The sequence below is a fragment of the Rhinoraja longicauda genome, chromosome 6 (genome assembly GCF_053455715.1).
Source record: "Rhinoraja longicauda isolate Sanriku21f chromosome 6, sRhiLon1.1, whole genome shotgun sequence".
NCBI classification, from domain to species: domain Eukaryota; kingdom Metazoa; phylum Chordata; class Chondrichthyes; order Rajiformes; family Arhynchobatidae; genus Rhinoraja; species Rhinoraja longicauda.
In genome coordinates, this window is record NC_135958.1 from 9975296 (window position 1) to 10119474 (window position 144179).

A 144179-nucleotide genomic window follows, 5' to 3' on the forward strand; every position below is an offset into this window, starting at 1 on the left:
GGCAGATGCAGTTTAATGCAATCTTTTAATACAAAGTGTGAGGTTATTCACTTTGGAAGTAAGAATAGAAAGGCAGATTATTATCTGAATGGTGTCAAGTTAGGAAGAGGGGATGTTCAACGAGATCTGGGTGTCCTAGTGCATCAGTCACTGAAAGGAAGCATGCAGGTACAGCAGGCAGTGAAGAAAGCCAATGGAATGTTGGCCTTCGTAACAAGAGGAGTTGAGTATAGGAGCAAAGAGGTCCTTCTACAGTTGTACCGGGCCCTGGTGAGACCGCACCTGGAATACTGTGTGCAGTTTTGGTCTCCAAATTTGAGGAAGGATATTCTTGCTATTGAGGGTGTGCAGCATAGGTTCACTAGGTTGATTCCCGGAATGGCGGGACTGTCGTATGTTGAAAGGCTGGAGCAATTAGGCTTGTATACACTGGAATTTAGAAGGATGAGGGGGGATCTTATTGAAACATATAAGATAATTAGGTGATTGGACACATTAGAGGCAGGAAACATGTTCCCAATGTTGGGGGAGTCCAGAACAAGGGGCCACAGTTTAAGAATAAGGGGTAGGCCATTTAGAACGGAGATGAGGAAGAACTTTTTCAGTCAGAGAGTGGTGAAGGTGTGGAATTCTCTGCCTCAGAAGGCAGTGGAGGCCAGTTCGTTGGATGCTTTCAAGAGAGAGCTGGATAGAGCTCTTAAGGATAGCGGAGTGAGGGGGTATGGGGAGAAGGCAGGAACGGGGTACTGATTGAGAGTGATCAGCCATGATCGCATTGAATGGCGGTGCTGGCTCGAAGGGCTGAATGGCCTCCTCCTGCACCTATTGTCTATTGTCTATTGAAGAAGGATCCCAATCCGAAATGTCACCTATCCATATTTTCCAGAGATGCTTCCTTACCCGCTGAGTTACTCCAGCATTTTGTGTCTTTTTTTGTAAAGCAGCATCTACAGTTACGTTGTATCCCCAATAGTTAGATTTAGGTCAAGTTGTAAGGTTGAGTTGAAGATGTGCAATCCAGTTTCCCTCCAGAATTTAGTTAATGTGGAGTTTTCACTTCTCTTTTATGAAAACACATTAGTTGAAAACAGAATTAGTCGCTGATTTGATTCCTTCCAAAGGCCCTGTTGTACAAATACAGTCAGGATAGAAAACGTTCAACCTGAATTTTTTCTGTTTAGTGTGGCACAGCGGTAGAGTTGCTGCTTTACAGCACCAGAGACCCGGGTTCGATCCTGACTACGGGTGCTGTTTGTGCAGAGTTTGTACGTTGTCCCTGTGACCACGTGGATTTTCTCCGGATGCTCAAACATAACATCCCAATGACGTACAGGTTTCTGGGTTTACTGGCTTCGGTAAAAATTGTAAATTGTCCCTAGTGTGTAGGACAGTGCTAGTGATCGCTGGTCGGCGTGCATTCGGGTGGGCTGAAGGACCTGTGTCTCCAAAGTCTAAAGCTAGTGCACTGACATTCATCATGATAAGTTAATGGTTTTAAAGCATAACAGTAATGATTTCTGTGTAAATATCAGAGGGACTCAGCCGGTCGCTTGTTCAGGAGTGTGAAATCTGATGTTTGCTAATGATGGCCTGGGACCTTTCAAGGGATTTGCTTCTGATGATAACATTCAGATCTCTCAGGCTGGAATGCAAGAGCAACGTCAATACAAATGGTTTGGATTCTGCATTCCCCCCGGCATTTCTCCAGTCAGATAAGAATGTTGACCTCTGGTGTGTGACTAATTGAAGGAATGCATTTATTAAATAGCCCCATTTTTAATAAACCTGCCTGCTCGCCTTGCAACAGTAAGGTGTGAAATTCTTTGACATCACTAACGCCTCCTTTGGAAACTACTGAGTTGATTTCCCATAATAAACACGCACTGCACAATACCTGTCGTATTGTACCAGAGTAATTTACCACCTTTTATCCCACCATCGATCGCCCGTTCACACTAGTTCCATGTTATCCCACTTTCTCATCCATCCCCTAACCACCGAGGGCCAATTTACCGAGGGCCAATTAACCTGCAAACCAGAGATAGACACAAAAAACTGGAGTAACTCAGCGGGTTAGGCAGCATCTCTGGAGAAAAGGAAGAGGCGATGTTTCAGGTCGAGACCCTTCTTCAGACCCTATTCCTTCATCCAGAGATGCTGCCTGTCCTGCTGAGTTACTCCAGCATTTTGTGTCCATCTTCTGAAATGTTGGAGGCATGTGACGAAAAGAAAATAATGCAATTGTCATCACTGTCTATTTTAGTCTCATCTGGCATCCAGCATCAAGCCGCGAGCTGCATTTCCATTTGAGACCACGTAGTCTCCATCAGTTGCGAATAGTTGCACACATGAGCCAACTGATTCTTTGTAGTTCATCTTAAGGCTGCACTTGTGGGCGGTGGGACATTTTTAATAATAGATTATTTTACACATGGAGGACTTTGCGGTATTAATAAATGGAAGTCGTCGCGATTTGTCACTTTTTTTGCAGATGACATGTTTGTCAACAGGTCCCTCAGAGAAAAAAAAAATATGCTAATCGCACAGGAACATTTCAGTGACATCAAATGGCAACGGAAAATTTGGATTACATAAACCAGGCTCGGTTATTTAAGAATCTGTGCGGGGCGACAGTGACAGCAGAGTGCAGCTGAAGGGGAATGACAATGTTGAAGCTGATTTATTGTTCTTCTATGGCAATATAACTGAGCTGGGGATTAGGCGAGAGAAACAGACCTGTTAGGCGGTGGTTTTGTTTTGGAGATTATCGAAGGCAATGTCACAAGGCGTGCTTTGAAAAGCTCTTTTGTTTCTGATTTATTTCCAACAAAATGAGTGCACGTGTCTCCCTGACGACTTGCTTGGCCAGAATGTATGAAGGAGGTAATGCAGACGCTCAGAATAAAAGTGAGCCCGTCGTACAGGCAAAGAAACCCTCTGGTCCTCATCAAGGCACAGTGGCCAATAATCTGAGTGCAATGGACGGCAAACTGAATCTTCTGAACGAGAAGATTGACCAAATAGTGAACTTCCAAGGGCAAGTTCTCAAGAAACTGGACCACATGTCCGAGGGGATGTGTGACTTGGAGAAGAATATTGTGCTGCGGACACCGCTAAAAGGCAGCCGTGAAGTGGCGGGAGAGAGGAAAGGTGTCACTGACCCCTTGCGACATGCCGACTGCCTTGGGCACTCGGAGATGAAGCCTCTGTTCACGGAGCTGCTCAGGCTGGTCGTGTCCGTGCACGAAGGCACGGCGAAGCAAAAGGAGAAGTTGGACGGCATCGAGAGAACGGTGTCAGCCGTCAGTAAAGCTGTCCACTTCGTGGGCGAAACCTTCAAAAATTCCCACGTCGTTCAGTTTATTCTTAAAGGGACGGTGCCGTGGAGAAAGGGAAGTCTAATAGAATATTCAGAGGTCAGTCAATTTATTAAAAAGCTATTGTTAAAAACAAATCATAATGTTTAATAAAAAATTATATGGTTAGAATGAAAATACTTTTTTTTTTAACACTTAGCACTTATGATCGAATAATTCGCTATTCGTATAATATACAATAGACAATAGACAATAGGTGCAGGAGGAGGCCATTCGGCTCTTCGAGCCAGCACCGCCATTCAATGTGATCATGGCTGATCATTCTCAATCAGTACCCCGTTCCTGCCTTCTCCCCATACCCCCTGACTCCGCTATCCTTAAGAGATCTATCCAGCTCTTTCTTGAATGCATTCAGAGAATTGGCCTCCACTGCCTTCTGAGACAGAGAATTCCACAGATTCACAACTCTCTGACTGAAAAAGTTCAAATTTCATAAGTGATAGGAACAGAATTAGGCCATTCGGCCCATCAAATCTACTCTGCCATTCAATCATGGCTGATCTGTCTCTCCCTCCTTACCCCATTCTCCAGCCTTCTCCCCATAACCTCTGATAAGTTATAGGAGCCAAGGAAATGATTTTGACTTTGAGTAGAAAAAGGGACTGTTTTACACTTCTGGAACAAAATCAAAATCATCCTCACAGTTGCCTTGTTTTAGCATTTATTTGTTTAAACATAAATGGAAAAGTCACAGGTGCTGTCTTGTGTGAAAGTGTGTTACTCATATAGTATATATTACAGTAAAATAATAACAGAATTATCTCAATGATGATACAGTTCCTGTACCACTCCAATCCTGTTGTGCTCTAGTGTGTTACGAGTCATAAACCAGAGGGGAAATGTGTAAGAAGGAACTGCAGATGCTGGTTTACACTGAAGATAGACACGAAATGCTGGAGTAACTCAGCGGGTCAGGCAGTATCTCTGGAGAGAAGGAATGGGTGTCGTTTCCTTCTCTCCCGAGATGCTGCCTGTCCCGCTGAGTTACCCCAGCATTCTGTGTCTATCTTCAGTTTAAACCAGCATCTACAGTTCTTCCTACACACCTCTACCCCATTGCGGACATCGAACTTTGTCTATGGATTGTGTCTAATGAGAGCGGAAAACCAGAACTTAACTGTGGGTCCACAAAATTTAAAGAGTTAATGCAAAAGAGAGAGAGACTATTTTTAACACGCTGATGATTTTTAAAATATATAACTGTGCGCTTGGAAAGAGAGTTCTGCTTTAGATTACTTTGAGCGCGCATTTAAATTAAACCATAAGGTCCAAGAAAGTATTTAGTGATGATAGACACAAAAAGCTGGAGTAATTCAGCGGGACAGGCAGCATCTCTGGAGAAAATGAATAGGTGACGTTTCGGGTCGAGACCCTTCTTCAGACTGAGAGTCAGGGACTGAAGCTCAGATGAGAGGTTACATGGGCACGGAGAAAAAAAGAGGAAGAATAGGGCTAGTGGGTTCGTTCCTTTGGGAGCTAGTATGGTTTTGATGGGCCAAATGACCTCTGTCCATGCTCGGTTAAGTACAAGGTGTAAGATATAACTCCATACTTTGTTACTGTTAATGTTCAGTTCTTACCCCACCCAATTTGGAAACAGCTGTATTTTTTTTCTCTCATGTACATTGTATAAAGTTTCATTTTAGATCTTCATTTTAAATGTAACCTGAAACTAATAAGCCACAGAACTGGAGGTTGATATAAGAAATTGGCTGGGATTTTGTGGGAAATGCTGGCATTTCCAATGTTTCAATGGCACTTCATTGCACCGACATACGGTGAAATTCTTTATTTTTGCGTAGTTTAGTTCCATGCATGGTTGCTGCCATTTCTGAATGTTAATGTTATTAATTTTAAAATGCACAGATATGTCTGTGTATGCAATTGCATAATTCCGTATTACTGGCCAGCATTTTCAGAGATTTTGTTTAGTTTAGTTTAGTTTAGTTTAGAGATACGGCACAGAAACAGGCCCTTTGGGCCGGCGATCCCCACACATTAACACTGTCTACACACACTAGGGGCAATTTACATTTATTACCAAGCCAATTAACCTACAAACCTGTATGTCTTTGGAGTGTGGGGGGAAACTGAAGACCCTGGAGAAAACCCACCCGGTCACGGGGAGAAAGTACAAACTCCGTACAGACAGCACTCGTGGTCGGGATCGAACACGGGTCTTTGGCGCTGTAAGGCAGCAACTTTTCTGTTGTGCCACCGTGCTGCCCTAAAGATGACCACATGGAAACCAGCACAGGGGCATTTACATTAGGGCAGCAGTCTGAAAATCACACAGCGGGGTTGACCTGGGCAAGAAACCACCTCCTTGTTCATTTGAATTGAGAACAGAGCCTGTGAGAGTAGGAGATAGAAATGAGTGAAATTACCATTTTTACATTGATTATAATTATTGATAGCTTGGCCAATTTCAGAAAGAATCTTGAGTAGGAAGGAACTGCAGGTGCTGGTTTACACCGAAGATAGACCCGAAATGCTGGCGTAACTCAGCGGGACAGGCAGCATCTCTGGAGTGAAGGAATGGGTGATGTTTTGGGTCGAGACCGAACGGGTCAGGGAATGTCTAGTTACCTGAAGTATCACATTGGTCCTAAATACTTTAGTGATTCCAGTTTTGTTTATTTTTCATTTAAATGTTAATTACTGGTCACTTTAATAGTTTTTGAATGTCTTTGAACATCAGAGACATTCAGAAGAAGTCACGTTCTTACAATTTTCACAATTAGCAAGCCAGAGAGCATGTCTCAGTTGGGCTGTGAAAGTGATTTGATTTCCTTGAGGCTGGAGCTTAACCCACCCGCCCTGCCCTTACGGGGTGGCACGGTGGCGCAGCGGTAGAGTTGCTGCCTCACAGCACCAGAGACCCGGGTTCGATCCTGACTCCGGGTGCTGTCTGGACGGAGTTTGTACGTTCTTCCTGTGACCGTGTGGCTTTTCTCCGGGAGCTCCAGCTTCTTCCCACATTACATTACAAAGACGTCCAGGTTTGTAGGTTAATTGGCTTTGGTAAACTTGTAAAGTGTCCCTAGTGTGTGGGAAGGTGCTTGTGTACGGGGTGATCGCTGGTCGGCGCGGGCTCAGTGGGCCGAAGGGTCTGTTTCCACGCTGTATCTCTAAAGTCTGAAGTAGAGTCTAAAGTCTAAATGATGGAGTGAGGACTTGGCTCTCTTTAAGAGAGTACATCTATGGGTATGAGTTTGAGTTTAGTTTAGTTTATTGGCACCTGTACCGAGGCACAGTGAAAAGCTTTTGTTGCATGCCGACTAGTCAACAGAAAGACGAAGGTATTTATTCACAAAATGCTGGAGTAACTCAGCAGGTCAGGCAGCATCTCAGGAGAGAAGGAATGGGTGACTTTTCGGGTCGAGACCCTTCTTCAGACTGATGTCAGGGGGGCGGGACAAAGGAAGGATATAGGTGGAGACAGGAAGATAGAGGGAGATCTGGGCGTAGAGTAGGAGGGCAGGAGAAATCACAGAGGGGGAGCAGCGAGAGAGCATGTTGCTAAACTCTCGTCGAAGAGAGGAGGAGAACTTCTTCAAAGTAGACATACCTTGAGGAGAAATCGCAGTGGAGCAGCAAGTAGTATAAGACAATACATGATTATCGAGGCATCCACAGTGTACAGGATAAAGAGAATAACGTGAATAATGTTTAGTGCAAGATAAAGTCCAGTAAAGTCCGATCAAGCATAGTCCAAGGGTCTCCACTGACTCAACCATCCTTACACCTGAAGCAACACTAGACTGCAAACCATGATATGTTGTACATATTTACAATTTAGATCAGGAAGGAATCAGGAATGGTGCAGAAGAGGTTTACCTTTGATCTCATAGTGCTGAAAACGGAGAACAATGCAATTATGATGAACAATGAAAAGAATGGAAAGGAATAGAATGTTTAAAACTGATATAATTTTTGTTGGTTAACAAACCGATGTTAAACACGCTGACTATCAAATGCAATGCAAGTCTGAATTTTTGGTTAAATGGTTTTATTTCAAACTTTATCTTTTATTAAAGTTAACTTTTTTAGTGTCTTAAATCTGTCATTTTCTATATTTTGCTACCATGAACAATTGATTTCGTCAGACAGATAGGAAAACATGACAGTTTATAAGTATACATGTTGCGATGTAGTACCATCAGAAATAACGTGTTAGATTAAAAACTTGCATTCCCTTCATGGTCTTGTATATTTCTCGTAGCGTCTCTTGACATTTCCAATACTGACTGAAATATCATGTACTTCTCCATTCATTTCTCATGCCATACACAGTCGACACAAGGGATAAGCCTAGTTACCATCCGCTGCATTGTGTTTGATGGTGGAATATTCATCTTGAGGCTGTGATCACGACAGACTACTTCTGGTGGCAGGAGTTAATTAACATTTCCTCCTTGCTGTAGTAATTCTGATACGTTGCCTCTCATTCGACATTCTTTGTCTTTACTGATTGATGCTGAACATTGTTTGGACAAACTTAATATCTTCAAAGACCAAGAGATCACTTTGATTGATTGACTGGTTGAAAGATACAGCATGGAAACAGGCCCTTCGGCCCATCGAGTCCATGCCGACCATCGATCACTCGTTCACAATAGTTCTATGTTATCCCACTTTCACATCCACTCCCTGCACACTAGGAGGCAATTTACAGAGAGCCGATCATCCCATAAACCGGAAGTCTTTGGGATGTGGGAGAAAACCAGAGCACCTGGAGGAAACCCACGAGGTCACTCCACAGACAGCCCCCTAGGTCTGGATCAAACCTGTTTCTCTGGCGCTGTTTATTTGTTGAATGTGATGGAATTTACACTAGTCCTCATTGGATTTAGACGATTACAGGTCCATTGTTAAACTTTGGTATTGTCAGTGGGAAGAGGATGGATTTCATCGAACTGCCTTGCCTTTGAATATGACTGAAGCATACTATATAACTGTCAGATGTAATCGATCCAAATGAATAACGTGGGATCCATGGGATGATAACAGTACCAGGTGACCCTTACTCAGATACAAAGACACAAGGGACTGCAGATGCTGGTGTACTCAGAGGGCTAGGCAGCATCTCTGGAGATAGACACAAACAGCCTGAGTAACTCAGTGGGACAGGCAGCATCTCTGGAGATAGACACAAACAGCCTGAGTAACTCAGTGGGACAGGCAGCATCTGTTGAGAGAAGGAATGGGTGACGTTTTGGGTCGACCATTCTTCAGACATTAACTCAGTGTTTTTTTCTCTGCGCAAAAAGGTTCTGGTATGTAACTTCATAATCATAATAATAATAATAATAATCATAATCATACTTTATTAGTCAAGTATGTTTTGCAACCTTCACATGAAGATTTTGGCTACTGTACATCAATCTACTTTTTAACTTCTTAGAGATGCCAATATTCCACATTGTCACAAAAAAAGCAGTGCCTTAATTGAACGTGTTAGCTGCCTGAGCTTTCAACCCAGCGATATGAATATTGATTTCTTTAGTTTCAAGTTACCCTTGCATCCCCTCTCTCTCCGTCCCTCCCCCACCCTAGTTGTCTTGCTAGTTTCACTGTCCTTTTTCCTTCATTTGCATCTCCTCTTCAGCCAACCATTGTGGGACCATTGTGGGTTCCTTGGCCATTGGTGCCATTTGCTCTGTGTTAGCTGGGAGATCTTCCTGGGGACTGGAGATAACGGTAGCCAGCATATGTACAGCAGGATCTGCTAATAAAGGACTTATATATATATACCAGAGTGCCTCTGAATGAACACACTCACAAACATGGTGTCAGAAGTGGGGTGGTGTCATGGTGTCAGACATGGATCTACACTTTGTTCTGTATCTTTTCATACCTCTAGGTTCCCTTTCCCCTGACCCTCAGTCTGAAGAAGAGTCTCGACCCGAAACGTCACCTCTTCCTTTTCTCCAGAGGTGCTGCCTGGGCCGCTGAGTTACTCCAACTTTTTCTGTCTATCTTTGGTGTAAACCATCATCTGCAGTTCCTTCCTACATATATAGCACAAAATGGCGGCGCTGCCCTAGCAGCTGCGGCTCACCTGCGGTCCATTTGTCTTTGTGTTTTTGTTGTTTTTTTTGTCTTAATTGTAGTTGTGATGTGGTGTTTTTGTGTTTGTGTACTATGTGTGTATGTGGGGGGGAGGGGGGGAACTGTAACATTGTAAATATGTGTCCCTTCCGAACGGAGACCCGACCTTTGTTTTCTGGGTGGTGTCTCCGTTCCTGCTGCGGCCTACCATCGGCCCAACTCCTGGAGCTGGCGGCCTCCAGGGCTCTGGTTCGCAGAGCCCGCGGATCGGACTTACCATCACCGGAGCCGGCCGTCTTCGGAGGCTGCGGGAGCGGCTGCGACTCGCCTTAGGCTCGGGCCGCGTGGATGCCGACATCGGGAGCTCCGGCAGCGGCAGCGGGTTCGCCCGCCCCGGATCGCGGGGCTTGGGTCGCGGACATTTCACCGTCCGGCGCGGCCTAAGATATGCCGCGGGATATTTCTCTGCTGGGCGGGGGCTTCAATGTCGGGAGCCACGACCGCCCCGACGTGCAGCAACAGTGGCAGCAGCAGCGTGTTCGCCCGCCCCGGATCGGACTTATCATCGGCGGAGCCGGCCGTCTTCGGAGGCTGCGGGAGCGGCTGCGGGAGCGGCTGCGACTCGCCTTGGGCTTGGCCCGCTGTGGACCGTCCGGTGCGGCCTGCAACCACAACAACCTGACTGCGGGCGAGGACAGCAGGAGAAGGGAAAGACATTGTGGCCTTCCATCACAGTGAGGAGAGAGAGGACTGGAGGAGACTCACTGTGATGGATGTTTCTTTGATGGATGTTTCTTTTTTTTGTGTGTTTTTGGGGTTGGGTAATTTGAATGCCTATTTAATGCTTTTATTGTTGGACTGTGTTTTTGGGGGTTTTGGGGTTGTGTAATTTGAATGCCTATTTAATGCTTTTATTGTTGGACTGTGTTTTGGGGGTTTTTTGGGGTTGTGTAATTTTAATGCTTATTTAATGCTTGTTGGACTGTGGGTGACTGAATTTCGTCCAATATTGGATGACAAATAAAGCTATCTTGAATCTTGAATCTTGAATATATATATAGATGAGGGTGAAAGAGGTCAGTAATGATGGAAGTAATAAGACAAGAAGTTAGAGTGTAGACAACATAAATGGGAGAAGCAGAACCTTAGCTAAAAAAGGCCAAGATTAATTGTGGACAGTCAAAATAAGAAATAAAAGAAACAAATTCTAGAAAAGCTTTTTTTTTAACAAATTGTTGAACCGTACGTTGACTTTGTACGGCTGTGAGTTTCTGCATCTTGGAAATTTGGCCGTGCAACACCTGTCCTCAGCTGTTAAATAACCTTGAGAATGGCAGAGCATGTTTGTTGTGCGCCATAAATGTGCTGTGGGCCAGATTGATAAAGGTCATAAAATTGGCCCACGTCAGAGATGCCAAGAATAGACACTTGGTCATGAGCAGACCTGGCTTTCTTCTATGCAGAGTATGCAATGGGTTCTTACCATGTGTGCCGGCCACAATTAGCAAGGCAATTTCCTTAAACGTACTCCTGTCATTGTGGAGCTGAGGAGAGAAGTGTCCCACTCAATCCCACATTCAAAGGATGTGGATCTCCTCCAGATCACTTGCACACCCCATTCCCGATCACAACCGTCGCCCTCTCCAATTAACGCTGCTCCCCGATTATTACGATGAACGAAGGAGATTAAAAAAAGTGGTGGACATTGCCCGGTCCATCACAGGTACTGACCTCCCGACCTTCAAAGGGATAACCATGAGGCACTGCCTCAGAAAGGAAGCCAGCATCATCAAAGACCCACACCAATTTTTCTCGGTCTTTTACAGCTAAGGTTCTGCTTCTCCCATTTATGTTGCCCACTTGGTATCTCCATCATTATTGGCCGCTTTCATCCTAATCTGGCCACGTTCACATCTCACTCCTACCACTGGGAAGGACGGTACAAGAGTTTGAAAACCATGATCTCCAGGTTCAAAAGCAGTTTCTTCACAACCACCATCAGGTTATTGAACACCTCACAACGCTAACCTTAACTATGAACTTCTATGGACTGTCTTCGGTTGCACTGAGAACGCTGTTTATATGTACTAGTATTAGAAACATCGAAAATAGGTGCAGGAGTAGGCCATTCGGCCCTTCGAGCCAGCACCGCCATTCAATATGATCATGGCTGATCATCCAGAATCAGTACCCCGTTCCTGCTTTCTCCCCATATCCCTTGATTCCGTTGGCCCTAAGACCTATATCTAACTTTCTCTTGAATACATCAAGTTATTAATTTATTGAATTTTTGATTATTATATATTACCCCTGTGTATGGCACTTACAAGCCTGTTGTGCTGCTGCAAATAAAATGTAATTGTTCTACTGTCAGTACATATAACAATTAAACACTCTTGACTATTAAATGGGATGGTCAGTAAGATGACCCGCTCTCACCAATCCTCCGCACTCACATTTCGTTGTTTACTCCCAGGACCAAACCAGGGCCACAGAGTGGATGGAGGTTTCCTTGTGTCATTCAGTGCTTGCTGTTCCGTTACTTAGTAAATCATTTTCTTAACAGGCAAAGAATAAAGTTGAAGATAAAGATGCCAAAGTGAAGTGTGGATTTAACAGCAGAGGAGTCCAAGTGCAGATAAGCAGAGAAGTGTCTGAAGGTACGGGAAAAAAACACCGGCTCATTGAGAAATGGCGAGGTGCTGTGAGATTGCATGTGTTTGGCTTCATAGCTGCACAGTTACAGTCTGGTGTTGGTTTAGAGATGCAGCATGGAAACAGGTCTTTCAGACCACCAAGTCCACTCTGGCCATCGAACACCCGTTCACATTAGTTCTATCGGTTCACACTAGTCCCGCTCGGTCTGAAGAAGGCTTCCAACCCGAAATGTCACCCATCCTTTTCCTCCAGAGAGGCTGCCTGGTCCGCTGAGTTACTCCAGCACTTTGTGTCTATCTTCAATATTAACCAACATTTGCAGTTCCTTCCTACGCATTAGTTCTATGTTATCCCACTTTCTCATCCACCCCCTACACGCGAGGGGGCAATTTACAGAGGGGTAATTAACCCATAAACCCGCACGTCTTTGGAATGTGGAAGGAAACCGGGGCACCCGGAGGAAACCCACGCAGTCACAGGGAGAACGTGCAAACTCTACAAAGACCACATCTCTGGTCAGGTTCAAACCGGGGTCTCTGGCACCTTGAGGCAGAGGCTCTGCCAGCTGTGCTACCCTCTCTGCAGTGGAGAGAACACAACAACGCAAAGCATACTGAGCTAAAATATTCCAAGCCACATTTTGCTTCTGATTCCCAGCTTTAACATTACACAAACAAAAAGCTCCAGAAAAGTAATATTGATAATATTGGTGAGTCAGTATGATACATTTCCACCACATGTATGCTTAAAAATGCATTAAAATCCTTATTCAAGGAACTGTAGATGCTGGCTAATAAAAAAAGACACAAACGTTTGGAGTAACTCAGCGGGTCAGGCAGCATCTCTGGAGAACATGGATAGGTGACGTTTCACAGAGTGCTGGAGTAACTCAGCGGATTGGCGCGGACCTGGTGGGCCGAAGTTCCTGTTTCCACATTGTATCTCTAAACTAAAACTAAGTTCCTTCTTACGCATGATAGTATTATTTATTCATGAAATGTAGGATTTTTGAATGGTTTTGTTGAACATTGCTTTTTCAGACAGCAATGAAGGCACAGAGCTTTGTGGAAAGAACGAGAAACGTAGCGATGAACACGTGAGCGAGGACAGCCACTTTGTACCTGAATCACCAGCAAGGTTGCAGTGTAAAGAGGCCAACTCCTCAGAGAGAGCAGCCAAGCACAAAGAGTCATCGGGATGTTCGGCCTCTCCACAAACTCCTGCTGTGGCGAAGGGGTTTGGGGCATCCGGTGAGAAAGAGACATGCTTAGCAACAAGGAGAGGAAAGGAGGTTCCCGGGGAAAATGAGGGATGTCCGCAGGATCAGAAAACACCGGGACAGCACCGGGAAGAAGTGTGCAAAGAGAATGACGAACATCAAGGGCAGAGAATAGAACAAAGTCAGGGGAAGGAGACCCATAAGATGAAGTCTGCTGGCACAACAGAAGCTGCAGGGATCAGTCTGGCTACCAGTCCTTCAAAGTTTGATGGAAGCTCTACATTACTTCCAGAGAGGTAACAATTAAACAATGAAAGTAATGCGTCAAGCCTTGAGCCCTTACGTCAAGCGCTAAGTCCTTAGGTTTCAATTCATTGTAATTTAATTTTTAAAAATCAGATGTTGTTTTTCATTATTGTTTCACTACTAAACCCTAATTAAAATTTAAACTATTAAAGTATTAAAGTGAGAAAAAAAATCATTAAACTGACAAAAAGTGCTGGAGTAACTCAACGGGTCAGGCAGCATCTCTGCAGAACATGGATAGTTGACGTTTCACAGAGTGCTGGAGTAACTCAGCGGATCAGGCAGCATCTCTGGAGAACATGGATAGGTGACGTTTTGGGCCTGGCAGGGCCTGAAGAAGGGTCCTGACCCCCAAACGTCACCTATCCTTGTTCTCCAGAGATGCTGCCTGACCCGCTGAGTTACTCAAGCAACTTTTGACTTTTTAGTAAATCAGCATAAGTGATAGGAACAGAATTAGGCCATTTGGCCCATCGTCTACTCCGCCATTCAATCATGGCTGATTTATCTTTCCCTCTTAACCCCATTCTCCTGCCTTCTCCTCATAACACCCGTACTAATCAAGAATCTATTTATCTCTGCCTTAAAAATATCCACTGACGGCCTCCACAGCCTTCTGTGGCAAAGAATTCCACAGATTTACCACCCACTGACTAAAGAAATTCCTCCTCATCTCCTTCCTAAAGGAACGTCCGTTTATTCTGAGGTTATGGCCTCTTGTCCAAGACTCTCTCACTAGTGGAAACATCCTCTCCATATCCACTCTTTCCAGGCCTTTCACTATTCTGTAGTTATTTTGTGCTGTGACTATTTTACAGGACTTCAATGAAGAGAAGGACTTCCAAGCTCACTGCAGGGAACAATCCGGACATTAAAGCCAGCAAAATCCTTGTGCCTGCACCTTTCAAAGGGCTGAAGGAACCCCTCAAAAAGCTCAAAGAACCCAAGGAAACCACAAAAGCTAATTTATTGCAAAAAACAGCAAAGGGGACAAAGCCCATCGCGGTGTCTGACGTAAGAGTCGGCAAACTGTCTGAACAGCAGGAAAAAGCATCACAAGACATCAATAGCCAAGAGAACGAGGAAAATATCCAGAGGTGTCAAAGTAAAACGGAAAACCGCGGTGATCCGGAGATAGGTATTGAATCACAGGCTTCAAAAGAGGCCCAGACAACCAGCAAAGAAGCTGACCAAGTAAATGAACAAGAAAAGGGGGACTCTACAGAGACCACAGCCGAGGCAGAGAAAACAAAGGGGGATGTGGAAATGCCAGAAGATTACAAGATCATTATTGGTTAATTGATTTTTCACACTCTAGATATTACTTCCAGCGTACCTAGGGTTGCCAACTTTCTCACTCCCAAATAAGGGACAAAAAGTGATGTCACCGCCCCGTGCCCACGTGCTCCCGCTCCACCAATGGCGGCTGCCCGGGCCGGGTGGCAGGTTGCTACGCAACCTCCGTTAGGTGGCGCCCGGGCCTCTGATCCTACACTGTCCGGGTCTACAGTGCCCGGGCCTACAGTGTCCGGGCATACAGTGTCTGGGCACACAGTGTCCGGGCCCACATCGCCCCCCGGGCCTAATACGGGACGAGGGCGGTCCCGTATGGGACAAACCAATTTAGCCCTATATACGGAATGTCCCGGCTAATACGGGACAGTTGGCAACCCTAAGCGTACCTCACTTTCAGTCATATTTCTGAAACCATTTGCAATGCCGGTTGTAAAGATTTCCTTTTCCTTTTCAGATGATAGTCCATCGCCTCCCGCACCCTTCAGTCATCGCATTGTGACCACCAAACAAGTCCATGTAGACTCCTCATACACTGTTCATCACGATGAGGTATTAGGAGGGTAGGTTTGCCTCAAGATCTTCAGTCATCTTGGACAATTGCTGATGAACAAAAGGATGGGGGGCTCTGGAATAAGGCGCTGGTCAGGCCGCATTTGGAATAGTGTGAACAATTTTGGGCACCATATCTGAGGAAGGATGTGCTGGCTCTGGAGAGGGTCCAAAAGAATGATCCCAGGAATGAGTAGGTTAACATATGATGAGCGTTTGTCAGCACTGGGCCGGTACTCGCTGGAGTTTAGCAAAATGAGGGGGGACCTCATTGAAACCTACAGAATAGTGAAAGGCTTGGATAGAGTGGATGTGGAGAGGATGTTTCCACTAGTGGGAGAGTCTAGAACTGGAGGTCATAGCCTCAGAATCAAAGGACGCTCTTTTAGGAAGGAGATGAGGAGCAATTTCTTTCGTCAGAGGGTGTTGAATCTGTGGAATTCTTTGGAGGCAAGGTCAGTGGATATTTTTAAGGCAGAGATAGATGAATTCTTGATTAGAATGGGTGTCAGGGGTTATGGGGAGAAGGCAGGAGAATAGGAGGGTTAGGAGGGAGAAATAGATCAGACATGCTTGAATGGCGGAGTAGACTTGATGGGCCGAATGGCCTAATTCTGCTCCTATGTCTTATGATCTTATAAATCTACACATGCTGTAATTTTGAGCACAACACAAAGTGCTGGAGGATCTCGGTGGGTCAGGCAGCATCCATTGAGGGAATTGACAGGCAATGTTTCAGGTCGGGACCCTTCTTCCTGATCCAAAACGTCGCCTGTCCATTCCTTCCACTGGCATGCTGCCTGACCCGTTGACTTCCTCCGGCACTTAGTGTTTTGCTCAAGATTACAGCATCTGCAGTTTATCGTGTCTCAATTTCTACCAAACGTATCATACATGCAGTGTATCAAGTAGTCTAAAAATTCTACTTTTCCGTAAGTTCTAACCGTGTAAATATGTTTATGAGTTGAGAGTCCAGAGTGTTAAATTGTCATATGTACCGACAAAGGAACAATGGAATTCTTAAAAAAAAAAACACAACGTGCTGGAGTAATTAAGTGGATCAGGCAACATCTTGCGAGATTATCAATCGGTGAGGTTTCGGATCAGGACTTCTTCAGACTGATTGTAGGGAATGGTGGGGGGGGGGGGGGGGGGAGAAAGCTGGAAGAGAGGAGAGGCAGGACAAAGCCTGGTAGGAAATAGTTTGACACAAAGCGGGTTTTGATAGGCAGATGTTGGACAAAGCCAGAGATGAAAAAACAGAAGGTCGACACAAAATGCTGGAGTAACTCAGCGGGACAGGCGGCATCTCTGGAGAGAGCGAATGGGTGACGTTTCGGGTTGTGACCCTTCTTTGGACTGATGAAAAGACAGAAGGTACGAGACAAAAGGATTGAAGAAGTTGCGAATTGTGAAGCTAGACGAAGGAATGTAGTGGAAGGGGAGATATAGGTCTGAGTCCAGGTGGGGCGCAGGAGAGGTGGGGAAATGAGAATCTTAACAAAGCTTCTGTTGTAACCTGGTCTACCAATTTCTTATAAAACGTAATTGTTATTTCTTTGTAATCCAGGGGTCGGTTTGGCCAGGTTCATAAGTGCGCAGAAACAGCAACAGGCCTCGAACTTGCTGCCAAAATAATAAAGGTGAAAGGATCAAAGGACAGGGTAAGTTCCTGGCTTTGGCTTTGGTAAAAATTGTAAATAGTTCCTTGTGTGTAGGATGGTGCTAGTGTGCGGGGATCGCTGTTTGGCACTGACTCGGAGTGCCGAAGGACTGTTTCCACGCTGTATCTCTGAAGTCTAAAGAGTGTAAACCCAGTCAGCATTGCATCTGCCCATATGTTGCTAAGACCCACTCTTATCTGTCAGCACATAATCCACATCCCTCCATTCCCTGCATATCCATGTGCCTATCTAAACGTCTCTTCAATGCCACTATCCGCTGCTTTTTCGTTCGTCTGCAATGTGGTGTAGGGAGTCAATTGTGTACAAACATTTGTGTGTGTGTGCGCATGCGTGTGCACGCACTTGTGTGTGTGTACATTCTGAAAAATAGGTGGTGCGTGTGTGTGTGTGTGTGTGTGTGCATGTGCGTGTTTGTGCATGTATGTGTCCGCGTGCTTATGTACACATTCTGAAAAATAGGCACTACGTATGTGTGCATGCATGCATTATGTGTGTGCATGCATGTGCATGTGGTGTGTGTGTGCACATGCATGTATGTGCGCGTTTGGTTGCATGTGCAGTGTGTGTGTGTGTGTGTGTGTGCGTGTGCACATAGTGGTAAATATCATATCATCATATCATATCATATATATACAGCCGGAAACAGGCCTTTTCGGCCCACCAAGTCCGTGCCGCCCAGTGATCCCCGCACATTGACACTATCCTACACCCACTAGGGACAATTTTTACATTTACCCAGCCAATTAACCTACATACCTGTACGTCTTTGGAGTGTGGGAGGAAACCGAAGATCTCGGAGAAAACCCACGCAGGTCACGGGGAGAACGTACAAACTCCTTACAGTGCAGCACCCGTAGTCAGGATCGAACCTGACCACCATTGAAACAGTCTTTAGAAAAACATATCATTTCTAGAATAACTGTTTACTTAGTACCAAACATTCTGCTGTTAATCTGAATTCTCTTCTGATTTAGGAAGATGTAAGGAATGAAATAACTGTCATGAATCTGTTGAGTCATGTCAACCTGATCCAGCTTTACGATGCCTTTGAAGCCAAGAACAATGTCACTCTGATCATGGAATAGTAAGTGGCTGGATCACTGCTGTGAAAAAGGTGTTCAAATTCTGAACATTGCGTGTGCTTCAAAATTATTCATGCTAATCTTAGATTAAATTACTTATTGCCATCTGAAATTGTTTGCAATTCAAATAGACCATGAATAGATAAAGAAAATTATTGATTTGAGGAACAATTTTGCTTGTAATGATAGCTGTTTATGAATCTATGTATTAGCTTAAGAGTATGAGATGGAACTCTGGGAATGTTCTAGGATAACTAAGATAATTCCCCCGTCCCCTTTCTACCTATATTCCTTCCTCTGGCTTCACATTTCACTCCTCTTCTCTCACATCTGACACCCTCTCGTCTCCTTTTCATCCCAGGCCTTTGTTCACCCATCTGCCAATCAACCCCCCTCAGCTGTGTCCACCTATCACTCGCCACACTTTGCCCTGCTTCTCCTCTCTTCCAGCTTTCTCCCCCCCACCCCCCACCCCCCCACTACAATCAGTCTACAAATGTGGAACTAAACTGGATGGGGTATCTTGGTTAGCATGGACACGTTGGGCTGAAGGGCCCGTTTCTGTGCTGAGTGGCTCCACGGCTTATTTTAATGACAAAATCACGCTGGGTGTTATGTGAGTGCTGTGTGCGATCCTCACCAACACCCTCTCAATGATAGTAGAGAGTTTATTTTAAAACATTTTAGTGATAAGAATACTTATGAATAAGACTCTACTTATGAATAAGTTCCCAGACTGCATACCACTCAAATCACTCAGTAAGTAGTCACAGCTGCACCAGAAGGTGGAGGATTTCCTCAAAACCCCATTGTGGGCTTAGCACAAGACGAATACTTCTAATGGCAGGGCAGTGCAGATAGAGTTTAGAGATACAGCCTGGAAACAGGCCCTTTGGCCCACCAAGGCCACGCTGACCAGCGATCACCCATACACTAGTTCTATCTGACATACTAGAATACAGAAGCCAATTAACCTACAAATGTGGGAGGAGACCGGAGCACCCGGAGAAAACCCACGTGGTCACAGGGAGAACGTACAAACTCCACACAGGCAGCACCCGAGCTCAGGATTGAACTCGGTCCCTGGCGCTGTGAAGCAGCAGCTCTACCGCTGTGCCACCGTGCTGCCCACAGATGTGTGAACGGCTAACTGCAATAAAGTATATGCAGTTGTTACATCTACCGCACCTTTAACAGATGCAGTTTAGTTTTATTATTATCACGTGTACCGAAGTACAGTGAAAAGCTTTTTTGTTGCGTGATATCTAGTCCTCTCGTCCATCTTTCTCCCCCCTTATCACAATCACTCTAAAGTATGATCCCAACTTGAAACATTGCCTGTCCATATTCTCCAGAAAAGCTGCCTGACCCACTGAGTTACTCCAGCATTTTGTACTAAATGGCATGGAAACAAGTCCTTAGTCTCAACTTACCCATGCCGACCCAGATACCCCATCTAAGCTAGTCCCATTTGCTCACATTTGTTCCATATCCCTCTAAACCTTTTGCATTTTGTCCATATACCTTTAAACTTTTCATATCCATGTATCTGTCCAAGTGACTTTTAAATGTTGTTATATTGTACCGGCCTCAACTACCTCCTCCAGCAGCTCGTTCTATATACCCACCGCTCTCCAAATGAAAAAGTTGTCCCTCAGGTTCCTATTAAATCTTTCCCCTCTCACTTTAAATCTATGTCCTCTGGTTCTTACTCTGGGTAAAAGACCCTATCAATTCGTCACATGATGTCATACACCTCTCTCTATAAGATCCTCTTTGCGCTCTTTGTTTAAAAATCACTTGTTTACTTTACTACATATTTGTTTAAAGAAGAGCAATCTAATTGGGGCAGCAAGGTGGTGCAACGGTAGAGTTCGATCCTGACTACGAGTGCTGTCCACAGGAAGTTTGTATGTTCTCCCCGTGACCGCGTGGGTTTTGTCCGTGTGCTTCGGTTTCCTCTCACACTCCAAAGACGTACATGCTTGTAGATTAATTGGATTGATATAAATGTAAATTGGCCCTAGTATATGTGTAGGATAGTGTTAGTGTGCGGGGATCGTTGGTCGATGCGGACTTGGCAGGGTCGAGGGGCCTGTTTCCGCGCTGTATCTCTAAACTAAACTAAACCAAATTGAAAGTGTTATTAATATAACTTACATCAGAACATTATGTTGATTGTAGTGTTGGAGGTGGAGAGCTATTTGATCGAATTATTGATGAAAACTATAATCTGACAGAATTGGACACAATCATCTATGTGAAGCAGATCTGTGAAGGTATCCAATATATACATCAACAGTATGTGCTTCATTTAGACCTAAAGGTACTTTTATACATTTCTCCATTTAGAAATATAACATTGAAAGTTTTTATTAAAAATCTAATTGCTTTTGTGGATTCTTGATTATTCTATTTGATTCTTGATTCTATTTTTAGTTTTCAGTTTTCCATCTTTGATTTGTAACTAGTTCATCGGTAATCAATGGTAATTTTAAAGTAGAAACAAGTATCTGCAGGTGATGGCTTACGAAAAATGACACAAAGTGCTGGAGTAACTCAGCAGGCTGCTGAGTCTTTTTTTGTGATTTTGCAACTTGTGTAAAATTCGTTCAACTTTTATACAGAACCTTCCTTCGATTATTAATTTTTAAATGATGTTTACTCACTGGGAGATGTAATAATGAGATTTAAAACAAAGTAGACACAAAGTGCTGGAGTAACTCAGCAGGTCATGCAGCATCTCTGGAGAAAAAGAATGGGTGATGTTTCGGGTGGGAACCCTTCTTCAGACTGCACTTAACGCAAAGTAGATGAGCTGTCAATGTTATTGGGATTATTCCTGTAATGCAAGTATTTATGCAGAGTGTTAACTTCTTTAACAGCAGCATTTCTTATACTAACTATGTATATACAAGATTCGTTACATGACAGGCTCGTAAATTTCTCATGATCAAATGTGGACCATGTGCTTCCTGAGGGAAGGTGGCCTATCATCTTGGCCACTCCAGGCCTCTCATAGCCTGCTGCAGAGTCACGGATCATTGGCAGTGTGTACAATATTTGCCCTCTTGGTGAATTGGGGGACTGGGAGTGCAGAGTGTAGGCAGGTCAACAAATAAAAAGGATAAAGTAACCTTCTGGTCAGCCCGCACCTGGTGCGCTGTCTGCAATTCTGCTTGCTCATCTCACGGAAGGATATCATCAAGTTGGAAAGGGTGCAGAAGAGATTCACCAGGACTTGCGGGCTTGAGTTATAGAGAGGGGTTGGGCTGCCTGGGACTTCCTTCTTTAGAGCCTAGGAGGTTGATGGATGACCTTATTGAGGTGTACAAGACCACGAGGAGCATGGGCATGGTGAGCAATCGCAGTCTTTTTCCCAGGCTAAAGAATTCTAAAACTAGAGAGCAGAGGCTCAAAGCGAGAAGGGAAAGATTTAAGAGAGATCGCAGGGGCAACTTTTTTACTCAGGGTGGTCTGTATCTGGAATGAACTGCCACAGGAAGCTATAGAAGTGGATATAATCATAAACTTTTAGAAGGCATTCGTTCAAATATATGGGCTGGAAGGGTTGTGAGAACTAACGGCCACGTGCAAGCGAAGACAATCCATCTTGGTCAGCATGGACAAATTGGGCCGAAGGGCCTGTTTCCGTGCCGTAAAATGACTCTTACACCAAATAAATTTAGTTTTAAATGTTAGTCAAGAACCTCTTGCAAAAACAATATATTTTGATTATTATAGATGTACTAGTCTTATGAACTATGTACATGATCGATGAATGCTGTGATTTTATGAAAAATGGCTTTCCTTTGTTTACAGCCAGAGAATATTTTGTGTGTAAACTCCATGGGAAATCAAATCAAGATTATCGACTTTGGTCTGGCCAGAAGGTAACGACACTTCAAATTCATTATAAAGTACTTGATCATGCATTTTGGTAGGAGGAATAAAGTCGGAGGCTATTTTCTAAATGGGAAGAAAATCCAGAAATTGGAGGTGCAAAGGGACTTGGGCGTGCTGGTGGTGCAGGATTCCCAAAACGTTAATCTGCAAGTCGAATCGGTGGTAAAGAAAGCAAACTCAACGCTAGCATTTATTTCAAGAGGGCTTGTATACAAAAACAGGGATGTAACGCTGAGGTTCCATGAGGCGCTGGTCAGGCCGCACTTGGAATATTGTGCACAATTTTGGGCAGCATATCTGAGGAGGGATATGCAGGCTCAGGAGAGGGTCCAGAGGAGGTTTACAAGAATGATCGCAGGAATGAGTAGGTTAACCTATGATGAGCGTTTGTCAGCACTGGGCCTGTACTCGCTGGGGTTTAGAAGAATGAGGGGGGATTTCATTGGAACATACAGAATAGTGAAAGGCTTGGATAGTGTGGATGTAGAGAGAATGTTCCCACCAGTGGGGGAGTCCAGGACGAGAGGTCATAGCCTCAGAATTAAAGGACGTTCTTTTAGGAAGGAGATGAGGAGAAACATCTTTAGTCAGAGTGAATTTGTGGAATTCGTTGCCACAGAAGGCAATGGAGGCCAAGTCAGTGGATATTTTTAAGGCAAGGATAGATTCTTGATTAGTACGGGTGTCAGAGGTTATGGGGAGAAGGCAGGAGAATGGGGTTAGGAGGGGGAGATAGGTCAGCCATGATTGAATGGCGGAGTAGACTTAATGGGCCGAATGGCCTACTTCTACTCTCACATGACCTTATGATCCAAGCATCTTACATTGAACAATTTCAATGAAGCCCAGTTAATTGGTGAATAAGTTATATTTTAGTATAATCTAAAATTGTACATTTTGCAAAAAGCTGTGAAGTGTCTGGTTCATTGTATACATATACTGCCAATGGTTTATTGTCATGTATGCACAGCACAGTGAAACTCTTTTGCACAATCCCCAAATGCACAGTCACCATATTTTGGCATTGTTTACAAAAAAAAATGTTCATAGTCCACATGTTGGGGATACTGGAGCATCCCCGATCCAGGTAAGCCCCAGGCTGCTGCAGAATAGGAATGACCAAGATAATCTGATGTTTAATGAATATTGAAGCTGGCATGTGTAGGAAGGAACTGCGGATTCTGGTTTACACCAAAGATAGACACAAAATGGTGGAGTAACTCAGAGGGCCAGGCAGCATCTCTAGAGAAAAGGAATAGGTGACGTATCAGGTCGAGACCCTTCTTCAGACTGAGAGTCAGGTGAGAGGGAAACTAAAGGTATGAAAAGGTACAGAACGAATCAGAGCCGGCACCGATGGCCAAAGAGTTCACAATGGTCCATTGTTGGCTGTGGAAGAGGTGATAAGGAAGAGATACAAACAGTGAAACTAGTAGGACAACTGGGGTGGTGGAGCGATGGAATGAGAGGGAATGCAAGGGTTACTTGAAATTAGAGAAATCAATATTCACTTGAAACTCTAATTTCAATCATGCAAGCAAATATCAACACGTTTCCTGGTCCATGGTGCCACCTGGTGGCGATAACTGGACATTGTGCCGTGAATGAAACTCCTGCAGTGCAGTGGAGACACAAGGAACTGCAGGTGCTGGAATCTTGAACAAAACACAAAGTGCTGGGTAAACTCAGTGGGTCAGGCAGCCTCTGTGAAGGGAATGGACAGGCGACGGTTTTGGTCAGGACCCTTCTTCAGACTGATGTGGTGGGACGGGAGAAAACTGGTGAAGAGAGGTGGGGGCAGGACAAATGATAGGTAGATACAGGTGAGGGTGTTTGGCAGATGGCTGGAGCAAGTGACAAAGGCTTGGGGTGAAAAGGAGATAACAGGGTGTTGAATAAGGAGTGGGGAGAAGTGGAATGTTTACCCATATCCCTCCCCACTGACTTTACATTTCACGCCTTCTCTCCTCTCCTCATCTGACATCCTTCTTACCTTTTTACCTCTAGCCTTTGACCCAACTCCCCTCACCTGCCGAGTTTCTCCAACAAATAAGGAAGGTACTTCCACTTTAAATTTAGAAGTATTATTCAGTCGAAAGGAATTGAAACCCTAAGCCAGGCCCTAACCCTGCACCATTCCCGACTGCAACACCAGCTGTGTTAGGAATTGTTATACTTGATATGGTGGAACACGTACACACAGAATGTTACTATTTCAATAGCAATGCCATCTAATTGTGGTGGCAGTGCATAGATGACTATCTACCTGAACCAGAAATTCTATTGATAAAAGATGGTGAACTTAGAAACATAGAAAAAATAGGTGCAGGAGTAGGCCATTTGGCCCTTCGAGCAAGCACTGCCGTTCAATATGATCATGGCTGATCATCCAAAATCAGTACCCCGTTCCTGCTTTTTTCCCATATCCATTCATTCCTTTAGCCCTAAGAGCTAAATCTAACTCTCTCTCTTGAAAACATCCAGTGAATTGGCCTCCACTGCCTTCTGTAGCAGGGAATTCCACGGATTCACAACTCTCTGGGTGAAGGAGTTTTTCCTCATCTCAGTCCTAAATGGCCGACCCCTTATTCTTAAACTCTGACCCCTGGTTCTGGACTCCCCCAACATCGGAAACATGTTTCCAGCATCTAGCCTGTTCAATCTAAGAGTTTTATATGTTTCTATAAGATCCCCTTTCATCCTTCTAAATTCCAGTGAATACAAGTCCAGTCAACCCATTCCTTCATCATATGCCAGTCCTGCCATTCCAGGAAATTAACCTGGTGAACCTACGCTGCACTCCCTCAAATTAGACCAAAATTGCACACAATACTCCAGGTGTGGTTTCACCAGGGCCCTGTATTGCTGCAGTAGAACTCCTTGCTCCTAAACTCAAATCTACTTGTTACATCCACAAAAAAATTCCAGAAGATTAATCAAGCATAATTACCCCTTCATAAATCCATGCTGACTTTGACCAATCCTGTCACTGCTTAAATGAAAGATAGACAGACACAAAGTGCTGGAGAAACTCAGCAGGTCAGGCAGCATCTTTGGAGAAAATAGATGGGTGATGTTTCAGTTCAGGGCCTTTCTCCCTTTTCATCTCTGGCCAAATTCGAGATTATGCTGACATGGCAACCATTTCAGACACGTGCTCAGTCTCCCAAGGCTGACCCGATCTCCCCCTTTTCCCCTCTCTGATCAGGCAAAAGGTACAGATGTGTGAAAATGCACACCTCCAGATTCAGGGAGTTTCTTCTCAGCTGTTATCAGGCAACTGAACCACTCTGTCAACAATTGTTGTCAACAATTAGAGAGCAGTCCTGAACTACTATCGACCTACCTCATTGGAGATTATCGGACTATCTTTAATCGGACCTCAGTGCACTTAATTATGCGCGAACGTTATTTCCTTTATTCTGGCATCACAAAATGCTGGAGTAACTCAGCAGGTCAGGCAGCATCTCAGGAGAGAAGGAATGGGTGACGTTTCGGATCGAGACCCTTCTTCAGACTTTTATTCTGTATCTGTACACTGTGGATAGCTTAATTGTAATCATGTATATTCTTTCCACTGACTGGATAGCGTGCAATAAAAAAGCTTGTCACTGTACTTTGGTGCACTTGACAACAAACTAAACCAAATCTGGTGGTTGCTTTCTTTTAGGTATAAGCCAAGAGAAAAACTACGAGTTAATTTTGGTACTCCAGAATTCCTTGCTCCCGAAGTGGTGAATTACGATTATGTTTCATTCTCCACAGACATGTGGAGTGTGGGAGTTATCACCTATATGTTGTGAGTATCAAATACCATGCAAGTTATCTTCTACCCCAGATATGCTACATGGAACATGTGCAGGAGTGGTTTTCTAGAACTTGGAACAGTACAGCACAGGAACAGGCCCTTCGGCCCACAATGTCTGTGCCGACCATGATACAAAGTTAAACTAATCTCCTCTGCCTGCAAGTGATCCATTTACCTCGATTCCCTGAACTGGGAGTTTGCTAACTGATGGTTATGTCCATTGTACGCATTAAAAACTCACTCAACAGCACAATGAAGCATCACAAAGTATACTTACATTGAAAATGAAATTCATATTTTTATAATTTAATTGATTTCTGGAGATTTAGTTTAGAGATACAGCACAGAAACAGGCCCACCGGGTCTGCGCTGACCAGCGATCCCCGCACGCTAACACTATCCTAAACACACTAGGGATATTTTTTTTACATTTACCAAGCCAATTAACCTACATACCTGTATGTCTTTGGAGATTATACTAGAGAATACTCACAGCAGCAGAAGGAGGATCATGAATGGCCATTGAAGGAATTCCATGCTAGACTGGTCATGTGCATTCTCAAGAATTTCTTCTAAACAATATTGACAATTTCCCGATTATTACACGGGCAATATTTCGGCCAGGTATCTTTGGCTCTCTGTAACCCGTAGACAGAGGAATACTAATTGTACAAAGTCTTTGTCTTGTCAAGCCAGTCCCAAGAGCCACATGAGCAATAAGCTCACTAATCTACAGTTTAGGAGAGAGACAATGCTATGCACAGTCACCCATTTTATTTAAAGTCATAGAGTCATACAGCATGGAAACTGGCCCTTCAGCCCAATTTGCCCATGTCGACCAACATGCACCATCTATACTACTACTACCGCCTGCCTGCCTTTGGCACATATCCATCCACAACTTTCCTATCCAAGTGTGGAGATGAGGAACGCAGAGCCAGATCTATCATTTTTGTTTGCTTCGGCCACTGGACTCCCCATGGGCTTTGCAGCATTGTGTGCTAGGTTAAAGCACATGCTTGAGGCTCTCTCTCTGAGGGTGAGATACAATAGACCCTCGTCCCATATGGAGTCGTCATCCCCCCCCAAACCTATGCCAGCCATTGAATTGCGCAATTCTTTTGATTGTACATCTTTAGTTTGTTTAGTTACGGTCGCCCGCTTCTGTTTTTCTTCTCCCACCTCCTTTTTTAAAATGTCAACAGTTTTAGGGCTTCCTTCGTCTGTCAACTTAATGCCCAATTTTACGGCGTTGTCCTGCCAACTAGATAAAATCTCCTTATCCCTCTTTTCTTGGCAAAACTCCCGCCATTTCTGGATCAGAAGTTTTGCTTCCTTACTGCGGTTTCGGGTCCAGATAAGCTCCTGGGCTTTTTTTTACAGTCTCCAGGTCATCTAGCCCCCCTAATGGCCACACAGTAGGTCCTAGTTTCTTATTAAGGGCCCCCGATAATAGTCGGAATTGTTTAGCATATTCCGGGACCTGTCCAAATGTCTTTTACCCTTCTTGAATGCATTCTTCTGGAATGTGTTCCCTTCTTTCATTGATATTGGGTCAACGTAACGGCAGAGACTGTGGCAGCTCAACATGATGATGTCTGTACCCATGATAGACACAAAAAGCTGGAGTAACTCAGGCTCAGACAGCATCTCTGGAATGAAGGAATGGGTGATGTTTCGGGTCGAGACCCTTCTTCAGACCCAAAACGTCACCCATTTGACCCGAACCGTCACCCATTCCTTCGCTCCAGAGATGCTGCCTGTCCCACTGAGAGACTCAGGCTTTTTGTGCCTATCTTCAGTTTAAACCAGCATCTGTAGTTCCTTCCTACACACGATGCACCGATGTTGGATAACATCTTGAGCAACTCATTTGGTGATCGCACAGATATTTCTGATGAGCTGCAGTCTCCTTTCCATTGAGTCACCTCAGGATCAATTTACAATCTATTTCAAGATACAACTTAATGGCTCTTTAATCAAACAACACAATTAATTGATAGAGTATGGTATAATTGCATTGATTGCACTTAATTGACACTCAGTCATCCGTGCTAAACATCACCTCCCTCTCCCACCAGCATACCAATATTAACTACAAAATGCACCACAAAGCTTCTTTGATGGTACCTGCCTAACGGCCAACCTCTACACCGAGGACAAGCGCACTGGTTCCAGGGGAATACAACTGCTTGCAAGTGCCCATTTTAATCATGCATTACCCTAACTTGGAGGTTCCTTCATTGATATTGGGGCAACTTCACCAGAGAGAATTGTAGCAATTCAAGATGGTGGCTGATTAAGACCTTCCCAAGCACAATTATGGATGAATAATAAATCAATAATACATTATTGATTGATTAAATAGATTGAAAGGGACAGCAAGGAAACAGGCCCTTCAGCCTACCGAGTCCACGTTGACCATCGATCACCTGTTCACACTAGTTTTAAGTGATCCCAGTTTCTCATCCACTCCCACAACAGGAGCAATTTTTGCAAGAGGCCAATTAACCTAAACACACGCACGTTTTTGAGATGTGGGAGGAAACCCACTCAGTCACAGGGAGAAGGTGCAAACTTCACACAGACAACACCCGAGGTCAGGATCGAACCTGGGTCACTGGCACTATGAGGCAGCAGCTCACAGCTACATTAATTTCAAAAACTTTGTTCGTTATATCACAGGAAAGGAATTCTACAATTGCAAACATTGTGAAAGCCACATTTTGTCCCAGATACTGATGACAATATAATCATTCTTCTTGTCAAACACGAATACCTCTGTCAGATTATGAGTACTGAGATTACTGTCAGACGTTTGATGCTTGGCTGGAAAGCTGCAGTTTTGTTACGTTACGGTTGCCGTTAAATGAGTAACTGCCTTGCCGTGGTGTGTTTGTGTTACATACAACAGAAATAGCACTCAGTAAAGCCAGATATGCAACACCTCCTCAGCCATGTCTTCCTCCTGGCTCTGTCCCACAACAACAATTCTGCAGCTGTTAAGCTGGGCAACGTTAATGGAAACACTGTGCTACCTTGGTGAACAATTCACAGGTCTTCGCATGACTTTTCCTTGCAGGGACTGGTTGCAGTACGTGTTGGGCTTCCTGAGCTGTTGTATAAGTACGACCCCTGCACCACACGTAGAATCCAGTGGAGATCAACAGATGGTCAACGATCATGTCAATGGCCTTGATCCCCCTGGAGATAGACACGAAAAGCTGGGGTAACTCAGCGGGTCGGACAGCATCTCAGGAGAAAAGGAATTGGTGATGTTTTGGGTCGAGACCCTTTTTCATGCCCCTGTACATCAATGCTGTTCAGGGTCTTGCTAATATTCTGCATACTTTCCTTTGCATTCAACGTCCTAAAGTGCAACACCTTACACTTGCCCGGAATAAACCCCATTTGCCTTTTCTTCCCCTTTTCTCCCTCAGCCCTGCTGCTGTGAGTTAATTCTGTTGGGGTTAAGTGGCAAATTTGGAGCCTACCTTGAAGTACAGTCTGACAATCGAAAGCCTTCATGTCCTTTCTTCCTGTACTGTACTGTGTCAAATGCCAATGTTAAACAGATGGAGGGAATGACGATTGATTCGTTACAATTGAATAATGATGGATGCTTGCATTTTCAGGCTGAGTGGATTATCCCCTTTCTTGGGCGACCATGACACTGAAACCATGAACAACATTATCAATGTAAACTGGGACTTTGACGCCGAAGGATTTGAAAAAGTGTCTGAAGAAGCAAAAGATTTTGTTTCAAATCTGCTCGTGAAGGAAAAGTGGTAAGACATATAAAACATAATTGTCCGTGCAGTGTTTTCCTGCTTTAAGAGATTAGTTTAGAGATTAGTTCAGAGATACTGCATGGAAACAGGCTCTTCGGCCCACCGAGCCCATGCCGACCATCAATCACCTGTTCACACTAGTTCTATGTTATCCCACTTTCTCATCCACTCCCTACACACTAGGGGCAATTTACAGATGGCCATTTAACCTACAAACCCGCATGACTTTTGAGATGTGGAAGGAAACCAGAGCATCTGGAGGAAACCCATGCTGTCACAGGGAGAACGTGTAGTTGCACACAAGGTTTGGATGGAACCCAGGTCTCTGGCGCTGTGAGGCAGCAGCTCTACCCGCTGCGCCACCCTCTTGTGCCAGTGCTGATATGCTTTCGTTTATATGCGATTTTCAGCTTCTGGGGGAAATTTCTTTCATTTCCTACATCTGCAGGTTTCCTGTGACCATGGGTGCTTCACAAAATGGGTTATTACATTAACAAAATTCGGAATTCAGAACTTTTCCGCAAATGGTTTTATATTGTTTTTTAATGTTGTCTACATTATCTAAAGCCTTGTATTTATGTGTCTATGTCACCAGCAGCAGATCCAGTGCATCAAACTGCCTCAAACACAACTGGCTGAATAACCTACCAGAGAAAGCAAACAGATACAGGGTCCGTCTCAGATCACAGGTGATGTTGCAAAAGTATATATCACAGCGCTTATGGAAGGTAATATGCCATTTACTTTAATTTAATTAATTCTGATTATGTGTGAAATATTTAATAAATCCTGGGCAGAATGTTTATGTGTTTAGTTTAGGTTTAGAGATACAGCATGGAAACAGGCCCTTCGGCCCACAGAGCCCATGCCGACCATCGATCACCCGTTCACACTAGTTCTGTTATTGCACTTTCATATCAACTCCCTGCACACTAGGGGCAATTTACAGAGGGCCAATTAAACTACATTGGAATGTAGTTTAATTACAATTAAGCATCATTGGAATGTGAGAGGAAACTGGAGCACCTGGAGGAAACCCACGTGGTCACAAGGAGAATGTGTACAAACTCCTTACAGACAGCACGCCGTAGTCAGGATCGAACCTGCATCTGGCGCTGTGATAAAGCAGCTCTACCAGCTGCACCACTGTTAAAACAATCCATAAGGTCATAAGGAATATGAGTAGAATTAGGCCGTTCGGCCCATCAAGTCTAGTCTACCATTCAATCATGGCTAATCTATCTCTCCCTCCTAACCCCATTTTCCTGTCTTCTTGCTATAACCTCTGACACCTGTACTAATCAAGAATCTATCTATCTCTGCCTTAAAAATATCCACTGACGGCATCCACAGCCTTCTGTGGTAAAGAATTCCACAGATTCACCACGCTCTGACTAAAGAAATTTCTCCTCATCGCCTTCCTAAAAGAAAGTCCTTTAATTCTGAGGCTAACCTCTAGTTCTAGACTCTCCCACTAGTGGAAACATCCTTTCCACATCCACTCTATCCAAGCCTGTCACCAATCTGTATATTTCAATGAGGTCCCCCCTCATTCTTCGAAACTCCAGTGAGTATAGGCCCAGTGCTGACAAACGCTCATTATAGGTTAACCTATTCATTCCTGGGAACATTCTTGTAAACCTCCTCTGGACCCTCTCCAGAGCCAGCACATCCTTCCTCAGATATGGGGGCCAGAATTGCACACAATATTCCAAATGCGGCCTTACCAGCACCTTATAGAGCCTCAACATTACATCCCTGTATTTGTATTCAAGCCGTCTTGAAATAAATGCTAGCATTGAGTTTGCTTTCTTTACTACCGACTCGACCTGCAGGAATCCTGCACTGGCACCCCCATCCCTTTGCACCTTTGATTTCTGGATTCTCACCCCATTTAGAAAATACTCCACGTCTTTATTCCTACTCTCAAAATGCATGACGCCACACTGCGCTACACTATATTCTATCTGCCACTTCTCTGCCCACTTTCTCAACCTGTTCAAGTCCTTCTGCAGAGTCTCTACTTTCTCTGCACCTCCACCTATTTTCGTATCATTCGCAAACTTTGCCACAGCCTTCAATCCCCTTGTCCAAATCATTAATATACAAGGTGAAGAGTAGCGGCCCCAGCACCGACCTTTGCGGAACTCCATTAGTCACTGGCAGCCAACCAGAAAAAGCCGTCTTTATTGCCACTCTTTGTCTGCTGCTATCAAGCCAACCTGCTATCCATGCGAGTATCTGCCCTTTGATACCATGGGCTTTCATCTTCCTAAGCAGCCAAATGTGTGGAACCTTATCAAAGGCTTTCTGAAAATCTAAGTGAACAACATCTACTGACTCTCCTTTGTCTGTCCTGCTATTTACTTCTTCAAAGAATTCCAACAGATTTGTCAAGCAAGACCTCCCCTTCACATAGTCATGCTGACTTCGGCCTATTTTATCGTACTCTATAACCTCATCCTTTATAATGGACTTTAAAATTTTACTAATCACCAAAGTCAGACGAACCAGCCTATAGTTCCCACTATTTTGTCGTGCTCCCATATTATGCAGCGGGGCAATAATGACAATTTTCCAATTATCTGGGACCACTCCTGACTCTTGTAATTCCTGAGATACACTATCAATGCCTCCACAATCTCTAAAGCCACCTCCTTCAGAACCCTAGGGTGCAGTCCATCTGGCCAAGGTGACTTAACCACCTTCAGCCTTTTCAGCTTCCCAAACACCTTCTCCCTAGTAACAGCCTCCCTAGTAAACTCCATGAAGTTTTCAGTCTGAACCCGTCTGGGAATTTCCTGTACATGTTTTAATGCTGGGACTGGATTAATGTGCAACATATTGGACCAAACCACACTAACAGTTAAGTAGCTATCCCACACAAAGGCAGCGACTACTGTGTGACAGTGCCTTCTGGACATCTGAGCCTGCATTCTGCACCATTAAAACTCTGATGTTGAGGTCAGATGCAGGTGAATATGACCTGTTCTACCACTGAGTCCATGATGCACACTTCATCCCCTCAGCTTTATACCGGCCATGGTCGGCATTTAAATAGGCTTGCTGACCTTCAATAAAATGTTGAGTGAAGTCAAGAATTTTATTTTTAATCAATGTTAATGTATTCATATGACATAGATATTGAAAGTGGCTTCCGATGAATTTAAAATGTTTTAAAATTGTTTGAAAAGTTTTGTTCAACTATATAGTTTCCAACTGTTTGTAATAAAACATACAGCACAGGCCCTTCGGCCCACAATGTTGGTGCTGAACATGATAAACTAACATCATCTGCCAGCACATGATGCATATCCCTAATCCTTGCATGTCCATATGCCTATCTAACAGCCACTGTCAGAAATGCCTCCACTAAATCTGGTCGTGCATTCCAGGCACCCACTACCCTGTGTAAAAAAAAAATGCCCCCACACATTTCCTTTACTTTGCCCTTCTTACCTTAAAGCTTTGTCCTCTAGTCCACCATCTGCCATTTGGCTCAGTCTCTAGTCCACTATCTGCCTCTAAACTTTTCCATTCATGTACCTGTCCAAGCATCTTTTAAATGCTGTCATAGTATTTGCCTCAACTACATCCTCAGGCAGCTCATTCATATACCGACTACCCTCCAAGTGAAAAGGTTGCCCCTCAGGTTCTACAAAGTCTTTCCCCTCTCACCTTAAACCTATGTAATTCCTCTTCTGATTATGGTGACAAGACCAATGTGAGGAAATGCTAAGGAGACAGAAGGAATTGCAGATGCTGATTTACAGATGCAAGGAACTGCAGATCCGGAATGAAGGATCCCGATCCAAAACGTCACCTATCCATGTTCTCCAGAGATATTGCCTGACCCTCTGAGTTACTCCAGCATTCTGTGAAACGTCACCTATCCATGTTCTCCAGAGATATTGCCTGACCCGCTGAGTTACTCCAGCACTTTGTGCCATTTTTTGAGAAAAAACTAAAGCAAGCTTAGTTTCAGACCAAATGTAAATAGTGTTGCCACGAGATGTTATTGCACATTTTTCTCAGAATGAGAGATCACATAACAAAGGAAATTACCTAGGGAAGAAAATGCTTATCATTTTAGAGCGCAGGTAAGCCTAAAGATTTATTTTCCTTTGTGTTTACAGAAAAATTATTACGCTGTTGCTGCTGCCAACAGGTTCAAAAAGATCAGACATCAGAGTTTGTGCAAGGATGTTTAGCTAGTGCCCTGGGATGCAGCAACAGAAGAAATGGAACCATCTGGAAAAATCCAATATATTATCATATCAGAAGTGGTGGAACTATGAATTAATTCTATTTTGTCTTGATTGCATTCAATATGCTGTGTTTTAAACCTTTGTGACACTGCTCTTAAAAAATGTGGCCAAATTGGATGATGAAATTACCAATGTTACCTTTAACCAACAGAAGCATGGAAATTTCTCCTTTCCTCCTGACAAATTCTGACAAGGTTTAGGTTTATCATTGTTTTGTTCTGCATGCTATCCAATCAGGTCAGATAATGGTCTACATAAATACAATAAAGTTAAACTCAAGTACAGTAGGTAGAGCAAAGGGGAAGATAGAGAGTGCGGAATATAGTTCTCAGCATTGTAGCGCATCAGTTCCAGAGACAAAGTCCAATGTTCGCAATGCGGTGGAGGTGAATCAGACTGTTATGGAAGGACTGTTCAGAAGATTGATATCAGAGGGGAAGAAGCTGTTCCTGAGTTGTTTAGCAGCATAAAAAGATATCTGGCACAGCATTCTCCACATTTCTAATGGAAAGCCAAATCTCAAATGAAGCCATATCTTCAATGAATGCTATGTAACATTATATTTGAGAATTACATAAATCTACTACCCACTGATAAGTATGCATGAATGACTAGTTTGCAAAGTGAGAATCTGATAAGACTGCATTTAAAAAATATTATTTCACACCTCAATGTAGCAAATTGTTGTAGATAAATTACTTGAAAACTGTACTAGCTTTTGAATGGTATAAAGTGAAATGAGATCTCTTGAGGGATGATCGCTAGCAATCTAATTCTTCAGTACTCTTTGATGTTTTTTTAAAACGCTTTATTATTAAAGTACTTATGCAATTAAAGTGTAGGGTCTCTTATACCTGCGAATCAAAATGTTACTGCTGTAAAGAATAAGCCAGAGCTCTATACCTCAAGGTCCTTTTGTATTAATCAATTGAAGTTGTAATAGATTTTTTTTTCAGGTAAAATTTGATTTATTGCTAACGTTACAACATTTTGGCAGGCGTATTAATAGTTAGTCTCTGGGGAACCTGCAAATGAAATTGCCAGTAGCTTTGCATTGTGATCAATTTATCAATTTTCCCATGATATTGTTTTCTGTGTTTTCACTAATATTGACGGGATGGTAAAAGAAAATCAATGCAAACTTTGTCAACCAAGTAGCCTCTTAAAAATAACATTGTGCATTTTTCCCCACCCCGCATTCTCAAAGCAGTGAAATCAGCTCCTTAATCCGCATGAAAATAATTGAGCTGCTTTTAAAATAAAGTCAAAGCAGTCAATAGCATTTTTCTATTCGTTCAGCATCAGTAAATATCGATATGGAAACTATTCACTACAGATAAGGTAGATAATTGCATTGATGACAGTATTAATCTATTCAAATGTAAAACCAAGTAGGCACTACACTGGAAAAATCCATATATTAATCATTGCTGTATAGTGTTATAAATAAAGGTATTGCAAGCAGCACAATAATAAATTAGAATAATGCAATATCCAAGAACTCTCAGTGTTGCTGACCTTTTGTTGGCAGCTGAATAAGGAAATAGGTCATTAGTCACTGTGGCAATGCAAGATTAGGGTCACATTCCAGTCTCAAGGAAAGCAATTGATTCTAACATCATTACATTAATCTTCCTACCCTTTCCCCTTCCTTCTCTGAAGCTCTGAAATTATTTTCTGTATTACTTATGCAGGTATAAAATAGACTTGGCAGACTTAGCTATACTTGCTGTGTGTGCTTAAGGGAGATCTGAGGCTGTAGAGGTTTTCAGAGTTATACAAAGAGGCAGCGCAGAAATAGGTCATTCAGCCCACTGAGTCCGTGCCAACATCAACCACTCTTTCACTTTAATGCCATTTTATTTTCCCCACATTCCCGTTAACTCTGCCCAGATCTACCCCTTCTTTGCATCAACGGTATGTCTTCCTCCAGTACCTCCTCTCCGAGTGACATTCTGAGATTAGTAAAGCAACTTCTCCACCACTTTTATCTCCCTCTCTATCACGCCTGAAACGTTGAAACAGTGGAAAGTTGAGCTGCCCGCCCTGTCCATCTTGCAACCAAGTCTCCATAATGGCTATGGACATTGTGGGCTGACCAGCCTGTCCCTGTGCTGTACTCTTCTATGTCCCTTTGGGAAGTTTATAATGTGATTATCAAACTGGTAGAGGAAGAGTCTCCCTCAGCACCTCAATGTCTTGATATCTGCCGACAATAAAGTGCACAAATTAATAGCAGCCATTTTTCTATTAAAAATTTATTTTAATGCTTTGGATACAAGTTTTTTTATTTCATTCAAGAGATGCGGGCTTCAAAGGCTGAGCCAGAATTTTTTTTGTCCTTGAAGTATTGCTCTGAGCTTTCTTGAACTGCTGCCGTTGTTGAGGGGTGAACACACCTGCACTGTTGTTAGGGAGGGAATTTGAGATTTTTTACTCAGCGCGGGTGAAGGAACAGCAAAATAATTCCAAGTTGGAATGGCACATAGATTGGAGTCCAACTTCTATTTGTTGGTGTTGCCTATGCTTTTGCAACTCTTGTCCTTCCAGCTAGTAGAGGTGATGGGTTTGGAAGGTGCTAAGGACTCTTGGTGGGATGGTGCAGTGCATCTGTGGATGGTACAAACCGCTTCTATTCTTCATTGGTAGTGGAGTGGGTTAATAGTGGTAGATGGAGCGCCTACCAAGCAGAGCTATGTCCTCTATGTCCTGTTGGATGTCTTGAGTGTTGTGGAAGCTGCACTCACCCAGGCCAGTGGAGAGTACTCCATCACACTCCTGCTGGAGCCTTGTCGATGGTGGGATGGGCTCTGGGGAATTGTTCAAAGGTCTGTTTATTGTCATGTACCAATTAAGGAAATTATGGAAAAGTATCCAAGTATCAGGAACCAACCATGCCTTTTTACCCCAATCAGAGATGCTCCCTGATCTGTTGAGTTACTCCAGAACTTTGTATTCTACACCAGATTCCAGCATCTGCAGTTTCTTGTGCCTCCGTTTTGCTGCTCTATTGCAAAATCTCAAAATATGTCTATCTGGAAGAATTTCTCCTTCCCTCTCAGGCTTTGTCTCACCCCCATCTCTTTGCTCCAAGCTTTCTCCCCCTACTACAATCAGTCTGAAGAACGGTGCTGACTCGAAGTGTCACCTAACTATGTCCACCACAGAAGCCGCTGAGTTGCTTCAGCATCTTGTGCTCTACTCAAAAGAGATAACCATCTCTGTATGATTTGGGTAACCTCTTTTAAGGGGTGCTTTTCGTTAAGGGGTGCTTTTATCTTAAAGAAAATGCTGTTTACAAATTAAATGTGATTATTACAATTATAATAAGGCTAACAGGATCAGAAAAGTACCACAAGTGGGTTTTTTTTTGGAACAAGGTCTTGATATAGTTGTCGTTCAGAACTCTCAGAGGTACACTAAACAGTAATGGATAGGTTTGCTGAGTTACTCCAACACTTTGTGTCCTTTACAGATAGGAACAATCCATGGATACGCCCAGGTCCCAACAGACAGCAGTGAGAATTATAACACTTGTGTATCTGTCCAATATCATATTTAGGTGAAGCAACCCGATAAAAGCTGGAGCAGCATGGTAGATTTGCTGCCTCATGGCTCCTGCAACCATGCTCAGTTCTGACCTCTGGTGGTAATAGCACGCAGTTACTCGTGTGTGGTTTTGTGGATTGGTATGAATCCTGAAACTCAAAAGATTTTAGATATTCTCCACATGAATGCATAGGCTGATAGATAAATTGGACCTGTAAATTTCCCCGAGTGTGCAGATGAGTGGAAGAATCCAAGAAGAGTTGAAGACAATGTCCGAAGAATAAAATGTATTTTTTGAAAGTTAGTGATATTAAACTCACGGATTCTAAAGCTTAGGAAAATATTTCATCCTTGCAAATGCACCTTGCAGGGCAAGCATAGCTGTTGCTTTGCAAACTGAACAAAATGACGGCATACTACGAAAAGTGACAACCTCCAACATGCCTGGGTGCACTATAATTTAAACCGCTATGAATGCAAACAACAATTAACATTGCAGTCATCTACACACTTCACTGTAGGTTTCAACAGGGGCAAATAACTTGGTTTATCCTCCACATGACTATGTATCAGAATACAGCCAAGGTCCTGAATCAAAATTTGGCAATGAAAAGGAAAAGATGATCACCCATTCCTTCTCTCCTCCTCTGCCTGTCCCGAGTTACTCCAGCATTTTGTGTCTAACTTTTTCTGAGACAGAGTCAACCATGCTTTAACACTTGGGTCCCGACCTGGAACGTTGCCTGCCCATTTCCGCCACAGATGCTGGCTGGTCTGCTGAGTTCCTCCAGCACATTGTGTTTTGTTTTAACGTAAACCTTTCTATAAAATTAGAACAGGGGAAGTTATATTTGCATGCATATTTAAGAAACAGAATTAAGAACGTACATTGGTGCTCTACTTTTGAGAATTAAAATGTGAACTGCATGAAATTTATGCTTTGTAACTGAATATGGAACATGGTTTGTTTTCAGCATCATAGCCTCCATGATACAGTAAATGGTCCATGTATGACCTTCCATGAAGGCAAACTTAAAAATCAGGACTACTTTTATTGGTAAACACATGCAGATTTATTATTGCAATGCTTAACTTTGAAATGTAATCCAACGTTCACAAATAAAACATCTCATTAAATTTAATTGTTCTCATATTGCAGATTATTTATCTCTTAAAAACAATTCCTGTTGAAAGTGGACCTAGGACATAACATTCCAGGCCATGGAAGCCACGATTTTGCCCTTGTAATAAGCTGAAGGCACTGGGATCATACTCTGGTCCTCAACTCACCTACTTTGGCAAGAATCTCTGTGTATCTACCTGATCTATTCCTATTCCTCTCATGTACCTCTATAAGATCACCCCTCATCCTCCTGCTCCCCAAGGAATAGAGTCCCAGCCTACTCAACCTCTCCCTATAACTCAGACCCTCTCGTCCTGGCAACATCCTCGTAAATCTTCTCTGTGCCCTTTCCAGCTTCACATCTTTCCTATGACATGGTGCCCAGAACTGAATACAATACTCTAAATGTGGCTACACCAACATCTTCACATGGTCACACAAGTGACCAGTCATATTTGACCTCTGACCCTAAACAAACATTGTCAGCGTAACATATAAAAATTTCACTTGATAAACTTTGACATATACAAGTCATATATATATATACCTGTACAAAACAATATACCTGTAATGCTTTCAGAATTAGGAGAGGTATTCCACAATTTTTCACATTTTTGGTCATACACGTGACTAAAAATGGCCCTTTATCCTCAAGTCAAGTCAAGTTTATTTGTCACATACACATACACGATGTGCAGTGAAATGAAAGTGGCAATGCCTGCGGATTGTGCACAAAAAAGAATTACAGTTACAGCATATAAATAAAGTTAATATAGAGAAGACAAAATTTAGTCCCTGGAGTTATAAAGGTTGACAGTCCTGATGGCCTGTGGGAAGAAACTCCGTCTCATCCTCTCCGTTTTCACAGCGTGACAGCGGAGGCACTTGCCTGACTGGAGCATCTGGAACAGTCTGTTGCTGGGGTGGCAGGGATCCCTCATAATCTTGCTTGCTCTCGATCTACACCTCCTGATGTATAGGTCCTGCAAGGGGGCGAGTGTAGTTCCCATGGTGCGTTCTGCCGAACGCACTACTCTCTGCAGGGCCATCCTGTCCTGGGCAGAGCTGTTCCCAAACCAGACTGTAATGTTGCCGGACAGGATGCTCTCTACAGCCCCAGAGTAGAAGCAATGAAGGATCCTCAGAGACACTCTGAATTTCCTCAGCTGTCTTAAGGTGGTAAAGGCGCTGCTTTGCCCTACCCACCAGTGCGGCAATGTGCGTTGCCCATGTCAGATCCTCTGTGATGTGGACTCCCAAGTATTTAAAACTGCTCACCCTGTACGTCCTTGGATGTTTAGCCCTTCTAAAGTCCACAATCAGCTCCTTAGTTTTTGTGACATTCAAGAGGAGGCTATTGTCCTGACACCAGAGTGTCAGATCAGCCACCTCCTCCCGGTAGGCCTTCTCATCGTTGTCGGAGATCCGGCCCACCACCACAGTGTCATCAGCAAACTTGATGGAGTTTGAGCTGAACCTGGCCCCACAGTCATGTGTACAGGGAGTACAGAGTGTAGGGGGCTAAGGACGCAACCCTGGGGGGATCCTATGTTCAGGGTGAGGGAGCTAGATGTGTGTTCCCCCATCCTGACCACTTGGGGCCTGGCGGTGAGAAAGTCCAGGACCCAGGCACACAGAGCGGTGCTAAGCCCCAGTTCCAGCAACTTCTCAACCAGTCTGCTGGGGATTATTGTGTTGAAAGCTGAACTAAAGTCAATGAACAGCATCCTCACATAGCCCCCCAGCTGTCCAGATGAGAGAGAGCGGTGTGCAGAACCTGGGAGACCGCATCATCCGTGGACCTGTTCGGACGGTATGTGAACTGTAGTGGGTCCATGTTGGGTCCTATCCCTCAGAATAATCTCTAGTACAGATGTTAAGCTCACTGGCCTATAGTTCCCAGGTACAATGCTAGTTAAAATAGTGCTTTTCACTTCAAGGTCTGTGAAATGAACCAAGTGACCTTCTCAAAACTCCATACACTATGATGTAATAAGTAGCTATAAGCCAAGAAAATACAAAATATTCTATCACATGCTGCTTTACAAATCCACCTGCAATGCTGAAAACAGGCCAAAACATTATTAGGTTCAATTATTAAAATGGATCGCTACAATATCCCCAAATAAATGGGACTCGACTTAAAATACGTTGACAACTGCATAAAATACACTTTCCTCAGAGAAGCTCCGCTCTGCATGTGTTAACAGTGATCAAACGTTCCTATACTTTGGCCTGCTGATCAACAAGGAGGATGCATGTAATAATAATAATAATAATGCATTACATTTATATAGCGCTTTTCAAACACTCAAAGACGCTTTACAGGGATTACTAGAACATAGAGAAGTAAATAAATAGATAAATAAGTAAACAAATAGAAAAAGGAGACAGAAGGTGAGGTGACGGTCAGTGGTTGAAGGCAGTGCTGAACAGGTGAGACTTCAGTGATGTTTTGAATGTGGTGAGTGAGGAGGAGTCAGGAAATGATGAATAGATCAGTTCTCTATTCTACTGAAAAAAGGCCAAGAGGTGATTAAGAATTCTTTAGTTACTCAAAACTTTTGATGGGACATTTCCACTTGTGGGGAAGAGCGTAACTTAACGTCATCAGTACAAGACAGTCACTAAGAAATCCAATGTCAAGCCTCTCAAGGTTGCGGACGACACAACCCTGATTGGACTGATCCAGGATGAGGAGGAATCTGCCGACAGACAGGAAGTGACACAGCTGGCGTCCTGATGCCATCGCAACAACCTGGAGGTCAATGCTCTGAAGATGGTGGAATTGATTGTAGACTTTAGGAGAGCTCCCCCTCCACTCCCCATCAACACCACTGTCACATCTGTGGAGTCATTTAAGTTCCTTGGAACCATCCTCTCCAGGGATCTTAAATAGGAGGCTAACACTCCATAGTCAAAAAGGCCCAACAGAGGATGTACTTCCTGCGGCAGCTGAGAAAACACAATCTGCCACAGGCAATGATGGTCCAGTTTTATACTGCCACAATAGCGTCTGTCCTCACCTTCATCACGGTCTGGTTTGGCTCAGCCACCAAGCATGACATCCAGAGGGCTGCATCGCATCATTCGATCAGCCGAGAAGGTTGTTGGCTGCAACCTTCCCCCCCATCGACAAACTGTACACTGCAAGGGCCAGGAAGAGAGCGGGTAAGATAATCTCTGACCCCTCCACCCTGGCCACAAACTCTTTGGTGCACTTCCCTCTGGAAGGCGACTCCGGACCGTCAAAGCAGCCACAGCCAGACATAAAAACAGCTTTTTTCCACGAGCAGCAGCTCTACTCAACAGCCAAAGGTCTGTAGCTGCCTTGTGCTCTGGTATTTTATTTCATTCTTCACATGTTTAAATTATGTTTTAGTTTTACTGGTCTACTGTATATCGTGTTGTTACTTGCGAGCAAAGCACCAAGGCAAATTCCTTGTATGTATATATACTTGGTTAATAAAATGTATTCAATTCAATAGATAATTTAGCAGCTTCTTTACTTGAAGAACAATGTAAAACTTGTTTCACAGTGTGTGGCTGAAGCGAATAGTACAGATGCATTTCAGGTAAGATTGGACAAGCATGGTAGAGGGGGCTATTGAAGGATACACTGTATGATTTAGGGTGATGAAAGACAGGAGGCTCAACTGCGACATGAATATCACCATGGACTTGATGTGTACAAAGGCCCGTTTCTGTGCTGCATATCTGATGCATTCGATGGTGGATATTCGTTATTGTAGCCAAAGCAGTTGAGATAGCACAATATATTGATAGCCCTGTACACTAGATGTACAGATGTTGAGGGGGCTATCATTTCAAGGAAGAGAGAGCTTATTCAGAACTATGAAACCCCTCAAGGCACTCACTTGGAGGGCAGAGGTTTCCAAGTTATACAATGGATAAGAGTTGATATAAACAGAGTAAAATCCAGTAAACCCCTGTCATGTAATCATTGAATTCTCATACCATCCTCCAAGCTATTAACACAGAGCAGCACAACATATGAACAGGCCCTTCAGCCCAAAGTGCCAGTGCTGAACACAATGCCAAGTTAAATTGATCTCTGCCTGCACATGTTGCATATCTGTCCGTTCCCTGCATATCTATGTCTATCCAAAAGCCTCTTAAATGCCACTATCGTATCTGTCACCACTACCACCTCTGGCGGTGCGCTCCAGGCACCCACCACCCTCTGCGTATAAATATCTCCGATGGGCCTGGAAGCCAAGTGGCACCAGATGGCGGTGCAGGAGAGAGGACATACACATAACTGTGGCAACAAGCCCAGTTCAGAAGATGGGTAAAAGCAGGAACCACAGAGGGGGAGGCAGTATGTGAGTTCCACTGAGTGTGCCGAGGGCAGCACACAAAGACAGGATACCTCCAGGTTCGGTCTTTTTGACCACACTGTTAGATGATCGCAACTAAGTCGACTAGTTTCTATGCAATCAGCTCACTCCTTGCAGTCTCACTCCCTGAGGTATATCGTAGGTTGTCAGGCATTTTAATGAGGGGTTCTCTCCACACTGGTGGAATACAAATGCAGATAGGGGAAGAACGTTTTCCTTTTCAAAGACACTCCATTTGGCCAGCTGAGCATTCCGATTCTTTTTCTCCAGAATTCCAGCATGTGAATCCCAAACATAGACATGATAAACCATTTTATTTCTCTGAAAATATCATTAAAGTTAAAACATAAACTATTTGAAATATCAATAAAACACAAGGAATAATCTTAAATCAGACAGGCTCTTAAAAAGTACACAAGGCGAATTAAAATTGTAAAAATAATTTACAAAAGGAGATCGATCTGAGGACTTCCATACACTGGTTCCTTTAGCAGTAAAACCATAATTGCAAAGTTTGCCAAGTCCCTTTAATCTACGTATCCTGACGATGATTGTAATTGAAGCGAGCCATCCTATCCACAGACTGGATTGCACACGTTATGTGAAGTCATAGTTTGAAAGTTTGATTTCTAAAATGTAGTCAACAGTCATAAAACAATTGGTCTCTTCCCTGATACCCAGTAGGTTATTCCATGATAAATTGCAGCATTGACTCGAGCATAACACAAGTTGAGAAACTAAGAATTCATCATCTTAGCCTTGGCTGCATTTTCTAGAATTCGCTTTTTCCAGTCTTCATAATCCTGTTTTTTTGTTACTTCGGATTCGGCTTTGTCCCGTTTGGGTTCTGTTGGTTCTTCGTCTGTTAATAATTAGAACAGCTTTATTCTTTTTTTTTGCAAAAATAATGGTTCATTCATTGCAAGTACTATTTTAACATTATCGTTTAATTTATTGAAAATGTCACGGTAGTTCAGTAACTTGACAGGTCAGCTTGAAGGAAATATATACTGGACAAAGAAACAATTGGATAGACACAAAAATAAATAATTGGTCTCTTCAAGCATGGCTCAAGATTCCATTTGAACCTGGCTAGATTAGTAAATCATTTGCTCATAGCAGTGCACACAGCTCAGTGATCCTATTCAGAAGCACGCACAATGTAGAACACAACAGCAATCCAGAAGATCACAGCACAGCAGAATTCAAGCTTTAACTATTTTTTAATGCAAACTTTAGTTAGTAATACAGTGCATTATCCATACAACTCTCAATGAACAGACAAACATATCTTCTAGGAAAAATGACTTTTCTTGAGAGGATTGGGGTGAGGAAGTCACTTTGGAGTTTTATTTCTCTGAAAATTTTTAATATAAATTTATGTTTATAATTTCTTACCTTCCTCCTTTTCAAATAATTCTAGGAATGTCCTCTGCCTTTTATTCTGTTTAGATTTTTCAGCAGAATCATCTTTGAAGAATAATTAGACAATTATTAATCAAACACTATTACCTTTGTTGTAATGATTGTATTAAATTAACCTTACAAAGTAGTGTTCAAAACTCACTGCAAACAACTTTCCCAAACGTTTCCATCTGAGAGCAGAGTCGATCAAAGATGGTCTTCTTCACACCGGATGAAGCAACAAGCTTGATCTTATCAATCTTTATTTTCAAACATCTAAAGAGCATCAGACCAATCCACAATATTAGTAAAAGTTAAAAACAAAACCCTGGAGGCTGGAAATTTGGAATAAGAGCAGAACATGCTGGATATACTCAGCAGAACAGGTAACATTTGCGGAAGAGTTAACACTTTATGTCAAAGACCCTGCATCAGAATTGGTCAAGTGCTTCTGTTGAACAGTGTTCAACCCGAAATGTTAATTTTGTTTATTATACCCAAACCTGCTGAGTTAATCCAGTATATTTTTAAATACAATCTACAATTTAGTTTGGTATCATTGACAAATTTACAAATACTGTTGTGAAATAACATTTTTGACAAGCCTTCAAAAATTGGATGGAATTAAAAACATTTTGCGTTTAATTGTGCTTTAGTTGCAATTAGTAACCCTAGCTTATTTGTAAAACCACAGGATGTTAATGTTTGAAAGACAACACACTGGGTGAAAATAGAGCAGAAATGATTGAGGGAAATAAAACGATGATTTATCGTGCTAATCCATCCAGCTGTGTGGCCACATATCTGCAAGCAGTGTCAGCAAGTCTATCAAAGTGAATGTCTAATGACATGTATGGATTATGATCGCACTCCACCCAGCCTAGAAACCAATTTCCCATCAAATCCATTGGATCCACACGATCTGAGTCCAGAGATGGCCTTTTGCCCCAGTTAACTGTAAATTCACCCACAGTCAATAAGCTCAATGCCCAGATCTATCCTTAGGGCAGCTTTAGCCAACTAAAGTTAAATAAATGCCCAGGCTATAGGATTCTGGCATGATAACATAACCATTTTGCTAACAAACACCTCTGCAGTAACTTCACATGATGTGCAAACTTGCATTTAAATAATTTGAGATTACATTTTGCTCCTTTGTTAGACTTCCATAAACAATCAACAATATAGACATATCAGACAGAAAGTGTAATATCTGTAAAACATATTGTGAAATTAGGGCCTCAACATTGATACTCACTTGCATGCAGTATATAGAGCTGCAGTAGTGAAAAGGGGTTTTGAGAAATCAAGATCATCTTGTTGAGCTTCTGACAGACTGTTTTCATATCTGAAGGAGCATAAACATAAGAAATATTAAAAAGAGAAGCAGAAACAGGCCATTGGCCTCCAAAGTCTGTTCCAACGTTCAATACCTGTTTCACTGTCTTGCACTAACCGTAACTTCATTAACCTTCCTTAACTTCATTCCCAGATTCTCTTAATATCTTAAAATTTAGCAATCCCTATTTTGAATGTAATCTGAAACAGCCTTCTTGGCAGATTCCAATTCTGTCTGAAACTTTTGTGAGAAAAATCTATCTTAAAACTTACAACTACGAGTCTGTAATGTGATGCTTTCATTGTGAACATCTACATTCTGGGAGATGTCTCAATAGACAATAGGTGCAGGAGGAGGCCATTCGGCCCTTCAAGCCAGCACCGCCATTCAATTTGATCATGGCTGATCATTCTCAATCAGTACCCCGTTCCTGCCTTCTCCCCCATACCCCCTGACTCCGCTGTCCTTAAGAGTATCTAGCTCTCTCTTGAATGCATTCAGAGAATTGGCCTCCACTGCCTTCTGAGGCAGAGAATTCCACAGATTCACAACTCTCTGACTGAAAAAGTTTTTCCTCATCTCAGTTCTAAATGGCCTACCCCTTATTCTTAAACTGTGGCCCCTTGTTCTGGACTCCCCCAACATTGGGAACATGTTTCCTGCCTCTAACGTGTCCAACCCCTTAATAATATTATACGTTTCGGTAAGATCCCCTCTCATCCTTCTAAATTCCAGTGTATACAAGCCTCAAATTCTACAAAGCAATATTTCCCACTTGCCGATGCGATGATAGAGAATGGTCATATATGAGTAGATTTCACTTAAATATAATTAATGCTGATTCTTTGAAAGAACTGAGTTCCCTTAATCGTCTTGCAATACAACACCAAAATTGTATAATAACAATTATTAATTTGTTATTAATAATTAACACAAATAACACAATAAATAACACAAAACCCCAAAGGTAGGCCTAATTTAGCTACCATGAAACCGCTGTTTTCCATTTGCAAGGAATGAAGGCAGTTTTTTCCATTCACGTAACAGCCTCCAGCTACAGAACTATTCATTGTAAACTTCAAAAGAACGGGATTCTCTTTTCATAAACCCGTTTCATTTCTTTTATCCTTTTCCAGGACAACGTCAAGCTCATGATAACCCACGCGTTGGGATCTTACAACGTAACAGGCCAGTCTCCTGCATTCAAACAATGAACTTTAAAAAAAATGTGGATGCATGCTAAACAGTCATGCACCTTTTACCCAAAAGAGAACGGCAAGTAGCTCAGCTTGGCTGTAAACAAACTTGGAGACCGACCAGACAGATGTTACATTATGACTTAAATATCTGTACCAGGGTAAATAAGACAAGTTTTAAATTATCAAAGACATTACTTAAGGAGGACAGGAGGTTTAGAACGTTGTGCAAAGGATATTTTTAACAAAGAATAAATTTTACCTCTGCAGTATTTTATTTGATGCATCCACTGCCTCAATACAGCCGAACTGCACTGCCAGATCCCGGATTCCTAGCTGAGTATGAAGACCAAGGATACTTTCCAAGGCTTTCAGGTGGCTCTGGTAAACTGTCTTGTTCAATCCAGATAGCTTAATGATAAAATTCTTGACAAAGAATAAAAAATTACAAATCATTTCCTTCTCAGTGACAAAAAACAAATAATCACTGCATTGTCATTCTTGACAAGATGAAATAAAATGAATTAAAACCGATTGGTTATGAATTCAATAGAATATTCACATTTTATAGTTCTGTCTGACATGCATTTAACCCATAGGACAACGCTACAGTCAATACAATAAAGTACCTGGAGACAAGAGGGGTCCCATCAAGAGACATTGTCTGTCCATTTCCTCCCCAGATGCTGCCAGAACCGTGGGCAGCGGATCCTCTAGCACTTTGTGTTTTACACAATAAATTACCTGTTGCTTTCTACCTTTCTTCCCAGTAGGATATTTCAAGTAAACATTAAAGATTCCATTGCACTCTTACAAGCAGATGAATTATTCTTCAACTATTGCTAAAAATTGGCAATCAGTTATTTTTGTTGTTGTTGGTGGTAGCTTTCTATACTCAAATTAGTCTCAGTTGTTCATACTACATCACAAGCTGCGCGTTAAAAAATCCAGAGCTGTACACTCATTTGGGAGAGTGAGATTATGAAAGGTGCCATGTAATTGATCTATCTTTATGCAGAATCCCTATTTGAGGTTTAAATGCATAAGGCTTACTTTATCAAGTGGATGTTTAAGTGAAGTTGCTGCAAGATCAAGGCACATTGCGGCGCCACTCGTTGCTGTCACGTGTGCAGAAAACCCTGTGCACTTCACCTCAGACAAGCGCAAGTACTCTTCTGCTTTCCTGAGGAATAAGACACACAAAAGATTATTTTCATATGACTAGTGCGTGCCTGTTTGGGCACTGCAAATACAACCAAAACCGACCTTTCAGTTGCGGCGGTAATATACACAGAATAATAACTTGCACACAACCTCCTTAATTTACTAAAACACCCAACTAGAGGAATCAAGTACGAGTCTCACTTCCTCTTCTTCACTCCGAATGAATGAATAAGTTTATTGGCCAAGTATGTACACATACAAGGAATGTGCCTTGGTGCTCCGCTCGCAAGTAAGAACACGAACATACAGTAAACAACTATGATTAAAGCATAAAACATTAAAACATTAAGAATACAACGTTACGGTTTAAACATGCGAGTGAAATAAACCACAGCAAAAAGAGACTACAGACTTTTGGTTATTGAGTAGAGCTACTACTCGCGGAAAAAAAGCTGTTTTTATGCCTGGCTGTGGCTGCTTTGACAGTTCGGAGTCGCCTTCCAGAGGGAAGTGCTTCACAGACTTTGTGGCCAGGGTGAGAGGGGTCAGAGATGATCTTGCCCACTCGCTTCCTGGCCCTTGCAGTGTAGAGTTCGTCAATGGGGGGGGGGGGGGGGGAGAAGGTTGCAGCCAACTATCTTCTCAGCTGATCGAACGATGTGCTGCAGCCTCCGGATGTCGTGCTTGGTGGCTGAGCCAAACCAGACCGTGATGGAGAAGGTGCGGACGGGCTCTACAATGGCAGTATACAATTGGACCATCATTGCCTGTGGCAGATTGTGTTTCCTCAGCTGCCGCAAGAAGTACATCCTCTGTTGGGCCTTTTTGACCGTGGAGTCAATGGTGCCCCCCCCCCCCCCCCTCATTTAAGGTCCTTGGAGATGATGGTTCCAAGGAACTTAAATGACTTCACAGATGTGACTGTGGTATTGTTGATGATGAGTGGGAGGAGGGGAGGGGGAGCTCTCCTAAAGTCTACAATCAGTTCCACTGTCTTCAGAGCATTGAGCTCCAGGTTGTTGCGATGGCACCAGGATGCCAGCTGTGTCACTTCCTGTCTGTAGGCAGATTCCTCCCCATCCTGGATCAGTCCAATCAGGGTTGTATCATCTGCAAACTTGAGAAGCTTGACAGAGGAGTCTGTGGAGGTGCAGTCATTGGTGTAGAGAGTAAAGGAGAGGGGAGAGTACGCAGCCTTGCGGTGCTCCTATGCTGATGTCTGAGGGTCCGAGATGTGCTTTCCCAGCCTCACATGCTGCTTCCTGTCTGTCAGGAAGTTGATGATCCACTGACAGAGGGGTTCAGGCACAGTCAACTGGGAGAGTTTGGAGTGTAGTAGACAGTTCCCATCAGGCAAGAGGTAACGACACCTCCAGATTCAGGGACAGTTTCTTCCCAGCTGTTCGGTTGAAGGCTGCTGGATTGGCAGTGAATGCGGACAAATGTTTGCTTGGTGTTTCAGAATTGGTGTTTATGGGCCACAAGGCAACCAGTAATGGCATCAATGCAGCTGAGACCAAGATTAAACCTGTGGAAGAAGTTTGAGAACCAAGATATGAACTATGCACAATTGGAAGGTGTGTGCTGAGAGGAAACAGGATAAAAGTACCAAAAAAACCGAGATCAGGGATATCTAGTTAGCTCACGAAGGACAGAGTTGTTGGACCAAAACAAAATCTTCATACAAAAGTATGGTGGCCAGGGATGGAAAAAGATATAGAACGACATGCGATGTCATGCCATTGATGTCAGATGGTAAGCAGACCCAATCCACCCGAGCCAATACGAAGCACATTGTTACCAACAGGTTCGTGGCCCACTTACATGGAGAATACTAGCTGTGATTGATTACCACAACAGATATTATGAGTATGTGATAATTAAGTCTATAACATCGGAAAAGACTATAGCAGTTTTGATGGAAATCTTCACAAGACATGGTCTACCAGTGTCATTATATCCAGACAATGGGCCTCAGTTCATTTTTCAGAAGTTTGTTGACTACATGAAGAACACAGGTGTGTACCATCACAAAGCTACACCAAAGTGGCCGCAAGCTATTGGAGAAGTGGAATGTCAGAACCAATCTCGAGAGAAGAGGATGAAAATTGCCCAAGCAGAAGGCAAAGATTGGAAGGAGATGCTCTTATCATAAGTAGCAGCATATGGAGTTACATCACACAGCACAACAGGGAAAAATCTGGCAGAATTGTTGTTTAAAAGGAAAATCCAGACCAAGATACCTTGGGTTAGTGACTTGGTAAACGATCAAGAAGTGAGAGATGATGATGCAGAAAAGGGGCATCAAAACTCTATGCAGACAAGAGACGAGTTGCCAAACCATCAGATGTGATGCCAGGAGATGAGGTGCTAGTAAGGAGAGAAAGTCCAAACAAAAATGGACACACCCTTCTTTCCATAACCATACACAGGAATGTCCAGACAAGGAAATAAGGTGACGGTCCAATTGCCAGGAGTCAAATATGATAGAAACACATAGTATGTGAAAAGGTATCACTGTTGTGATAGTCCAGGGACACTGCAAACTGAAGTTGAGACTGTGGGAGATCAGACTCAAGACTATTAAATTGAGGAGCCAAGAATGCACAAGTCTGTGCAACTAGCAGGAGACTATGCAAAACCAGAACCGAGATGAACTGGTGGAACAGGTCAGATCAGAATCCAGTACCAGTGCAAACAGAGGCAGTGGTCAGACCAAAACGTCAGAGACCACCCAAGAGATATGAAAACTATGAGATATATTGACATGTGAAAATTATGTGTTATCAATGTAACGAATGCCATATCCTAAATGGTTTTACAGGATGATGATGCGGATGATGGGCGGCACGGTAGCGCAGCGGTAGAGTTGCTGCTTTACAGCGAATGCAGCGCCGGAGACTCAGGTTCGATCCTGACTACGGGTGCTCCACTGTAAGGAGTTTGTACGTTCTCCCCGTGACCTGCGTGGGTTTACTCCGAGATCTTCGGTTTCCTCCCACACTCCAAAGACGTACAGGTATGTAGGTTAATTGGCTGGGTAAATGTAAAAAAAAAAATGTAAAAAAAAAAATGTAAAAAAAAAAAATTGTCCCTAGTGGGTGTAGGATAGTGTTAATGTACGGGGATCACTGGGCGGCACGGACTTGGAGGGCCGAAAAGGCCTGTTTCCGGCTGTATATATATGATATGATGATGATATGATATGATATCATTTTTGTTTGATAAGGGAGGGATGTCATGGTAACTGATGTTGTATTTAAATGTATCACATGTTACCATGCGTCAGAAAGCTCAGAGGACACATGTTGCCATGACGTAAAACAATGGCAGACGAATAAAACAAAGCATTCATGTTCAGCGTCCATGAAGCATGTTTATTACATTCGGATCATGGCGAGGATCTGACACTCCGCATCTGCTCCACTGCTATAGGTCACGTGCCGTCCACATGCTCGGCTTCTTGGAGCGGCATCCGTTCAGCCAAGCCCCAGGCAGCTGCAGGGCCTCCAGCGGTCCACTCCCCTATCGATGCACTGCACTCCCTTCCGCAGCCCGTCTGCTTACCGGCCCTCCAGTTGTGGTCCTGTGGGTTCTCGATCTATGGCAGGCAAGTCGGGCCTTCTGGGCAGGTTCCGGTTAACAGCACGAGTCCTCTGTCCGCAGTGGGCGAGTCCCCGGTCGGCAGCGGGCTGGGCCTGCCGGACGGTCCTCAGTCTACAGGCCGCGGCTCCTCGGGATACTCTCTCCGCATGTGCGGCTCTCCGGGATACATGGATGTCAGCGGTCCTGATCTCCCATCTACCTCATTGGAGACCCTCGGACTATGTTTAATCAGACTTTACTGGGCCTTAGCTTGTACTAAACGTTATTCCTTTATCATGTATCTGTACATTGTTAACGGTTCGATTGTAATCATGCCCACTGACTGGTTAGCATGCAACAAAAAAGCTTTTCACTGTACCTCAGTACACGTGACAATAAACCAAACTCAAATGGGTCAACAGGTTACAGTGACACCAGTGGGGCAACAAGTGGTGTATGGAACGAGCTACCAGAAGAGGTTGTTGAAACAGGGACCATCACAACGTTTAAACGACATTTAGACAGGTACGTGGATAGGACAGGTTTGGAGGGAAATGGGCCAAACGCAGGCGGGTGGGACGAGTGTCGATAAGCCATGTTGGTCAGTGTGGGCAGGTTCGGCCGAAGGGCCTGTTTCCACTCTATGTGTAGGAAGGCACTGCAGATGTTGGTTTAAACCGAAGATGGACACAAAATGCTGGAGTAACTCAGCGGGTCGGGCAGCATCTGTGGAGAGAGGGAAATGGGTGACGTTGCCTTCGGGGGTGTGTGGTGGGGGGTGGGGGGGGGGGGGGGGGGGGGGGGTGGGGGGGTGGGGGGGGGGGGGGTGGGGGGGGGGGGGTGGGGGGGGGGTGGGGGGGGGGGGGGGGGGGGGGGGGGGGGGTGTCCGGCACTCACCCCACAACCTTGTGGGCCTGCAGGCCGAGCCGCAGCGCCAGCCGCCCAACCACATCCCGCTCCATCTGCCCGCCGCCGCCCACACCACCTACTGCCCCTGCAACCGCCCACTGGCTGCGGCAATGGACGACCGCCTCCCGCCCAAACGCCGCCGGCCGCCCATTGGACGCGCCGGCCGTCCATCCGCCGAGGGGATCCGTCATTGGTCAGGCGGGGGCTCACCGGAAACTGTCAGTCCGACCAATCGAGGCCAGGTATCCTGCACCCGCCTCCTCCCTCCCGTGGCTGATTGGCGTTGTGGCGGTGACGCGTGGTGGATCGCGGCCTGTGAATGGTCAGTGCGCGTGTCAATCATGCGAGGGGCAGACAGGCGGTTGCTTCCGGCTTGGGCCTGAGGTGCTGAGTGTCAGGTGACTGGCGCCGCGCTCGCCCGCCCGCTCCCCTCAGCACCGCGACCATGGTGAGTGTGTATGTTGGCGCATTAACTCCGAGGCCTGTGGGGCGGGAAGGAGGGGCAGGTCCTCCCTCGGTAACGACGGGCCGTGATCCGGGCTGAGGGGTGAGCAACCACCGCCGCTGGCCCTCCGAGTTCTCGCCACTCAACCTTGTGGTGATTGGGCGTTGCTGGGCCTGGCCTCGGCCTGCACCTTCAGGGCTCACTGTTGACAGCAGCTGGGGGTAGTGAGTGAGTGAGTGGGTGTAGAAACGAGGAAGCCAAATGGCAGCTGATTAAATGCCCCAAACGACGGTGATAAAAGAGGAAGGGCTGGAGCTTTTGTTAAATTTATTGTATTTTCTGAACTAAGAGGACTCCTGGATTAATCTTTCATTATTTGGCCTCTAAAGGTAACCTGCTCCTTATCTGTCATCAATTGGACATTTAGTTCAGGCTTGACCTGCAAGTCGTTTTTTCTCCCCTCATCTTAAATGTCCCCTTCTTTGAGACACATCATTCTGTAATTTGGTACAGGCTCATACAGAAACTTCAGTCTGTCTCAAAGTGAGCATTAATTACATCTTGGTGCAATTGAATACCAAATATTGGCATTCGTCATAGGTGCAACTAAAGTAAACAAATGTCTGGGTCATCTTGAGTGTTTTGAAGTGTTATTATTTCACAAACAGAAGTATGTCACGTTTGAAGCTTTTGTTCTCCCTGTCTAGTAAATGATCTGAACCATGTCAAGTTGAATTATTGTGGGATAATCACTCACCAATGTGTGAGTAATTATCCACCGATAACACTTTTGCTATTGTGTGTAGAATGTAGATGAAACGCAGTGAAGAAAGCTAATGGCACTTTGGCCTTCATTGCGAGAGGATTTGAGTTTAGGAGCAAGGAGGTCCTACTGCAGTTGTACTGGGCCCTGGTGAGACTGTACCTGGAGTATTGTGTGCAATTTTGGTCTCCTAATTTGAGGAAGGACATTATTGCTATTGAGGGAGTCCAGCGTAGGTTCACCAGGTTAATTCCTGGGATGGCGGGACTGACATATGATAAAATAATGGGTCGACTGGACTTGTATTCACTGGAATTTAGGAGGAGGGGGAGAGGGGATCTTATAGAAACATATAAAATTCTTAAAGGATTGGACAGGCCAGATGCAGTAAAAATGTTCCTGATTTCGGGGAGTCCAGAACCAGGGGTCACAGTTTAAGAATAAGGGGTAGGCCATTTAGGACTGAGATGCGGAAAATCTTCTTCACCCAGAGAGTAGTGAATCTGTTGAATTTTCTGCCACTGAAGGCCAATTCACTGGATGTTTTCAATAGACAATAGGTGCAGGAGTAGGCCATTCGGCCTTTCGAGCCAGCACCGCCATTCAATGTGATCATGGCTGATCATTCACAATCAGTACCCCGTTCCTGCCTTTTCCCCATACCCACTGACTACGCTATCTTTAAGAGCTCTATCTAGCTCTCTCTTGAAAGCATCCAGAGAATTGGCCTCCACTGCCTTCTGAGGCAGAGAATTTCACAGATTTACAACTCTGACTGAAAAAGGTTTTCCTCATCTCTGTTCTAAATGACCTACCCCTTATTCTTAAACTGTGGCCCCTGGTTCTGGACTTCCCCAACATTGGGAACATGTTTCCTGCCTCTAATGTGTCCAAACCCTTAATAATCTTATATGTTTCAATAAGATCCCCTCTCATCCTTCTAAATTCCAGCATATACAAGCCTAGTCGCTCCAGTCTTTCAACATACGACAGTCCCGCCATTCCGGGAATTAACCTAGTGAACCTACGCTGCACGCCCTCAAAGAATATCCTTCCTCAAAGTTGGAGACCAAAACTGCTCACAGTACTCCAGATGCAGTCTCACTAGGGCTCTGTACAACTGCAGAAGGACCTCTTTGCTCCTATACTCAACTCCTCTTGTCATAAAGGCCAACATGCCATTAGCTTTCTTCACTGCCTGCTGTACCTGCATGCTAACTTAAAGTGACTGATGAACAAGGACACCCAGATCTCTGTACTTCTCCATTTCCTAACGACACCGTTCAATAATAATCTGCCTTCCTGTTCTTTCCACCAAAGTGGATAACCTCACATTTATCCACATTAAACTGCATCTGCCATGCATCTGCCCACTCACACAACCTGTCCAAGTCACCCTGCATCATCATAGCATCCTCCTCACAGTTCACACTGCCACCCAGCTTTGTGTCATCTGCAAATTTGCTAATAGACAAAAGAGAGTTAGATTTAGCTCTAAGGTCTGAAGGAATCAAGGGTATTGGGAAAAAGCAGGAACGGGGTACTGATTTTGGATGATCAGCCATGATCGTATTGAATGGCGATGCTGGCTCGAAGGGCTAAATGGCCTACTCCTGCACCTATGTTTCTATGTTTCTAAACCAATTCCTTGTATGTACATGTTGGCTTGGAATATTCAATTTGACTCTTCACTATATAGAATTTGCAATGTATCCATTCTCAAATAATGAATGGAATCCTTATAATTATCTTTTCATAGACATAAGTGAAATAACATTGAATTAGACCCAATTTGAGATGAAAGTTTGAAGAATATTTGATGTATTAAACATTCCTATATGTAGGGCAATTTTATAATTGTTCCTATATTTTTCCTTTCCCAGATGACATATATTGAATTAGGACTTGCAAACATTTGTAGTTTGGAGATGTTGAAAACACAGTTGTTTCCAAGGTTTTCAGATGACAACGCTAGTGTTTCTCGAAAAACAGAGTGTTGTCGTAATTCGGTGGATCAGGCAACATCTCTGGAGAATATGGATAGTGACGTTTTGGGTTGGACCTTTCTTCAGACTGAAGAGGGTTTCTGATCTGAAACATCACCAATCTATGTTCTCTAGAGATGCTGCCTGACCCGCTGAGTTAAAGCACGTTGTGTCCTTTTGTGTAAACCAGTAACTGCAGTTTACTTGTTTCTACTTTTCTATGGGATTTTCATGCTTTTGAATGTACTACGTACGTTGTGTGGGAACCAGTTATTTCTCTACTTTTAAGCAGATGGTTTGAAACAAGTGATTTCTGGTTCTCTTTTTTTCTTTGCTGCACTCTCGTACTTCTGGAGACCTGCAATTGCATCAAATACACGCTTGCAGATGTTACACCCATTCCAAATGCAAATGTCAAGAGTTTGAATGGTAAATCTGCATGCAGGAAGGAATCTTAGAAGTATTCCCAATTCCCAGTTAGCTAATGTCTAACTTTTTTTTGCTTCAAAGTAGCATCTTTTTCAACAAAATGTATAGCAGATTGGTTTGTAATACGACCAGCCCCCAGCACTGTCCACTCAATGTGTGTGAGGTTTATTATGCATATGTTTATTATCCATGTCATCATTTTTGTGACATTTAAGATCATTAAGATATACAAAGGTTGGAACACCCAACCTGCCGCCATATATTTTTAGCTTCTTGCTGACTCTTATGGAACTCGTCTAGCTTTAGTCATTCTAGCTTGAAAGTATAAGAAAATAACTGCAGATGCTGGTACAAATCGAAGGTATTTATTCACAAAATGCTGGAGTAACTCAGCAGGTCAGGCAGCATCTCAGGAGAGAAGCTATGGGCGATGTTTCGGGTCGAGACCCTTCTTCAGACTGATGTCAGGGACAAAGGAAGGATATAGGTAGAGACAGGAAGATAGAGGGAGATCTGGGAAGGGGAAGAGAGGGATAGAGGAACTATCTAAAGTTGGAGAAGTCGATGTTCATACCACTGGGCTGCAAGCTGCCCAGGTGAAATATGAGGTGCTGTTCCTCCAATTTCCAGTGGGCCTCACTATGGCACTGGAGGAGGCCCATGACTGAAAGGTCAGACTGGGAATGGTAGGAGGAGTTGAAGTGCTCGGCAACTGGGAGATCAGATTGGCCAACGCGGACCGAGCGCAGGTGTTGAGCAAAGCGATCGCTGAGCCTATGTTTGGTTTCGCCGATGTAAATAAGTTGACATCTGGAGGAGCGGATGCAATAGATGAGGTTGGAGGAGGTGCAGGTGAACCTCTGTCTCACCTAGAAAGACTGTTTGGGTCCTTGGATGGAGTTGAGGTGGGAGGTAAAGGGACAGGTGTTGCATCTCGTGCGGTTGCAGGGGAAAGTGCCCGGGGATGGGGTGGTTTGGGTAGGAAGGGACGAGTGGACCAGGGAGTTACGGAGGGAACGGTCTCTGCGGAACGCAGAAAGGGGAGGGGATGGGAAGATAGGGCCAGTGGTTGGGTCCCGTTGTAGGTGACGGAAATGTTGGCGGATGATTTGTTGGATACGCTGGCTGGTGGGGTGGAAGGTGAGAACGAGGGGGATTCTGTCCTTGTTACGAGTGGGGGGGAGGGGGAAAGTACATACTTTTAGACAAGGGCAAAATAATATGTATTCTTTGCAGGTTCCTTTCCCATGAACCTAAGAATTAACATCAGTAATGCTGAGTGCTGCTTGTTCCTAGTCAATAAATACAAGTTTGGCAGTAGGCAGTTATTTGTTTTATGTTGAATTATAGATGTCTGTGAATAGAGCTGGTATGTAAACTGTTCATACAGGCATATTCTGCTGGATTTATTTACTTCAGATGTCCTTTCAATCATGAATCCTCAATTATTTAGAAAGTGCTGTATGCTTTTATGCAATTTTGTTGTACTTGATGTAAAATTGTAGATTTTGCAAATGTTCTAAATAAGCAAAATTATACTGATTTCAGCAATGATGGTTCAACATGATGGTTCAACATCAATCAAATGATGATTTTTACTTAATTGGATTAATAAAAATGTGACACTACAAAATGATAGCAAATGGTTTTAAAACCTAATATTTTGAACTCTAAATATACGCAAACTTTTGAAAAAAAGAGAAATAGGATATTATTGAGCGATACAAGCACCTAGAGGTGCTGGTTTATACAAAAAAACACAGTTAGAGTAACTTGGCAGGTCAGGCAGCATCTCTGAAGAACTTTGACATAGGTTAGTTACCTTTCAGGTTGGGAGTCTGCTTCAGACTGAAGAGCCCTGATCCAAAATGTCACCTATTCATATAAACTGGATGGAAGGCACAATCAAGCCAACAATGGACTAGGTTCACCACTCTGCAGGATTCGATTGTCAAGAGCAGTTGTCATACCTGACTGAAATGCATCCCATCATCATACTTACTGTACTGCATCTGTTCGACAGAATCCTCTTGGACATGCTGAGTCTTCTCAGACACCTAGGGTGGTAACCATGAAGGGGCCAGGTTAGATTGTTGGTGATACGAGTGCCTACGAATTTGAACCTGTTGACCACCTCTGCAACAGCACTGTTGATGAGGACAGGGTTGTGTTCACCCCCTCACTTCCTCACAAGCAACTCTTTTTATCTTGCTGACATTAAGAGCTTGGTTATTGTTTTGACCCCATGAGACACTAAGCTCTTGTGATCTCTTTCCCGCACTTCATTGCATCATTGTTGTAGATCCAGTCACCAAGTGGTATCATCGGCAAACTTAAAGGCCTGGATAGAGTGGATGTGGAGAGGATGTTTCCACTAGTGGGTGATTCTAGGACCAGCGAATAAAAGGACGTTCCTTTACGAAAGGAGATGGGGAGGGATTTCTACATTCAGAGAGTAATGAATCTGTAGAATTCATTGCCACAGAAGGCTGTGGTGGCCAGATCAATGGATATTTTTCAGGCCGAGATAGATAGATTCTTGTTTAATATGGATGTCAGCCATGATTGAGTGGTCAGTAGACTTGATGGGCCGAAAGGCCTAATTCTGCTCCTATCGCTTATGAACATGATGTTGTCATCGTAATTCAGGGTGTGTCTGCTTTGGGGTGAAATGGAATAACTAAGCTTGTAGAATGGTTTTGGGTATTGATCTGAGCCTTTTCAGTTGTCAGCAAGAGAAAATGGTAACTCATCCAAAACTGGATGTTTGACAAGTTAAATGGTGCAGGTAATGGAAATGTAGAATGGGATATAATTTACTGAAGTTTGCAGAAGCAAAATACTGCAAATACCAGAAATATCAAATGAGAATAGAAAGTGGTGGAAATACTCATTACCACCATTTGCTCTCTAGCTCCATCATTCTCAGTCATATGTCTGTGTACTTGCTTTTGTATTGAAGCCCAATGTAAACTTGAGAAGCCTCGCTTCATCTGTGTTTTTGCAGCTTTTTCCCCTCAAATTTCAGCTGACTTCCTTTCTCAGTTTTCATCAGAACTAGTCACCTCTGCTAATAGGTCACCTATCCATGTTACTGGTTTATCCTGCTGCATATTTCCAGCAGTTTGTTTTATTTTAGATTCCCTGCACTGGATTTCTTTGGCTTCTTGCTATTCCATGATGTCATTTGATGGGTGTGCTGTTGCTGAGGTGTCAAGGCTAGTCATAATCTCTTGTTTGAACTGGTAATTATGCGGTGATGATGTTTGTCATTTATCAACCATTATCTGGATGTCAAACCATGATACATGAGAGCATGGATTGCTTAATTATATGTGGAGCTGTGCTTGGAACTCAACACTTCAGAATCTTTACTGAACGGATGCTTTTTATACTTTCTGGTGCAAAGGTCAGTGAAGCGGCTGAGAGATGAGGCGCTGCCAAAATAACTCTTGCAATTAAGCTGTGGGCTAAGACTGAGGAAATGCCTTTTCCTTTCTGCAGGTGTGAAGCCAACCAGATATGTTTTCCTTTGATAGACACAAAATGCTGGAGTAACTCCGTGGGACAGGCAGCATCTCTGGAGAGAAGGAATGGATGACGTTTTGGGTCAGGACCCTTCTTCAGGCTAGTCAGGGGAAATGGAAATGAGAAATATGGACAGTGAGAGATATAGAACAAATTTATGAAAGATATGCAAAAAGTAACAATGAGAAAAGAAAGAGGCCATTGTCAGCTGTTTGCTATGTTTGAACGAGAACCTGGTGTGACGGGTGGGGGAAGCATGGAGAGGGGGAATGCAAGGGTTACTTGAAGTTAGAGAAATCAATATCATACCACTGGGCTGTAAGCTGCCCAAGCGAAATATAAGATGCTGTTCCTCCAATTTGTGTTTAGCATCACTCTGACAATGGAGGGGGCCTAGGACAGAAAGGTCAGTATGGGAAGGGGGATTAAAGTGTTTGGCAACTGGGAGATCAGGTAGGTCCAGGTGAACTGAGCGAAGGTGTTCAGAAATACGATCGCCCAGTCTATGTTTGGTCTCACCAGTGGTATGAATATTGATTTCTCTATACATGGCCTGTTTCCTTTATTATCGTTACTTTTTTTGCATATCTTTCATTCATTTATTCTATATCACTACATTACTATCTATTTCTCTCATTTTCCATTCCCCTGACTAGTCTGAAGCAGGGTCTTGACCCGAAATGTCACCCATTCCTTCGCTCCAGAGATGCTGCCTGTCCGGCTGAGTTACTCTTTTTGTGTCTATCTTCGGTTTAAACCAGCATCTGCAGTTCCTGCCTACATGTTATGTTTTCCCTTGAATTGCATTGGTGTCAAGGAACCCTGGAAACCTGACTGTCAAATGGGGTCTTGATTTCAAGGGTAGAATTCTTTCCTCCATTTTTGAATCCTTCATTCTGAATGAAATCTGGTCTCTTATGATCTTGGCAAAATCTATTCATCAGATCATTTGGCCCATTAAATCCATGCCAGCTTTAAATGAAGCATCCCATCAGTCCAGTTCCTTTGTCTTATTCCCCTATAGCTGTGCAGCTACTTGATCGCTTCCACTTTTTGGCTTTGTTTGAGCAATTTACAGTAGCCATGTAACTTGCAATAGTTCCAAGTATATTTAGTCATTTCTTAAAATCACAACTGAATTAATTATTTTGGCAAGTTGTTTTGTAGTAATGAGAACTTGGAAGGAGGATGAGATGTTTCATTCACTCAATACTTTTGCTTAAATGTTGTGCGAACTCTTAGTCTGTATTTTGTGCTTGTCTACAGAGTTCCACTAATTAACTTGTGTCAATTTTTCATCCTTAAATTTACAATTAGCTGAGGCAGGGCTGCAGTTTAAAAAAAAAATGTAATCCATTCATTGCAGATTATTTAGTGCTGTCTGAAGCATTCTTTACATTGTTAAACTGCATTTTGTAATCTTTACTTTCGGACTCCTTGTGTTAGGATTCATAAAAGGCTATTGACCAGAGATGACAATTGCTGTTTCTCTCGACAAGTGTTACCTGACCTGAGTTTTGACAATTTCATATATTTTGGGTCTTTTATTCATATTGTTTTACAAAAAGCCTGGTGGTAGCTTGAAGAAAGTGTCTACTCATTGAGCAATTTTTTTTTCTGGTTTGATGGTAGAGTGCTTTATTATGAATGGAAACCTTGTTTTTGTAAGTCCCCAGCGCTTCATATGGAACAGAAATGGGCCTTTTGGCCACCCAAGTTTGTACCTACCATTGAATAGCCACTTAGACTGTTCCTATTTTATTCTTCGCAGTCTCCGTTGGCCTCCCCCAGTTTCTGCCACTCACCTACTTAGTACAGTCAGGCACCTTACATTGCCTAATTCACTTAATAACCATCGCATCTTTGGAATGGCCAGTGATTTAACTGCTAGATCTGCTTTTCTGCGATTTCTAACTGCTAGATCTGTTCTGACACTAATTCAATTAGCACATCAATAAAACTACATGTTATGATGGAGGGAATTCGGTGTGAAGATTGCTTCCAATTGATAGATGCCCCCAAGCTACTGCAGTCATTGATGCTGATGCATCCCAACTGGAATATCTGTGCCTACTTTGTTTCATGTGGTAAAGATCTGTATGTTTGGGAGGAACAGGTTAGTTGTCAACAGTCTTGTATTCTTACACAAAATGCTGGAGTAACTCAGCAGGTCAGGCAGCATCTCAGGAGAGAAGGAATGGGTGATGTTTCGGGTCGAGACCCTTCAGTCTGAAGAAGGGTCTCGACCCGAAACGTCACCCATTCCTTCTCTCCTGAGATGCTGCCTGACCTGCTGAGTTACTCCAGCATTTTGTGAAGAAATACCTTCGATTTGTACCAGCATCTGCAGTTATCTTCTTACCCGTCTTGTATTCCTAGATAATGCTGTGAAGTGGGGTTTTTGAGGATGGGAAAGAAACCTATACAACATCCTCAATTCCCCAGAGGAAATGCTCTCTTAGCCTGTACAACATCAAACTTCCTCAAATTGTTTCAATAAAATCACCTTTCATACTTTAAAACTCATGCAAGCAAAAGACTGGGTTAATCTTTCCCCCTCAGGCATTTACTTTATGCCTTGATCACATTGTCTTGAATGTAAATACTTATTTTAAGTTAACCAAACCCTTGTGCAGATCATGTGCCTGGTGTGATATCAGGTCTATACAGTTGTGGTAATACTTCCATTACGTTTGTACTCTTTCCCTACAACAACTGGCAATATCACACTTGTTTTATCTCTCATGCTTAAACTATGTTTGACCAAATCTCAGAATTTCAAAATAATGTTCTGCTCTTCATTCTTGCCACCAAAATGGATGATCTCTCACTTTATCACTCCACCTGTCGTAGCTTTTTTCGAATTGGTTAAAATGAGAACTTCATTTATATACTTTAATGTTTTTAATTTTGTGTTTTGGTAATTTTTCAAAAGCTTGAAAATGAAATGCATAATTAAATGCTTCCGAATGAAAGGGTTTTTTGAAAACAACGAAAACCTTAAGCTACACAAAGTCACAAGAACTAATGCTGAAAATCTAAAATAAAAGTAAAATATGCAGCAAGTTGGGCATCCTCAGATGGTTTTGGGTTAAGGACTTTGCAGCAGAATCTTAATGTCAAAGTTAGGGCTGGTACTTGATTATGGTAAGTTTCCAGTAACTGGGACTAGATCTGTTATTCCATGTGATCTCATTTATCTGCTGAGTCGCTACATTCATCCAAAACCTTGACCCTGGATTCCTGGTATTTGTCTGCAAAGTCAGCCCCACACATCTGAAGTAGATTGGTTTGGGTTAATAGAATGTGAGCATTGAGTTTGGAAAATGGGTTGTAATCAGGAAAATCTGAGAATTTTTACAGGAGGGGATAAGTGTGTAAAGGTAACATAACTGGTGAAAGTGTTAATTTGTCGTAATTTTTTTATGCAAAGTTGTTTTAAACCATCAACATTTTTGTGTGTCTTTGTGAAGCAGAACTTGTTGATTGTATTTTTTTAATAGCAATACAGTACAGATTGACTGTATGGCTCATCAATTCATGTCGGGGTTTACTCTCCATGTCAGTAATGTTCATTCTATTATCTGGCAGCCTACAACTCAGCAGTCTCCTCAGGATGAGCAGGAAAAGTTGCTTGATGAAGCTGTTCAGACTGTTAAGGTCCAGTCTTTCCAAATGAAACGATGCTTGGTAAGTTACGGATTTTCTGGCACATTATCGAATACAGTTGCAGGAAAGAAGTAAAATGTCAAGAATCAAAAATGTTTAATTGCCACATGTGACAGGACTGAAAGAGTGACATTTTTACTTGATGTAGCTTTACAGGCACTTTAAACACAACATAACAAATAAATGAGCACTTTTACTAAGTAAACAAGTCTCTAATGATGTAGATCAAAGTACATAGTCAAACGTTGTACATAGTCCATGGTAATTCAAAGCTGAAGTTCAAGACCCTGAATGTTGCAGGGAAGAAGGAGCTCTTGAACCAGTCGCCAACAATTCACAGGCTTCCCGATGGTACCAGCAAGATGTGTGTGGCCAGGGTGGTGTGGGTCTTTGACATTAGGTGCTTTCTTGAGGCAACACTTCCTCTTTGGTGAGGAGGCCAATACCTGAGATGGTCAGGGCATTGTACACTACTTTCTGTAACTTCCTTCCTTGGGCGTTCAAGTTACTGAACCAGGCCATGATGCAACCAGTCAGTGTGCCCTCATTATATGGATTTACGAATGGCTCTGGTTTTATCCATTGAGATGGACTACAAATCATGTTTTTGCTGAGTTAGCAGTTTGGGTTGGATGGACAATAATGACCATTGGGAATTGCCTGTATTATCCAAAGTTGAATTTGGAGATGGGGGTGGAGAGGTGCAATATTCTGAATAAACAATGGCTAATCATTCAAGGATTTACCAGACGTGCCAAACCAAATCATTCAGTTCAACAATGAACCATTTTGCTTAAATCAAAGAGAGCATAGTTTCGAACGAATGTGACTAACTGGGGGAAAGGTTGATATATTATTGATATAAGATATAATAGTGGAGCATTTTACATATAAATAGAGCACAGAATAAACCTTGATTGTTGTGGGGATTTCCAGAGATATTGTTTAGTGGATAATGGTAAAATTAGGACTGCTTCTAATTGGAAAACGCACTTCTGAATTTTTGTCAATAGTGGTATTGGTTGGGTTTATGTTTGTGTCCAAACGTTATTGGTTATTGCGCAGTTTTAAGTTTGCATAGCCAAAGCAATTTTATTAATAACTTCATGCTGAGTGTGCTGTGTTTATTATGGCTATGGCTAGGATATTGCCAGTTTATTTTGCATTAAGGTATAAAAATGATTTGCATTAAAAGCTTCCAGTTTATTAAGTAAAATCTCTAACAGTCAATTGTTTCTCCTAATTCAGGACAAGAATAAGTTGATGGATGCATTAAAACATGCTTCAAATATGCTCGGTGAACTGCGAACCTCCATGTTGTCACCAAAGAGTTATTATGAACTCTGTATCCTTAAGTCCTGGATTTATCTTTACATTGTGAGGAAAGTGGTTGGGGGAGGATAGAGAAACGCGATGGTTTATTTATTAGACCGGTCGATAAAATAATGAGCAAAGCTTTACCACAGGGAGGCACGGTTGTGCAGTGGTAGTTGCTGTCTTGCAGCGCCAGAGACCCGTTTCGATCCCGACTGCGGGTGCAGTCTTTATGGAGTTTGTACGTTCTCCCTCTGACTTTGTGGGTTTTCTCCGAGATCTTCGGTTTCCTCCCACCCTCCAAAGACTTATAGGTTTGTAGGTTAATTGGCTTGGTATGAATGTAAAACTGTTCCTCGTGTGCGTAGGATAGTGTTAATGTGCGGGGATTGCTGGTCGGTGCAGACTCAGTGGGCCGAAGGGCCTGTTTCCGCGCTATATCTCTAAACTAAATATTACCCCTTATGCAACCTTACCTGCATTTAAAACACACAGGTGCTCCTCAACTTATGATGGGGTTGCGTTCCGAGAAACCCATTGGAAACCGAAAATATCGTAAGTCGAAAATGCATTGAATACACGTGATCGCGTGACCGGAAGCGAGCTGCGGCTCGCTGCCGTTTGCACCATCGCAAAGTCGAAATATTGTAAGTCGAACCATCGTAAGTTGAGGAGCACCTGTACATTTATTAGCTGTAAAAGCCCTTTAGAATTGCCGGTGATCAAGAAATGTGTTCCGTGAAAGCAAAGTATTTATTTTTACTTTATCTGACTCTTTGTGACTTTCACGAAATGAACTCGTACTCGTATAAAATTCCCAAATGCATGAGAAAGAAATTATTTTACAATCCTCCATATTGATTCTTCCATCCCCTTCGCCTACCACGGCCTACATATAATCACATTCTTCCAAGAAAACAATGTTACATTCCGAGATATTATGTATTGTATCAGCTTCATTCTGCAGTTTTCAGTGGTCAGTACATTCAATGATTGTCTTAAGATTTAAGGTAGTTAAAAAATCAAAGGCATCACAAAAAGCTGGAGTAACTCAGCGGGTCAGGCAGCATCTCAGGAGAGAAGGAATGAGTGACGTTTCGGGTTGAGACCCTTCTTCAGACTGATCTCGGAGGAGGGGGCGGGACAAAGAAAGGATGTAGTTGGAGACAGGAAGACTGGGAGAACTGGAAAGAGGGAGGGGAAGAGAGGGACAGAGGTGCTATCTAAAGTTAGAGAAGTCATTGTTCATGGGTGTAAGCTGCCCATGCGAATTATGAGGTTCCTCCAATTTGTGTTGGGCCTCACTATGACACTGGAGGAGGCCAATGCAGAAAGGTCAGACTGGGAGTGGGAGGAGGAGTTGAGATACTGAGCCACCGGGAGATCAGGTTGGTTAAGGCGGACTGAGCGAAGGTGTTGAGCGAAACGTTCGCCGAGCTTGCATTTGGTCTCGCCATTGTAGAGAAGTTGACATCTGGAACAGCGGATACAATAGATGAGGTTGGAGGAGGTGCAGGTGAACCTCTGCCTCACCTGGAATGACTGTTTGGGTCCTTGGATGGAGTTGAGGGGGGAGGTAAAGGGACAGGTGTTGCATCTCCTGTGGTTGCTGGGGAAAATGCCTGGGGAGGGGGTGGTTTGGGTGGGAAGGGACGAATGGACCAGGGAGTTACGGAGGCAACGGTCTCTGCGGAAAGCAGAATGGGGAGGAGATGGGAAGATATGGCCAGTAGTGGGGTCCCATTGGAGGTGACAGAAATGTTGGAGGATAATTTGTTGTTTATGCTGGCTGATGGGGTGGAAGGTGAGAACGAGGGGGACTCTATCCTTGTTACGTATGGGGAGAGGGGGAGCAAGAGCGGAGCTGTGGGATATAGAGGCGGCCCGAGTGAGAGCCTCATCTATAATGGGAGAGGGGAAGCCCCATTTCCTAAAGAATGAGGACATCTCTGATGCCCTAGTTTGAAACACCTCATCCTGGGCGCAGATGCGGTGTTGACGGAGGAATTGGGAGTAGGGGATAGACTTTATGCAGGAGGCAGGGTGAGAAGAAGTGTAACCAAGACCTATATGAACTAGTTCAGTATGCTGGCAATATTATTCCAAGGCTGTAAATATATTCTACTTTGTGGGTTAATGACAATTGAATTGTCTCTTTCCACAGTCATTATGTGTGCCAGTCTGTGATCCTGTTGTCAAGTCAAGTCAAGTCAATTTTATTTGTATAGCACATTTAAAAACAACCCACATTGACCAAAGTGCTGTACATCTGATTAGGTACTAAGGAAAAAAATGAAACATACAGTAGCACACAAACATAACAGCACATACAAAACAGTTCACAGCGCCTCCTCAATGGGCCTCAAACGCTAGGGAGTAGAAATAGGTTTTGAGCTTGGACTTAAAGGAGTCGATGGAGGGGGCAGTTCTGATGGGGAGAGGGATGCTGTTCCACAGTCTAGGAGCTGCAACCGCAAAAGCGCGGTCACCCCTGAGCTTAAGCCTAGACCGCGGGATAGTGAGTAGCCCCAAGTCGGCCGACCTGAGGGACCTGGAGTTAGAGAGGTGGGTTAGAAGATTTTTGATGTGGGGGGGGAATGTTTATTTAGGGCTTTATATGTGAATAGGAGTAGCTTGAAGTTGATTCTGTGCCGTACAGGGTGCCAGTGGAGAGAGGCCAGAATCGGCGTGATGTGGTCCCTTTTACGGGTACCTGTCAGGAGTCTCGCTGCGGCGTTTTGGACCAGTTGCAGGCGGGACAGGGATGATTGGCTGATCCCAGTGTATAGAGAGTTGCAGTAGTCTAGGCGGGAGGAAATGAAAGCGTGAATGATTTTTTCAGTGTCGTCGAATTGGAGGAAAGGTTTGATTTTAGCTATGGTACGAAGTTGGAAGAAGCTGGCTTTTACCACAGCGTTGACTTGCTTGTCAAACTTTAATGCAGAGTCAAATATCACGCCGAGGTTTTTGACATGCGGTTTGACTAGGCAGGATAGGCTTCCAAGACAGCCTGTTATCGATTTGATGGAGTCGGGGGGGCCGAATAGGATGACCTCAGACTTGCTCTCGTTTAATTGGAGGAAGTTCTGTGCCATCCAACATTTTATGTCCTCAAGGCAGTGTAAGAGGCTGTTTAAATTTGACTGGTTGTTGGGTTTCAGGGGGAGGTAAAGCTGAGTCAAGTCAAGTCAATTTTATTTGTATAGCACATTTAAAAACAACCCACGTTGACCAAAGTGCTGTACATCTGATTAGGTACTAAGGAAAAAAAATGAAACATACAGTAGCACGCAAACAGTTCACAGCGCCTCCTCAATGAGCCTCGAACGCTAGGGAGTAGAAATAGGTTTTGAGCCTGGACTTAAAGGAATCGATGGAGGGGGCAGTTCTGATGGGGAGAGAGATGCTGTTCCACAGTCTAGGAGCTGCAACCGCAAAAGCGCGGTTACCCCTGAGCTTAAGCCTAGACTGCGGGATAGTGAGTAGCCCCAAGTCGGCCGACCTGAGGGACCTGGAGTTAGAGAGGGGGGTTAGAAGATTTTTGATGTAGGGGGGGGAATGTCCATTTAGGGCTTTATACGTGAATAGGAGGAGCTTGAAGTTGATTCTGTACCGTACAGGGAGCCAGTGGAGAGAGGCCAGAATCGGGGTGATGTGGTCCCTTTTACGGGTACCCGTCAGGAGTCTCGCTGCGGCGTTTTGGACCAGTTGCAGGCGGGACAGGGAAGATTGGCTGATCCCAGTGTATAGGGAGTTGCAGTAGTCTAGGCGGGAGGAAATGAAAGCGTGAATGATTTTTTCAGTGTCGTCGAATTGGAGGAAAGGTTTGATTTTAGCTATGGTTCGAAGTTGGAAGAAACTGGCTTTTACCACAGCGTTGACTTGCTTATCAAATTTTAATGCAGAGTCAAATATCATGCCGAGGTTTTTGACATGCGGTTTGACTAGGCAGGATAGACTTCCAAGACTGCCTGTTATCGATTTGATGGAGTCGGGGTCGGGGGGGGGGGGGGGGGGGGGGGGGGGCGAATAGGATGACCTCAGACTTGCTCTCATTTAATTGGAGGAAGTTCTGTGCCATCCAACATTTTATGTCCTCAAGGCAGTGTAAGAGGCTGTTTAAATTTGACTGGTTGTTGGGTTTCAGGGGGAGATAAAGCTGAGTGTCATCGGCATAGCAGTGGAAAGAAATGCCGTGCCTTTGAATGATTTGGCCAAGGGGAGCATGTATAGAGAGAAAAGAATGGGGCCTAGGATGGAACCTTGTGGAACTCCGCAGGAGAGGCTAGCTGGAGCAGAGGAATAACTGCCTATGTTGATGGCGAAACTCCTATCTTTGAGTTGTGTTTATACATCTGTTTTTAACCATTGACCATGGTTCAGTATCTGACTGGCTTATGAAGTTAAATACAGTAGATAAAAAATGTTCAGTTTTCCTATGCTTTTTCTGGAAAGTTTTGAATGTACAATGACCCTTAATTCAAGACTAGACATGGCAATTTCAGATGAATTGCATTATTTGGAAGTTTACCTGACTGATGAATTTGCCAAAGGGAGGAAGGTGGCTGACCTATATGAACTCGTTCAGTATGCTGGCAATATTATTCCAAGGCTGTAAGTATATTCTACTTTGTAGGTTAATGACAATTGAATTGCCTCTTTCCACGCTCATTATGTGTGCCAGTCTGTGATCCTGTTGTGTTTATGCATCTGTTTTTAACCATTGACCATGGTTCAGTATCTGACTGGCTTATGAATTTAAATACAAATCTGTACTTAACTGAAGTGCCCTTACTTTCTCTAAAATATTATTAATTGCTCTTCCTGCTGCTAAATTACTACCCGGTAATGTGGAATGAAATTTTCTACAAGTTTATTATAGCACCTGTAAGTTAGATGTACTGCTCCATTTTGATATTTATTTGAAGCACTAAACTAAATCAGTTAATCTTTTCTTAAAGGAGCTCTTAAGGTAATGAAACTTTGCAACAATACGTGGAAATAATTTTCGAAGTACCACATCAAATTAGATTTTCAGCCATGCTGAGTATGTGTGTTTTTGTTTTGTAACATGTTCAGCTACTTGCTCATCACTGTTGGAGTTGTCTACATCAAGTCATTTTCACAGTCCAGGAAGGATATTCTTAAGGATCTGGTAGAAATGTGCCGTGGCGTACAACATCCATTACGAGGGCTCTTCTTAAGGAACTACTTGCTTCAGTGTACCAGAAATATTTTGCCTGATGAAGGGGAAGAGACAGAGTAAGTATACTTGTGTTTAAACCAGTGATTCATTACAAAACTGTGAAGTGCTCTTTGTCTTGTATTTGCAAGGGAATTGAAGCAACCACAATGCATCGATAATATATACTAGGTTGTTTTTCCTAAAATATGTTGTATTATTTGCAGTGGACTCATGGATTGCTCTTCAGTCCTTTGTCCTTATTCAGATGTGAGCATGGATGGTGAGTGCATGCTGATCACCACAGATGTACTGTGGTTCGAGTGCAGTTGTCCTCAGAGTGTGGGCCAGGTGAGAGGCGAGAGACTGCACTTGCTGGAATCTGGACCAAAAATAAACTTGTGGCTCTCTCCCTCTGCACTCCTGCTACAAGATTTTGGCCCATAATGTTGATCATCCCTTTTCCTCCACAGATGCTGCATTCAGCAGTGCGTTTATCCAGCAGTTTTTTTAAAAAAAAATGATTTTGGTGAGTTAGGGAAAAATTGTGTTGAATTGATAGGAATAACATCACCTCTGAATTGTCTTCAAAGTAAAAGAGAACTGCTAAATTTCAAGACTTGATCTAGTTTGAAGAGTTTTGAAAAGTGCCACAGAGATGCGGATTTTCTGGTGACCATCATCCAAAATTGAATGGATTCTGGATCTTGTGGACTGGAGGGTAACAAAATGACCTTGCTCTTTAAGAAAGAGGGGAGAGGGAAAATTGAGGATTGCTAACAGTTAGCTGGACATTAGTAATAGGAAAACTGCAGAAATCTATCAATGAAGACACCTAGAAAAGAATAATGGGATTACCAAGTCAGCATAGATTTAGGAATAGGAAATTATGTTCGACTAATCTATCAAAGTCCTGAGAATATGTATTTAGTAGATGGGATTGGTGGATCTGATATTTGTATTTTGATAAGGCTTTCAGTAAAGTCTTGCGTAGAATGTTGGTTAGTGCGGCATGGTGGCGCAGCGGTAGAGTTGCGGCCTTCCAATTACAGCTCCTGAGACCCGGGTTCGATCCAGGCTGCGGGTGCCTGTCTGTACGGAGTTCGCACATTCTCCCTGCGACCTGCATGGGTTTTATCTGAGAACTTCAGTGCCCACCCACACTCCAAAAACGTACAGCATATAAAAATTGTCCTGAGTGTAGGATAGTGTTAATGGATGGGGATTTGCTGGTCGGTGTGGACTCGGTGGCTGAAGGGCCTGTTTCTTGGGCTGTATCTCTCAACTCAACAAAACATTAGATTACATGGAACTGGGGATCAGAAAATGCTGGAGTAACTCAGCAGGTCAGGCAGCATCTAGGAGAGAAGGAATGAGTGATGTTTCGGGTCGATACCCTTCTTCAGACGGAACTGGGGATAATATACTAGTGGGGACTGAGTTGAATCACAGAAGGAAAACATAAATTGTGAATAAATGGGTTCTTGTCAGTTAACAGAGACCATGACTAGTGAGGCCTGCAGAACCTAGTTTGGGCCTAACTGTTCATAATCTATTTGGCTGAGTGTAATATTTCCAAGCTGGCTCTGGATGACCTGTTCCTGCTATTTAAGTTCTAATAACAATCTTGCTCATTCTCCCATCATGTTTCTAGCACTGAAAGCTGGTTACTTATACAAAGGTAGAATCCTGACATGTTTTCCCTTTCCATACCCAGGTTTCCTGGCTTTTATTACACAGCTGAAATTGTTGCTGTTGCTGGTGAGAATTGGGGATAGGACGTTTCTCATCTATATTGACTAATTACTCACTGGTTGTCAACCTTGGCTGACCTTCACTTTGTATCAGGAGGACGTTAATTCGAAAAGCCTTCCTCTTGAGAGTTGAGGATGTAATTTGAGCTGAAATCTCAAGGCAGCATTGCTGTCTTTAGATTGAATAGTTGTATCAGGGGGATTTAAGATGCATGGTAGTAATTATCATAGGGGCAGCTATCTCTGAAAACATTTCTTGTCGTTCATTTTACTGCCATTTTGAATGCTGCAGCACAAGCCTCAAGTGTAACAGTGGCATGGTATAAATTATCTTTGTTTTCCTTAACTTAAATTCGTAAATATGTTGTAGAGAGGCTGTGGTGCAGTGTCTAGAAAAATAGATAACTTGGAAAGGATGAAAATAGCAATGTTATTATCACGTTAGGTTAGCAAGTGACTTGGTCTTGCTAGGTTGCATCCTAAATAATGGAGGCCAAGATAGATATGAGAATCCTCTAACAGATTTTTATCAGTTGACAAATTGGAGTGATGTGGCAGGGCTGGACGATGTTTGTCTGGAACTGGAGTCTGATATGTTTGCTAACTATGGGCAGACTGTAATGTTGGAATAAATTGATCAAGACAAAATTATTTGTTGAGTGCCAGCGTTTTTATGATGAGCAATTTTATTATATGCTGATGAACCTGGTTACTATTTTGAAGTACAGGGGTGTTGATGAAGATATGTTAGGCAAAATTGGAAATATGATCTTTTAGCTAAATCACTTGCATTGCTAGTTAAAAATTGGGACTTGCCCACCTTCCCTTGTACACCACCAGTCACAGCCTGCCACACTGAAAGATACTTTCATTCATTATTCTCTCCAATTAACCAATATTCAATCTGTATTAGTTACCTCCAATTCTGTGTGATCTAATATTATTGCTGGACCTCCTCAATTATGTAGAACTTGATCAAAAAAACATCCAAAAATCCAAACACAAATGTGCAATAGTTCCCTCTTACACTACTGAAAAATAACTGATTTTTTGATAATCACTGCAAATTGTTACAAAGTAATAGAATTGTTATAAGATGTACTTTTTCTGATGTTTTGGAATTTTATTTCACGGATAATCCAAAAGATAGTCGTCTTAATTACATCTGAGCTTTCAACTTTGTGCTTTTGAATTGCAGAGAAGTTGTAACTGGAGACATCAATGATTCTATGGACTTTGTGCTACTGAACTTTGCAGAAATGAACAAACTCTGGGTGCGAATGCAGCACCAGGGTCATAGCAGAGACCGCGAAAAACGTGAACGAGAACGTCAGGAACTAAGAATCCTTGTTGGTACAAATCTAGTCCGACTTAGTCAGCTGGAAGGCGTCAATGTGGAGCGGTACAAACAGGTACACGTTCTACCTCTTATATTCTAAATATAATTAATTTTCTCGATATCTGGTGACCAATTCACCAAGATTGCACAGTTTATTAATATAATATAGAATTAAGTGCTGTTATATAGGGTTTTTACTTGGAATTGAAGTTTCCATCTGAATTTGCAGAATCCTATGTGGTTTCACTGGAATTTAGAAGAATGAGAGAGGATCTTATAGTAAATTAAATTCCAAAAAACTGCAGATGGTCAAACTCAAAGACAAGTTAAATTCGCTTACTGGCAGTACTTGCATATCACAGACATTCCCATTTCTACATATTCCTCCCACACATCTTGTCGTACTGGGAACCAACTCTATCCCATTTCCGATGAAGGGTCACAAACTTGAGACACTGACTGTTTATCTTTCCACAGTTGCTGCTTGACCTACGTTTTTCTACCAATAACATTGATGCACAGTGGCTGCAATGTGTGTATAAAATGCACTACATTTAATCGTCCATATAGCTCGGAGAGCACCTCCCAAACTCATTACCTCCACCACCAAGAAAGATGAGGGCTACATGCACTGTGGCAATATCATGCACAGCATACTTCCTTTCAAGTTACATGCACTCCTGAGGTGTAAATGTATTGCTAATATATATCTTCATCGTTTGCTGGATCCAAGTTGTGGATCTGCCCCCTCAACAGCATTGTGGAAGTATTGTCACCACATGGACTGCAGCAAGGAGGGTCACCATATGGTCTCATGTATTTCAAGATGAGCAATAAATGCAGCAATGCCCAAACCTGAAAAAAATATGTTTCTGTCAAGCCTGACAGAAATATTATCTATGCGTTGTACAACATGGATGAAGGCCCTTCAGCCCAACTTGTCCATGCCGATCAAGATGCCCCATCTAATGTCCCATTTGATGGTGTTTAGCCCATATTCATCTAGTTTCTTATCCATGTACTTGTCCTGGTGTCTTTTAAATGTTGCCGAATGCTTGAGAATATTCCTCTGTTTTAAGATTTTTGGGGGTATTACTGCAACCATACTGGATTTGCTTTCAGCCTCTAGATAAGCATTCATACTGTGTGCTGTTTAAATGCAGAAAGCACTGAGGCATTCTAAATAGAATACATTTGAATTTGAAAGATGAACATTTGAGATTTGAATCCTATGTAGAATCCTCGGTTATAAAAGGAAATGATTTACTGGAACAGTGGGAATTTGTTTTTGGAAGATAATTATCTGGTAGCTTATCACATCCCTAAAGCACTCTGCAGTGCTTATGTAGCAAGGATCACTTTAGAGTGCAGTGACCTCAATAAGTAATGGTGTAGCTATTTTGCCATTTGTGAGATTCTACAAATAAATGTATTAAATATTTGTCTTTTGGGTAATAAAGAGTGAGAGGAATATTATTTCAGCACTGAAACCAATACTAAATCTGACTTATTAGATCAGGTAGATTGTGTTTCTGTTTAAACTTCCATCTGCCTCTGGTCACACTGTGCTTCCTTTGGACTCTGGAATGTCAGGCTATGTTATGATTTTAAATACTTGGCTCAAATCTACAATCGTCGAGTTGAAAATGCTTTGAACTGACTAACTAATTGTTATTTATTTTTTTCCAGATTGTGTTGACAGGAATATTAGAACAAGTTGTAAACTGCAGGGATGGTTTGGCTCAGGAGTATCTCATGGAATGTATTATTCAGGTAGAGTTTTGTTTAATTTTGCATTTTTATTCAAATGTGCTGCAACTTAATAAAAGCAGTTTAAGAAACTGTTTAGTGTCTCAGATTTGCAGATGTGCTGCAAGATGGTGGCAGACAACAGGTTGTGCAGGGTGTAATTTAGAGGCAGAATAATGACTTGCTCTTTTAATGCAACAGTTTAATTATGTCGTTTGTGTTGGTCAATGGGGTTGGGAGCAAATGCAAAGAAACGGTCGAATACAGTAAGTGGCGGCACTGTGCAGCAGCTGCGGCTCGCCTGCAGTCCGTTTGTCTTTTGTGTTTTTTGTTGTTTTTTTACTTAATTGTAGTGTTTGGATGTGATGTAGTGTTTTTTTGTGGTTGTGTACTCTGTGTGGGGGGGGAACTATAAAAATTGTCTTTTCCGTATAGAGACGCAACCTTTTTTCTGGATGCTGTCTCCGTTCATGCTGCGGCCTACCATCAGCCAAACACCTGGAGCTGGCGGCCTCCAGCTGGGACCACCTGGGGCTCTGGTTTGCAGAGCCCGCGGACCGGACTTAACATCTGTGGAGCTGGCTGCCTTCGGAGGCTGTGGTGGCGCTGCGAGTGCGGCTGCGACTCGCCTTCGGAGGCTTCGGCCGCGTGGACTTCGGAAGCTTGCAGGTCCCTGGGTGGGGGCCGACCTCGGGAGTTCCGGCAGCGTCTTCGCCCGCTGCAAATCACGGGGCTTAGGTCGGCCCGCTGCGGACCTTTCACCGTCCGGCGCAGCCTGGAATAGGCCGCGAGATTTTCTTCGCCCGGCAGGGGCTTCAATGTCGGGAGACCCGACCGCCCCGACGTGGCAATTTCAACAGCCTGACTGCGGGAGAAGACGGCAGGGAACAGAAAGACATTCTGGCCTTCTATCACAGTGAGGAGGAGACTGGAGGAGACTCATTGTGATTTTTTTGTTTTTGTTTTATGTTGGTTTTGTGATTGTGTGTTATTGCTTTATTTTTATTGCTTCTTATTGTTGGACTGTGGGTAACGGAATTTCTTCCAAAAACATGTTTTTGGATGACAATAGAAGGCTATTCTGATTCTGAAGCAGGAAAGAACTTTTTGCAAATCTGTTAAAAGGGACAATTATTAAAATGTATTGATTGTCTCCAAAGCAATGTACAAAGAATCCAAATGAGAAATTTCCTACCAGAAGTAGGAAGGTGAAATAACCAAAACATGGCTTAATAAAGACCTAGAGTGCTAATTAAATATTGTAGGTAATAATGTATCAAAAGCATCAGACGATACAGAGAATCTGGTAACAGAAGAGGAACATAACCTATTTATGTTTACCATTTTAATTTGAGTTAATTGAAATAAAAGTCAAGGACTGAACAGAATACTGTTGCCCATCTAACAGTGGAAACAGGATCTCCCATAAGTGGCCCCATTTAATCTGAAAAGTGGCCTGGCACTGAGTTCCAGTCATTTGGACATGAGATGCTGATCCTGCACGGATTAAGCTGTGATTGTTTTTTTTTTGTATACAAGCTAAGCATCCTCTGAACTATCTAAGCCCCTTTAGTGTTTTGAGCAGAGATCAATGATTTCTCAGCAATACTACCCTCACTATTTACATAACTTCTAATGAGTCTTCACATGCATTTTGTGAAGTGAACCCTTATGTTTAAGAAACTTGATTTTTTTTTTTGCAGGTATTTCCTGATGAGTTTCACCTGCAGACGCTGAACCCATTCCTTCGTTCTTGTGCTGAGCTCCACCAAAGTGTGAATGTTAAAAACATTATCATTGCATTAATTGACAGGTAAGGTTGCCCAAGTGAATTGGAACCCAGAAAGTTTTTTCAATTACTATTTTATTAAGTTAAAAAGTGTATATTTCAGGCCAATATTTACTACTCAATCAAACTCAGCTTAAAACTAGGTTATCGGGTTATTTTTCTTTCATCGGAACTCATTTGTGAAATTGGCACCTCTGTTTAGCTGCTGCTAAAATCTTCTGAATCATATTTCATGCAAGATCCACGTCAGAGATAAAGTCTAGGAGAGAATATGCAATATTGAGAGAATGCTGCTTTGTCATCTGGGTTGTCTTTGAGGCTGGCTGTAAAAGATGTCACACTTGAGGAGCGGAAGAGTTTTGTGCTTATAAAGAATGGATCGACTGGGCTTATATTCACTGGAATTTAGGATGAGAGGGGATCTTATATAGAAACATAAAATTCTTAAGGGATTGGACAGGCTAGATGCAGGAAAATGTTCTTGATTTTGGGGGAGTCCAGAACCAGGGGTCACAGTTTAAGAATAAGGCGTAGGCCATTTAAGACTGAGACGAGGAAAAACATTTTCACCCAGAGAGTTGTGAATCTGGAATTCTCTGCTACAGAAGGCAGTGGAGGCCAATTCACTGGATGTTTTCAAGAGAGAGTCAGATATAATTCTTCGGGCTAACAGAATCAAGGGATATGGGGAAAAAGCAGGACCGGGGTACTGATTTTGAATGATCAGCCATGATCATATTTAATGGCGGTGCTGGCTCGATGGACCAAATGGCCTGCTCCTGCACCTTTTTTCTCTGCTTCTATGTTAAGTCTGTACTTTCTCTTCGCAAAATATTGTGATTTTTACTACATTGCAATTAATAGGAACATGCTATAAACTAATTGGCTTTTGAGATTCCAAGATTACTACAGGGACTGTTCTTCAGTGGTCATATAAACCTTAAATTATTTTGCAATGTCCTGACGTTGAGAAAAATGTAATGCTTGCGCTTATAATTTTAAATCATTTTGCAAATTTTAGGTTGGCTTTGTTTGCACATCGTGAAGATGGTCCTGGGATTCCTGCTGATATAAAGTTGTTTGACATATTTTCTCAACAAGTAGCCACAGTAATCCAGGTAAGGTTGAAGACTGCTCTTATTAGAATAGCCTAGTCCTTGGATCCTTATTTGGTTACTTCAGTTATTCATGATTGTAAGAAACTTATAATTTTACCATTTTTTAATTTGATTAAACCCACTAATGCTAACTTGGATCAAACCTTGTGTATGTGCACTTCTGTGGTCGATAAATTGACACTGCTAGAATATCAGTCATTCCAACCAGCATTTAAGTTCAGTTTAGAGATACAGCACAAAAACAGGCCCTTCGGCCCATCAAGTCCGCACCCACCAGCGATCCCCGCACATTAACACTATCCTACGCACACTAGGAACAATTTATACCAAGCCAATTAACCTACAAACCTGTACGTAGTTGGAGGGTGGGAGGAAACCGAAGATCTTGGAGAAAACCCATGTAGGTCACGGGGAAAACATACAAACTCTGCACTCATAGTCAGGATCAAACCCATGTCTCTGGCGCTGTAAGGCAGTAGCTCTACCGCTACGCCACCGTGCCATAATTTCTATAATACTTTTTGCGGATGGATAAGTTCTTATGCCGCAACCAAATACATCTTTGCGTTCACTACTTGTAGCAATCCATCAATTGCCTGCAGTTAGTTGAATCCCATGCACCCTTGAACACATGTTTTTTCCTCACAATCACTGCAAATCCACCACAATAACCAATGCTTGTTTGTACACAAAGATGCACACAATTCAATAAATGTGTGTGAAGTGACTGGAAAAGCACAGTCATGTAGTGAAATAGTTCTTGATTTATACATTGGCAATTTACTTTTAAAGAAATACATCTATTACATTGTTCAGTGTAAATTCACCCCATAATTAACTATGACTACAGAGTGAAACTTGAAATTCTGTGTTTCTGAAGCAGAGAAAGGTTAAGAAACCTCATGGAAATTTAGTAAATATTACTTTTGGCTGGGTAGTTGAGAAATCTTCAATTCACCAACACAAGACATTTACACGTTTGCTTCAAATTTTGTGTTTATGAGATTTGTTCAATCTCGTCATTGTTCTCCCCTTTCTAGCACATGAATTGCGACCCTCAATCCCTCTGCTAACATTTCATTTCGTGATCTTCCAACACTTTCTTTCTTGACCCCTCACAATCTTGTTTCACCAATGGTGGATGTGCATCTTCTAGACTCAATGCAAATTCTCTCCCTGGATCTCTGCTTCTGTCTCATTTAGAACTTAGCTCTGTCACCAGCTCAAATATCATTTCCTTTTGTGTTGATGTCAATTTTTGAATCCTTTCTTATAAAGTACATGGAAATGTTTACACTTTGTGTATGTTTTTGCTGAGGTGTGGATAACTTTCCCTTTTGGGATTATTTACAAAATGAGTCATGAATGTGTCATGAATGAGAAAGTGGCTTATTTTTGAAGTAAAGCTACAAAGATATAAGATTTGTTTTGAAATGCACTTTTAAAATACTGGCATAGAATTATAAACTTTACAACTATTTTGTTGTAAATATTTTACTTGGAGAATATAAGTAACCGGTATCACATTACCATATTGATCTTACTTTGACATTGTTCCATTTACTAAAAAGTAATCTTTAGAGTTACTTGTCTAAAAAACAATGTTCTGTGACTTTGTTTATATTTTCAGTCAAGACAGGATATGCCATCTGAGGATGTGGTGTCTTTACAAGTGTCTCTTATCAACTTGGCCATGAAGTGTTATCCAGAAAGGGTGGACTATGTTGATAAGGTTCTTGAAACCACTGTGGATATTTTCAACAAACTTAATCTTGAACAGTATGTATTTTTATGTGCTTGTAGCAGAATTGATCATTGAGATTCTGTTACATTGTCAGAACCAACAATCTATCTTTAAACAATATTAGGTGTTGAAAACCATGATTGAATTTTCCATTTCCTTTCCTCTCTGCAAATAGTATTGCCACGAGCAGTGCAGTTTCGAAAGAGTTAACACGGCTTCTGAAGATTCCCATCGACACCTACAACAATATACTTACTGTCCTGAAGTTGAAACACTTCCATCCTTTGTTCGAATACTTTGACTATGAATCACGCAAAAATATGAGCTGTTACATACTGAGCAATGCTCTTGAGTACAACAAAGAAATAAATGGTCAGGAACAGGTAAAATCATTTTATTTTATCTTTAATGGGGAAAAATCTATTCAAACAATTGATTGTAATAGCAATTGGATGTAATGTAAAATATTACTAATTTTTGAAATGCATTCTGAATCTTTAAAGGTATTGATATTTTGTGCTGCTTTAAAAGTTTATCATAATTCAGTTTCTGACATTAGTGTTTTGCTGTGAAAAATATTTTGTAGGTATGGTTAGTTGATAAATCTAGACTTGGGGACTGTTTAAACTTTTTTGGAATTAAAGTTGAAATGTTAGCAAATCTATATTTTGGAAGAAAAATTATATTTTGGCTTTGGTGCTTTTTGTGGTTTCCATGAAAATTCCTACTACAAAGTTCTAACCTTACAAAGCCTCTATAACATTTTTGTTTTACTTGTGGTGGGGATGGTGTGGAAGAGTTCACATTTTGTTGACTTCTTGTCAACTTAAAGATTTGTTCTGATCATCTTCTGTATTGAGCTAACTTTCCATAAGGTGTCCTTAGTCAATATAAGGATATCCTTATCTTTAAGGATATCAGACCCACACCACCCTGGCCATGCTCTTATTTCACTCCTGTAATTGGAATAAAGGTACAGGAGCCTGAAAATTAATGTTCGGTAACAGCTTCTTCCCAACAACCATCAGGCTATTGAACACTGCGAACCCCAACTAAACGCTGAACAACAAACTGTCTTAGTTGCACTACGGACTGGAGGGCATTGTATTTATCTTTGAACTATATTGTTTTTATTTATTGAACTACTTTTTGTTTATTATGGTATCAAATGAACATGTTTGTAAACCTGTTCATTCTGTTTTGGGGCATGACAATAAAACACTCTTGACTCCTCCGATCCTTACCGCCAGCGAGGATTGTAAAATGCTATCTTCGTGTTTTCTTTATAAATAGGTGGATGCAATACTGAACCTGGTATCGACATTGATTCAAGATCAGCCCGATCAGCCGGCAGAAGATCCTGACCCAGAGGATTTTGGTGAAGAACAAAGTCTTGTTGGTAGATTCATCCACTTACTTCAATCTGAGGATCCTGACCAGCAGTATCTTGTAAGTTAACTTGTCGTTTTCAAACAAAAAGACCAATGCTGAGCTACACCCGGTTCATTTCTAGGATACCTCATTGTCTTTCTTTACTTTTTAAAATAACTTCCCAGTTTTGGTTTTCTTAAAGAATTCTCTTTGATCTCTTTGTATCTGAATTTAGTACTCTTGATTACTTGAAGTGAGGTGTATGCGTTTTGCAAAAATCCCTGCTCTGTGCTTAATGAGGCGGCAAAGAAATTCACTGATTACAAATGAATGATCAAGTTAACTGATGTCAATGACTAGAGGACATCCCTGTCCCCTCTCAAATGCTTCAAATGTTCACTAACACGTGGCTGAACTTCCTAGAGCAGTGCTTGCACAGGATGATAACTTCTCATGTTCTAGTGAAAATACGAACTCTGCTTCTCTATCATTTACCTGCGTCAATGTTATAACTGGCAATGGGTGGGGTGGGAGTGCAGAAGCCTTTTATTCTTTATCACTAGAAAAGGTTCTGTCCAAAGTTAAGTTAATTCTCTATTTCCAATATCATCAGTGCCTCAAATATACTAGAAATATACTGTAAGAGTTAAGAATCCATCTTAACCTAAATGTATTTCATAATAATTTCTATGATTGCACAAAGTACTATGCATACATATCTGTTTTGCTGCTGCAAGTAAGAATTTCATTGTTCCATTTTGGGACATATGACAATAAAACACTCTTAACTCTTGATTTCACTTAATCTCTCTTCCATCAGATTTTAAACAGTGCCAGAAAACACTTTGGTGCTGGTGGAAATCAACGCATACGTTTCACTTTACCACCATTGGTTTTTGCTGCCTATCAACTGGCATTCTGCTATAAAGAGAATTCAAAAGTGGTAAGGTGCAGTCTTTTAACATGTATACAACTTTAATCTGAGCAAAGAAAGTGAATAGTTTGGTGTGCTGCTTCGATTACTCTGATTTTTTTAGTTTCAGAGCAGCTGGTCCAGATGTGTACAATAAACAGACCTTATCTCAGTTTATTTTTAGCCCTGTATAATTCCAGTGGGATTGGTGCTGAGGCTCCAACTCATCACTGTCTGTAGCTATGATTTAGGTGAGGGAATGCAAAGTATTCAAGTCTGCTGATAATACAAAGCTAGGTGGCAGTGTGGAATGTGAAGAGAAGAGACTTTTGGGAGATGTAAACTGGCGGGGTGAGTGTGCAAGGGCAGGGCAGATGGAATGTAATCTGCAAAACTGAGGGCGTCCTCTTTGGAAGAGAAAAACAGAAAGCAGAATAGTTTAAAAGGCTAAGACTGAATGATTTGGGTTTTAAAGATGTACACAAATTAAATTAATCTATTGAAATCTTTGTGTATTAACCTCTTCTCCTATATGTATCGTGTGTCCTTGAAGCTCACTGCGTGAAGATGAATGACTGTATGTAGTGATATTTTGAGGAATTAGGACGCTGCACAGGGTAGTAATAATTTTAACCTGTCCTGGTGCTGAAGTCTTTCAGTGGACCACAAAGTCTGCAGTCCTGTGGTGTTAATCCTTTGACAATAGCATGTGAAGTGCTCCGGGGTCCTGATCCTTGTTTCAGTTATTTTTACTAGAATGATGCCTGGGTTAGAAACATGGAAAATAGATGCAGGAGTAGGCCATTCGGCCCTTCGATATTATCATGGCTGATCATCCAAAATCAGTACCCCGTTCCGGCTTTTTCCCCATACCCCTTGATTCCCTTAGCCCTAAGAGCTAAATCTAATTCTCTCTTGAAAACATCCAGTGAATTGGCCTTCACTGCCTTCTGTGCAGAGAATTCCACAGATTCACAACTCTCTGCGTGAAAAAGTTTTTCCTCATCTCAGTCCTAAATGGCCTACCCCATATTCTTAAACTGACCCCTGGTTCTGGACTCCCCCAACATCGGAACATTTTTCCTGCATCTACCCTGTCCATTACTCTCTGAATTTTATGTGTTTCTATAAAACCCCCCTCTCGTCTTTCTAAATTCCAGCGAATACAAGCCCAGTCGACCCATTTTTTCATCATATGTCAGTCCCGCCATCCCGGGAATTAACCTGGTGAACCTACTCTGCACTCCCCCAATAGCAAGAATGTCCTCTTAGGGAGCATTAGTTACTAGGAGAGGTTGAATAGACATGGATTGTTTTCTTTGGAATGCTCTAGAGACAAGATAGAAGTGTATAACATTCAGAGCCATAGATAGGGTGGACGGTCAGAACATTTTCTCCCAGAATGGGAAAATTAATTACTCGAGGGCATAAGAGGTAGGAGGTAAGAGGGGGAAAAGTTTAAGAGATGTGTGGAGCAATTTTTTTAAGAGGGTGATGAGAGGCTGGAACATTCTGCTGTGGGTAATGGTTGAGGCAGATACACAGTGGGGTTTAAGAGCCTTTTTGAAAGGCACATGATATGTGAGACTTTTTGATATGCAGGGAATAGAGGGATATGGATTAAGTTTAGGCAGATAAGATTTGGTTCTTGGCATCATGTTTGGCACAGACATTGTGGGCCAAAGAGCCTGTTCTTGTGCTTTACTGTTTCATTTTGACCATTTCAGTTGACGTTTTAAAGTATGATTATGCATGTTTTGTTTTAATCTAGTAAAATTAAAGGGTGGCTTTTATATAATCATAACTGGAGTAAAAATGCAATGCAAACATCATTTGTAAAATGACTGGTTCCAAACTTTGAATAGAAGGCATGATTCCTCAAATAAACTTATTTTCTGGTTATCTTTGCCAGGATGAAAAGTGGGAAAAGAAGTGCCAGAAGATATTTTCTTTTGCCCATCAGACCATCAGTGCCCTGATCAAAGCGGAGCTTGCAGAGTTACCGCTGCGCCTGTTTCTGCAGGGGGCACTTGCAGCCGGCGACATTGGATTTGAGAATCATGAAACTGTGGCGTACGAGTTCATGTCACAGGTAAGGATTGGCAGGTTGTATATGTAAAACAATTTTTGAGTATAAAAATAAGTTAAGGGATAAGGCTTGAGTTTTGGAGGTGCCTATTTTAAAGCAAAATAACTATTTTGGCTCAGTCTGAAGAAGGGTCCCAAACTGAAATGTCACCTGTCCAATCCCTCCACAGATGCTGTCCGACCCACTTAGTTACTCCAGCATGTTTTTTTCTCAAAATTCCAACACCTGCAGTTCTTTCTGTTCTCCATTCTTTGTCCTTTATTGTTTCTAATGTTGATTTTAAAGCGCACATTAAAAATTTTAAGTGTCTCTAATACAACTCTGAGTGTCTTCCCCTACAGACTTAATCTATTTTGAATGAAATAGGATACTTGGTGTGGTCTGTTACCGAGATGCAGTAGATTGCAATACCATTAATGTGTAAGTTTATGGTAAAGCCCTGCATTCTGAATACGATGATATGCCAGTTTCAAAACCATTTACACACTTTTAAATTGTGCTTTTTCAGGCCTTCTCCTTGTATGAAGATGAAATCAGTGATTCCAAGGCCCAGCTGGCAGCAATCACATTGATAATTGGAACATTTGAGCGGATGAAGTGTTTTAGTGAAGAGAACCACGAGCCTCTGAGGACGCAGTGTGCACTGGCTGCCTCAAAGCTGCTTAAAAAGCCCGATCAGTGTCGTGCTGTCAGCATCTGTGCGCACTTATTTTGGTCTGGACGGAACACGGATAAGAATGGTGAAGAGGTAATAACGTGATATTAAACGTGTGACATTTTTACCAGTAGTTCTTTAAACTTAACAACTTGGATATTATGTTAATTGTTATGCTAATGTAGTTTCATAGTGTGTGGTACCTATATATTTAAATATATGGAGCTTTATTGAGTGCCCTATATATGAAATGTGTAGAAAGGAACTGCGGATGCTGGTTTATACTGAAGATAGATGCTGTGCTGCAGTAACTAGGTGGGTCAGGCAGCATCTCTGGACAAAAAGGATGGGTGACATTTCAGGTCGGAATGTCTCCCATCCTTTATCTCCAAAGATGCTGCCTGACCCGCTGAGTTACTCCAGCACTTTGTGCCTATCTGCCTTAAATATGAAGTTATATATGCAAACAGGAGTAAATATAGCCACCGAGTCTGCTCTACTGTGAAATAAAATCACTAATTTCTTCTACTTTACCATATATTACCATTGTCTCCAATTCTTCAGGAATCAAAGACCTCTTAGAATATCAGCTATACACACTCAAATGCCAGAGCTTACATACTCTGGTATTCTTTACTGAAAGGGATATGGAAACTGAGTGAAGACATTATTCCTACTGTGAACCTCTGCTCTGGTTCACATCCCCAGCCATGTGAGACCATCTCTCAGTGTCTAGCCCCTTATTGCCTTTGAAAATAAGAAACACTGCAGATGCTGGAAATCTGAACTAAAGTTGAAAATGCTGAAGATACACAGCAGAACTGGTTGCTTCTGTGGGAACAGGAACAGCCAGAGTTTCAGGTGGAAACCCCTTCAGCAGAGTAGAACAGTGGGTTAGGCATTCCTGAAACAGTAGTGGCAGCCTTCAACCGGAAACATTAGCTCTGTTGCTCTTCCGTGCCTGCTGAGTAATTCCAGCATTTTATGTTTGTATCTCTCGTCGCCCCTCATGTTTTGATCAGAAGCCCTCGCATTCCACTGAATTCAAGAAAATGCAAGTTGCTTCTACTCGATCTCTTCATTGGTCAACTCTTCTTTCATCCCAGGAATCGTTTGTGTGAACCTTGCGCTAACCTAAATGGCAAGAATAACCTCCTTGAACGCAGCAGCTTAACTGCCCACAATTTCCAACTGCTGTCTCACCAACGTTGTATACATTGGAACAATGTTGGCTTAATCTCGAGGAACAGAGGACCTAGGTTTAAGATGAAGGGGAAAAGACTTAATCTCGAGGAACAGAGGACCTAGGTTTAAGGTGGAAAAGATTTAATAGGAATCTGAGGGGTAACTTTTTCGCACAAAGGGTGGTGGGTGTATGGAACAAGTTACCAGAGGAGTTGAGACAGGGACTATCCCACCATTTAAGAAACAGTTAGACAGGTAGGTACATGGATAGGACAGGTTTGGAGGGATATGGACCAAACGTGGGCAGGTGGGACTAGTGTAGCTGGGACATGTTGGCCGGTGTGGGCAAGTTGGGCTGAAAGGCCTGTTTCCACATTGTATCATTCTGACTCTCTATGAGCATATCTTTCAGTAGAAATATTGTGTCCAGTGGTTTTGCCTACAAATTGCAATCTGAATTTGAAAAATTACTTTTGTAGCATGTTGCAATTGTAGATTTCAGCATTTTCTGTTGATTAATATCAAGCTAGCAGGCTGTAGTTCCACATTTTCTTCTGCCTTGAATTATTATCTTTAGATTTACTAGCTTCCAGCTTATATATTCACAACCTTGGCAGTTACATTTTTTAAAAGTGCAGGCTATTTGTCCAGGGGATTTGTTAGTTTTTGAGTTCCATTAATTTCTCCGGGATTTCCTCTACTTTAGTTATTTCAAGACATATCCCCATGAGACTGCAATTTCCTTATCTAGAAACCTTTATGTGCAACAGTAGAAAAAATGTTTAAAGTATAGGCTGTTTATTCTGCATGAAGTTTTTCTGTCTGGTATGATCTTTACAAATCTTTTTAGCTATCAGCATGATTATGGTTAATTTATATTTTATCAATATTTTGGTGATACTTCTGCTTGCTTCTAAAACTCCAACTGTCTATCCTGTCAATGTTATACGGTTTTATTTCATTATTATTCATCTCTTTGATTTGCTCCGGATAGATCACCTTTCTAATGTATTTATTCTTTGGTCTAATGTTTGTTTGTTTAACATAAAATTTATCTTTATGTTCATTTAAATAAAGTTTATCGTTCTTTCAATGAATGTTACAAAGTATTTCATGTGATTGCCGTAATCTTTACATTTAATTTTCTAACCTGCCTTGACACACCTTTTCTATATCTGTTTACGGAATGTGGGTATCACTGATGTTACAGATTTGTTGTATTTTCCTCATTTCCCCTTGAACCAAGGAAGCTGTCAAAGACTTCTCAACAATAGTGGGTCTGTAGTTGCACAAAGACAAAATTAAAGTTGACAGAATGTGACAGGTGACAGTACATGGATAGGACAGGTTTGGAGGGATAGAAACATAGACATAGAAACATAGACAATAGGTGCAGGAGTAGGCCATTCGGCCCTTAGAGCCAGCACCGCCATTCATTATGATCATGGCTGATCATCCAAAATCAGTACCCCTTTCCGGCTTTTTCCCCATATTCCTTGATTCCCTTAGCCCCAAGAACTACATCTAACTCTCTTGAAAACATCCAGTGAATTGGCCTCCACTGCCTTCTGTGGCAGAAAATTGCACAGATTCACAAATTTTTGGGTGAAAAAGTTTTTCCTCATCTCAGTCCTAAATGGCTTACCCCTTATTCTTAAACTGTGACCCCTGGTTCTGGGCTCCCCCAACATCGGAAATATTTTTCCTGCATCTACCCTGCCCAATCCTCTAAGAATTTAATATGTTTCTTGTAGCGCGTCGATAAAGGCAAGGAGCCAGGTATTTCGGGAAGGTATATTTTATTGTATCGTGGGTCTCAGACGGGTCTAGTCTGCCGGAATGGCTTGGCGCCCAAACCTTGTCCTTATATACCCGAGTCCAGGACCGCCTCCCGGGACTGGTCCATTCCCGTGCCGAGGGGTCGGTAGTAGTATGGCCCGACCCTTGGGAGCCGCCACAGTACCCCCCTCCAGATCCGGAGGCACGAAACGCACTGGTGGTCGCACAACCCGACCGGACCGCGTACGGTAATCGGTCGACAGAGGGGCCGGCGGAGGCACAGTTGGAGGGACAGGCAGTGGGACCCGCAAAGGGGGGCGACCTCGTGGCCGAGGCTGGGCCACCCGCACCGGTTGGTCGATGTCTAAGTGGGCCGGCTTCAGGCGGTCAATTGACACGGCCTCTGGCCGGCCCCCCATGTCCAAAACAAAGGTTGTCTGTCCGTGCTCCAGCACCCGGTACGGGCCTTCATACGGCCTCTGGAGTGGCGCCTGGTGGGCGTCACGGCGCAGGAACACAAAGGCGCAGTCCTGGAGGGCCGATGGCACGTAAGGGCGGAATGTCCCATGGCGGGACGTCGGCACGGGTGCGAGCTTGCCAACTCGCTCTCGGAGGCGATGTAGGGTGGATGAGGGCGGTTCCTCTCGCCCCGGCAACGAGGGCACGAACTCCCCGGGCACCGTGAGCGGTGACCCGTATACGAGCTCCGCTGAGGATGAAGCCAGGTCTTCCTTGGGGGCAGTCCGGATGCCCAGCAAAACCCATGGCAGCTCGTCCATCCAGTCGGGGCCGGCGAGTCGCGCCTTCAGCGCTGCCTTCAGCTGCCGGTGGAACCTCTCCACCAAGCCGTTTGCCTGCGGGTGATAGGCCGTGGTGTGGTGCAGCCGCACGCCCAACAGGTGGGCCATGGCCGACCACAGCTCGGAGGTGAACTGTGGCCCCCGGTCCGATGAGATGACCACCGGCACACCAAAGCGAGCAATCCAGTGCGCGGCCAACGCACGAGCGCATGTGGCTGCAGACGTATCAGCCAGTGGTATGGCCTCCGGCCACCGCGTGAAGCGGTCCACCACCGTGAAGAGGTGGGTGATGCCCCGGGACGGCGGGAGCGGGCCCACAATGTCCACGTGCAGGTGGTCGAAACGGCGGCAGGGTAGACCGATCCCTTGGAGTGGCGCCCGGACGTGGCGTTGAATTTTTGACGTCTGGCACGGAATGAAGGTGCGGGCCCATTGGCCAACCTGCTTGCGCAGACCATGCCACATGAACCGCGCAGCTACCAATGAGATCGTTGCCCGGATGGATGGGTGAGCCAGCCCGTGGACCACGTCGAACACCCTCCTGCGCCACGCGGCCGGGACGATGGGGCGCGGCTGACCTGCCGACACATCGCAAAGTATCGTCGTCGCTCCGGGGCCGAGGGGAACATCCTCAAGGCGGAGGCCAGAGATGGCAGTCCGGTAGGCGGGCATCTCCCCGTCCGTTAGTTGGGCCTCCGCCAGGGCAGAATAATCAATGCCGGGTGCCACTTCTAACACGGCATTGATGGCGGGGCGAGACAATGCGTCGGCCACCCGGTTTTCCTTCCCCTCGATAAAGCGGATGGAGGTGGTGAATTCTGATATGTAGGCCAACTGGCGCTGCTGTCGGGCGGACCATGGGTCGGAGACCTTTGCCAGGGCGAAAGTGAGCGGCTTGTGGTCCGTGTAAGCGGTGAACGGGCGGCCCTCCAGAAAATAGCGGAAGTGACGAACGGCCAGGTACAGGGCGAGGAGCTCGCGGTCGAAAGCGTTGTACTTCTTCTGGGCGTTGTCGAGGTGCCGGCTGAAGAAGGCCAGGGGGCGCCAACCCCCGTCCGTGAGTTGCTCCAGTACGGCACCAACCGCCAACTCTGAGGCATCCACCGTAAGGGCTGTCGGGGCATCCTCCCGTGGGTGAACAAGCAGCACAGCCCGAGCCAGGGCCTCCTTCGCGCATCAAAGGCTGTTACGGCCTCGTCTGTCCACACGACGGTCTTACGCTTGCCCGCCAGCAGCTCGTATAGCGGCCGCATGATGTGGGCCGCGGATGGCAGGAACCGGTGATAAAATGCCACCATGCCGACGAACTCCTGCAGGCCACGCACCGAGGACGGACGGGGAAACCGGCGGATGGCGTCTACTTTGTCCGGCAGGGGAACCGCTCCTTGCGAGGACACACGGTGGCCGAGAAAGTCGATTGTGGCCACGCCAAAGCGGCACTTGGCGAGGTTTATGGCCAACCCGTGTTCGCTGAGCCGCTGGAAAAGCTGCCGGAGGTGGGCACAGTGCTCCTGCCGCGAGCGGCTGGCTACCAACATGTCGTCAAGGTAGACAAATAGGAAATCCAGCCCGCGACACACGCCGTTCATTAACCGCTGAAATGACTGCGCGGCGTTCTTGAGGCCGAACGGCATCCGTACGAACTCGTAGAGTCCGAACGGCGTGATGATTGCCGTCTTGGGTACATCCTCCGGGTGGACCGGGATCTGGTTGTAACCTCGCACCAGATCCACCTTTGAAAATATCGTGGCCCCAGCCAAATGGGCGTTGAAGTCCTGGATGTGGGGCACGGGGTATCGGTCCTCGGCGGTAGCGACGTTCAGCCGCCGATAATCCCCGCAAGGCCTCCAGCCCCCGTTTGCCTTGGGGACCATGTGGAGTGGAGATGCCCATGGGCTGTTGGAAGGGCGGACGATCCCCAAGGACTCCATCGTGCGGAACTCCTGTCGTGCCAGGCGTAGTTTCTCAGGCGGGAGTCGGCGTGCTCGTGCGTGGAGGGGTGGGCCGGTAGTTGTGATATAATGGTACACCCCATGCTTGGGGGTCGACGACCGGAATTGCGGGGCCATAATATCCGGAAAGTCCGCCAGCACCCGAGCGAAATGGGAGTCCACGGACGACAGCGGGCGTATAATGGGGTCATTCAGCCGCAACGCGATGGGCTCCATCGTGGCGGAGTGGACCAAGCGCTGCTGCCTGACGTCCACGAGGAGAGAATGAGCCCGCAGAAAGTCGGCCCCGAGCAACGGCTGGGAGACGTCGGCGATCGTAAACAGCCACGTAAAATGACTGGCGCCGAAAACGATGTGGACCGTGCGGACGCCATATGTCTGAATAATGCTCCCATTTGCCGCGGTGAGGATGGGCCCCCGCTTCCCAGAACGAATGTCCAGCGGCGAAGGGGGCAGGACGCTCAGCTCCGCCCCGGTATCCACGAGGAAGCGGCTCCCGGACCGCCGATCCCAGGCGAAGAGGCGGTGAATCTGGCCGGCCGCTGCAGGGACTATTGGTGGCCGGCCCCGGCGTTTCCCGGAAACGTGCACGGCTGGCGGCATTGTCGGGCTGCCGCACCCCAGCGCTGGTGGTAATAACACCAGTACCTCTTGCTGGTGCTGGCTGGAGCCTGCTGATGTGGGACTGCAGGTGCACGACCCGCAATGGCCACCGGGGGCGATCTCGCAGGCCTCCGAGACGTAGCTGTCACTCCTTCCACAGCTCCCCCGCCCGACCGGAGAAAATCGGGCGCTTCTCGAGTGACGTTTAGCGCACTGACATCATCACGGCGCGCCGCGCACAGCGCGTCCGCGCGCCTGCCGAGGGCCCGGGTGTCTTCAAAGGAGGCGTCTGTGAGCTGCAGGCGAATGTCGGCCGGCAGCAGGTGCAGGTACGTATATTCAAACATCAGGCACGGTCTGTGCCCGTCGAGCAGCGCGACCATCTCCTTCAGGAGGCTAGATGGGCGCCGGTCACCGAGGCCTGGCATGTGGAGGAGCCTTTCGGCCCGCTCCATTCGGGTTAGCCCGTAGGTTTGGAGCAGCAGCTCCTTAAGGGCTTTATATTTATCGTGGGCCGGTGGGTCCTGGAGGAACTCCGTTACCTCTTCGGCCGTGTCCTGGTCAAGGGCTCCCACCAGGTGGAAAAACCGGGTGTTATCCACTGTGATGCCCTGCAGCTGGAACTGGGCCTCCGCTTGGTAAAACCAAACGCGAGCCCGGGTGGTCCAGAAGGTCGGGAGCTTGATTCCTACCGCGTCGACAGCTGGGGCCTGGTCGGCCTGCGAGCCGGACGGGCGGTCGGATTCTGCTTTTCTGTCCATCCTAATGAATGGACCGTCGAGGTCACCAATGTAGCGCGTCGATAAAGGCAAGGAGCCAGGTATTTCGGGAAGGTATATTTTATTGTATCGTGGGTCTCAGACGGGTCTAGTCTGCCGGAATGGCTTGGCGCCCAAACCTTGTCCTTATATACCTGAGTCCAGGACCGCCTCCCGGGACTGGTCCATTCCCGTGCCGAGGGGTCGGTAGTAGTATGGCCCGACCCTTGGGAGCCGCCACATTCTATAAGATCCCCTCTCATCCTTCTAAATTCCAGCGAATACAAGCCCAGTCGACCCATTCTTTCATCATACATTAGTCCCGCCATCCCAGGAATTAACCTGATGAACCTACGCTGCGCTCCCTCAATAGCAATAATGTCCTTCCTCAAATTAGGACACCCAAATTGCACACAATATTCCAGGTGCGGTTTTATCAGAGCCCGGTATAACTGCAGTAGGACCTCCTTGCTCCTAAACTCAAAACCTCTCATAATGAAGGCCAACATGTAATTGGCCTTCTTCACGGGCTGCTGTGCCTGCATGTTTCCTTTCAGTGACTGATGTACAAGCACACCCAGGTATAGTTGCACCTACCCTTCTCCTAATCTGACACCATTCAAATAATAATCTGCCTTTCTGTACTTGCCACCAAAGTGAATAACCTCACATTTATCCACATTATACTGCATCTGCCATGCTTCTGCCCACTCACCCAACCCATCCAAGACACCCTGCAGCCTCATAGCATCCTCCTCGCAGCTCACTCTGCCACCCAGCTTTGTGTCATCCGCAAACTTAGAGATGTTGCATTTAATTCCCTCGTCTAAATTGTTAATATTTATTGGACCAGATGCATGCAGGTGGGACTAGTGTAGCTGGGACATGGTGGCTGGTGTCGACAAGTTGGGCCGTAGGGCCTGTTTCCACACTGTATCACGCTGACTCTGGGAATTCCTGTCCTGAAGGGCATTAGTGAATCCGATGGTTCTCTACAACAATCCCAGTAGTTTCATGATTACTATTACTAAGACTAGCACTTTAATGTTCCCCTGCAGCCATGGTGGGATTCAAACTTGTCCCTGAATCAGTGGTCTGAGGCTCTGATGGCTGGTCAGATGACAGTTCACCCTCATACCTATGTAATGGCTTTATTGAAGTCTGCTCTGGACTTGAGCATATCTTGGTAAAATTTATAGAATATAATTCTTTGAAGATCTATGATTTACAAACCCTAAAAGTATTTTTAATTAACCCTGTCACATGACACAATTTACACCTCTATTTGTTAATTGGCTGAAGAACAGACCTGGACTGAAATGTCACCTTTGTTCTCCAGAAATGCTGCCAAACCCGCTGTGTTACTCCAGCACTTTCTGTCTTTGGTAAACCAGCATCTGGTAACAATTTAGGTTATGCTTTGTTCAAGGGGAAAAGTTTGCATGAGATGCTTCATCTCAATTATTGTCCAATTACATAGGATTGGATGAGCCATATTTGTCAACATAACAAGAGTCAATGCTCTGAAAACTGGTATTTTTAATCCAAATTCAACTTGGAATCAGCAATATTGAGACAGTGCCATTACAGTTGCCTAAATATTATTGATCATCTGAAATTAAATTCTGAAATAGAAATTTATCATGATCAAGCTGAAACAAATAGTAGTACAATGACATAGCAATAGAACAGCTCCAGCAATCTCTACTCCATTCTGTTCTCAAACATCATCTGTGACGTGTGGGTCAGTAGGTTAATTCAACCCTGACAATTATCCTTGGTGCACAGGATGAGTAATGTAATCTGAGGGGAAGTTGATGGGAATGTGATGAGAATAAAATGGGATTGGTATGGAGGTGGTGTAACTGGGTGCTTGACTGTTGCCTTGTTCCATTGTTCCATACTTGTTCCATTGAACTTTGCCTCATAATGATCAGTTGTAGTGTGTTAATTATTTTTGGTTAAAAAGATACAGGTGCTCCTCAGCTTCCGATGGGGTTCCGTTCCGGGAAACCCATCGGAAACAGAAAGTATTGTAAGTCGAAATGCATTGAATATGCGCGATTATGTGGCCGGAAGCGAGCGGCGGGTCGCTGGCGTTTGCACCATTGCAAAGTCGAACTATCGCAAGTTGAAACATCATAAGCCGGGGAGCACCTGTGGTTTAAACTTTAAATTAACATTGAATTATTACCATATTTTCCACTTTCCCCTCAAAGATCCATGATGGCAAGAGAGTGATGGAATGCCTGAAGAAGGCTTTGAAGATAGCAAATCAGTGCATGGATCCATCATTACAAGTACAGCTGTTCACTGAAATCCTTAATCGATATATATATTTTTATGAGAAAGAAAATGAGGCGGTAAGCTTAAATCTATTTAATCTAAATACTTACTTGTCTTATTGCTACTTGGTGCAGAAAAAAAGTCAGGTCTTCTGGATCGTTGCTGTAATAAGTCATGTTGACTTGGGTACAAATATTTTATTATAGGTCTAATCAGTTAATCTAACTCATCGGGTGACATTGTATTTGTTGGAATATATTAGAGACTGGAAATTTGGGAACCAAATATATATTGATGTTGCCAACATTTTCTCATGATATGTGTGACATCCAGAGAGATGGGTTGTATGCGAGGTTGAACACTGGCTCGATTTGAAGAGCACCAAGACTCGTTGGTCTCATTGTGGTTAAATGGTCAGATTGGGTTATATGAAATTAGTTAGTGCAGGAAATGGAGTTTGTGTTTGACCAATTGGACCTTCTGCAGCATCAAAACATCTGCAAAATCTAACATCTCATTCTCTCTACACCACCCCATGCCATCCATCTTTCTGCAGCCTTTGATACTGTTAACTTTCCCATCCCACATCAAGATTGACTACCAGCATCCAATACAGCAGAGGTGTCTTTGCGCCTACCCATTTCCAGGGCATTGATCAAATCCACGCTTGTCCATAGCCGGCAATCTCCAGGATTCATTCATTCCATCCTATTCTGCATGTTTGGTCACTTATGGAAACTTCAAAGGATCAGCTTAGGGCTATTTCCTCTGCTCTAAGCAATACCATCCAAAGGGATGGATGGTGTCCTGTTTCAATATGCTTTGTGCATCTGTGTTATGTAGACTAGGAAAATCTGTACTTTTTAAACCAGGTGTGGGGATTGCTGGTTGGTGCAGACTCAGTGGGCTGAAGGGCCTGTTTCCGCGCTGTATCTCAAAACTAAACTAAAGTCGACTTTTTCAAACAAACTTTATTGCAGGTGACAATTCAAGTCTTAAATCAGCTTATTCAAAAAATAAGGGAAGATCTTCCAAACTTGGAATCCAGTGAAGAAACGGAACAAATTAACAAACACTTTCACAACACACTGGAGCACCTGCGCGTGCGGAGGGAATCGCCTGAGGCCGACGGACCAATTTATGAAGGTCTCGTGTTGTAACTTAGCGCCACATCAAATTATAGATTCCAGAAAACAAAGTTAAATCTCTATCACACCTCCTTCTCTGTCGTAGATGGTTATGGAATGTGCCTTTTAGACATGCCAAGACAATAGGATTGCCATTGAATTGTATCATATTATTTTCTATCTATTGACCAGTACTGTCGCGGAAGAATTTAACTAGTGAAAACTTCAAAATATTTCAAGATGTGATTAAAGGATATTTTATCTTTCATGACATGATTAGTTCCTGTCCATTTCCATTTGAACAAAGATTAATCACGATGACTAAATTGATCTTTTAATTTTTTTTATTACAATTCAGTTGCAAAATCTCTTTGGCTGAATTCCTGAACATTGCCTAAGAATCTAAGTAAACCTGCACTATTCACTAAGTTTTTTCCCCACTTTATTTCAAAGCCAACACTGAAGTGGGATATTTACACAAGCAAAATGTTTCCTCGTATTCAGATTACTTGGATGGAGCAGTAAATGTTTGTTAAGGAACTAAGTTTATGGATTAGATCATATGAATGTGGTTAATTGGCACAGTGATTAAAAGAGTGGAAAAGATCTGGAAAGAATTAAAAATTGTAACTTTTACAAAATGAAAAACGTCACCCGTCTGAATCGAAAAACACAAAAATCAGATTGTAAGTGTTATAAGCAAGTTTCTTTTGTTGACTTAATTAGTAAATGATCCTTCATAACATATTGATGTCGCTGTTTTCTTTAGAAGCAGGGAGTTTATAATCACACTAAAATACTATTTGTTGACCTTCCTTATAATCTTTTAACACAATTGTTGCAACATTTTCCTACTTTACAAAATATGTTGTAATATACAAAATAATTTATCCAATCAAATCGATGCACTGGAACTAGGATAAAATTCTTAAACTGTATCATTAAAACAGGTTGTATTTTTGTGTTCTGTTGTGTAAATGCAGTTGAACAGCTTCACATTGAAATGAAGACCGTTTTAAGTTTTGGGCAAGGAGACATGCTTTTGATGAAGTTTTCAAGTCTGGTTCATTGTATCTTACTTTTTGTTCATCTCCTTTACAACATTTAAAATGAATAAAATAATCTGGGAATGGAGAGTCCCAAAGTTCAGCATCTTTATCCAATAGTGTTTTCACTATATGAACCATCTTTTTTTAAACTGGATCACAAGTAAATTCCTACTTTTTAAACTGTGGCTCCATTGACTCGGGTAAAACATCAGGCAATGAATGGTTTTGGATCCAGTTTGCAATCAATAGACTCTGATGTGAATACAAATGTTTGGAGTTCATTTGAGAAAGGAGTGTTTGATTGCAATGCCTCAAGTTGCTTACCCTGCAAAACATACACTATGGCCATTGATGCCCTTTGTGGGTGGCATTGAAAGAGTTGACAGGGATGAAGGAAGGGGAAATTATAACTTTAAACAAAAGAATCCAAACTGTTAAAACCAGTAAGGTTCGATGTCACAGTCATGATAAAGTCTTAATCTGGAAGGTACTGACTTTCTAATTCAACATTGAATGGAATTGAATACAAATAGTTTCTATAGATTTGAGAAAGCTAATGGAAAAAAAATCCAACAATCAAACTTTGGGCCAGGCAAATGTCCTTTTTTATTGATCTCAAGGACTTGAATGTGCAAACATTGTAGATATGTCACAGTGGTTGAATGCCTTAGTGGTTGAATCATGCTACAGGAAATATCAATCTGACCAAATTATACAAAGCCCAAATGCAATTCTTTTGACCGATTTGTTTTATGCTAGCAGATGCATGATTCTGTTTCTGGTTACTGTGATAGGCAGTTATTTTGTATATGGTGGTGCCTAATTTCATGTACATTTGTTTTTATAGGTACCTTTCTTTGTAGAAATTCATAACTGCCAATTGTTTCTATTTGTCCTCATTATGGTTTGTCACCCAATAGAAAAGGGGACCTGCTTAGTGATTATGGCATAAAAGCAAACTGCACACCACTCTTTAAACAAAACTCAAAGTAAAGCAAAATTTCCCCTATTGAATATGCTAAATGTTTTCACTATGTAGATAAGAAATGTGTTTCAGCATTTTACATCTTTAAGAAGCTACCAGATAAATCGCCTCCAATTGAACAAGGAGATACATCGATAGACTCTTAAATTCTCAAACCAGGGTAATTCACATGTTTGAACATAAAGAACAATTTTCTTTTTCTTTTAAAGCTTTCCAATTGTCTGTAAGTCTACAAATGGCACACTTTTAGTAGTATCTGCCTTGTATTACACAGCAGCCACATGGGTGATCTAGGGTGAAAACTAAATGCATTTTAAGGATAGGAAAGTCTTGATTAGCAGGATCAGAAGAACTCCATGAATCGCACTGCTTTTGGTGAGTTCATGACCTAATATGTGTTCTTCCTAAATTTGTTGGTCAATTTCCTTAATCTATGTTGAAACTCTTGCATTGTCTATTTTAGATATTGATATTGCTTCTTCCCTAGAATGCTTACTCTTTATATTCTGCTATAGGTATAGTTGTAGTGTTGAATTCTATAGTAGTTATAAAACTCTATTCTAAAATTAGGCACATTGCATACTTCATATAAAATCTTGAGCTGCTAAATTGATTAAAAAGGTTGTGTTCCCTGTATTCAGATGTATTTGTATACATGTATCCTTGCAACTGAGCATGTATTCATTTCCCACTAGAGAAATGAAATATACCTTTGGAAATCACTGTAACATACTTGTAAGCTTTATAATTCCTTTGTAAATTAACTGAAGTATTATGGTCAATGTATTCAACAAAAGCTATTAAAATGCTTGACCAAGTACTGAATGTGTACTGTTTTTGCTTGAAATGTTGTCAGGATACAATAAAAAATCTTGCTAACATCTTTTGGAAGGCAGATTAAATTAGGGAATTGGTATGCAAAAGGTGTGGGAAGAAACCCATGCAGTCACAGGAAGAATGTGCAAACTCCATTCAAACAGCACCTGAGGTCGGGGTCTCTGGTGCCGTGAGGCAGCAGCTGTGTTACTGTGCTGCCCCTACTGTAAATTATGCCTCGGCGTAGATCAGTTCCAAAAGAGTCAAAGGGGTGTCGCAGGCATGAGACACAAGTTAGGGATCTACAGTGATATAGGGAGAGGGAATGGGAGCGCTGGGAGCTGGCATGTGCCAATGGTCCCTTGTAATGCATCCTTATATCAATCGCAGACTTAAAAAAGGCATGCCCTGCACTGGGGTCTGTTTGATGCCAATACATCTTTCATCTGGTGCATGTATGTGCAGCTCACTTTCTAAAGGTACAGGAATGAGATAGGGAAAAGAAGATCCCACCATTAGCCATATCGTCCCATCTCCACCCTTATCTGCAGAGACGTTCCCTCCCCAACTCCTGCAGGAGATGCAACACCTGTCCCTATACCTCCTACCGTGACTCCGTCCAAGGGCTCCGACAGTCCTTTCAGGTGAGGTAGAGGTTCGAATGCACCTCCTCCAACCTCATATGCTGTTCCAGGTGTGGACTCTTATACATTGGTGAGACCAAGCGCAGGTTTAGTGAATGTCTGCTGAACACCCACTCAGTCCACCTGGGCCGTTGCGATCTGCTGGTTGCCAAACAGCTTAACTCTCCCTCCCATTCCCACACTGACCTTTCTGTCTTGGGCCGCCTCCATTGTCCGAGTGATGCCAAATCCAAATTGGCGGAATTGCACCTATTTTCCTTGGACAGCTTGCAACCCGGCGGTATGAATATTGATATCTCTTAACTTCATGTATCTCTTGCTTTCCCTTTCATCAACCTGGTGGGTGTTGCCAGAGGAAATTCACAAGTCATAGGAATAGAATTAGGCCATTATGGCCCATTGAGTCCACTCTGCCATTCAACCATGGCTGATCTCTGCCTCCTAATCCCATTTTCATACCTTCTCCCCATAACCCTTGACAATCGTTCTAATCAAGAATCTGTTCATCTCTGTCATAAAAATATCCGCTGTCTTGGCAATGAGTTCCACAGATTAACTACCCTCTAACTAAAGAAGTTTCTCCTCGCCTGCTTTCTAAACGAGCGCCCTTTAATTCTGAGGCTATAACCTCTGGTCCTAGACTCCCCCCCCCCCCCCCCAACCAGTGGAAACATCCTTTCCACATCCACTCTATGTATGCCTTAAATCATTGTGAGTTTCAATGAGGTCCCCCCTCCTCACCCTTCTAAACTCCAGCGAGTAGAGGCCCAGTGCTGTCAAACGCTCTGTTGAGTGGTTGAGATGAGTACCATAACAACATTTAAAAGACAAAGATAGACACATAAAGCTGCAGTAACTCAGTGGGACAGGCAGCGTCTGTGCAGAGAACGAATGGGTGACTTTTTGGGCCGAAACCCTTCTCAACCCGAAACGTAATCCATTCCTTCTCTCCATAGATGCTGCCTGTCTCGCTGAGTTACTCCAGCATTTTTGTGTCTGTCCTCGGTGTAAACCAGCATCTGCAGTTCCTTCCTGGTCACAGTACATGGTCACAGTACATGGTCACAGTACATGGTCACAGTACATGGTCACAGTACATGGTCACAGTACATGGTCACAGTACATGGTCACAGTACATGGTCACAGTACATGGTCACAGTACATGGTCACAGTACATGGTCACAGTACATGGTCACAGTACATGGTCACAGTACATGGTCACAGTACATGGTCACAGTACATGGTCACAGAGGTTTGGAGGGATTATGGTAGGTGCCAATGTGACAGATGCCAACATCCCACGGCCAAGAGCCGCTTGGTCCACCTGGCTCCCTCCACCGCCCCCTGCTGGCGGATAGCTGTCCGGACGTGGCGGGGCGGGGCGGCAACGGCTTGCCGCGCGGGAGAAGTTTGAATCTGGAGCGGCCCAACTGCCGGCGGCAGCGCGCAGAGAGGGAGAGAGAGAGAGAGAGAGAGGAATAATAGTGCGAAGGGGGTAACAGCGCGCGCCCTAGAAGCGCGTGTCAGGGGGACGGTGCGCGCCCCCGAGGCGGGAGGGGACGGAGCACGCCCCCGAGGCGGGAGGGGACGGAGCGCGGCCATGTCCGAGCGACTGGAGGGAGCGGCCGCCCCGGCCGGGGAAGAAGCGGAAAGACGGGCGGAGTGTGCGGGTCTGGGCGGCGGGGACCAGGCGGTGGAGGTTGCGGAAGGTGAGTACAAGGGTCCGGGGGTGCGAGGTCCCGGGGATGCGGGGTCGTGCAGGGGATGTGGCAGGTGGGTGCGGGGATCGGACGGTGATGTCCCCTCACAGCTGGCAGACATCCAGCTGTCCGGCAGATGTTGCCACCGCTGGGCGATCAGACACAACACACACACACAGACATTGCGCTTGGGCAACTTACACCCCAGCGGTATGAACATTTTGACTTCTCTAACTTCAAGTAACCCTCTCTCTCGCCGTCTTTCCAGTTCTCAGTCTGTCCCCCTGATTAAATTTTATCTCCCGAAACTTCGTTGTCACCTTTTCGTAACTAACAAATGATCTATTCTACATTTCCCTTCAGCCCCACCCCATGGCTTTGATGTCTCGTTCGCACACCGTACCCTTCCATATCTCTGACTGTCTCTCCTCCTCCCCTGACTCTCAGTCTGAAGAAGGGTCTCGACCCGAAACATCACCCACTCCTTCTCTCCAGAGGTGCTGCCTGTCCCGCTGAGTTACTCCAGCATTTTGTGTCTTAACTCCAGAAGGAATTTGGGAGCAACTTGTTCACGCCGTTGACCAGAGCGTGGTTATTGCCCCTGGAATTCAGGATAATCTGGGTAACGTGATGGAAAACCCCTCCACTTTTGGTAGAAAGACGAGGCTCGTTTAGAGAATAATTGCTACAATGTCGTGATTGTAATGTTGGATAATGTAAAATGCAAAAATGTGTATTTTGTTAACTGATTTATGTCACTGTTGTTTTATCTTTTAAAAAAAGTAGCATTTAATCATAAAAGTTGCTTTAATTTTTATTAGAATCTGAGATTTCTGCTAGACTTTCTTTCCCTATTGTAAATTATTTTCCATCGCCTTATTCTTAATATATTTTAAATTTAATTGTCATGATTTTGCTTGCAGTCTTGTTCTGCCCTCTCTATTTCTTCTTTTGACATTTTGTCATAAAGACATATAGTGACAATATTAGTACATTTATGATTCCAGATATGTTGGCTGCTGTTCTTAGCATTTACAGTTATTATCAACTTAGTCATAGATGTGCAAACTGCTGCTCTAGGTATCAAGTGGCACTGGGAACCTCGATAATATAGCCATTTCAATCTAACGGTTTACACTTATGAGAAAAGATTAGAAGTAGGAATACATTATGCAGATTCTCAAACCCGTTCTGCCATTCAGTAAAATCATGATTTTTCCTTTGGCCCAATTCCATTTGCCATTCCTTATTTGCTGGTAATTTTGTAGGTAAACCCTTTTTGGGTTAGAGTCTCTAAGTATTAACTCAGACATTCTTAATGGCCTTGCAGCATTGGCATTTCATGCGAGGAACATATGATGAGCGTTTGACGGCACTGGGCCTGTACTCGCTGGAGTTTAGAAGAATGAGGGAGGACCTAATTGAAACATACTGAATAGGGAGAGGCTTGGATAGAGTGGATGTGCAGAGGATGTGTCCACTAGTGGGAGTGTCTAGGACAAGAGATTAAAGCGTCAGATTTAAAGGACGTTCTTTTGGAAAAGAGATGAGGAGGAATTACTTTAGTCAGAGGGTGGTGAATCTGTGGAATTCTTTGCCACAGAAGGCTGTGGAGGCTGTCCATGGATATTTTTAAGGCATAGATAGATAGATTCTTGATAAGTACGGGTGTCAGTGGTTATGGGGAGAAGGCAGGAGAATGGGGTTAGGTGGGAGATTTAGATCAGCCATGTTTGAATTGCGGAGTAGATTTGATGGAACGAATGGCCTAATTCTGCTCCTATCACTTATGATCTTATAAAAATGTTGGAAATGGTGCAAAACACAAAGCGCTGGTGTTACTCAGCAGGTCAGGTACCATCTCTAATGTTGGAAATTGCTTTACTAAAACCTGGCTGTAATTATCGTCTGGGTAGTAGTCAATCACTTCTGAAATGTCACAATATATTTGCTGGCTGAGAAAAGCCTGAAAAAGCTCAGGGGATATCAGCATAGATATTTGTTTATGTTCAAGAGGGAGTACAGAGTAGGGAGAAAGATTGGAGAGTGAGGTATGGTCAAATGATGACTTCACCCAATCCTGCTAAACTGGTTCCTCTTTCCTCTCCCTTTGTGCTAACAGCTCTTAATGTTTTCTTATTGCACAAGCTGAGTAATGAGTGTAAGCAAGCTGCTTGATACCTGGTCAATTGATCACCAAGGGCGAGGCAAAGGGGATTTTTGATGTGCAGCAAAAAAGAATTGAAGGGCTTGAGACTACAGAGATGGGATGGGGCAGGCCAGTAGAGGAATTTGAACATTGTGACAATTTTGTCGTACATTTTTAAAGTTTACTAGAGAAGGGCCTAAACCTCTCCTGCATTGGTCTAGCACCCTCCCGTCCCCACTCCCCCGTTCCCCTCCCCTCCCTCTCACCCACTCCATCTCCCCTTATCCCCACTCCTTCCCTCCCCCATACCCACTCCACCCCCCCTCAACCCCCCCTTATCCCCCACTCACCCACTCCATCCCCCCTTGAGGTGGCGGCTGTGAATTTGAGCTTGATGGAGTTTATAATATTGATGGTTGTTACTGTGAGTTATCTTGGCTGAAAACTGACGCCCAAAAGAGGTGTTAGAGGACAGCTCTTTTTTATTGTGTAGGAAGGAACTAGCAGATGCTAGTTTACACCGATGATAGACACAAAATGCTGGAGTAACTCAGCGGGACAGAAGGAATGGGCGACGTTTCGGATCGGGGCCTCCATGTTACACCACCTGCAGCCCTGTCACCATCCACAAAATGCTGCTGGGTATGCATAAAGATGCTCCAGCAAAATGTCTCCAAATCTGTTCCAATTATGTGCAGTTGCAGGTAGTGATCCAAGGGCATGGCTCTTTCCAATATATACATTTTTATGTATTGAAAGCTGTTCTTTTCTAATATGTTCTTTTATAGTTAATGCTGAAAAATGGATTCACGTAACGTCTTGAGTATGACCATTTAGCTCTCACAGCTCCCTCCTACTTTCATTAATTTCAATGAATTGATGTCCCCAATAGTTACAGAATGATGGTGACGGTTATAGATACTCCTCGAACTATGATATTTTGATTTTAAAATATGTTATTTTATTAATACTAGAGAATGCTAATGCAACTTCTTAACTATTTCCTGCAGTTGACTGTGATGTGCCTGATGAGTCTAATGGATCTATTGATCAAGTATCTATACGTAAGTATCAAGCAGAATGGGGAGTTGTGAATTTCAGGCAAATTACTTTCAGGTATAGATTATTTTAAGTTGATTCTGCAAGATTTTATGTCGGCCATGTTTAAAGAACAAGCTAAAGGCAAAAAAAACCTTCAGAAGCTGAGCATCTGCAATAGCAAGTCAGATTGCACCCTGAAGAAAGAAAGTCAGCTACTGTTTCAAGGGCAACTATTATTTCCTAAACATAATTCTTGGCAGACTCTGTAGGTAAATACTGTTGGTGCATTAATATTATAATATTATAGGGGAAAAATGGGTTATTGATAGCTGTTGGACCTGATCTTGTGTACCATCACTTGACTTGTTATCAAGTCCGGGGTAGATCAGCGGCATGCTGAGGATGACTGGATGCATCTAACATCTACAGTACCTTCAACTTTATCCCTGGGATGCAAGGCAACCCAATTTATTTCACAGGTTTGAAGCAAATGTGGAGAGGGGTAGTTTGTGAGAAATGTTACTTTATTTTAATGTTTTGAATTATTTGTTTGTAATTTTAGATATTCTGAAATATATTTATTTTTAAATTCAATTGCCACTTTAATTTATGTATATCTATTTGAATAGCTTTACCGAATGCTTTTTACCATTGGGTTGTACTGCAACTCTACAGCATTTGGTGCTGCTGATGTGGCTTCCTTTACACCGGCAAGACCAAGCATAGACTATGCTGCTGCTTTGCTGAATGGTTAAGCCCTGTCGGCCAAGGGCGTCACTTGCCCAAGTCACCCTGCTCCTTTACCCTCCTTCATACACTCATCTCCCATCCCAGAATCTTTCATTTCTCCTTCAACCCCCATTTTTACTGCTCCCTTTCCCCCATTCCACCCTTCCCTTCCTCCTATATACCTCCCCCTGGCTTTATATTTCATTTTTCTCTCCTTATCGGACACTCTTTTCACCTCTAACCTTTATCACTAACTCCACCCATCTGCCAATCAAACTCCCTCTGCCCTCGCCTATATGCACCTCTCACTTGTCAGGCTCTGTCCTGCCCCCACCTCTCTTTTCTAGCTTTCTCTCCCCCCCTCCAACTACAATCAGTGTGAAGAAAGGTCCCAGCCCAAAACATCACCTATCCATTCCGTCCACAGATGCTGCCTGACCTGCTGAGTTCCTCCAGCCTGTTGTGTTTTGGACCATCTATGTATTCATTCCAACTGTATGTGAGTATGTGCTTGAGAGTAATTAACGCTTTTTAAAATTATATCCAGGTCTTTTTCAAGATCAAGAGGAAAGTCATGCCAATTGTGACAATTCTAACAAAGGCATAGCTTTGAAAAGAATTTTCAATGGGAGAAGGTCCAGTTTTCCAGAAGTTGTTGAGACAACCCAACTGTCATACTATGAAAGATATAAGGCTTACCAGGACTACATCTTGGGTATGTAATCGTATTCAATTGTATTTAAACTTTTTTTATTCTAAAAGTGATAAGGTAGATGCTACATAGAGATCTAAATCTTTAAAATGAAAAACATGTACTGTAGCTACTGGGTGGTGTTTAACTCAATAATGACAGTTAAAAGCAACAAAAGAGGTAGGTATGCAATCAAGACCAGAGAAGGGAGAATAGTTCCTACATCAGTATTTAGAAACACTTAAATAATTTGACAGTTACAGAGTTGCATATCTGGTAGTGAAAGGAATTGTGAGTATTGTCCTAAAGTGTGCATCCAAGTGATGTAAAATTCTGTGGCACATTGCTGTGCTGATGAAATACAGTTATCCGGGCTGCAAAGATGTCCCGAAATTTGTAATTGATATTTTGGAGAGATAATTGAAGAGAAGATTTAAAATTTTAAAAATAATCATTTTTAATAATTGGGTGATATCTATTATTAAAGTGCATTTTACAAAATAAATGAGATAGATTTGAAAAATGGCACCCGATTACTTATGTCAATATTTATTTCTCAATTGTTCTCACACTGCAAAATGTTGGATAAAACTCTTGAAATGAATTACAGTTAGCAATCAAAATTTTGAAGTCATTGAGAATCTGCTTTTAATAGCTTGATTGTCACTCTTTTAACCAAAAGGTGATACAAAGCCATCAGAAGTACAGGATTTCATAGCAGAATATTTGGAAAAAGTTATCGAACCATATGGATGGCAAGCAATCTGGTCCAATGATATGTTTGAGGTGCTTGTTGAGGTAAATAACTCATTGGAATTTTTGTGGTAACTACTGCATTTTGATATTTCTCGTTCTTGATGACATTTATGAATCCTATATTAACTTTAGTATGTATATATTCTCCAAGATCCAATGGGCCGTGGTTATTCCAATACGACTGTTTTTCTTTGCTATGTTAATCAAAAATTTGTGTATATACGTGTATATATATTTCGATTTAGTATGTTCCCGAACAACAGCCAAAATGGTACACGATAGCGCAACAATTTTAGCACCACCTTGATCACCATTGTCTTGTGGTTCAACTGGTTGTTATATTTTAAAAGTTTTTCACTTTTTAAAAATCACCTTTTCAAAGCTTAAAAAAATCACGTTTCCATTTTTCCTGGCTGTCAGCCGCTTTCGACGTCACAATGGGACCCGCCCGAGTGACGGGAGTGGCGGCAAATGGGGGGGGGTTGTTCCCTCCCTTTTCCACCTGCCCTGGCCATCAGCCGTGTTCGACGTCACAATGGGACGCGTCCGAGTGGTGGCCAATGAGGGTGGGAGGCGGCCCCTCCCTTTTCCCCCTTTGCTGGCCGTCAGCCAAGTTCGAACTCACAATCGAACCGCCCAAGTGGCGGTCAATGTGGGGGGGGGGGGCGGCCCCTCCCTTTTCCACCTGCCCTGCCCGTCAACCGTGTTTGATGTCACAAAGGGATCCGCCCAAGTGACGGGGGGGGTGCCCATCTTCCCGCTCAAAGCAACCGTAGAGCTGCTGCTGAGCCGTCGAGCTGCCGCTGCTTCTGAACCGTCGAGGGGGGAGGGGGAGTGCCGGAGAGCCCCTAAGAGTGGAGGGGGGTGGGTGAGAGTGGCGGCAAATGGGGGGGGGCTACACCAATGTAGGAGAGCTTTGGGCCCAACGGGTCTATCCTGTTCTTGTACATTACTGAAACTCTCATCTTGTTTGTGGATAGATTTGTTCTCGAAATACAGCCAAAACGGTACACGATAATGCAACAATTTTAGGCCCACCCTACTCACCATTCCCCTGAGGTCTCAGTACATCAAGTTTTGTTACTTTTTAAAAACAATTAACTTAATATACTTTAATAAATGCGCTCCCCCACCGGGAGGACCGGCGCCCGTCCCGGTGTGCCCCGCGCCTGACCTTCCTCTCGTGGTGCAGTGCGGCGGCAGAGAGTCAAACAAGGTGGCCGTCGCCACCGAGCTGCCACTGCACTTCCACCTGTAACCATAACTGGGTCTATGGCTCGCGATGGACGCCCGGGGCCGACGTGAGTGGTTGCCTCTGCCCTGTTCCCCCTTGCCCGCCCATGGCCCCAGGGGACACTCCCCGGCCGGCAACGGGTCCACGGATCGTCAGTTGGTGGAGGGTTGCTGGCCCCACAGGAGAGGCTTGCACCCAACGGGGGTTGCAGCACCCACAGGAGAGGTTTTCACGGAGGGTTGCCAGGCCCGCAGGAATGTTTTGGATCAGTTGGGGAAGGGTTGCTGGCCACGCAGGAGAGGTTTGCACCCAATGGGGGTTGCCGCGCCCGCAGGAGAGATTTGGACCCAACAGGTCCGCGCCCGTCTAGTTAACTTTAAATTTAAGTCCTTAATATCTCTGCACATTCACTGGCATTGTCATCTTTCCTACGAAGGAAGATACAGCACGGAAACAGGCCTTTCGGTCCACCGAGCCTGCACTGACCAGCGATCCCCACACAGTAACATTATCCTACACACAATAGGGACAATTTACACTTATAACAAGCCAATTAACCTACAAACCTGTATGTCTTTGGAATGTGGAAGGAGATCGAAGATCTTGGAGAAAACCTACGCGGTCAATGTACAAACTCCGTATAGATTGAACCTGGGTCTCCGGTGCTGCAAGCGCTGTAAGGCAGCAACTCTTCCGCTGCGCTACCGCATCGCCCTGTCAATTGAATTGCCATTTCCTTTACTGTGAACTCACTTTCCTGCCATAGAAAGATGCCTAGAGCTTGCAAAGACTGTACTATTAACTGCACTATCATATTGCTCTTTTTTACCTGGAAGTAAATGGAGTGCTTGGCATCTTCTCTAGTTCTCCAGCAGAAAATAACACTTGTGTCTGAGTACAATCTGAAAAGCAGAAATATCGCCTGGATTTATAACTTGAACTGTGAATTTCCCTTCGGGAGGTGCGAACTCCATTTTTCTTTACAATTGTCACAGAGCTGACAAATGCAGAGTTATTTAGAACAGTACATTGATGGTGTGTGTTGCTCATTGTGTGACCTATCTGGTTTTCGTCTCATTGAAAGGCTCATCTTGTGAAATGGGTTTAATATTACCTCTGGGCTTGACAAAAAGAAGATGGCTGGGGAATAAGGTTAACTAGAGGGTTTCCATAGAAGCAAAAGCATCTAAAAATACAGTTTGGACTGATAGATTAAGTTGAAAGGACAGTTCCATAATTTGCTTAGAAACTAAAACAGTTGACTACAAACATGATACTAATACTGATACTAATTTTAGTTTTAGTCGAAACTTATAAACTATGAGACAAAATCTTGAGCTTTATCATGTTCCCTGGGATTAGATTATCATTTTTGGCTCCCAGTTTATACTTCACTTAGAAGAATACCTTGAGAGACCTCAGCATAGTCCATCATTTTGTCTTAATTTGGTCATTGTGATCAAATATTTGATGCTTATATTAACCATTACATGATCAAAAATATAATTTTGCATTCTAAACTGGTCAAACATATTTAGAAAATAATACACTTAGTTTGTATCAAAACAATTTCAGGTGACTGATTTGGAGACTTCAAACCTCAGAGCAGTGGTAAAACTAACAGAACCATTCCGTTATGAGTCTGAAACATATTCTCTGAACATGGAAGGAATGGAAGGTTTCCTTGAAGCAACAAATCACCTTGTCCCCCTACAAGAACTATACGTGGCTTTTGATGAGTCGGGAGAATTTGATCAAACGGCCCTCGCTATTGAACATCTCAGGTAATAGATTTAATTTTTTTTTAAATTGCATTTTCCAAACAAACAAGTATTCAAACCATTGTATATTCGTGATCAGTCTCTCGCTTTTATTTTGTGCCATTATTGGAAAATTATTGAAATTATATTCTGTAGCTTGTTGGACAGTAGAAGAGTTGTATTATTTTAACAAAGGCTCATTATACATGTTAAATGTGGTGCATGGTACTTAATCGAGGACCACTTACACCCTGATCTTCTCTCCTGTCCCATCGGGCAGAAGCTCAAAAAGCTTAAAAGATCTTATCACCAGATTCAGGAACGTGTTCTTCCAGTAAGAGAATCAAAGTAAAGGCCTGTCCCACTTGGGCGATTTTAAGGCGACTGCCGGTGACTAGGCTGTTGCCGACAGTTCGCTGGGGTGTCGCGGGCATGAGCGTGAGGAGTCTTCAAAGAATCGTAGTGGATCTTGGCAGGTCGCTGAGAAATTAACCAGATTGAAATTTCTCGGCGACAGCTGGCTTGTCGCCAGGTATCGTTGCTTATTGCGGGCACGGTCGCATGATGTTCCCAGGTTTGCTAGGTTGTCGCAGATGCATTTAGAAGCACGTAATATTAAATTAAGTAAAGTCATTTGAAGATACCATAAAATACTTGTGTTTAACCAATTTATTTACCGTCAGGACATTTGACAGGTAGAATGGAGGCGACGGTCAGGTAAGCGTGGGAATTTTGCGATGTTTATGGCCATCAGCGATTACTTTTAAAGTAGGCTCCCAACCCAGATATGCAACCCAGAAACCAGATATGCATCTCCCGTACATTTTCAAAGAATGCCCACACTCCGCACAATAATCCATTTAACCAAGTTTAAAATTAAATTTCTTAATGCTGCTATTAGTAAACTGGAAGTCAATCCAGTTTATGCCTTGTTATCGTGAAGTCAAGTCAAGTCAAGTCAAATTTATTTGTCACATACACATACACGATGTGCAGTGAAATGAAAGTGGCAATGCCTGCGGGTTGTGCACAAAAAGAATTACAGTTACAGCATATAAATAAAGTTAATAAGTTACTATTAGTGTCGACAAAAATTTAGTTTCTGGGGTTATAAAAGTTGACAGTCCTGATGGCCTGTGGGAAGAAGCTCCGTCTCATCCTCTCCGTTTTCACAGCGTGACAGCGGAGGCGTTTGCCTGATCGTAGCATCTGGAACAGTCCGTTACTGGGGTGGCAGGGGTCCCTCATGATCTTGCTTGCTCTGGATCTGCACCTCCTGATGTATAGGTCCTGCAGGGGGACGCACTACTCTCTGCAGGGCCATCCTGTCCTGGGCAGAGCTGTTCCCAAACCAGACTGTAATGTTGCCGGACAGGATGCTCTCTACAGCCCCAGAGTAGAAGCAATGAAGGATCCTCAGAGACACTCTGAATTTCCTCAGTTGTCTAAGGTGGTAAAGGCGCTGCTTAACCTTACCCACCAGTGCGGCAATGTGCGTTGCCCACGTCAGATCCTCTGCGATGCGGACTCCCAAGTATTTAAAACTGCTCACCCTAACCACAATAGACCCATTTATCTCCAGTGGCGTGTACGTCCTTGGATGTTTAGCCCTTCTGAAGTCCACAATCAGCTCCTTTGTTTTAGTGACATTCAAGAGGAGGCTATTGTCCTGACACCAGAGTGCCAGATCGGCCACCTCCTCCCGGTAGGCCTTTTCATCGTTGTTGGAGATCCGGCCCACCACCACAGTGTCATCAGCAAACTTGATGGTGGAGTTTGAGCTGAACCTGTGTGTACAGGGAGTACAGTAGAGGGCTAAGGACACAGCCCTGGGGGGATCCTATGTTCAGGGTGAGGGAGCTAGATGTGTGTTCCCCCATCCTGACCACTTGGGGCCTGGCAGTGAGAAAGTCCAGGACCCAGGCACACAGAGGGGTGCTAAGCCCCAGTTCCAGCAGCTTCTCAACCAGTCTGCTGGGGACTATTGTGTTGAATGCTGAACTAAAGTCAATGAACAGCATCCTCACATAGCCCCCCTGGCTGTCCAGATGAGAGAGAGCGGTGTGTAGAACCTGGGAGACCGCATCATCCGTGGACCTGTTCGGACGGTATGCGAACTGTAGTGGGTCCATGTTGCGAGGAAGGAGGGTGCAGATGTGCTTCTTGACTAGCCTCTCAAAGCATTTCATGACAACCGAGGTGAGGGCCACCGGTCGGTAGTCATTTAAACACGCTGGAGAGGCATTCTTTGGCACCGGTACAATGATGGATCTTTTGAAGCATGCAGGGACCACGGACTTTGCCAAGGAGAGGTTGAATATTGTGGTGAGCACTGGAGCAAGCTGAGTAGCACAAGACTTTAGTACTCGCCCAGATATACCATCTGGGCCTCCAGCTTTCCTCGTGTTCACACGCGTCAGAGCCCACCTCACCTCATGCTCGGACACCGAGAATGTGTGCACATCCCCGGCGGTGGATCCCCCTCCAGCCTCGCTAGCCAGCGCCCCTTCGGTGCTGTTTTTAGTCGGCGAGCTGGTGGTGTTACCCGTCTCAAACCGTGCATAAAAAGAGTTCAGGTCATCAGCTAAGGAGGAGCCGGCACTTCCGGTTGAGGGGGTGCTGGACCTGTAGCTAGTTATAGTCCGTAGCCCCTGCCAAAGGCGCCTGGTGTCCTGCTGCTCCATCTGTGACTCCATCTTGTCCCGGTACCTCCTTTTTGCATCCTTCACTGCCCTTCGCAGTCGGTAGGACTCTCCCTTGTAGTCGTCCATGTTGCCGGATGCCAGACCGGAGTTGTAAGCAGCGGTGCGAGCATTCAAGGCCACGCGAATAGACCTGTCCACCCAGGGTTTTTGGTTAGGGAAGATACTGACCCTTACCGTGGGGATGATGGTATCGGCTATTGTGGCAATGAAGTCCGTAACCGCTTCCGCAAACTCATTTACGTCTCTGGAACTTGCTTGGAACATGTTCCAGTCGACTTCGCTCAGTGCATCCTGCAGCATGTCCTCTGAATGGTCAGCCCACCGCTTTACGTCCCTCATCACTGTCGCTTCCTGTACTATCCGTTGTTTGTACTCCTGCAGCAGGAAAATGGCAGCGTGGTCAGATTTCCCAAAAGGAGGGAGAGAAACGGCCTTGTAGCCTTTCCTGAACCGTGTGTAGCAGTGGTCCAAAGTTCTTTCCCCCCTGGTGACACACGTAATGTGTTGGTAGAAGTTGGGCATGACCTTTTTGAGATTTCCCCTATTGAAGTCTCCAGCCACCAGCCACCAGCACAGCCGCATCAGGGTTCTTGTTTTGGTGTTGACACAACACATCATGTAGGGTGGACAGTGCCACGTCGGTGTCCGCATGCGGTGGGATATAGACGGCTGTGATGATCACCGAGCTGAACTCCCGGGGTAGATAGAATGGTCGGCATAAGATAGTTAGATGTTCCAGGTCCGGCGAGCAGGAACGAGAAAGCGTCTTAATATTTCCAGGATTACACCAGTTATTATTGGTCAAGAAGCAGACTCCTCCGCCCTTGGATTTCCCGGATTCTTCCGTTCTGTCCGCCCGGAAAACAGTGAAGGACTCGGATGGGCAGATCACCTGGTCAGGCACCAGCGGGGTCAGCCATGTTTCAGTCAGACAAAGGATGTTACAAAGCTTGGTTTTCAAGTAACCCGGGCAAGATGTTATATTTCAAAACTCTCAAGTAATTACAGACTTGTCAGTGATTTCAGCGAAAATTAGGACGCAGGAGAAGCATTGATAAGCGTGGTAATTTAGCGATGTTTCCGAAGAGGGTGTAATCTCTTAGCCAGGGGCATTGTCGTGGTCATTGTCGTAGGGTAAAAGAAAATTTTGGCGATCTGCTACGACTTGACAGTCGCCGGCAGTCGCCTAAAAAAATGCCCAAGTGGGACAGGCCCTTAAGAGAATCAGTTCAAACTATTCAAAGTAGAATCAAAACTACCTTATATGATCAATTTGATGTTTTCAGCTTATCAATGAATTAGTTTATGTATTTAACTTTTAATATAATTAATTGCAAGTAGTGTGAATTGCTTTGACACAAAAAGCCGGAGTAACTCAGCGGGACAGGCAGCATCTCTGGAGAGAAGGAACCAAACGCAGACTGGGCGATCGTTTCGCGGAACACCTTCGCTCAGCCCGCCTGAACCAACCTGATCTCCCGGTTGCTGGACACTTTAATTCTACCTCCCATTCATACACAGACCGTTTTGTCCTCAGGTCTCCTCTATTGTCAGAGTGAGTGAGGCTACACGCAAATTGGAGGAACAGCATCTCATATTTCGCTTGGGCAGCTTGCAGCCCAAAGTTATGAATATTGATTTCTCTCATTTCAGGTAGCCTCAGCATTCCCTCTCTCTATCCCTCCCTCCCCCACCCAAGTCGCACTAGCTTCTCATTTTCACTATACAAACAGCTTACAATGGCCTGTTTCCTTTATCATCTTTACTTTTTCATTCATCGTTCTTTATTTCTCCACATCACCATCAATATCTCGTTTCCCTTATCCCTAACTGGTCTGAAGAAGGGTCTTGACTCAAAATGTCGCCCATTCCTTCTCCAGAGATGCTGCCTGGCCCGCTGAGTTACTCCGGCTTTTTGGGTCTTATCTTCTGTTTAAACCAGCATCTGCAGTTCCTTCTTACACAGTGTGAATTGCTTAATGTTCTTTTCGTTGCAGATTTTTCTTCCAACATATTTGGAGAATCTGGGATGAAGATGACGAAGATGATGATTTTGATTACTTTGTCAGATGTTGTGAACCAAGATTAAAGCTGTAGGTATATATTGTCTAAATTTAATGTAGGCTATATGTTGCCAGATATTGAGACGTTATTCAGCTATTTTAGTGATAATATATATCATGTTATTTCTGATGACTGGATAAATTATCTCAAAGTTTGGAATAGTTTTTAGGAATTGTGATTATGATTTCTCATCTTGGTTCAAATAGAAATTGTAAACTTGATTTAAAAATATATATATATTTGTGAGGGACAAGGTTGTTGGTGGCAAAGTCAGCATATTGCCTATGCCTACTTTCCTCCTGCATTTAGAGACTATAGTTACTTAAGTGAACCTGACTTAAGTTACCAACTTCTGTTACCTCACAGTCACCAGATTTATTGAATTACCTGAATTCAAATTCTAGCTGATGTGCTGGGACTCAAACTTGCATCTCCAGATCAATAGTTGAGCTTCTCGATACTAATCCTATAACTTAACCACTAAGGTGTTGTAACCTCAAAATGGGTTCAGATTTGTAAATCCCATAGTAACATTGCTCTGATTCCTTACAGGGCAGAAATCAATTAACTGAGATGCAAGAATCTGCACTTCCCCACTATGGGTCACCTACACTACTGTAAAAATTAAATACATTTAGTACATTTGAGTTAAAAATATAGTATTCCACTTTCAGTATCGGCTTTCTATATGGTTAATTTTAAAGAAACTTTGAACATTATCAATAATAAACAATCATTCTTGAATTTGAATTTAGTCTTTTATTTGTTTAATCATATCATATCATATCATATATATACAGCCGGAAACAGGCCTTTTCGGCCCTCCAAGTCCGTGCCGCCCAGCGATCCCCGCACATTAACACTATCCTACACCCACTAGGGACAATTTTTACATTTACCCAGCCAATTAACCTACATACCTGTACGTCTTTGGAGTGTGGGAGGATATTTAAATGTTAACCAATTGTTCTTAAGTATACTTGTTGGTGATATAGATGGAATGAATTTTGGTTTGTGTGAACTTTATAATTAATTCATAGCTGTATTATATTCTTCACATTCTTGCACTCTACATCTCATTCCACTCAGAGGCACATACTCTGCACCATTGTGAGCATCACTGTTCATTAGCTTTTTTATAATTTGACTGATTCTTGACACCAGATGGTGCTCTAAGCAAACTGAAATTTGATCTGCTTTTGACGACAACACTATTTTTAACCTGCTTGATTAAAGGGGATTTTAATAAATGAATTGCAGGATTTCTGCATTTTGCCTTAATAATGTTATCTATTGTTTTTCACTCTGACGCCAACTTTTTCTTTCTTTGCCCTGGTTAAAACGGTCATGCCACATTATCCCAGTGCCATGTGCTTCTGGCTCTGTCCTATGTTCTTATTTAAGATTTGAGAATGAATTTTAACAGTGTTTTTAGACAGTGGGCATCATATGCTGGTGTGGTCCATCCATGTATTGATATCTAGCAGCTGATGTTAGCTGGCTTTATGGTCTCGCTTGTAGCTTGTACTACTGTTGACAATCTTCAATGCAGGCTATTTTCAAACAAATGAAAGGTTGAATTGGTTTTGTTTATTTTGTGTGGCTTGGTTCCTCACTTAATCAACTCAATGAAATTGTGTCTTTATATGGAAACAGGATTGCAGAAGTTGGCACCTGAACTTGATTCTTGATCAACAAACACAGCAAACATCATTAAAATATAAAACTAAACTGTAGCAATTTCACATTTGGAAAATTTTGAAACTTAGTTGCATTGGATTGGCTGAATCTGCATTCTGCAATATTCACATAATGTACAATAAAACTTCATTAATCAGGCACAATGGGGACTAGCAGATTTTTCAAACTAATGGATATTGTTTCTATTAATGCCCCAATGTACTTAACATGTTTTAATGTTACATTGTATTATAATAAATTTTCAAGAAACCCAGTAAATTTAAAGAGTGATCAGAGTCCCAGTGACTTAGGAGGAAGCACAGTAAAACATTTAGCCAGGTGAAAAGGCATTGGGAGTACCTAATAGTCTGTTACTAAATTATTGAAGTTTTACTATATCATTTAACAGTAACCTAATAAACTGAAAATATTTGTTACTGCAGTAATAAAGGCATGTAGATGTTTTTGTTCAGTGCTGGTAACACAAGATAATTTGTACTAATGGAGACAGCATTAATTTCTTTTCAATTCAGGTATTATGATATTCTTGAGGACCGCGTTCCTGTTGATCTCATTGCTGAATATAATCAGTTGTTGTCTAAGTGTGAGGAGACGTACAAAGAATTTATAAAAGTGAGAAATTATATCTCTACTAGTGATTCTGAATCTGAATCGAACAATGTTTCTATGGTGGAAGGTGTTAAACTTTGTGACGAGCTGGACAAGCTAAAATATAAACTTCGAATAATGGAGTCTCCACTTTACAGGTAATCCTTACTTTGATTCAGTCTTCTACAAATGATATGCTTTTCCAGTTAGCATTTAAAGTAATACATTTTTTAAATAATTACAAATTTATAAGTATTACCACTAATACTTATGCAATGACAATTTTTCATTACGTCAGCCAGTCTTTTGGCCTGCATTCCATTTAATAATGACATGTATATGATTACATATTATATCCCACAAAGGGAATAATATAATATAAATGACTGGACCTACCTCCGATTTCAAAATATTGACATGGAAAGAACATGGTTGGGTAAACACAACAGAGAAATGTGTATAAAGCTTTGCTTAGCTGAAATTTCTGTGCTTCAAAATCAGTAACCGTTAAGAAAAATGATCTTCTAGGTATGTGCTACGCCAGGATGGCTATGGATTGCCAGGAAAGCAGGCCAAAGGAATTCGCCCATCAGGTGAAACAATGATCCATGTTGTTTCAAGCTCCATGACTATTACTCTTCTGACGTCTTTGTTGAAGGAGAAACTAAGCCCAGACTCTTTTATTCAGGAACAAGCAATGGAGGTAATGATTTTCACTGACCATTTAGGCAATGCAATTTTAGTTGAATAAACATTGAGTGATTGACTTTGATTATTATAATGTAAAGTGCTTAGCCTTGTGAAACAGTTTAAAATAGTATTTCTTTGGCATCAGAAGAATGTCTGATAGTTGTAGAAAAGTATTTACTTTTACTATATTGTTGTTATGTAGGTGCAAATGCCATATTGTTTTTAACAAACTGATTTATGGAATACTAAAATTCGGGAACACTTGAGTGGACAGTTTAGCAATTTTTTAACTGGCAAGAATTTCATGTAAGTGGCAAGTTCATAACTGTCTTGTTGGTAAATTAATTTTTACCCAAAACAGATTACAGTATGTATTTAATTAGTTAAGTGGCATAAAGGTTCAAAAACTGCATGGCATAGCCTAAAATTGGAATGATCTTGTAATGGTAATGCTTATGAATTTGCAATTATTTAACATTTTCATTCCTTTCAATATTAACCTGACAAGCATAACATAGTTTGTAATAGGACATTGTGTGACAGTGCCCTCCATAATATTCGGGACAAAGATCCATCATTTATTTATTTGCCTCTGTACTCCACAATTTGAGATTTGTAATAGAAAAAAAATCACATGTGGTTAAAGTGCACATTGTCAGATTTTAATAAAGGCCATTTTTATACATTTTGGGTTCACCATGTAGAAATTACAGCAGTGTTTATACATAATCCCTCCCATTTCAGGGCATTGTAATGTTTGGGACACAGCAATGTCATGTAAATGAAAGTCGTCATGTTTAGTATTTTGTTGCATATCCTTTGCATGCCATGACTGCTTGAAGTGTGTGAATCATGGACATCACCAGTTGCTGGGTGTCTTATCTGATGATGCCCTGCCAGGCCTGTATTGCAGCCAACTTTAGCTTTTGCTCGTTTTGTCCCCTTCAATTTTCTCTTCAGCATATAAAAGGCATGCTCAATTGAATTCAGATCGGGTGATTGAATTGACCATTTTTTAGCTTTGGAAAAACTCCTTTGTTGCTTTAGCAGTATGTTTGGGATCATTGTCTTGCTGTAGATTGAACCGCTGGCCAATGAGTTTTGAGGCGTTTGTCTGAACTTGAGCAGATAGAATGTGTCTATACACTTTAAAATTCATTATGCTACTACCATCAGCTGTTGTATCATCAATGAAGATAAGTGAGCCAGTACCTTCAACAGTCATACATGCCCAGGCCATAACACCCCCACACCCGTGTTTCACAGCTGAGGTGGTATGCTTTAGATCTTGGGCAGTTCCTTCTCTCCTCCATACTTTGCTCTTGCCATCACTCTGATATAAGTTAATCTTTGTCTCTCCTGTCCACAAGACCTTTTTCCAGAACTGTGGGTTGCTCTTTTAAGTACTTCTTGGAAAACCGTAACCTGCCATCCTATTTTTGTGGCTAACCAGTGGTTTGCATCTTGCAGTGTAGCCTCTGTATTTCTGTTCATGAAATCTTCTGCGGACAGTGGTCATTGACAAATCCACATCTGACTCCTGAAGAGTGTTTCTGATCTGTCGGACAGGTGTTTGGGGATTTTTCTTTATTATAGAGAGAATTCATCTGTCATCAGCTGTGGAGGTCTTCCTTGGCCTGACAGTTCCTTTGCGATTAGTAAGCTCACCAGTGCTCTCTTTCTTCTTAATAAAGCTCATAACGGTTGATTTTGGTAAACCCAAGGTTTGGCTGATGTCTCTTAACAGTTTTATTCTTGTTTCTCAGTCTCATAATGGCTTCTTTGACTTTCATTGGCACAACTTTGGTCCTCATGTTGATAAACAGCAATAAAATGTTCCAAAGGTGATGGAAAGTCTGGAGGAAAGATTAGGTGCTGAGAGTTCTCTTATACCTGCATTAAGGAGGCATTTAAACACACCCGAGCAATTACAAAAGCCTGTGAAGCCATGTGTTCCAAACATTATGGTGTCCTGAAATGGGGGGACGATGTATAAACACAGCTGTAATTTCCACATGGTGAAACCAAAATGTATAAAAATACCCTTTAATAAAATCTGACAATGTGCACTTTAACCACACGTGATTTTTTCTATTACAAATCTCAAATTGTGGAGTAAAGAGGCAAATAAATAAATAGGTCTTTGTCCCAAACATTATGGAGGGCACTGTAGTTGTGTCAGAGTCAGACTTGCCTCTAAAATGGCTGTAGGGAAAAGAAACAACAAAGCCTCATCACCAGCTTTGTCCCTGACATTCAGGGATATTCAATATCATTGATCAATTAAGAAAAAATAAAATGTTTTTAAAATTGATTGCATTTAAATAATTAAAAACATCAAAATAAACATACTTTCCATTCATCGATTGTTGCTGCCGTTACACTAACTCTATCCTGGCGGCAGCAAAAATACTGGGCACTTCAGCCAGCTTGCTTTCTTTGTTGGGCCTCCACAAATTCAGCAGGCCTCTGCTGTGTGCAAGCTGTGAAGATGCGAATGTCAATTAGGGTTAAATGTTGGCGGTGGAGCTGTTGGCATTTTCCAACATCCTCTGATGCCAAATAGCTTTGTTGGGAAGTATTTGATGTTTCTTTCATTTGTAGGTCTAATCATCAAATGTTCAGCATTTTAGAGCCTTCAGGAAAATATTTTCACCCAGGGTTAGTATAAATAAATTTGAAAGGAACAAAGGACCACATGATACTTGCCTAATGAAGGGAGCCTGTAGCTTACTGGTATAGGAAATGCTTTATATTGATGTGGAATATGTTTTGAATGTACAAGTAAATGATTTACTTTAACTACTTTTTCTTCTGTCAGTTTCATAGCGACCCACTTGCAGCAATAAATGCATGTTATGAAGGAGATATTGTTATTATCTGTCCTGGTCGTTACAGCGTGAATGGCTATTTCAGAATTGCTGATTCCATTCAAATAGAAGGTAAGGGCAATACGAAAAATATATTGCACCACAGCAGGTTTTCTCTACCACATATATGAGGAAAGGGATGATAATGTGTATATAGGTTTGGGTTTATTATTATCACATACTGAGGTACAGTGAAAAGCTTTGTTTTGCATGCTATCCAAACAGATAGGATGCGGCACGGTGGTTAAGCAGTAGAGTTGCTGCCTTACAGCGCCAGAGACCCGGGTTCGATCCTGACTAAGGTGCTCTTATGTATGGAGTTTGTACGTCTTCCCTGTAACCTCCGTGAGTTTTCTCTCACACTAAAGACGTACAGGTTTGTAGGTGAATTCGTTTTGGTAAAAATTGAAAAATGTCCCGAGTGTATAGTGTGTGCTAGTGTAACAAGGATCACTGGTCGGCACAGATTTGGTGGGTCAAAGGGCCTGTTTTCCCCACTGTATCTCTAAACTAATCTCAAAAAAGATAATTGATACCATCAAGTCAAACTCAAGTACGATAGAGCATAGGGGAAATATAACAGCCTGCTTGCTTCCTGTTTGGACAATGGATGGAGGATGTGTCAACAGCTGGCAAAAGTAATTTGTGATGGAGGACGAAATCTATAGCATCTGTCTCCCAGTTTTTAGTTGGAGAGAATTGTTGCTCATTTTTGTTGCACACCTGACTAATAGCTTGATCATTTTAAAACAAGCTGATTACCTGAGAGGCAGCGGTGGTAGAGCTGGGTATTTTATGCGTACCAATACATTACAGATATTCAGCACAAATTTGGGTCACTTTGAACTCTGAAGATCTCAAATACTTACATTTATATGATAATTTCTAAAAATCTTTGGGTGATTTTCTCAAAGTACTTCCATAAATTAATAAGACAGTTTTCTGCCGGTCTGATATTAATTCAATAACTGCAGCTAAATATGAATAGTTTTGAGGAGGTAGTGTTTGAAAGGTATGGTTTGTTATTTTTGGGAAGATATTATTTGGAAATATAATTGAATTAGTTGGAGAAATCTGTCTGATAGCGGTAAGAGTAGTATGAGTTAATATTCATGCAAAGATCAGTTCAAGTTTGTATTCCTGTGACTTTAACACTATATTGCTATCATTGTGCTTGTGCATTGAGTGATAACATACAAACTTACAGATATCAATGAAATCAAAAGGGTTAAACTCCTGGTCAATTTGTTTTGATTTGTTGCTTTCCATGTCAATGTTCTTTAGTCCTATTCATCAAAGTCATGATTGTGGTTATTTTTATACCTGTACTTGCCTTTCTGTCCTTCAAACCTTGTCTGACTTTTATTTTTTATTTTTATTAAGTTTGGTTCTAAATTAGCTTTCTGTGGATGAATGAACATGACCATCACCAATTATTTTCATCTTGTGTCCAGCTATGTTTGTTGGAATGATATTATTTGAATTGATCATCTTTTGCAGCGATATTTGTCTTGACATACTTTTATGATTAATACTGCAATCATTTTCCTGGGATTGTGGTTGTGATGTATAAGGTCTCTTGTCTTGTTAATTTGCAGGCCAGAGGAATCATGTGCTTGCTGTTCTGTTTTCTTTCCCACTGCCTAGGGTATGGACTTCCTGATGACATTGTTCTAGTGGAAGAAGGCAAAGGAGATGCCTTTGTTGAGTGCACAGCTAGTTGTGTCAAAATATCCAATTTGAAAATTATTCAGCACGATGCTACAGAAGGTATTTTATGTAAGTATGATATAATTTTGCATAATGTGTGTAAGGGCAAAACAATCTAGGACTTTTAAAAATATTAAATAATTACTAGATGCCCATTATTTTAGTTCTACTCAGTTGAACTATAAAGCAAAGGCTTCAATTTGCTTCATGATTGATGCTTGATTATTCTTATGTCTTAAACATGTTAACATTTTCATGTTCTTTTTTTTACTTAACACATTAATTATTGTATTATTATCATTGAAATATAAAACAAGTATTTTAGTTTTGGACTCTGCTGAAAAATATTGGTCTTGCATTCAACTAACTTAGTTATTTTAATTACCTAGGTGTTCGTAAAGGCAAGACTATTCTTGAGAGCTGTGTACTACAATGTGATTCTACAGGCGTTGTGCTGAGAACCTCAGCAGAACTGCATATGAAAAACTGTGACGTATATGGAGCAAAGGTATAGTCTAATAGCATATTCAGAATTGTAACTATTTCAACATTGTTTTAGCTTTCAACATATTGTGCTGCAGTAGGAAATTTCAACTTGATTAAAGTATAAAATACCATTCAAATCTTGATTTTTATACAATTTGTGGTTAAATATTAATTTAGTTGTGCGCTGCCATATGAAGAGATGAGACGGGTGTATCTTACATGACCAGTGTAGTGTAGATTAACCTAGTCTTCTTTTCTTCTTCTGTTCTTTTGGTCTTGAAGTTATGTAGGGAAGCATCAAAAGTGTTAATTTCTTCTGTATATTTTTACAAAAAATATGAATTTACATGTTACATGCAGACTCAAAAATAGTATTTACTTCTTGAAAACAAGTTATAAATTTCATTTTTTTGTTAACAGTATTTTAACCAAAGGAAATATTTATGAATAACTTGTACAAATAGGAAATGCTGGAAACGCGGCCTTTGGGAAGAGAAACTCTTCAGAGCAGGAAAAAAACCAGTTCCTATTGGGCCATATTTTATAAAGGCAGTGGAGAGGTTAATTTTTAAATTCTCAAAATATTTCCATAATCAAGTAACTTAAAAAAAAATGCTATCTTGAGGAATGAGTTTAAAAACAAAGAGCAAAATTCCCCTACTATTTAGCACGTCAAAATTAAGTACATGCCACCTCATTTAATTCCAATAGTCAACTGTCAAAGCAAGAACTAGGTCACAAAAAGCAAAACTCCAATAGATTAAGATTTTATTTCCTCCAAAAGTTAAACCAGAGTAGACGTAAAAGAACACAATTGGTAAGTGCAATATTCATTAAATGTGCTGGATTCAGCCATATGGTATTGAAATAAAATGTAAGAAAAGAGTGCTATATGAGACATATCAATGTGTGTGAATTGAAAGTTTGAATGCATCTAAGCTGGAAGGCTTTGTCACCGCTAAAGCAAAAGATTAACATTATCATTTTCCACAGGGGGCAGGCATTGAAATTTACCCTAGCAGTACATGTGAGCTGTTTGGCAATGATATACATCACTGCAAGGAGGGAATACTTATTAAGGTAAGTTCAGTAGTACTTAAAGAACAGTACAGCAGTCGTAACATGCAATTATATAACAATTAAATGTGAAGAAAGCAATCCATTCTCAAAATAGAAATGAGACGAGAGATTTAAATAAAAGAAGATAGTTAGCCAGACATTTGATCAAAAAATGTGCTTGCAATAGATAATGATGGAAAAAGAGAATGTGTAGGGAAATTTTCTATGATTGGAGCTTGAATTAAATAACAACAAATAAAAATGGTTTCTTAATGAGGCAGGCACTATTGAAACAATCATATTGGCATTACTACCAAAAACTGTCTATTGTACATTGGTAATGTAGCAGATTTAAAAAAATCCTTATCTCTTCCTGTTCATTTTTATATATTTAAACAATTATCATTAATAATGAAAGTTTTGGATTTTTGTTTAATATCATGAAATCATTTTTCAACTTGCCAATTGAGCAGTGCTGTTTGTGGATTGACCGTCTGCATTAGTGAAATATGATTTTCATCTTCATTTCATTAGGGTGATTTCAGCAATCAACCTGTTACTGTGTTTTTATGCCCAAGGGTTTAAAACCTTATTTTTGCAACTTCTGGAATATTTACTTGAACACGTCAAGTAACCACCGGGTGGCGCCAGCAATGGCTGCCTCGCCAACAGTCTGTCCTTTCCTTCTTTGTGTTTAAATAGTATGTGTTAAAATATATGTGACAATAAAAGTCCTTTGAAACCTTTGATGGAAAAATAAATAAGTCTTTGCATATCCATACTTTGTTTGGAAAATGTTTTGGTATGTGCCAGAAAGTGTCCAATAACTAGGTGTAACCTGTCCTGAAATTGGATGTAATACATACATGTGGAATACAATGTCGTACAAGAATCATAATGTAATTTATTTGAACTTGTTGCAGAATTTCATGGAAGAATTATATGAGGTGCCAAAAATAACAATGATGAACAATCTTATACATAATCACGAAGACTATGGTATTACAATGTCTAAATTTGCAATAAACTTTACAAAAAAGAAACCATTTTTTGTACTGCATCATACAAGTAAGTGAAAAAGAATGCTTGTAAATGGTGGAACTGCAGATGCTGGTTTACACCAAAGATAGACACAAAATGCTGGAATAACTCAGCGGGACAGGCAATATCTCTGGATAGATGTTTTAAATTGTTTTATTATTGTCAGAATTCATACATATGCAATCTGCATTGGGGCAAAAACAATAAGTGGAATTGTTTATTTGAAGTTTATAACCATCGCAAATCATTGATTATTCTTCAAATTAGTTTTCCACAGTACAGCAATATTTTCTGAATGCTTGGGGAATGAATATTTTATTATTGGTATAATTTATTGAGCACTTCCTCAATGCCAAGTATATTTTTGTAGTTTAATTATAGTCTGGAAATAAAAGTTCATCCTTGTTTACCTGTTGAAAAGTCAGCTCAATTACTTTTAAATTAATATTGAATTACTGTTTTTTTATCATAGCTTGAAAATGCAAAATAAGCAACAAAATAAATCTAAAGGTTTGTTTGTTTTTCTATTCTGTAGGTGACGTGAAGCAAACGACAAATTTACAACGTGATTTAAATGAACAAAATTCGGAGTTAAATTCTGGCAGTTGTGTTACGCAGCAAGTACCAGATTTATTAATTGAGGAGTGTGATCCTGCTGCGAGTGAAGAAATAGTGGTCTTCAACCCCCTCGATACGGCTGAATGTGATGAGGCAATTACAAATGAACTAATTTCGACTTCGGCAACAAAGAGGGAACAGTCCAGAAGTAGATTAAATGAAACAGCAGACAGTGAGATGGATAACATCATGCCACAAGAAATATTCCCATCCATTGTAGGTAATCATTTTAAGAAAAATGGAAAAGGAAGTTTTGGAATTGTATACTGTTAATTTCATTGTGTTTACAAAATCCTATATATGAAATACATTTGCACATAAATTGTACAGCTGCTTTTAAAAATTTGTATTTCTAAAATCGCACTCACAATTCCCAGCAAATGAAAAAGTGCTTCAATTCTCGATAGTCTTGGCAGTAGGTATTTATAGTCAGATTTATAATCATATCATCATATCATTTAGTCATGAACCTGTTTGTTCAATTAAAAATAGTTGCAGCTGACAGTTCTTCACAAACTGCAAAAAGGCACTTATTATTTTGTCACAGGTCATTTAGCTGTGTAAAATGTAATTTCTATAAAGTTTACAAGGAGTTAATCTCAGAATTTATGACGTCATTGCTGTAAACATTGAGCCCCAAAATGTATAGCACTAGGCAGTCAGCTTCTTTGCTCAAAAGCTCTAACATGCCTAAAGAGTCAGCAGTTAAGGGGTCATTTTATATCCACAATTCCTTTCTATATTTTTTAATATTTGGAGGAAAAAACACAATGCTGGAGGAAGTTTGCTAGTCAGGCAGCTTCTGTGGAGGCAGAGGGTTGATTGACATTTTGGGTCAAAAACCCTGCATTAATCCTGATGTAGGAAAATATTTGAAACGCCGGCCATCCCTCCCCCTTTGCAAATATTGCCTGACCTGCTGAGTTCCTGCAGTAGCTTGCCATATGCTAAAGGTTACAGCCTCTGTAGGCTCTTGGGACTTCATTAATTTCTAATGTGTTTATTTAAAACTGCATTCATTTAGCTAGATTCCATCTACCCTGATTTGGTTCGGGGCCGATGTTTTGCGAATAGTGTATCACCTAACCGACATATCCCATTTGTGGCTAGAAGTAGTTCCTGTCAATTTATTTTTCTTTATCCTCATTGCACAATTATCCTATATTTATATTTGCATGCATGAATTTGTGAATTTATTTATGTTTGTATTGAAGGAAGGAAGATTCCAAATAACCTCGGGTGAAATCATGTAACTTTGCATTAATATTAAATTGATTCCTTGTCGCACTTATGTGGTACATTTCATTGAAATGTAAAGTTGAAATAAACATGAAAGTAAATATTCCACAGTATTTATGCTTTTATTTCCAAATGTGACCAATTTACTTAGTCAACAATTATTTATTCTACTTCATACTTTTACTAATGCCTGTTGCAATTGATTACAAATTTGTATTGGTTTAATTACTGAGATCCTTATTCAGAATAAAGTTTTAAGTATTAATTTGTTTTCTTTTAGAACTAATTTTTTTATTGATTTGCAATTATATTTGACAGCAAGTTTGAAAGATTCACGATATTTTAATTCTAACGTTGTAGGAAGGAACTGCAGATGCTGGTTTAAACCAAAGATAGACACAAAATGCTGGAGTAACTCAGTGGTTCAGGCAGCATCTCTGGATAGAAGGAATGGGTGATGTTTGGGGTCATGACCCTTCAGACTGAGCCAGGGGAGAAGGCGATACAGAGATAAGGAAGTGTAGTGTGAAAATGAGACAAAGGGGATAAAGCTCAAGGAAAATGTAGAATAGATCATTGTTAGCTAAGTGAAAGTAACAACAAAGCAAACACATAAAATGTAACCGAGGACAGTCAGACTAGTCTGACAACTGGGAAAGGGGGGGAGGGATGGAAGGCAAGGGCTACTTGAAGTTAGAGGTCAATATTCATACTGCTGGGGTGTAAGCTTCCCAGGTGAAATATCAGGTGTTCTTCCTCCAATTTGCTCTGGGCCTCACTCTGACAATGGAGGAGGCCCAAGTCAGAAAGGTCAGTGTGGGAATGGGAGGGGGAGCTAAAGTGTTTAGCAGCCGGGAGATCAGGTAGGTTTCTGTCCTAGATCTCCTCCATTGTCTGAGTGAGGCCCAGTACGAATTGGAGGAACAACACCTCATATTTAGCTTGGGCAGCTTACAGAATTCTTTAACTTCAAGTAACCCTTGTCTTCCCTCCCTCTCTCTCTCTCTCTCTCTCTCTCTCCATCCTTTCCCCCCCCTCCCCTCCCTTCCCAGTTCCCCGACTAGTCTGACAGTCCCCCTGATTAAATTTTATCTCCATATGCTTCGTTGTCATCTTCTCCAAGCTAACAATGATCTATTCTACATTTTCCGTGATCTTCACCCCATTTGGCTCATTTTCACACCTGACACTTCCTTATGTGGGTATCTCCCTCTCCCCTGACTCGGTCTGAAGAAGGACCTCGACCCGAATGGGAAGAAATCACCCATTCCTTGTATCCAGAGATGCTGCCTGTCCCACTGGGTTTCTCCAACATTTTAATTCTAATTCCTAATATTCAATGTGATGGAAATAAATAAATAATCTAATAATTTTAAAATGTAGCACAAGATGATCACGGCTTAAACCGCAAGTATACTGTTTAGATTGAAGTTTTAGATGTAAGGAGTTAAGAGCAATGAAGGAAGTCAATTTCTTAAAGCTTGTCTTTGTAAAAATGTTGCAAGTTCTCTTGATAACAGAAAAGTAATGATGTTAAACAATGATCACTTACAATAGGCAGAAACTTGGATGTGCATAAGTGTGCGTAACATTCCTTTAACATCGAAATAAACTTGTGTTGGGAAAGTGACGAGGGAAGTACATCGGTGATGAACATCGAACAGTACAGCACAGCAACAGGTCTTTTGGCCCATAACGTCTGAGCAGAACATGATATCAAGCTAAACTAATCTCATCTGCCTACACATCCATAATCCTTCCATTCCCTGCATATCCATGTGCCTATGTAAAAGCCTCTTAAACGTCACTGGTATTTGTCTCCACCACCACCATCCTCTGTTTTAAAAAAAAAACATGCACATCTGTTTTAAACTTTGCCCCTCTGACCTTAAAGTTATGCCTCTAGTAATGGACATTTCCATCCTGGGTGAAAAAGGTTCTGGCTTTCTATTTATGCTTCTCATAATTTTATGTACTTCTATCAGATCTCCCTTTGGCCTCCGATGCTCCAGAGAAAACAATCTAATCTGCAAAGAATATGAAATGTATAAATGGAGTGGGTGATTGAATAAGAAACCATGGCAATATTTAAGAACAAGCTAGAAATCTGAAAGGGGTTCGTGATAAGGGCCATATGGGAAAGAAGGACTGTGGGACTAGATGACGTAACTATTTTCATAACTGCAAAGGCATGTAGTGCAGCATCTTTAAAATTCTATAACCCAAGCTGTGAAAAGGATTCAATTTGTCATGCTTGCAAGGTTTTCAATATGCCAAAAAAGTAGGAGTTTGAGACTAAAACGCTGTCTCACTTCTACTAATTTCTGAATGTAAATTAGCAAGAAACAGCTTGTTGGTTTTGTGACTTAAAATGTGCATCTTAAAATTTGAATAAATTAGCTTTCAAGTTCCTAGTTGAAGTTCATAAATATGCTTGATTACATCCTGTTAGATCTTAAATTTGAGATCTGCAAGACATTTTGTAATGTTTGCTTTAGTACTTTGTATTTGAGATGGGTATTTATGACTTGGATATGAAAGTTAAAACAAGATAACTGTTCAATCTTCCTATAAAAGTGTCATGTTGAATTATAGACATTACAGCAGAGAAGGAAACTATCTGAGATTCATGCCTCTACCAGCAATTCATTTGCTACTTAACCAAATTTCTCTTCCATGCTATTTTCTTCTTTTCTATATACTTGCCTGTCCATGTTGGTTGTCATATTAGAGACACAAGGAACTGCTAATGCTGGAATCTTGAATAAAACGCCAAGTGCTGGAGTAACTCAGCTTGTTTTACCTCAGACTGAAGAAGTGTCCTGACCCAAATCTTCCACAGTTGCTGCCTGACCCACTGAGTTCCTCCAGCACTTTGTGTTTGGTTGCTATATATGTCTGTTTTAAAAACTGTGATTAAAATTTGTTTCAAGTTTTAATTATTTTTATTTTCCACTTCCCCTTTAGTAATCAACAGTCAATAATGCCTCGTTTCTAATTCGCAAACTCGCAGAAACATCATTTAGCATTTCATAATCAAACCTCCAGCGCCAGATTTACTTTAGACATTACTTGAGACTTTAGAAATACAGTGTGGAAACAGGCCCTTCAGTCCACCGAGTCCATAAGTACATAAGTGATAGGAGCGGAATTAGGCCACTTTTTTCATCGAGTTTACTCCGCCATTCAATCATGGCTGATCTATCTTTCCAATTTAACCCCATTCTCCTGCCTTCTCTCCATAACCCCTGACACCCGTGCCAACCAGCGATCATCCCGTACACTAACACTATCCTACTCACTAGGGATTTTTTTTACAAGTTGTCGAAGCCAATTAACCTATGAACCTGCACATCTTCGGAGTATGGGAGGAAACCGGAGCACCCGGAGAAAACCCACGCAGACATAGGGAGAAAGTACAAACTGCGTAAAGACAGCACCCGTAGTCAGGATTGAAGCTGAGTCTCTGGCGCTGTGAGGCAGCAACTCTACTGCTGCGCCACTGTGTCGCCCTATCCATGAAAAAAAAATCATACATAGATATATCCTCATGTTCTGATAATTTTATTTACTGACTTTTATCTTGCTTTTAATCATACTACAAAGGGCCTCGTATAAAAGTACAACTGTGGTCCAAGCAAGGTCATGTAGAAATTCAACATCTTATACATTGTCACTGCTATGTGTAAAGTCTAGAATATTTCTTATTTTCTTTTCCATTATGTGTATGCTACTCTCTGCCTTCAACAACATCTACTGCCTATTTGCCCATTGCATTAGAAGTCTACATTTTCCAGTAAGCTCTCTGATCTGCCACTATTTGCCATAAACTCTAATTTGGCATTATTCCCAAACTGTATCCAAGTTTAAGTTATCAGTGTGAATGGAACCTAAAGATTTTAAATAGGAGTCAGCATATATTTGATACTCTGCATTTTTGTTAAAATAAAATGCATCTTCTGAAGGAAAGCCACAAAACCATTTGAACCAATAAGTTGTATTTATAGAATCTTGACTTTCAGTAAACCACCATCTGCAGTTCTCCTATGTATTGTACATTGCAACTTGTGTACAATGTATTTGTTAAAATAAGTAATTTAAATAGTCCATCATATAAATGTACCCACTTGGTCTTTGATTTCGTAATAGATTTAAGGATTTACTCCAACACTTCTGTGATCACATTCAAATTTACATTGAAGGGAGTTGCTGATAGTATAAATAAAGTGAAGTATTCAAAAAGGCTGCTGTAACATAGAACCCCTTCTCTATTAAACCCATTATCTCCATTAGGTCCATCACTATTAACCTCATTATCTGTATTAACCCCATACCTATCAATCCCATTATCTCCATTAACCCAATCTCTATTATCAGTATCCGCCACAGAATAAAACAGGCAGGCAAATTTCAGTTTGAATTTGTTTAGAATTGGTTACAAGAAGATATACTGTAAAATAGAAACAAGCACATTGGTACATGAATTGTGCTTGACGTTGATATTTCAATCATTGTTTCCTGTGAATGTGCTCTTGTCTTATCAAAAATATATTTTGTTTACTATACTGCTATGTGACGTGATGGTATTTAATAAATGTTCGGCAGAGTGAACTTGTGTTTAAATATGTAGGAAGGAACTGCAGATGCTAGTTTATACTGAAGATAGACACAAAATGCAAGTACCATCTCCTGAGAGACAGAATGGCGGCGTAGACTTCAGTCCGAAGAAGGGTCTTGACTCGAAACGTCACCCTTTCCTTCTCTCCAGAGATGCTGCCTGTCCCGTTGAGTTACTCCAGCATCTTGTGTCTCTTCTTGTGTTTAAATATGTTTGATCCTTCAATCAGTTTGCATCATTTTGGAACTAGAATTATGTGAATTTTTTGTGACAAATGGAACAAAAACAGTCTGTCACTATATAATGCAATCTTCAACAACCCATCTGCCTGAAGATTTTTCCAAAAAGTTAGTGGTGGAAAATGTTCATTTCCTGTAAGCCCTCTGTTTTTATTTAGTGTTCTTTAGTTCCAAAGTATAATTTACTCATAAAAAATACATAGAGGAAATTCAATCAGTGCAGATGGTGCTTTACATTAATTGAGTCCTCATATCAATGTTTTCGAGTTTTACTTTTAGAGATACAGCACGGAAACAGGCCCTTCACCCACCTTGTCCACGCCGACCATTGATCAGCCGTTCGCACTAGTTCTACGTTATCCCACTTTCGCATCCACTCCCTACACACTAGGGGCAATTTACAGAGACCAAATAACCTACAAACCCACACATCTTTGGGATGCGGGAGGAAGCCCACGTGGTCACAGGGAGAATGTGTAAACTCCACACAGAGAGTGCCCGAAGTTAGGATCAAACCCAGGTCTCTGGCACTCTGAGGCAGCAGTTTTTAGTTTAGTTTAGAGATATAGCACGGCAACAGGCCCTTCAGCCCACACCGATCAGCTATTTCCGCACATGAACACAATCCTACATACACTGGGGACAATTAACATTTATACCAAGCCAATTAACCTACAAACCTGTACGACTTTGGAATGTGGGAGGAAACCCATGCAGGTCACGGGGAGGACGTACAAACTCCGTACAGACAGCACCTGTAGTCAGGATTGAAACTGGCGCCTGTAAGGCAGTAACTCTACCCGCTGCGCCACTCTGTATCAAGGGTACTTAAATTCCCTCTTCAAACAATACACCCAGCAAGTGTTTGGAAGGCTGTTAAATAGGACCAGCCTCTCAGTGTTACATGGTAGCAGGAACCTTGATTGCAGCCCCTAAAATAACTTAGCAACATCAGCCTGCCAAAAAATGTTTTATCACTGCCAAAATACTGCCTGCCTCTGATTCACCCCAAACCCTCTACTCAGAGCAACACCATGCTTGCTCTACATATTTTGCTTTTTGCACTATCACAGTCTAGTTTACTTAGAATAACTTTTGATTTATAGTACACATTTTTTGTTGCTGTTACATCTAATATGCCTGTAAAGCTGCAGCAGGTCACAATTTCATTGTTCTGTTTCATATCAGGTGCATTTGATAAATAAACACTCTTGATCTCTTAACCATGATCTCTGAGCATAAACAGTGTCGCTTTTAATATATTTTCTAGTAACGGGTCTCCATTTAGAATTAGCTATGTTAAAAATATTAAAAATACAAAATGTTAGAAAAATACTTTGTGAGAAGAATAATTGGCATCTCTATTGTCCTTTATAAATATTATGCATTTTTGTGATATTTATAGAGGACTATTTATATTGTAGAGGAATTTCAACCAGCGCTGTACAGGGAATGGAGGTGGGTATTTTAAATACACCGATCGGCCAAAACATTATGACTACTGACAGGCGAAGTGAATAACATTGATTATCTTGTTACAATGGCACCTGTCAAGGGGTGGGATGTATTAGGCAGCAAGTGAACAGTCAGTTCTTGAAGTTGATGTGTTGGATGCAGGAGAAATGGGCAGGAGTAAAGACCTGAGCGACTGACAAGGGCCAAATTGTTATGGCCAGACGACTGTGTCAGAGCATCTCTGAAACGGCAATGCTTGTGGGATGCTCCTGGTCAGCAGTGGTGAGTACCTACCAACAGTGGTCCAAGGAAGGACAGGATGTTGGGCACCCAAGGCTCATCGATGTGTGAGGGCAACAAAGGCTACCCCGTCTGGTTCGAAACCAACAGGAGGTCTACTGTGGCACAAGTCACAGAAATTTTAATGGTGGACACGGGAGGAATGCATCACAATACACAATGCATCGCACACTGCTGCGTATGGGGCTGCACACGGAGGACCAACAGCATATTAGGCAGGTGGTCATAATGTTTTGGCTCATCAGGTCGTAATGTTTTGGCTGATCGGTGTATATTAAATACTGGTGACCACCCCTTACAATAGCACTACCCTACTCACATATTCTCAATATGCAGAAATTAATTAAGCACCAAACCTATACGTCTTTGGAGTGTGGGAGGATACCGGGGCACCCAGAGAAAACCCATGCAGGTCACGAGGAGAACGGACAAACTCCGCACAGACAGCACCCGTAGTCAGGATCGAACCCGTGTCTCTGACGATTTGAGGCAGCAACTCTGCCGCTGTGCCACCCAAGTGAGTAATGCTTCACATTTTTTTCCATCTACACTGATCCCAGCTGCCAACGTTTGGCCCCAAACCCTCTAAACCTTACCTACTTGTGTTCCTGTCAGTTGGTCTTTTAAAGGTTGTTACAGTATCTGCCTCAACTATTTCCTCTGGAGAGTCTCTCCTATTTTATCTATTTGCAACAAACTGTTTATCAATTTGTGATCTGTGTGTACTAGATTTAAATTAACAAACTAAAGATAATAAATTCACAATTAATCAACATTAATTAATTAGTGTGCAACCCCACAGTTGCTGTAAGCATACGCAGAATTCTGCAGGTCCTGAACACCAGCTGTTACAGACTTGCTGGTGAACTGTCCAGGCGATTAATTAACTACCCACCTTTCTCTACATGTTTTTACCAAATATTAAATTGCTGCCTAACCTGAACCCTCTTCAAACCAAGGTAGCTGGATGGAGATAACTTAGAATAAAACTCAGTGTCAATACTCCTGTTAATTTTAAATGATTTTGTTTTATGCAGACTTGGCTGTAGCAATATTTAGGTCAGTCATCACTAATTTATACAAATTATTGGAAGTATTGCATGCTTTTGAAATATGACCGTAGCTTCTTATATTAAAAGTGATGATATGATTGTTGCCTTGATGAAAAATGCCTTGCCTTCTTTACAGATTGTATGGCTGATGTGGACCCAACACAAAAGTCAAAAAAAGAATTAGAGAGTACTCAAATTATTAGATGTTGTTCTAAGATCATAAGACAAAGGAGCAGAATGAGACCATTTGGTCCATCGAGTCTGCTCCACCATTCAATCATGGCTGATCTATTTTTCCCTCTCAACCCCATTCTCCCACCTCCACTCCAAACCTTTGATGCTCTTTGAAGGATATGTGCAGGGCTAGTTTTTTTATGTAGATAGTGGTGGTGGAGGCAGATGCGAATATGGCGTTTAAGAGGCTTTTGGAAAAACGTGTGGATATGTAGGAAATGGAGGTATAATGATCATAACTTTAGTTTAACTTTAAAAATGTTCGGCATGGACGATGTGGGCCATAGGGACAAAGAGTGATACAATGTGGAAACAGGCCCTACGGCCCAACTTGCCCACACCGGCCAACATGTTCCAGCTATACTAGTCCCACCTGCCCACGTTTGGTCCAAATCCCTCCAAACCTGTCCTATCCATGTACCTGTCTAACTATTTCTTAAACATTGGGATAGTCCCAGCCTCAACTACCTCCTCTGGCAGCTTGTTCCATTTCACCCTTTGTGTGAAAAAGTTACCCCTCAGATCCCTGTTAAATCTTTTCTCCTTCATCATATCATATCATATCATATCATATCATATATATACAGCGCGGAAACAGGCCTTTTCGGCCCACCAAGTCCGCGCCGCCCAGCGATCCCCGCACACTAACACTATTAACACTATCCTACACACACTAGGGACAATTTTTACATTTACCCAGCCAATTAACCTACATACATTCACCTTAAACCTATGTCCTCTGGTCCTCAATTCACCTACTCTGGGCAAGCAACTCTGTGCATCTACCTGATCTATTCCTCTCATGATTTTATACACAATCATGAAGGACCTGTTCCTGTGCTGCACTGCTCTAAGTCCTATGTACCTATGGAAAAATATTACCTGCTGTACCATTACTTAATCTACGTCGACAGAACCCAATTATTGTTCAGCATTGAATCTGATGGAGGGTCCTGATCCAAAATGTTGCCTATCCATTCCCTCCACAGATGCTGCCTGCCCGGCTGAGTTGTGTTCTGCCCAAGATTCCAGCATCTGCAGTGCCTTGTGTCTCTAATATTCTGCATTTTTATTAAAGATTTTCTCCTCGGCAGTTGCTAAAATGATTTATTGACGATGAAGAAAATATTGGCTCTTTACAAGTGAGATCAAATTAGCTCGAATTTCAAGTAATAGTTTAAGTGCTGTTTCGACCACAAACATTTCTAGTCTGCAAACCAATTCAATATCATTTTTAGGTAATGGCATTTCCTGCTAAAAACATTGATGAATCTTGATTCAGCAAAAATTTGGGGCAGGATATTTTGCTTTCTCTTCATTTTCATCATTCTCTGTGTAACACCCCACCCAACCTACTCCGACCCCATTCTGACTCCCCCTCTGGTTTGACAATTCACTCCTCTGACTATTTTTAATCGGACTTAACCAGACGTTATCTTGCACTAATACACTGTACACTGTGGGCAGCTTGATTGTAAGCATCGATTTATTCACAAAATGCTGGAGTAACTCAGCAGGTCAGGCAGCATCTCGGGAGAGAAGGAATGGGTGACGTTTCGGGTCGAGACCCTTCTTCAGCATGATTGGATAGCAAGCACCAAAAAAGTTTTTCACTGTACCTCGGTACACGTGACAATAAAACTAAGCTAAACTAAGCTAAACACCTTCCTTTCTTTTCAGATACCACCATTTTCAGCCCTTTGTCTTTCCCACATCACCTCCAGCCATTGCTTCGATCTCCATCCTTTCCTCCCCTCCCCCCATCTCACTCATCTGCACATCAACCCCTCCTTGCCTGGATCCACCTATCACTAGCAAGCCCTCCCTTTCCCCAGACCTCTATTTCTTACCATCTTTCACCCCTCTACTCCATCAGTCTGAAGAAGGGTCCCTGAAACGTCATGTCGAATGATTGAAAGACAGCGTGGAAAACAGGCCCTTCAAACCACCAAATCCATGCTGACCATCGATCACCCGTTCACACTAGTTCTATGTTATCCCACCTTCGCATCCACTCAATACAAACCAGGGGCAATTTAACCTACAAACCTGCACGTCTTTGGGATGTGGGAGAAAACCCACGCGATCACAGGGAGAACGTACAAACTCCGTACAGACAGCACTCGTAATTCAGATCAAACCCAGGTCTCTGGCGCTGTGAGGCAGCAACTCTACCGCTGTGCCACAGGGACAATGTGCAAACTCCACATAGACAAAGAAAAAGATAGATCAGCCATGATTGAATGGCATAGCAGACTCAAAGGGCTGAATGGACTACAGTGTAATTCTGCTCCTATGTCTTACAAACTTGTAACAGCACCTGAGGTCAGGATCGAACCCGGGTCTCTGGCACCACGAGACATCAGCTCTACCAGCTGTGCCATTGTTCCGCCCCTGCATGAAAGTAATGTTTTTTTTAACAGCTTTGTCTTTGTTGCATTCCTCTTTCCTAGAGATTTTGTTAAATTCAAACTGAATGATAAAATTTCACACTAAATCTTTCAATATGCATCAGTTCTTTTGTGTACGTTCTCAAACTGTTAAAATGCCTTTTTGCTATCTCCTAGTGAAAGCAGGAGTAAAAGATTTAGCTATCAAACAACAATTGAGACATTAATCAAATCAAGTCCCCATGCAGTAGCAGATAACAGGGCCTTGAATATTGAGTGTTCGTACACCAATGAATAATGTCTGTATGCAACAAAAATAAAATGAGATGAAAGGAACTGCAGATGCTGGTTTATACCGAAGATAGGCACAAAGTGCTGGAGTAACTCAGCGGGTCAGGCAGCATCTCTGGAGAAACTTGTTCTCCAGAGATGCTGCCTGACCCGTTGGGTTACTCCAGCACTTTGTGTCTATCTTCTAAAACTAAAATGAACGGTGACTGAGCTCTGTTTTATTGGGAAGCTCTTTCTAAAAAGAGGTGCAGTACCTCCACAGTGCTGGTCACCCCATTACAGAAAGGATGTGGAGGCTTTGGAAAGGGTGCAGAGGAGGTCTACCAGACTGATGCCTGGGTTAGAGGGAATTAACTACAGGATAAAGATGGACAGCATGATTTTTTTCTGTGGAACGCCAGAGGTTGAGGGGAGACCTGGTAGAAGTATATAAACGTTATGAGAGGCGTAGATAGTCAGAATCTTTCTCCCAAGGTGGAAATGCCAAACACTAAAGGGCACAGCTTTAAGGTGAGAGGGGTCAAGTTTAAAAGATATGTATTTTTTATTTTTTACATAAAGGTGATGGGTGCCTGGAACGCGCTGCCAGAGATGATGGTGGAGGCAGATACCATAGTGGCGTTTAAGAAACGTTCGGATAGGCTCATAGATATGCAGGGAATGGAAGGATATGAATTATTTGCAGGCAGATAAGGGTTGTTCTTGGAATCATGTTTGGCATGGACATTGTGGGCCGAAGGGCCTGTTCCTGTGCTGTACTGTTCTATGTTCCACCCTGTGTCGCTGAGAGGTGTGGCAGCCTTTCTGTCACCCCTTGTGTTTCTCACATGCAGTGGAGACAACAGTTCAAGAGCAGCTGACCCACATTTGGACAATTTTAAACTAAACAACCTGATTGGAATAATTGGAACTGAAGGAACTGCAGATGCTGGAATCTTGTGAAAAGTACAAAGTGCTGGAGGAACTCAATGGGTCAGGCAGTATCTCTGGAGGACATGGATAGGCAACTTTTGGGGACAAGACCTTTCTTCAGGCTGGATAGAATAATTGACACACTTTATCAAGGCTCCCAATCAAAATCTATTTCAATGTTAGAAACTCCGAGCTATTTGTTTAAACCAGTTTGCAATCTCTAATGCTGATTGACTTCAACAAAGTGTCCCACAGCCTTTGAGAAGCACTCAGAAGCAGACGGCTTTTAAAGCTGATTATATTTATTTTTATAATCAGCTGCAGAGGCAGATACTCCAAGTGAATTCCAAGGAAACATTTATTTATGCTTCAAAGCTAGTTCAGTACGGTCAGCTGCTTTCAGATCTTAACTCATCTTGAAAAGTAATGTGTTCACATGTTCTACTTACAGTGCCTTCCGTAATGTTTGGGACAAAGACCCATCATTTATTTATTTGCCTCTGTACTCCTCAATTTGAGATTTGTAATAGAAAAAAATCACATGTGGTTAAAGTGCACATTGTCAGATTTTATTAAAGGGTATATTTATACATTTTGGGTTCACCATGTAGAAATTACAGCTGTGTATATTAGAAAGTCGAGATTTAGTTTGGGTGTTCTTAAGTAGCCTGGCAAGTGTAGACAGGACCGAATACCCCTCAGGCTACTGCAGCGTGATCCCTCGTGAGGGACAAGTTCACATTACAACACGCTCGAATTGGCATTGTCCTTCCGTCTGCTTGGAGCTCCATACTCCTCAAGGGCTGTGTTGCAACATACATTTGACTCTGGAAGATTTCTACATTACTGCCACGTATGACCTTGACGTGCGAAGGATGTTTATCACGTGTGGGACTTAGAATATTCTTGGTATCAGCAATATGTTTTACACTTTAATGAGAAACAAAATGCTTGTCTTTGCACCGCAGAAATGGACCCCAAACAAATGGGAGTTTATTGTTATCGCAAATCGTTAACTTCCAGTCTGACCAGTGTAATTGTTGCTGATTGTATCAGTGAACAGTTACTGCAATGTGAGTTTTTCGTACATTGTTAGCTTCACTGTTTAATGTTGCCAATTAGTTCCATTCATGTGCACCAGATGTAATAAAAATTATTTGAAAATGTAGTTGGGGAAAATAAATTTCAGATTTACTGTTGCACAGATGTTCACTAAAAAGTAAGTTTTATTAATTCGGCTTGTAAAACTAAAGCGATTTTGATTTGTAGAAGATTGTTGTGGAATAGGAGATTAATTAATGTAGAACAATACATTACTAGGGCAGATTTGCGTTGCGAGATGTACTGCATTCATACAAATGAATACCATAAATCTTTCCACAATTGTTATGGCAGCAAAATCTCTCATTTAGAGGGCGGCACAGTGGTAGAGTTGCTGCCTTACAGCACCAGAGACCCGGGTTTGATCCTGACCACGGGTGCAGTCTGTGCGGAGTATGCACGCGCTCCCTGTGACCGCGTGGGCTTTCTCCGGTTTCCTCCCACAACCCAGCGCTTTGTGTCTTTTATTTTGTAAACCAGCATCTGCAGTTCTACAAGATGTATTTTCATAAGTTCATTAGTCGTCGGAGCAGAATTAGGCCATTTGACCCATCAAATCTACTCCACTGCTGGAGTCATTCAGCGGGACAGGCAGCATCTCTGGAAAGAAGGAATGGGTCTGAGTCTGAAGAAGGGTCTCGACACGAAACATCCCCCATTCCTTCTCTCCAGAGATGCTGCCTTTCCCGCTGAGTTACTCCAGCATTTTGTGCCTACCTACAATTCCTTTCTACACGTGTTACTGTTCTATGTTCTATGGGGTATAATACTACCGATCCAGTCAACTGCTTAGAGGCATAACAATAGAATAAGGAAAGGTGAGGGGAAAGAAATTGTTTTTTGAAATGTCATTGATTTGGGAAGCGTTTAATACACTCGTCTCCTGCCCAATGCTCACTTTGTGGACTTGCTTTGATTGCACACTCCGTGAGCAGCTGGTCAACTCTGGTCAACGATCTGTTATGACTGCACCATGATACTTTAATGTTGCATTAAAGACATTATTAAAATGATGGCTTTTCCTGCCATGAATTATTAATGATTGCAAATCAATAATTAAGTCCCAAGGGCCCATTACAATTAGCATTTAAATTTCTATCTATAAAAAGCCGACACTTAAGGCAAGGCATGACCTGATAAAATGTTCTTAGTGTTCAATCTGGAATGTCACCATTCACAACACCCTACTTGCATTTGTATAGCACCTTACACCAAGAGGAGCACTGAGTTGCAGAGTCATGCAGCACGGAAACAGGCCCTTCGGCCCAACTTTCCCATGCCGACCAAGATGCCCCATCTACTCTAGTCCTACCTGCCCTGTTCGGCCCATATCCCTCTAAACCTTTCCTATCCTTGTACCTGTCTAAACATCAAAGGCTAGAGGGCATAGCTTTAAGGTGAGAGGGGTAACGTTTAAAGGAGGTGTGCAGTATTTTCTTACACAGGGAGAGTTGAGTGCCTGGAACGAGCTGCCAGGGGTGGTGGTTAATCCAAGTCTGTAGCCTGTCTTAGATTAAAGACTCTGTCAGTCTCGGATCAGGTGTAAACGCATTTGTCTCACTGTTAGAAGATTGTCTATTCACGACGCACACGGTGTCACGGTGGCGCAGCGGGTAGAGTCACTGCCTCACAGCGTCAGAGACCCGGGTTCGATCCTGACCGGGTGCTGTCTGTCGGTGTGGAGTTTGCATGTTCTCCAGGTGCTCCGGTTTCTCCCACATCCCAAAGACGTGCAGGTTTGTGGGTTAATTGGCCCTCTGTAAATTGCCCCTATTGTGCAGAAAGTGGGATAACAGAGAACTAGTGTGATGGTCGGCGTGGACTTGGTGGGCCGAAGGGCCTGTTTCTCTGCTGTATCTCTAAAATAAACAAGTGATTTAGTTTAGTGTAGAGATAGTGTGTTGAAACAGGCTCTTCGGCCCACCGAGTCCACGCCAACCAGCTATCACCCGTTCACACTAGTTCTGTCCGACTCATCACTCGGGACAATTTACTGAAGCCAATCAACCTACAAACCTGTACGTCTTTGGAGTGTGGGAAGAAACCGGAGCACCTGGGGAAATCTCATGCTGTCACAGGGAGAACATACAAACTCCATACAGACAGCGCCCGTAGTCAGGATTGAACCCAGGTCTCTGGCACTGTAAAGCAGCAACTCTACTGCTGTGCCACCGTGCTGTCCATAGTGTGCATCAGTGCAATCTGCGCTGCAGTTGCAGAGTGGCTATCAGTCCAATGACAATTAAACATCTTGCTCTCTTGTTATTCTTTTCAAGGCTCAGGTCCTGGCAACAGGGCGGCACGGCGGCGCAGCGGCAGAGTTGCTGCCTTACAGCGCTTCCAGCGCCGGATACCTGGGTTCAATCCCGTCTATGGGTGCTGTCTGTACGGAGTTTGTACCTGCGTGGGTTTTCTCCGAGAACTTCGTTTTTTTCCCACACTCCAAAGACGCACAGGTCTGTAGGTTAATGGGCTTGGGTTTGTATACTTGGTATAAGTGTAAATTGTCCCTAGTGTGTGTAGGATAGTGTTAATATGCGGGGATCACTGGTCGGTGTGGACTCTGGGCCGAAGGGCCTATTTCAGTGCTGTATCTCTAAACTGAACTAAACTAAACCAATCCAGAACCAGGGGCCACAGTTTAAGAATAAGAGGTAGGCCATTTAGAACGGAGATGAGGTAAAACTTTTTCACTCAGAGAGTTGTAAATCTGTGCAATTCTCTGCCTCAGAAGGCAGTGGAGGCTAATTCTCTGGATGCTTTCAAGAGAGAGTTAGATAGAGCTCTTAAAGATAGCGGAGTCAGGGGGTATGGGGAGAGGGCAGGAACGGGGTACTTATTGTGGATGATCAGCCATGATCACATTGAATGGCTGTGCTGGCTCGAAAGGCCGAATGGCCTACTCCTGCACCTATTGTCTGTTGTCTATTGTCTATAACTAAACAGATACTACAGATGTTGTGGGTCCTGCCTGGAATCGTGGCACGTCCACTTTGCGATTCTTGGTGATCAGAGACGGGGCTTTGTACAAACATCATAGCTTTCTACAGACGAGTGAACTTTCCTCTGCTGTGTCTGTGAACTCCCTCCTGCTCTCCAGCCCTCAGACGAAACAGCAATAAATAGGCATTCTCACCTTTAACTGCTTAATAGTTTTAAACAAATCACCAGCTGAGCTTCATTATGTCCAGACTGCATTAAGCACTTTGGTGCCAGGGGGAATTTTGGAAGTGTGAGTAAATACATATTGTTATTATGTTAAATTTGGCACAATTTAGCTGGACTGTTCATGAGAATTTCACCCTCAGGAGATGAGAGCACAGGTCCAAGTTTAGCTGATTGTTTAGTCTCGTTTAGCTTAGAGATACACACATAGAATAAGCATGAATAGGTGATCTTTGGACTTTAGACTTTAGAGATGAAGCACGGACACTGGCCCTTCGGCCCATCGAGTCCGTGCCGTCCAGTGATCCCCGCACGCTGGCACTATTCGACACACTTGGGACAATTAACAATTTTACCGAAGACAATTAACCTACAAACCTGCACGTCTCTGGAGGAAACCAGCGCACCCAAAGAAAATCAAGGGTGAAGGGGAGAGCGTACAAACTCCGTACAGACAAGTCAGGATCTGTAGTCAGGATCGAACCCGGGTCTCTGGCGCCTTAAGACAGCAACTCTACCGCTGCACCACTGTGCTGCCCATTGCTGTGAACAGTGATGCTTCAGATTATGACCCTGATTATGACATAAAGGATCTCCTTAAGGAGAAAAAGAGGGCCTTTAAGTCGGGAAATAAGGAGGAGCTAAAGGCTGTGCAAAAGGAGCTGAGGAGGAAGAACAGCTACAGGAAGTAGATGGAGGACCAGCTGCAGAGGAACAACATCAGTGGAGTCTGGAGAGGCCTCAAAACCATCTCTGGGTACAAGGAACTGGACTCCCGGGCCGAGGGGGAACCAGAAGTGGGTGAATGATCTGAACCTTTTCTTCAACAGGTTCGATCAGTCACCTACCCCTCCCCCAGTCCAGTCACCCCTGCTGCAGCCCCCCTTGTCTGCACATCCAGTACGCTGCCCCACCTCCCCTCCCACAGCACTTGGGTCACAGTCACCACCCACTGCTTCGGCTTCTCCTGACCCAACCCCACCATCCCCACCTCCTCCCCCCACACCATCCCCCCCCCCCACACCCCCTCCTCCTCTCACACCCTTGAGCACACAGCCCCTGTGCTCCAATCTGTCTTTCTCCACAGACCAGGTGAGGAATGAGCTCAGGAAGATCAATGCGAGGAAGGCGGCTGGTCCGGACGGTATCAGCTTGAGGCTCCTCAAGTCCTGTGCAGACCAGCTGAGCGGAATAGTGGAGCATGCCTTCAATCTCAGCCTGAAACTGGGGAGAGTTCCACAGCTGTGGACAACATCCTGCGTGGTACCGGTACCAAAGACGCAGCACCCGAAGGAACTCAACAGCTACAGGCCGGTGGCACCGACATCACACCTGATGAAGGCACTGGAGCGTCTGGTCTCGCCCATCTCCGCCCAGGGCCGTTTTTACAGCATTATGGGCCCCCGGGCAAAGCAGTGTACAGGGGCCCCTACCGTTACTCTCCCCCACCCCCCTTTCCCTACCAGCCCCCCCCCTGTCGTGCCGGCGAAAAGCACTTACCGAAAAGCACTTAGCGATGGACTTAGGGTGCTACATTGTTGCGAAAAGCACTTACAGATCACTGTGAGAAGCACTTAGTGACCGAAAATGTTGCGAAAAAAGCACTTATTAAACCTACATTTTTAAAGTAGTATTTATTTATTGCAAGTCACTTAACATACACAGATCAGCATGGGGCCCCTATGCTCGTGGGCCCCCGGGCAAGTGCCCATCAGGCCCATGCATTAAGACGGCCCTGTCTCCGCCCCCTGGTGAGACCATCAATTGATCCGCCTACCAGACTCGCATCGGGGCGGAGGACGCCATCATCTACTTGCGGAACAGAGCTCTCTCACACCTGGAGAGGCCGGATAGCACTGTGAGAATCATGTTCTTTGATTTCTCCAGTGCATTCAACACCATCCAGCCGGGGCTTCTGGGGGGCAAGCTGGAGCGCACAGGAGTGGATCACCACCTCACATCCTGGATTCTGGACTACCTCACCAACCGACCACAGTATGTGAGGACAAAGGACCTGGTCTCGGACAGGGTGGTCTGCAGCACTGGGGTTCCGCAGGGAATCAGTGCTAGCTCCATTCTTGTTCACCCTGTACACTGCGGACTTCAGGCACAGCTCTGCAGACTCCTATCTACAGAAGTTCTCTGACGACTCTGCCATCGTCGGCCTCATCACGGGTGACAAGGACAGGGCGTACAGAGAACTGATCAAGGAGTTTGTGGACTGGTGCCAGCGGAACTGCCTCCAGATCAACGCGGGGAAAACCAGGGAGATGGTGGTAGATTTCCGCAGGCGCAGCCAAGTCCCCCTGACACCGGTGAACATCCAGGGAATGGACATCGAGAGGATGGATTCTTATAGGTACCTGGGTGTCTACCTCAACAATAAACTGGACTGGACTGGACTGAAAACACCAATGCGCTATACAGAAAGGGCCAGAGCAGACTTTATCTGCTAAGGAGACTCAGGTCCTTTGGAGTGTAGGGGGCACTCCTAAGGACCTTCTACAACACAGTGGTTGCATCGGCCATTTTCTATGGAGTGGTCTGCTGAAGCAGCAGCATCTCAGCAGCGTAAGGGAAGAGACTCGACAAGCTGGTCAGGAAGGCCAGCTCTGTCCTGGGTTGCCCCCTCGACTCAGTGCAGGTGGTGGGAGAGAGGAGGATGATGGCAAAGCTAATGGCGCTGCTGGACAACGACTCCCACCCCATGCAGGACACTGTCACTGCACTGAATAGCTCCTTCAGTGACAGACTCCTTCACTCCAAGTGCGTGAAGGAGAGATATAAATTTAGGAGGTCCTTCCTTCCCGCTGCTGTGAGACTGCATAACCAGCACTGCTTCCATCACATGAGTCAACAATAACAGCTAAGAACACACAGAAAACTGATGACAATTTATGTATATTTTATTTATTTATAATGAACGATCTCTTGCTCTCTTGCTATCCACTTTGCTGCTGTAACACTGTAAATTTCCCCGGTGTGGGACGAATAAAGGAATATATTATTATTATGATGTTGCTGTTATGATTACTGTATATTTAAAACCGGTTTGGTTGCAATGCCAGAGTTCTACCTATTGAAAGGCAACAGGAACAATGACAGACAGAGATACTGTCCTAAACTGTCCTATCCATGTTGG

At 42.8% G+C, this 144179-nt stretch overlaps 4 protein-coding genes across 4 annotated transcripts; 3 read left to right on the plus strand and 1 right to left on the minus strand.

Moving 5' to 3' along the window:
- The first annotated feature begins 2831 nt into the window (after positions 1-2831).
- On the plus strand, positions 2832-34009 carry mylk3 (myosin light chain kinase 3). The gene is given in 14 exon segments (XM_078401643.1): positions 2832-3416; positions 11998-12097; positions 12100-12132; positions 13130-13604; positions 14433-14908; positions 15365-15470; positions 17030-17123; positions 18119-18228; positions 20411-20552; positions 22049-22119; positions 25803-25931; positions 29576-29728; positions 30327-30459; positions 33868-34009. Coding segments are annotated over 14 exon segments (2682 nt in total). The 3' UTR covers positions 33943-34009.
- Positions 34010-38625: 4616 nt separating this feature from the next.
- orc6 (origin recognition complex, subunit 6) lies at positions 38626-52714 on the minus strand. Its single transcript, XM_078400443.1, has 7 exons — positions 52618-52714; positions 48025-48154; positions 47234-47397; positions 45695-45784; positions 44600-44712; positions 44431-44502; positions 38626-43894 (listed from the first exon to the last, which is right to left on the minus strand). The coding sequence occupies exons 1-7, from the start codon at positions 52680-52682 to the stop codon at positions 43770-43772; spliced, it is 759 nt and encodes a 252-aa protein (XP_078256569.1). The 5' UTR covers positions 52683-52714; the 3' UTR covers positions 38626-43769.
- A 270-nt stretch (positions 52715-52984) lies between these two features.
- vps35 (VPS35 retromer complex component) lies at positions 52985-97801 on the plus strand. Its single transcript, XM_078400445.1, has 17 exons — positions 52985-53077; positions 63371-63469; positions 64697-64793; positions 69253-69376; positions 69842-70024; positions 72897-73110; positions 74727-74810; positions 76490-76599; positions 77597-77693; positions 79324-79472; positions 79613-79820; positions 80731-80886; positions 81629-81751; positions 83634-83813; positions 84319-84558; positions 93762-93905; positions 94809-97801. The coding sequence occupies exons 1-17, from the start codon at positions 53075-53077 to the stop codon at positions 94986-94988; spliced, it is 2391 nt and encodes a 796-aa protein (XP_078256571.1). The 5' UTR covers positions 52985-53074; the 3' UTR covers positions 94989-97801.
- A 2237-nt stretch (positions 97802-100038) lies between these two features.
- shcbp1 (SHC SH2-domain binding protein 1) lies at positions 100039-124314 on the plus strand. The gene is made up of 14 exons (XM_078401644.1): positions 100039-100158; positions 103309-103362; positions 104616-104783; positions 105442-105557; positions 108325-108533; positions 113212-113307; positions 115492-115725; positions 116096-116270; positions 119079-119199; positions 120775-120906; positions 121227-121345; positions 122317-122403; positions 123306-123450; positions 123959-124314. Exons 1-14 carry the CDS (start codon positions 100050-100052, stop codon positions 124312-124314), a joined length of 2121 nt encoding a protein of 706 aa, XP_078257770.1. The 5' UTR covers positions 100039-100049.
- The last annotated feature ends 19865 nt before the right edge of the window (positions 124315-144179 follow it).

Coding starts and splice junctions, on each gene's coding strand:
- orc6 (XM_078400443.1), bottom strand. CDS start 52,682: ATGGAGCGGGATGTGGTTGGGCGGCTGGCGCTGCGGCTCGGCCTGCAG. Junction 45,785..47,233: donor TCAAATAAAATACTGCAGAG/GTAAAATTTATT, acceptor ATGCTCCTTCAG/ATATGAAAACAGTCTGTCAG. Junction 44,503..44,599: donor GTTTGGGAAAGTTGTTTGCA/GTGAGTTTTGAA, acceptor TATTCTTCAAAG/ATGATTCTGCTGAAAAATCT.
- vps35 (XM_078400445.1), top strand. Junction 79,473..79,612: donor AACAAACTTAATCTTGAACA/GTATGTATTTTT, acceptor CTCTGCAAATAG/TATTGCCACGAGCAGTGCAG. Junction 83,814..84,318: donor CGTACGAGTTCATGTCACAG/GTAAGGATTGGC, acceptor GTGCTTTTTCAG/GCCTTCTCCTTGTATGAAGA.
- shcbp1 (XM_078401644.1), top strand. CDS start 100,050: ATGTCCGAGCGACTGGAGGGAGCGGCCGCCCCGGCCGGGGAAGAAGCG. Junction 104,784..105,441: donor TTACCAGGACTACATCTTGG/GTATGTAATCGT, acceptor TTTAACCAAAAG/GTGATACAAAGCCATCAGAA. Junction 113,308..115,491: donor TGTGAACCAAGATTAAAGCT/GTAGGTATATAT, acceptor TTTTCAATTCAG/GTATTATGATATTCTTGAGG.